General features: G+C 39.1%; 1 protein-coding gene across 1 annotated transcript; it reads right to left on the bottom strand.

Moving 5' to 3' along the window:
* Positions 1 to 43,387: 43,387 nt before the first annotated feature.
* LOC120853597 lies at positions 43,388 to 120,186 on the bottom strand. Its single transcript, XM_040227563.1, has 5 exons — positions 120,108 to 120,186; positions 97,762 to 97,917; positions 52,366 to 53,057; positions 45,860 to 45,890; positions 43,388 to 43,458 (listed from the first exon to the last, which is right to left on the bottom strand). The coding sequence occupies exons 1-5, from the start codon at positions 120,184 to 120,186 to the stop codon at positions 43,388 to 43,390; spliced, it is 1,029 nt and encodes a 342-aa protein (XP_040083497.1).
* Positions 120,187 to 144,179: the final 23,993 nt, after the last annotated feature.

The following is a 144,179-nucleotide window of genomic DNA, read 5'->3' as shown; positions in this document are numbered from 1 at the left end:
CATGAGAACAATTTGTGATTTTTGAACTCTGTAATTCTTTTAGAGAATATAGAAAGATGGAGAAAGTGGAAAGAATATTGTCAGGATATTAGAAAAGAGATGATGTTGGCAATAATAGACATGTAAGTGAGATACTCAGCTTGGGGCTCTAAAAAAACTGAATTTTCCTAAGATGCAACTGCAGTAGATAAACTCTGCAAAAGTATCACATGATGCTCAGAGTATGAAGAAGGGTCAACTCGAACCATCTTCCAGGCCCACAGTGCTTTACATCTCATTGAATCTCATCCATATTCTTCCAGCTTCCTGCTGCATCTGGGAAAGAGCAGACAGGTGAGCAAGAAGGGGAAACGCTGAGCAGGAGGGAGTAGAGATTTACCAGGACCCCATCCTCTCTCTCCACTGCTGACTTCCAGAATGAAGTAGGTCCTAATTAGGGATGAAGAGAAAAGTTTAACACTGAGACCATTTAGAAATTTCCATCAGTTTCCTGACTGATTAAAAAAGGTTGTAGAAATGTCTGCATTACCTACAAGAGAGCAGAGAAGGTACAGATGTGCAGAGTACTCAGAAAAAGGAGCTGGGGAACATAAACTCAGAACACATTTTAAAGGGAGAGCAGGAAATCTGCATTAAAAATCTATTTTTAACAAAAATGGGATCATAATACATGCAGTGCCTTTAGTCCTGTGTCTCTTCTTTTGTTAACCTATTTGTTTAGAAGAATATATTTTTATATCAGCACATGTAGATAGCTCTAAAATCTCTTTCAGAAGATAGAAGTGGAATATTTTCTAACTTATTCTCTGAGGCCAGTGTTACCCTAATACCCAAACCAGACAGATACAATAAAAGAAAACTACCAACCGATATTTTTCATGTACATAGATACAAAAACCCTTAACAAAATATTAGCAAATTAAATCAAATAATGTATAAAACAATGTATACACTATGACCAGATAGGATTTTTCAAGAAATCTGAGGCTGGTTCAAGGATGGGCCACCAACTGAGAGTCCTTGCCTTCATGCAGGAAAGAATTCAGAGAAAGCCAAGGCAAAAAAAAGTTCACCTAGAGATACAAATTCCATAGACAAAAGAGCCAACACAATATTGAAGGAGAAGAGCAAAATTTGAGAACTAATGCTACCTAAATTCAAGGGTTACTAGAATACATGGTTATCAAATAATGGAACATTTGTGAAAGAATAGACAGACAAATCAATTGAGTGGACTAGAATTCACAGAAATAGACCCACATAAATATAGTTAACTGACCTCTGACAGCGGGTACCGGCAACACAATGGATCAAAAAGTTTTTTTCAATAAATTATGTTGAAACAATTGGATATCCAAATGCTAAAAAAAAAAAAAAGAATCTAGACACAGATCTTATATCCTTGCCAAGAATTAACTCAATATGCATCATAGATCTAAATGAAAAATTATAAAACTCTTAAAAGGTAACATAGGAGAAACCTATGGCATGGAATTGACTTTTTAGGTACAACACTAAAGGCACAATGCACGAGAAAAATAATCAATAAGCTGAATTTTATTAAAATTAAAACTTTCTACTTTGTCAAAGACAGTTTCAAGAGAATGAGAGGACAAGCCACAGACTGTGAGGAAATATTTGCAAAAGACACATTTGACAACGGTTACCACTCCAGTACTCTTGCCTGGAAAATCTCATGAACAGTGGAACCTGGTAGGCTATAGTCCATGGGGTTGCAAAGAGTCGGACACTACTGAGCAACTTCACTTTCACTTTCTTCTTTTCACCAAAAATTTATAGCAAACTCCTAAAACCCAACAGTAAGAAAACAAACAACCTGATTAAAAATTGAGCTGAAGACTTTACCAGATGCCTCAACAAAAAAATATGTAAATGGAAAATAAGCATATGAAAAAAATGCTCAGCATCATATCAGAGAAATGAAAACTAAAATTACATGAGATACCACCACACATGTCTTAGAATGGCCAAAACTGTAACACTGACAACAGCAAGTGCTGGTATGAATGTGGAGCAACAGGAATTCATTGCTGGTGGGGATGAAGAACGTTACAGCCAGTTTAGAAGAGAGTTTGCCTGTTTCCTACAAAACTAACCATAGTAAATGCTCCTGCAATTGTGCTCCTTGTTGTTGATCCAAGTGAGCTGAAAACATGTCCACACAAAATCTTGCACAGGGATGTGTATAGTAGCTTTGTCTATAATTGTGAAATCTTAGAATCAAAATAGTCTTCATATGTGAATGAATGAATTGTGTTATATCTGGACAATGGAATGGTATTCAGAGCTAAAGAAATTAGATATCAAATCTTGTAAAGCCATAAAAGACCCTTTAAATGCATTTTCTGTAAGTTAAAGAAGCCAGTCTCAAAAGGCTTCACACAGTATGACTCCAACTAAATGACATTCTGGAAAAGGTAAAACTATGGAGTCCAATGGTGTTGGAGAAGACTCTTGAGAGTCCCTTGGATTGCAAAGAGATCCAACCAGTCCATTCTAAAGGAGATCAGTCCTGAGTGTTCTTTGGAAGGAATGATGCTAAAGCTGAAACTCCAATACTTTGGACATGCGATGAGTTGACTCATTGGAAAATACTCTGATGCTGGGAGGGATTGGGGGCAGGAGGAGAAGGGGACAACAGAGGATGAGATGGCTGGATGGCATCACTGACCCAATGGACATGAGTTTGAGCAAGCTCCGGGAGTTGGTGATGGACAGGGAGGCCTGGCGTGCTGCGATTCATGGGGTCGCAAAGAGTCGGACACGACTGAGCGACTGAACTGAACTGATAGAGTCAAAAGATCAGTGGTTGTCAGGGATTGAAGATGGGGAGGGATGAAAAGTGACTGATATGTGTCAATATACATTATTTATCCCATAATATGTATAATACGAACCTTAAGGTAACCAACAAATTTTGGATTATTATGCTTTACTGATGCCAGTACTCTTGCCTGGAGAATCCCATGGACGGAGGAGCCTGGTAGGCTGCAGTCCATGGGGTCGCAAAGAGTCGACACAACTGAATGACTGCACTTTCACTTTTCACTTTCATGCGTTGGAGAAGGAAATGGCAACCCACTCCAGTGTTCTTGCCTGGAGAATCCCAGGGACAGGGGAGCCTGTTGGGCTGCCGTCTATGGGGTCGCACAGAGTCGGACACGACTGAAGCGACTTGGCAGCAGCAGATGCAAGTTTACTAACTGTAGCAAATATACCACTCAGGTAGGGAATGTTGATAATGGGGGAAGCTGTACACCTGTGGAGGCAGAAGATGTAAGGGAAATCTCTGCAGTTTCCCCATAATTTTGCTGTGAACCTAAAACTGATCCAAAACATTAAAGTCCTCAAAAAAAAAAAAAAAAAAGGAAGACTACTACCTTGAAACTAGCATCCATATTTAGAAACAAAAAATTATCAAAACCCAGAAATTTTCCTTGTGTCCCATTTCATTGGATAATTCAAAGGTAGTTATTATCTTGCGATTAACATTACCTGATTTTGCCCTTTGGAAAAGTAGAAATGTACTGCATGTACAATTTTATTTGGCTTATTTCTCATCACAATGTTATGTTTGTGATATGCTTTATATTTTTGTTTGTAGTTATAGATCATCCATTTTTATCCTGCATTGTATTTGTGTGAATATATTACATTTTAATTTTTACATTATGTTTCAATCAGTATTTGTGTTGTTTCTAGTTTGCAGTCTTACAAATAGTGCTGCTTTAAATATTTTAGTATATACCATTAGAGTTACATTTTTCTTCAGCCTTTAAAATCAAGTATGTATCTTTGGTGAAAAGAGGGAAAATATTGTATTTGAATCTAAGTGATGGATACTTAAAATAGTCTTATATTTAAGTAGCATATTTGAATATTATTATATACACCTGGATTTATACTCTTTAAAATTGTAATCAATGATAAAATACATTAGTGAAAAACAGAAAAAAAGAGAACAGCTACTGCTATAATAAAAAGAGCACATGCCAAAATAATACAAAAAAGCTCATTGATGCTGGTCTTTTATCATGAATTAATTATGTCTTAGCTCTTTAAAAGTACAGAAGTTACCAAAGTTTCTCTGTGCTTTAGTTTTTCAGTCTGCAAAATGGGAATAATGGTAGTGTCTACAAAAGCATTGTGGAAATGAAGCAAGTTAATATATATAAAGTACCTTGAGCAGTACCTGGCATGCAGTGAGTGCCAATAAGTGTTTATTTTTATTGTGCTGAAGAAAAGCTCCAGTTCAGAAGAATAAGAGAAATTTGTAAATAGTTTTTGGCAATGTACCCAATAATTGTGAAGGAATACTTTCTTACATTAGAATGAAACTTAATAGTTTAAAAATTCTTTCAATCTCATTAGCTATCTTCCAAGAGGAATTATTCCTATTTTAAAGAGGAGAACAGGATGTCTCAACAAATTTATATACAGTCAACTCTCATTTCCTGGATTCTACATCCACAGATTCAACCAACCTCAGATTCAAAATATTTTTAAAAAATTTCCAGAAAATTTTGAAAAGCAAAACTTGAATTTGCCATGGCAATTATTTACATAGTAAATTTGGAGAAGGAAATGGCAACCCACTCCAGTATTCTTGCCTGGAGAATCCCATGGACAGAGGAGCTTGGTGGGCTACAGTCCGTGGGTCGCAAAGAGCCGGACACGACTGAGCGACTTCACTTACATTATATTAGATATTTTAAGTAATCTAGAGGTGATTCAAAGTATAGGGGAAGATGTGCACAGGTGATAGACAAATACTGTGCCACTTCTTATAATCGACTTGAGCGTCTGAGGGTTTTTATAACTGTAGGCGTCCCTAGTGGCTCAGCTGGTAAAGAATCCACCTGCAATGCGAGAGGCCCTGGCTGAGTCCTTGGTCAGGAAGATCCCCTGGGGAAGGGATAGGCTACCCATTCCAGTATTCATGGGCTTCTCCAGTGATTCAGATGGGAAAGAATCTACCTGCAATGTGGGAGACCTGGGTTCAGGTTTCTGGGTTGGGAAAATCCTGCGGAGGAGAGCATGACAAGCCTCTCCAGTATGATGACCTGGAGAATCCCATGGACAAGGAGCCTGGCAGGATAAAGTCCATGGGGTTGCAAAGGGTCAGACACGACTCAGTGACTTAGCATAACAAGCACAGCAAAGGTTGGGGGGCGGTGGTTCCTGGAAGCAGTCCTCCATGGATACCAGGGATAACTGCATCTGGTTAGAAGCGTGCTTTTTTCCCCTAAGATAAAAAAGAGAGAGAGAGAGGAAGTGAGAGAGAAAGAAGTGGGGAGAGCTATTACGGGAATTAATAAATCACAAAAAATTTAATATAGATAAGGAAATCATTATAAGTGGAGTAAACAATGGTGGTACTAAAAGACAAAGTAAAAAGGAGAATAAGTTCATGAAATACATACAATGCTACTGTACAGTTCAGTTCAGTTCAGTCACGCAGTCCTGTCCGATCTTTGCGACCCCATTAACTGCAATATGCCAGGGCTCCCTGTCCATCACCAACTGCCAGAGTACATTCAAACCCATGACCATTGAGTCGGTGATGCCATCCAACAGTCTCATTCTCTGCCTTCCCCTTCTGCTCCTATGCTCAGTCTTTCCCAGCTGCTGATGCTAAGTCACTTCAGTCATGCCCAACTCTGTGTGATCCCATAGACCGGCAACTCACCAGGCTCTCCCATCCCTGGGATTCTCCAGGCAAGAGTACTGGAGTCGGGTGCCATTGCCTTCTCTGTCTTTCCCTGCATCAGGGTCTTTTCCAATGAGTCAGCTCTTCGCATCAGGTGGCCAAAGTATTGGAGTTTCAGCTTTAACATCACTCCTTCCAATGAACACCCAGGACTGATCTCCTTTAGGATGGACTGGTTGGATTTCCTTGCAGTCCAAGGGACTCTCAAGGGTCTTCTCCAACACCACAGTTCAAAAGCATTAATTCTTCAGCGCTCAGCTTTCTTCACCATCCAACTCTCACATCCATATATGACCACTGGAAAAACCATAGCCTTGACTAGACGGACCTTTGTTGGCAAAGTAATGTCTCTGCTTTTGAATACGCTATCTAGGTTGGTCATAACTTTCTTTCTTTTTTTTTTTTTTTTTATAACTTTCTTTCCAAGGAGTAAGCGTCTTTTAATTTCATGGCTGCAGTCACCATCTTCAGTGATTTTGGAGCCCGCCAAAATAAAGTCAGCCACTGTTTCCACTGTTTTTCCATCTATTAGCCATGAAGTGATGGGACCAGATGCCATGATCTTCGTTTTCTGAATGTTGAGCTTTAAGCTAACTTTTTCACTCTCCTCTTAAACTTTCATTAAGAGACTCTTTAGTTCTTCACTTTCTGCCATAAGGGTGGTGTCATCTGCATATCTGAGGTTATTGATATTTCTCTCAGCAATCTTGATTTCAGCTTGTGCTTCCTCCAGCCCAGCGTTTCTTATGATGTACTCTGCATAGAAGTTAAATAAGCAGGGTGACAATATACAGCCTTGACGTACTCCTTTTCCTATTTGGAACCAGTCTGTTGTTCCATGTCCAGTTCTAACTGTTGCCTCCTGACCTGCATATAGGTTTCTCAAGAGGCAGGTCAGGTGGTCTGGCAACCCATCTCTTTCAGAATTTTCCACAGTTTATTGTGATCCACACAGTCAAAGGCTTTGGCATAGTCAATAAAGCAGAAATAGATGTCTTTCTGGAACTCTCTTACTTTTTCCATGATCCAGCGGATGTTGGCAATTTAATCTCTGCTTCCTCTGCTTTGTCTAAAACCAGCTTGAACATCTGGAGGTTCATGGTTCACATATTGCTGAAGCCTGGCTTGGAGAATTTTAAGCATCACTTTACTAGCATATGAGATGAGTGCAATTGTGCGGTAGTTTGAGCACTCTTTGGCATTGGCTTTCTTTGGGATTGGAATGAAAACTGACCTTTTCCAGTCCTGTGGACACCACTGTGTTTTCCAAATTTGCTGACATATTGAGTGCAGCACTTTCACAGCATCATCTTTCAGGATTTGAAATAGCTCAAGTGGAATTCCATCACCTCCACTAGCTTTGTTCGTAGTGATGCTTCCTAAGGCCCACCTGACTTCACATTCCAGGATGTCTGGCTCTAGGTGATTGATCACACCATCATGATTATTTGGGTCATTAAGTTCTTTTTCATACAGTTTTTCTGTGTATTCTTGTCACCTCTTCTTAATATCTTCTGCTTCTCTTAGGTCCCTACCATTTCTGTCCTTTATTAAGCCCATCTTTGCATGAAATATTCCCTTGCTTCTGCTGCTGCTGCTAAGTTGCTTCAGTCATGTTCAACTCTGTGCAACCCCACAGATGGTAGCCCACCAGGCTCCCCTGTGCCAGGATTCTCCAGGCAAGAATACTGGAGTGGGTTGCCATTTCCTTCGCCAATGCATGGAAGTGAAAAGTGAAAGTGAAGTCACTCAGTCATGTCCAACTCCTAGTGACCCCATGGACTGCAGCCTACCAGGCTTCTCTATCCATGAGATTTTTCAGGCAAGAGTACTGAAGTGGGTTGCTGTTGCCTTCTCTGAAAATGTTCCCTTGGTATTCTTTTATTTTTCTTTAGAGATCTCTAGTCTTTCCCATTCTATTTTTTTTTCCTCTATTCCTTTGCATTAATCACCTGGGGAAGGCTTTCTTATCTCTCCTTGCTATTCTTTGGAACTCTGCATTCAGATGTTTATACCTCTCCTTTTCTCCTTGGCTCTTTGCTTCCCTTCTTTTCACAGCTATTTGTAAGGCCTCCTCACACAGCCATTTTGCTTTTTTGCATTTCTTTTTCTTGAGGATGGTCTTGATCCCTGTCTCCCATACAATGTCATGAACCTCTCTCCATAGTTCATCAGGCAGTCTTTTCTATCAGATATAGTTCCTTAAATCTATTTCTCACTTCCATTGTATAGTCATAAGTGATTTGATTTAGGTCATACCTGAATGGTCTAGTTGTTTTCTCCACTTTCTTCAATTTTAGTCTGAATTTGGCAATAAAGAGTTCATGATCTGAGCCAGCTCCCAGTCTTGTTTTTGCTGACTATATAGAGCTTCTCCATCTTTGGCTGCAAAGAATGTAATCAGTCTGATTTCAGTGTTGACCATCTGGTGATGTCCATGTGTAGAGTCTTCTTTTGTGTTGTTGGAATAGGGTGTTTGCTATGACCAGTTTGTTCTCTTGGCAGAACTCTATTAACCTTTGCTCTGCTTCATTCTGTACTCCAAAGCCAAATTTGCCTGTTACTCCAAGTATTTCTTGACTTCCTACTTTTGCATTCCAGTCATCTATAATGAAAATGGCATCTTTAGTTAGTTCTAGAAGGTCTTGTAGGTGTTCATAGAACTTTCAACTTCAGCTTCTTCAGCATTACTGGTCGGGGCATAGACTTGGATTATTAAATATTTTGCCTTGGAAATAAACAGAGATCATTCTATCACTTTTGAGATTGCATCAAAGTACTGCATTTCAGACTCTTTTGTTGACTATGATGGCTACTCCATTTCTTCTAAGGAATTCCTGCCCACAGTAGTAGATATAATGGTCATCTGAGTTAAATTCACCCATTCCAGTCCATCTTAGTTCTCTGATTCCTAGAATGTCGACGTTCACTCTTGTCATCTCCTGTTTGACCACTTCCAATTTGCCTTGATTCATGGACCTAACATTCCAGGTTCCTATGCAATATTGCTCTTTACAGCATTGAACCTTGCTTCTATCACCAGTCCCATCCAAAACTGGGTGTTATTTTTGCTTTGGCTCCATCTCTTCATTCTTTCTGGAGTTATTCGTCCACTAATCTCCAGTAGCATATTGGGCACCTACTGACCTAAGGAGTTCCTCTTACAGTATCCTATCATTTTGCCTTTTCATACTGTTCATGGGGTTCAAGGCAAGAATACTGAAGTGGTTTGCCATTCCCTTCTCCAGTGGATCGCATTCTGTCAGACCTCTCCACCATGACCCACCCATCTTGGCTAGCTCCACACATCATGGCTCAGTTTCACTAAGTTAGACAAGACTGTGGTCCATGTGATGAGATTGGCTAGTAGTCTGTGATTGTGGTTTCAGTCTGTCTGCCCTCTGATGCCCTCTTGCAACACCTACCATCTTACTTGGTTTTCTCTTACCTTGGATGTGGGGTATCTCTTCATGCCTGCTCCAGCAAAGTGCAGCCGCTGCTCCTTACCTTGGTCATGGGGTAGCTCCTATTGTACAGTTACTAGAGGTGGAGCAAAAATCTGAGTATTTTAATAGCCAAACCAAGAAAGAAGCACAATTAGTTTTAAGATTCATTGTGCAGTTAACAAACACAATTGCACACACATTGTCAATTTCAGATACCCTCATATAGTTATTGGGTATCTAACTACCCAACATATCATTCACATGTCTTGACAGACTCACACTTTTACATAGGCACACACCTTCACACACAGAGAAATACACCCTAAGAGTTCAGTCAGTTTGGTCACTCAGTCATGTCCAACAATTTGTGATCCCATGGACTACAGTATGCCAGGCTTCCCTGTCCATCACCAACTCCCAGGGCTTACTCAAACTCATGTCCATAGAGTCAGTGATGCTATCCAACCATCATCCTTTGTTGTCCCCTTCTCCTCCCACCTTCAATCTTTCACAGCATCAGGATCTTTTCAAAAGAGTCAATTTTTCCCATCAGGTGGCCAAAGTATTGGAGTTTCAGCTTCAGCACTAGTCCTGCCAATGAATATTCAGGACTTATTTTCTTTAGGGTTGACTGGTTGGATCTCCTTGCAGTCCAAGGGACTCTCAAAGTCTTCTCCAACACTGCAGTTCAAAAGCATAAATTCTTTGGTGCTCAACTTTCTTTGTAGTCTAACTCTCACATCGGTACATGTCTACTGGAAAAATTATAGCTTTGACTAGATGGACCATTTTTGGCAAAGTTATGTCTCTGCTTTTTATATGCTGTCTAGGTTGTACATAGCTTTTCTTCCAAGCAGCAAGCATCTGTTAATTTCATGGATGCAGTCACCATCTTCAGTGGTTTTGGAGCCCCCCCCCAATAAAGTCTGTCACTGTTTCCATTGTTTCCCCATCTATTTTCCATGACATTATGGGACTGGATGCCATGATCTTAGTTTCCTGAGTGTTAGGGAAAGAAAAATAACCCTTTTCATTATATGGGACTGGAATGTAAAAGTAGGAAATCAAGATATACCTGGAGTAACAGGCAAATTTGGACTTGGAGTACAGAATGAAGCATGGCAAAGGCTAACAGAGCTTTACCAAGATAATGCACTGGTCATAGCAAACACTCTCTTCCAAAAACACAAGAGAAGACTCTACACATGGACATCACCAGATGGTCAAAACCAAAATCAGATTAATTATATTCTTTGCAGCCAAAGATGGAGAAGCTCTATACAGTCAGCAAAAACAAGACCAGGAGTGGACTGAGGCTCAGATCATGAACTCTTTATTGCCAAATTCAGACTTAAATTAAAGAAAGTAGGGAAAACCATTAAAACATTCAGGTATGACCTAAATCAAATCCCTTATGATTATACAGTAAATGACAAATCAATTCAAAGGATTAGATCTGATAAAGTGCCTGAAGAACTATGAATGGGTGTTCTTGGCATTGTACAGGAGGCAGTGATCAAGACCATCCCCAAGAAAAATAAATGCAAAAAGGCAAAATGGTTGTCTGAGGAGGCCTTACAAATAGCTGAGAAAAGAAGAGAAGCTAAAGGCAAAGGAGACTAGGAAAGATATATCCATTTGAATGCAGATTTCCAAAGAATAGCAAGGGGAGATTAGAAAGTCTTCCTCAGTGATCAATGTAATAAAATAGAGGAAAACAATAGAATGGGGAAGATTAAAGATCTCTTCAGGAAACTTAAGAGATACCAAGGGAACATTTCATGCAAAGATGGGCATAATAAAGGACAGAAATATTATGGACCTAACAGAAATAGAAGATATTAAGAAGAGGTGGCAAGAATACACAGAAGAACTATACAGAAAAGATTTTCACAACCCAGATAATCACAATGTTGTAATCACCCACCTAGAGCCAAAAATCCTAGAATGGGAAGTCAAGTGGGCCTTAGAAAATATTACTACAAACAAAGCTAGTGGAGATGATGGAATTCCAGTTGAGCTATTCCAAATCCTAAAAGATGATGCTGTGAAAGTTCTGCACTTGATATGCCAGCAAATTTGAAAAACTCAGCAGTGGCCTCACAACTGGAAAATGTCAGTCTTCATTACAATCCCAAAGAAAGGCAATGCCAAAGAATGCTCAAACTACTGCACAATTGCACTCCTCACACACTAGCAAAGTGATGTTCAAAATTCTCCAAGCCAGTCTTCAGTAGTACGTGAACCGTGACCTTCCAGATGTTCCAGTTGAATTTGGAAAAGGCAGAGGAACCAGAGATCAAATTGCCAGCATCCATTGGATCATCAAGAAAGCAAGAGTGTTCCAGAAAAACATTTACTTCGGCTTGTGGACTATGCCAAAAGCTTTTGACTGAGGCATCACAACAAACTATGGAAAATTCTTAAAGAGTTGGGAATACTAGACCACCTGACTTGCCTCTCGTGAAATCTGTATGGAGGTCAAGAAGCAATTAAAACTGGACATGGAATAATAGACTGTTTCCAAATCCTGAAAGGAGTACATCAAGGCTGTATATTGTCACTCTGCTTATTCAACTTATATTCAGAGTGCATCATGTAAAATGCCAGGCTGGATGAAGCTCAAGCTGGCATTAAGATTGCCAGGAGAAATATCAATAACATCAGATGTGCAGATGACATCACCTTTAAGGCAGAAAGTGAAGAAGAACTAAAGAGCTTCTTGATGAAAGTGAAAGAGGATAGTGAAAAAGTTGGCTTAAAAAGTCAACATTCAGAAAACACTAACAGTTGCTCCTCAGTATATTCATAGCTTTATTTTGAATTGAGGTTTAAAAAAAAAAAACTTTCTCCCCTTTAAGGGAGAAACAAGGTGAGATAAAGTGGCCTGCATCCTACAGTCATTCACACAATACATAAAAACCCTCGGCAAGCTACAGGTATAATTATGACACCCCACCCCCATTGTAGGAAATGGACTCTTTCTGGGAACAACATAGTCTCTTAGAGTGACATCTCTCAGCTCTCTCTGGCTGGATGCAGAAATGATTTCTGCCAGCAAATCTTCAGTTATCACTAATAGTTCACAATGGCAATAGAGAAATTGCAGTCCTTTACCCTGAGACCTCTAATGTAGAGAAGGGTAACTTCCTGATGCTGGAGAAAATGAACTCCTGCTGTGAGATGTCCCACCGGGTCAAGTTGCTGGATATAAAACAATTCCATGTCAGAAGGGCACTGAAAGCAGAGTGTTGAACCCAATTCCCATTCCCATGTTTTCCTAGATGACCAACTAGTTATTCAACTGCTTCCAGCTTGTTTTTTAATCTGTAAAAATAATACTTTTAATATCCACATGACAGAGAAGTTATGAAGATCAAATGAGATAATCCATGTAAAGTGCTGAACATAGAGACTAATCCACAGGAAGCACTCAGTGTTAGAAATTTTTAATTTAGTTATTTCTAAAAGAAAATCAGTCTTAGAGAAAAACTGTCTTTAGTCAGCCTATCTGGCAATTGTCAGTTTCACTCTTTCTTAGCATTTGTTTCAAATTTATGATAAAACTCAATACTGTCTGCCTAGAGGAAAATAAACAGTTTTCTAGAGGAGAGTGAAAAAGGTGGCTAAAGCTCAACATTCAGAAAACTAAGATCATGGCATCTGGTCCCATCACTTCATGGGAAATGGATGGGGAAACAGTGGAAACAGTGTCAGACTTTGTTTTTCTGGGCTCCAAAATCACTGCAGATGGTGATTGGAGCCAAGAAATTAAAAGACGCTTACTCCTTGGAAGGAAGATTATTACCAGCATATTCAAAAGCAGAGATATTACTTTGCCAACAAAGGTCTGCCTAGTCAAGGCTATGGTTTTTCCAGTAGTCATGTATGGATGTGAGAGTTGGACTGTGAAGAAAGCTGAGTGCTGAAGAATTGATGCTTTTGAACAGTGGTGCTGGAGAAGACTCTTTTTAAAAAATTTTTTTTCATCTTTAAAAAAATTATTATATTATTATTATTATTTACTTTACAATATTGTATTGGTTTTGCCATACATCAACATGAATCCACCACGGGTGTACGTGTGTTCCCAATCCTGAACCCCCCTCCCTCTTGAGAGCCCCTTGGACTTCAAGGAGATCCAACCGGTCCATTCTAAAGGAGATCAGCCCTGGGATTTCTTTGGAAGTAATGATGCTAAAGCTGAAACTCCAGTACTTTGGCCACCTCATGTGAAGAGCTGACTCATTGGGAAAGACTCTGATGCTGGAAGGGATTGGGGGCAGGAAGAGAAGGGGATGACAGAGGATGAGATGGCTGGATGGCATCACTGACTCAATGGACATGAGTTTGGGTGAACTCTGGGAGTTGGTGATGGACAGGGAGGCCTGGCGTGCTGCAATTCATGGGGTCGCAAAGAGTCGGACATGACTGAGTGACTGAACTGAACTAAACTGATAGATAGGGGCTGTGGTATTTCACTCAAAAACAATTTTTTCCTCGGAATGGTAGTCTAAACACATTTATATTTTACGGAAATTGAAATGAATAGATAAACTGTTAATGACAAAATATCTGATGACCCTGCTTCTTAAGGTTAAGGTTTAAAATCTATATCAGCAATAAAGAAACTTCTAAAAATTATATTTTTAAAAATAGGCAAAGAGTAGTTCATCATACCAATAAAGGTCACCAAGTGGAAATCAAGTTTGAAAGACATAATATTTTAAAAGTTTTGGTGTGATATGAGAAAGAGTAGGGCTTCCAGAGTCCTTATAAGAAGAGCACAAAGCCTCTGGAACAATTAGCCTTATGCTAATTGCCTGGATGACTATGGCAGGACCCCTAACTTCTTAGATTCCAGGTCCATGTCTGAGTAGGAACAACTTACTGATTGGCCTGGCTCAGGTTCAAAGGGGAGAGTGAGTACTAAGGGAAAGTCAATACACACTAAAAGTACAGTGAGAAACCTAGGTTTTATTTGGTTTCTATTTTAAAAAGTGGTTCAAACACTTAAGATATATAATAAGGAACCAAAGTGTCTCTCTGTGGCATCATTGAAGGATTAGTGATATCTGAGTGGTATCTAAAATGCAACAGACATGCTGAAAACAACATAATCAAATTAAGATGAAAATCATAATATAAAACAAAATGAGAAGTCACTAAGGGTACTTCTGGGGAATAATTCTGGGAAATGATCCTGACCTAATATGGGTTTCTCTTCAACAATGCCAGGGCACTCTTGAGAAGTTTTAAAAAAGATATCTTAACTCAACCCAGAAGGAGAAATATTATTTATGAGAAAAAATTTTATAGCAGACATTCTTTGGGAACTTTTCTGCTTTTTCATGTTCTAAAACAACTGTCATCATACTACAGTCCATGGACCAAATGTGGTCTGTCATCTATATTTGTAAATAATAACATTTTATTGGAGCAGAGTCACATTCATTCAGCCATACATTGCCTATTCTGCTTCCACAGTATTAGACAGAGCTGAATATTTGCCATAAAGACCCTGTGGAGCCTAAAATGCTTACAACCTGGTCTTTCAAGATAAAGTTTGCCAGACTGTGTTCTAAAACACATTTTATACATCTCTATAAACACAGGTTATATTTAATTAATAATGCAAGCACCAATTTTATACATTAGAATAGGAATTTGCAAATTATGGAATAAAAGTAAAATTAATCTAGTTTATCATGTTGTTAGAGGATTAAGCATTGAACCTTTGACTTTTACTTTTTCATCTAGTTAGGCCTTATACATTCTCTTTTGTGTTTTTCCTTGTATAAAGAGAAGTTGTTTAAACATCTTTAATTATTTTTCGTGAAAACACAAATCAGATTTAACCTCTTTGGATACAGGCACTCTGTGTTATGCATTCTTTGTTAATTCTTTCATTCAAATATTATTTTTGTGAGCATCTTACTAACTGCAAAGCAATTTTCTTGATGTCAAGAATATAGAAAGGAATCAAGGAGAAAAGACATCCCTGCCTTCATTTTGCTTCCCTTTATTATGTAGCCCAGGCCACACTGGGCGCTGGACTAATGTTCATGAATGACTGACTACATTGCTGAGTGCTACATAATGGCTTCAAACGGCATAGCTTCCTTGTGGGGAGATAAGAGAGGAACGCTTGAGAAATCATCATAATGACTGCATCTGTAGTTTAGAGTTTCAAAAATTAAGAGAAGGACTTCCCTTGTGGCTCAGCTGGTAAAGAATCCTCCTGTAATCCGGGAGACCTGGGTTCGATCCCTAGGTTGGGAAGGTCCCCTGGAGAAGGGAAAGGGTACCCACTCCAATATTCCGGCCTGGAGAATTCCATGGACTGTATCGTTGATGGAGTCACAAAGAGGTGGACACGACTGAGCGACTTTCATTTCACTCAGTCAAAAAACCAAGAAAAGCCTAACCTCTTTGAGATGTTTACCCATGAGATGTTTATATATATATAAATATAATGTTATGGGAATAAAATTTTTGCCAACCCAATATTTGGTTGGCCAAAAGTGTGTTTGTGTGTGTGTGTGTGTGTGTGTGTGTGTGCATGCTAAGTCACTTCAATCGTGTGTGACTCTTTGTAACACTGGACTGTAGCCCACCATGCTCTTCCGTCCATGGGATTTCCCAGGCAAGACCACTGGAGTGGGTTGCCATTTCCTCCTCCAGAGGATCTTCCTGAACTAGGGATCGAAGCCATCTCCCACACGGGCAAGTGGATTCTTTACCACTTTGCCACCAAGGAAGCCCCACATAAACACATACATGTTTAATGTTTGTTTCTGTTGACTTACAGAGAAATATACTTAACATATATGGGGCTAGAATTCTCTGAAACATGAACATAATTTTAAAAATTAAGACTATTTATCATATCTAAAGCAATACTTGCATCTGAGTTAAGGGGAAAAATTTGCTCATTTACCTCAAAAAACTGTCCTGTTGGAATTTCTACAAGTGAAATCCTGGAATTCTTACACACTTATATCCACTAATTACTTTTATTTATTTTGATGTATTATTTCTGACAGGTTTTGTGTATATAAAAAAAAAATTAAATGCAGCTAAATAGCAAAATAAAGAATCATTCAACGAGTTTTCAACCTACCACAACTCCACTTCTGCCAAAAGGAATATTCAAATTATCACTATTACTACACACCTAATCTTTGACGTCTGGAATGTTAATTTACAACACCATGTCAACCTGGCTATTTGCTTTTCATGTAAAGATGATCACCAAATAAAAATCTCCTTTAGACTCCAGCTCTGAACATTAAGACATCAATGAATATTGGATTTAAAAAGTCATATTTCTCAGACTGGGAATCATTTGGGGATTGGTGGGGAGACTACATGCTTACCTTTCAGTTTAAAGGAAGTGGATTTTATTTCTGAACAACTGTACATTGCTAAAACTTTGGCTTTTGCCCTATTTTCCAAATGATGTTTATCCCTGTGGACATTATGAAGGATTGCTTTGCCATTTTAATAATCAGATCTGCAAATTTCCATTTAGCATCAAATCCAAACAATCCAATCTGCCAGTGATTGACCTCTCTCCTTGTGCATCAACATCTATTAAACCGGATGTTTTACTTCTTCTCTTGCCAAGAGTGAGCATCTCTTTATGATCAATTGTCAAGGCAAGTCTGTCAATCAAGACATTAGTAATGTTTACATAGAAGAGCATAAGTCATTCAACTGCAGTCATGCTATACCATCCATTTAGACTGTCACCATTTTGAAATTAGATTTTTTTTTTTTCAAGAAGAAAATCAGTTGAAGCTTTCCCTGAAAATATCTGCTAATGTCAAAAAGTGCCTTTTGACCCTGAAGAATGTAATCTTCTAAATGCAAACAAAATGAAACTCTTGTTTATGTGAGGGACGAACAGGAGCAACAAGACTGCTAGTGACTCTGAAAGTTTCCATAGTTTCCTCTTAAATTTAGATCCCTGCAACAACTTTTCTTTTTGAAAAGCACATGTCCTTCTTGGTTAAATTAGATGGCGCAAAAATTGGGAAACAGTGCCCAGCTAATAATCTTCTATAGTATCATATTCACGTTCTTCCCAACATAAAATAATGCATTGTTTAATCAGTGCAAGAGGATAATGTTTTAACATGGCATGGAACTATGCTGATGACAATATCAACAAGAAAATATTATCTCCTACATTTAAAATAAACTTAAAATATATTAGTCTTCTTCAAAGACTGTTGGCAGATAATAAAGGTGGATAATTTTTCCCTTGGGAGAATACTTCATAGTTATCTGAAGGGGCCTTTATAAAACATTTAGTTCAAACCTTATCCTGAAATGAAATATAACCACAGTAGAAACAGATTGTTTATTTTGGAATATTTTAGGAATAGTAAGAAAACCTTTAATCTCAGCAGTCAAATCTTATTGCACTCAGTGATTTTCAAAATCCCAACAACTTTTGGCGTGTGTTCTCTATATATGTATATGTATGCAGTGTGTTAGTTGCTCAGTCATATCTGACTCTTCACGAGCCCCTATATGTTTATGCAAAATTACTTGAAGGAGTATAAGGGAATAAAAAAATTGATAAACATTTTCAAAAGAGCATGGAATGAAAACACTTAAATATCAAATGATTCCTTTGAGGTTTAAGAGTGTTATGTTCAGAACCAATGAATGGCATACGTGTGTTACTTCACTAACATTAAGCTCAGTTACTCACTTATCACATCAAGAATCAGTACTGGCTGGAAACCTCTGTCAATTTTTAGCTGTACTTATGAAAGAAGTCTAAGATTGTACTCAGTTCTGAGATAACTGACAGATGAGAAAATTGACCTCTAGCAACATTTCTTTTAGAGACAGAATCTGGGAAGTGATGAACCAAAGTGTGACACAAAATAATGACCTTGCTTACCCCATACATTTAAAGTAGCAGAGTAATAAAACATGGCAAATTTGAAAGCATGGTGATATTAATTTTCTTGGCCTTTCCCCTTTATAGCACTGTCCCCCCTATTCTTTTCACTTCTTTTCTAGACAATGGCAGATCAGCCAAATTCTTTCACAAGAATTAAATCTGAAATAAGAAAGTAGATCAGCAAAACATATCAATCCACATGCTCTGATTAGTTACATGAATGCTTTTAAAGGTTATCTGTATTACCATCATTATAAGAATGGATAAATACGATTTATATATATATATATATATACATATATATATATATATATATAAGAGAAGGAAATGGCAACCCACTCCAGTATTCTTGCCTGGAGAATCCCAGGGATGGGGGAGCCCGGTGGGCTGCCGTCTATGGGGTCGCACAGAGTCGGACACGACTGGAGCGACTTAGCAGCAGCAGCATGAATATATATATATATATATATATATATGTATGTATGTATGATGGAATATTACTCAGCCATAAAAAAATAAATGATGCTATTTGCAGCAACATGGACGGACCTGAAGATTGTCTTACTAAGTCAAGTAAGCCAGACAGAGAAAGAAAAATAGCCTATACCATCACATAAGTAAGTAAGTGTTAGTTGCTCAGTCATGTCTAACTCTTTGCGATCCCATGGACTGTAGCCTGCCAGGCTCCTCTGTCCATGGAATTCTCCAGGCAAGAATATGGGAGTGGGTTGCCATTTCCTTCTCCTGGGGATCTTATCAACACAGGGATTGAAACTAGGTCTCTTACACTGCAGGCAGATTCTTTACCATCTGGGCCACATATGGAATAAAACATGATATAAATGAATCTATTTACAAAAAATAAATAAATTCACAGATGTAGCCAAAAAACAGTTACCAAAGGGGAAAGGAGTAGGGAGAGATAAATTAGGAAGTTGGGATTAACATATACACACTGCTGTATATAAAATTGATAATCAACAAGGAGTTATGTATAGCACAGGGAACTATACTCAGCATTTTGCAATAACCTGTAAGGGAACAGACTGGAAAAAGAATACATGTGTGTGTGTATGTGTGCTGTAACTGAATCACTTTGTTGTACACCTGAAACTAAAGCAACATTGTGAATCAACTATGCTTCAATAAGAAGTAAAACAACAAGAGATTAAAACAAAAAAAATGTTTAGCTGTATAGATTTCATATGAATGGATTCATGTAAATCCATTCAGATGAAGTACAGCAGGTAAGGTTTATAGAACTGTGGGTAAACTGAGTCTTAGTGGCAGCAAAGCATAAATTATCTCCAAAAAAGAACAAACCTCTTCAGAGTCTCAACAAAAGTGTAAAATTATTTCAGACTTCTGCCAGTGCATTTCCCTTAGCAGGGCACAGCTCACAGTGAAAGATCTGCAGAATGGCCTCCATAAAAACCCGACTGATGGGAGCAGAAAGAGAACATCTGCCAGGACCCACGGTGTTCACCCCTTGTCTTTAAAACATACTCCTTCTCCCAGGGATGATTTTACACCTGTAAAGACAGACACTTGGAGAAGGGAAGAGCAACCCACTCCAGTATTCTTGTCTGGATAATCCCATGGACAGAGGAGCCTGGTGGGCTACAGTCCATGGGGTCACAAACAGTTGGGTGCGACTGAGCACACACAAAGATAAATACCACTTAATCTGGTTTTACTTTACATGTAGTCTGAGAGGCCTTTGTATGTGGAGGACTAGAGAAATTAGTGAGAGATTTAAGTTAGCGAAGGTTGTCTAGAAGGATCGTGAAACTGAATGAGCCTCTTCAGAACTCTATGGGAAAGAACACTGGTGGCTGATGGATCAGAAGACAGAAATCTGGGCTACACCGATGTTGTCCTAAGATCATCGGCTATAGAGAACATTTTTTTATTGATTGTTCTACAATGTTGGGTTAGTTTCTGCGGTACAACATGAATCAGCTATGTATGTCCATGGATCCCCTCTCTCTTTGACCTCCCTCCCAAGCCCCTTCATCCCAACCCTCTAGTTGGTCACAGAGCACCAGACTGAGCTCCCTGTGCTTTGCAGCCGCTTCCCATCAACGATCTGTTTCACACGGGGTAATGGATATGTGTCCATGCGACTCTCTCGGTTTGTCCCATCCCCCTTCCTCCCAAGTCCGCACGTCTGTTCCCTAAGTCTGAGTCTTTTTCTGCCCTGCAAATGGTTCCAACGGCACTACTTTTCTAGATTCCGCGTTTATGCACTCATATAGGATATTCGTTCCTCTCTGTCCGACTTACTTCACTCCGCATGGCAGACTCTGGATCCATCCACATCTCTACAAATGACCTAGGTTTGTTCCTTTTTATTCTGGGCACTGTTTGGAAGGTGAGAAAGACCTCCTGCTGCTCGTGTTGTCTTCCTCTTTGCAATAGCTTCCCATTGCAAAGTAGTAATGGGAGGAGGTGTCTTCCTGAACTACAGAGACATAGAGAGAAGTGAAGCTTTTGTGATAAAATATGCATTTGTGATTCTTGAAAAAATATAAGGTAGGACAATTCCTCTTGGTTATTAGTTGCTGTGATTTTCTTTCTTTGTTGCATCCATGAACCTAGAAATGGTGAGAAAGGCAGGAAGAATGACAGGCTCATGAAACAAACGATATAAGCTTTAAAAGGCCATTTGAGTGGTTCAGGACAAGTAAGAGATTTATGCCCAACTTAGTAAACAAATTAATCAAAAAGTATGAGTGTATTGAAACAGGTTCTTTTTTTATTTTTCTTAAATGCTTGTATATTTTTGTGATTGCCTGACAGTCTTCACGTGGCCCAGATACTCCATAAGCAGTTTTTATATTAATCTTTTCAAAACGAAACAAAACAAAAAAACAAAAATGTTAAAGGTTACAAATAATCTGAGGAGGCTGAGTCTTTTTCTGGTTGTTTCTCCAGAAAACTTTTAGTGACAGGAAGTTATTTATATATATTTTTTTGTCCTCAACACCTGAAATGAAATGTCTTAACTCATTTCGGGTATAGAGACTAGGGATTTATTTTTGTGAGTGCTAACAATGCTCTGTTTAGGGACCTATTTCAAATCACAAATACATAAATTTTTATGTTTGAGATATCTTTCAGTGAGAAATAATAATTTTTTCAACGGTTTCCTTCTCTGTGGGCAATTAATTGATTCCAATATACTTTTGCAGTAAGAAAAACAAATGAAAATACACACAAAAAAGAACAAGTTGAAGGCACCTGAACTTCAAAATTACTGAAGAAAAGATGAATAAATTCTAGGGATCTAATATACAGCATGGCCTGGAAAATCCCATGGATGGAGGAGTCTGGTAGGCTGCAGTCCATGGGGTTGCTAAGAATCGGATACGACTGAGCGACTTCCCTTTCACTTTTCACTTTCATGCGTTGGAGAAGGAAATGGCAACCCACTCCAGTGTTCTTGCCTGGAGAATCCCAGGGACGGTGGAGCCTGGTGGGCTGCCATCTATGGGGTTGCACAGAGTCAGACTGAAGCGACTTAGCAGCAGTAGCAGCAACAGTAGTTCACAACACTGTAAATTTGCTAAGAGAGTAGATCTTAAAAGTTCTTACAACACAACCAAAAAAGGTCATTATATGAAGTGATGAATATATTAACTAACCATATTATGGTGCTCATTTCACAAAATATGTATGTATACATTTTGTACATACATCACGTTCTCTGCCTTAAATTCATGCAATGTTGTTTGTTAATTATATCTCAGTAATCATAAAAAAAAGGATTACTGAAGGAAAACCCAATAACATAACTAATATTTAAAATTATAATCTAAGAAACTTTCCATGAATTATAAAACATTCAAATATAAACCATTATTTTAAAATAATGTGATATACTCTATGCACTGATGTGGAAAGATTTTAAAGGTATATTTGACTCAGATAACTTAATATTAAAGGGTATCAACAGAATGTATGTGAATATACTTTGTGTGTACACTTTAAATAAATGGGAAATTTCTAAAAGGATATTCAAGAAATTATTTTTCTGGATTTATACAGAATATCTGTTCTTGAGAAACTTTAATTTCATTTTACCATATTCATGCATTATTTTTGTAGTAATAGTCAAATCAGTAAAAAACTAGAACTGGTTATGTCAACTGTAAGTGCAATGCTAATATCATTACTGAGTAACTTGCATTTGTTACATCATTTCTCTGCTAATAATTGCAATTATGGGAAATGTTCCAAAAGAAGCCAAAGAAATGGAAAAAAATTTTTTTTTAAATAAGAGAATGAGGACACATTTTTATCCATGTGTACAATGAGTTTTGTGCGGGTATGGTTAGAGCATGTTGATAGAAATAATCAATTCACTTTTAAAAATTCAAAATTAATTGACTTAAAAAATCAAATGAGTTTTATAAGTAATCAGGGCCTCTAAGGTCCTGTCTCTAGAGGCTCTGAAATCAGAATACTTAAGGTAAAAACGGGCCCAAGTGGTTTGACTTACCAGTGTCCAACATAAGTAAATGTCTAAGACAGCAGGGGATAAACCCCAGAAAATCTATAAAATGCTTCCAAAAACAGTTTTCTGCATCTAACTCTGATTGTTGACAAAAGCTTTGGTCTTCATAATAATTCCACTTGGTATAATTTGGTCACTGTTTTATCTGTAAGAAATTTTCCAGTGCCTCTAAACCAGTTCTGGTCTGTTTCTATCTTCACTTCCCAAATTCTTCTAAGTTTCCTGTCACCTTCAATTTGCAGGCATACTTTGTGAATCTCATGGCACCTTCAGGAGCCCACCTAGGGATTCAAAACATAATATCAGGTTCCAGTTGTCATCAAAGACTTAGTTTGGAAATTGGCCCAACTTCAATAAGGTCCTGGTTTACCAACCACACAGCTTGATTGGATTGTTACCGTGGTGATGCTTCAATCACCAACTGGTTGCCAAGAAGAATCAAGAATCATTGCGAACACTGGCTGTCATTTTCATCAGAATTCCCAAGAAGGAATGAAAAATAAGGAGCAGACTCACAATGACCCTGAGCTCCTGACATCCATGTGAATCTTGAGGCAAGCAAAAGTTTACATCTTGGTCATATTACCCCACATTTAGCTGAGTCTGTCCAGAGATGTGAGAGGGTGGAGAGAGTGGGGAAGAATGCTTTGTTCCAGAGTCTTCCTCATGCCTGTGGCAACTGTTAGATGCACCTGGGGAAGATGAAGGCAGACTCCAATCCAAGCCATCTCCATCAGAATTCTCCCATGTTGCAAAACTGACCAAGCAATTTAACGCTCACAGGACAAATTTCCTAGACTCATTTATGGCCGCCTGAGCCGCAAATAGGATGAGGGTTCTCCTGCTGGAAAGTTAAGGTATAATGACTCTCCTGGGGCAAAATTCAATACAACATAAAATAAAAGTCAATAATAAGACATCCATTGTTGGATTAATGGTGTTGAACTATGGTTATTCTGTCACCTCACTCTTTGAGTAGAGACCTGCGATGAAGCCATGATTCTATTTTTATTGTTTATTTTTGTTTGTTTCATCATGTTTTGATTTTGGATGCTCTGGTGTTTAGATTGTCAATCTGAGCTAAGGCCTGAGTGGCTGAACATCTTTTAAAACATTTTGCAAATTCTTAGATTTGGGGTATATATAATGTTTTAAAATCGCTAACCTTTCTTTTAAGAAGTCAATTCATCTTTCTCCATTAGACTATTTCTGTAAGAGTCATATAAAAAGGTCATTAGCATCATTCGTGTTACTCTTTTTCTTTTAGCAAATCCTGGGTGAAAGAATAACATCTAACAGTCCTACAGCACTTACTACATGTCAGAAGTTCTTCCAGGGACTGTGCAAGTATTAAAACCATTAACCCTTCCAACAACCCTGTGCGAAAGGCACTGCTGTATTTCTCACTTCACAAATGAAGAAACAAAGGCAAAGAATGGTCTACCTGATTAAGGTCACGTAGCTGAGAAGTAACAGCTGCAGACCCCAGCACCGGTAGTCACTGCTCCAGACAAAGACCCTCTGGGGGAGGCAGGATAGACCTTCCCCCAAAGAATTCTTGTCCTTTATACGCTTGAGGACTGACCACTGGAAGGACTGATGCTGAAGCTGAAGCTCCAATACTTTGGCCACATGATGCAAAGAGCTGACTCACTGGAAAAGACCCTGATGCTCAGAAAGATTGAATGCAAAGGGAGAAGAGGGTGACAAAGGATGAGATGGTTGGATGGCATCACCATCTCAATGGACAAGAATTTGAGGAAACTCCTGGAAATAGTGAAGGACAAGGAAACCTGGTGTGCTGCATTCCATGCAGTTGCAAAGAGTTGGACACAACTTGGCTACTGAACAACAACAACACACTTGTGAGAGCAGGGAAGAACACAAGAATAAAACAGAAACCCTAAATTAGACACTCAACAACTTAGACCCTTAGCTTCTAGGCATCTAGATATGTTTCTCACTGGAGAAAGTGAGACCAGGGACTCTGTATTATACAATTTTGCATAATAAGCAGCACTTTTCATGAAATTCAGGGCAAGCACTGATAGATGCTTATGGAATCAGTTTGGACACTGTGCCCTCCTTAACCTCACCTGTGAGTATGTCCCCTCTGCTTATCTGTGCCCATTTCCTAGGGTTCTGTGTCTGCTCCTCTGTAAGAATGCAGCCTTGGACTGTCCAATTCACTAGTTCTGTGCCACCTACACAGATTGCCTTTTGAAATCAGTATCCCAACCTCTGAAATTATTCCTCTCCTATCTTTCCATTAGTAATTGGAAAGAGATGTGATTAATGGGATGGTGAATTTAATATTTTACTCTCCTGAAAGTATTTTATTATTGTTCTTGTTAACTGTTTGTTTTTAAAAAAAGACCCTGTGATGAGACTCTGATGCTTGTATTTAAAGCACAAAAGCAAGATGACAAAGAGGAAAGGTTTAAGTGAAAAACCATATATCTGATTTCTGGAATCAGGCAGTATGGTCAGTACTTGACTCTGCCTACTTATGTAAGTATCATCCAGTTCTGAGGACAATTTCAAAGGAGTTCTGACACTTGAGCTGCCTTTTCAGGCTGACAATCAAACAAGCCGTTGCAGTCAAGTCATGACGTATTACTCTGCCCCTACAGCTGGGTTTGGTGCTGAGTATCAATAGATCCGGTTGAACAATGCTGGTCCCCCTTTCCTGAATATGCAATGCTTCTGACTTTTGTGGATGCTGTTCTTCTGCCTGGATAACTTTCCTCCTGCCTGCCCACAACCCCCCTACATCCAACTGTCCCCTTACACTGAGTACTGCTATGGGCAGGACACAATTTCAATAGGAACTCATCCTCAAAGTAGTAAAAAATGCATTTCATTTGTGGCCATGTCATACTTATCTCCTATGTGTCCCCATAAGGACCAGAGTGTACAGCCGCATCACAAATGGACAAAGAACTGATTTCTGTATGGAGTTTCTGAACATAGAGAGAGTGTGATTTTTATCTTGGTTAATTTTTCACATGTATTTATTCTTTGCCTTATATTTGCCATTCTTTAAATCAATTGTATCATCTTTCTGGAGCTATGTGAACACTGGGCTTCCCAGGTGGCACAGTGGTGAAGAATCTGCCTGCCAATGCAGGAGACATGGGTTCGATTCTTGGGTTGAGAAGATCACCTGGAGTAGGAAATGGCAATCCACTCCAGAAATCTTGCCTGGGAAATCCCATGGACAGAAGAGCCAGGTAGGCTGCAGTGTATGGGGTTGCAAAAGAGTTGGACATGACTGGGTAACTAAACAACAATGAACACTGAACTCTGCATTATGAAAGCAATGGGGAAAAAAAGAGGAATTTAAAGAAAATTATTTTATTTTACTGCATTTTACAAAAGGAGAAAAGAGAGATATACTCAAATTGCCTAAAAAATTAACCTGAATTTATGTCACTTTGCCCAACATGGGCTGCTACTGAAGATATTTTAATTATTGAAGATAAATAAGAAACAAAAGCCAAATATCTTCTAATAGTGTATTTCAATTTAAGTCTATTTGTACTTATTAAATATTTGCTATGACCTATTTAGGGCTTCCCTGATAGCTCAGTTGGTAAAGAATCTACCTGCAATGCAGGAGATCCATGTTCGATTCCTGGGAAGATTGGATGGAGAAGGGATAGGCTACTCACTCCGGTATTTTTGGGCTTCCCTTGTGGCTCAGCTGGTAAAGAATCTGCCCACAATGTGGGAGACCTGGGTTCAGTCCCTGAGTGGGGAAGATCTCCTGGAGAAGGGAAAGGCTACCCACTCCAGTATTCTGGCCTGGAGAAAAATCCATGGACGGTAAAGAGTTGGACACGACTGAGCAAATTTCACTTCACTTATGACCAATTTACGTTTTAGATATTGAAAATAGAGGTGAATAAGTTCATAATGGAGATTAGGAAGAAAAAAGTAACAATGAATCTGATTTAATGTGCTTTCATAAATGTAAATTTTCAAAAATCAAAACTAACCTGTAACGGAGGCTGAGTTCTACTGTCTGTACCTTTGTAAGGCCCTCTACAGTCCTGGCTCATTGCAGATACTTGAAGTGGAAAAGACCCAAAGACACCAGGGGTGGATACTTGAGTAAAAGGGGACGTGAAGCGGTGAGAGAAAAGGCCGAATAAAAGCTCTATCCTCCGATTAGGACCTTTAGTGACACCCCACTGAGGTAGATGATACAAACCCACCTGGAGTATGACTCCTGAGTGATTTCCTGCCAGATTAGTTATCAGTTATCTTCAGGGCATCAAAGAATGAAGAGGGAAGGGAACCAGGTTAGGAAAAAGTGGCAAGCGTGTCAAGAAGGATGAAGGGAAGGAAGGAGGAGAGGAAGGGAATAAAGGAGGGAGTGAGGAAGGAAAAGAAGGAAGAAAAATGTCTCTAATTGAAACATGCACTTGTAATACATCCCTTCACTGCCAGTATGTTCTGTGAGCTAATTCCTCTACCTCTTCATTTTCCCACCATTTCATCAGAAAGCCCTTCTGAGAAAAGTATTCCCTTTTTGGCAGTCTTGATGTAAAACTTTTTCCCTCTCCTTCGGTGCAAATAGATAAGCCTACCTGGAGCCTATTTGTTCAGGTGGTTTGGAATAAATCCCGTATGAGCTCCTCCTCCATGGAGACATGGCTGAACATTAGGTCATTCCCTCTTCTATTTCCTGTATTTTGGGAAGTCACTCATGCAGCAGCTGTAGTCACTCATAGAGTGTTCCAGAGGCACTTCTCCTCCAGGTGCCATTCCCCAGTTGTATTAATGTTTTCCTTCCATATCCTGTGTGTACTGATCAGGTCTTGCCAAGTATAATATTCTCCTTTCATGTAGAAAATAATTTTCAATCCTAGTATCCATCTGAGAATGACCTAAGAACTTTCTAGAACAGATGACAATTTTGCCAGTGTGAACATTTTCTCTTTGGAGGTGATGCTTATAAACATTCTTACATGTAGATTTTCAGGTGCTTCATTTTATGAGTGAAGACAAATCATTTATGAGAAAAAAAATGAGGCGAGTGTGGTAGTTTTATATTCAGAAAGGTGTGTTAGTATAACTGAGATTCTGGCAATTTTTCAAGAAAATAAACTGCTTTATGGGAACAAAAATGTATGTTGTTACTAGAACCGAGTAGAAGGTCAAAGTCCATTCAGAGAAATAAGGAAAGAAAATTGAGTTAATAGATCTTGGTGTCTAGGTGAGAATGACTCCATCCTGCTCAGGTTTAAATTTCCCTGGATTAAGAAAGGACTAATCTCAGAGCCTGAGATAGACTTTGACCCATGCACAGGAAGCAAGTGGCCAACAGCTGTGGAAAATGAAGGACTAGTATGACTGGGATCATATTTCTTTGTGTAAAATAAAGATAAGTCATACATGCTATGGCCATCACAGTCTCTTAGGTACTCTGGAAAGGATTATCAATAAAGCTGTCCAAATATCCATATTGAAATTAGGTCTACAGAATCTAAAAAATAATATTCATGTATTGGTGTGGCAAAGCATAAACTACTCTGGGTAAGGAATGAGAATGACTTCACCAGGGGAAGGGAACCCAAATGTAACATGAATCAATAAAGCAGACATATTTCATATGAACTCTATTAACACAAAGCTTTGAAAGTGATGTCCTAGTTTATTATTTAGATGGAATTATGAGCCTGCCATGACTCCACAGCATGAAGTTTCATGAAATTCATTTCTTAGTTTTTATTATCCTTAGAAACCAAAAATAATACAAAAGGAGAATTTAAAAGAGATAAAAGGTTACTTGGAAGTTTCTTCAATTCAAAAGAAATAAATATCATTTCTAGTTTCTTTCAGTTACTTACGTGTTTAATAACATATCCAGACTTCGGGATTCCTTGATTACCCCTTCAGAAATTATGATATCCCAGGAATCATCTTTCAAAACATGAACATTTTGTTAAATTATGACATTAACATACATGCTTAAGTGAATCCAGCATTATGATTGAATGCTAATAAGAATTTTCCTATCAGCCTTTCAGGTTAATTTTCATTTTTTTCTGATAAGAAAATCCTTACCAAATGTTACTCTACAAAAAAAAAAAAGCAAATGGTCAATTGTGCATACTATAATCACAGATAGATTTCACTTAAACCATTACTTAATATATAAAATAAAGCATCAGCATAACATAAAACAAAAATAAAAACATTTTGATTGTGTTAATTTATATTTTTCAGCCAAGTTATATTGAGTAAGTATCTACTATGTGCCTAGTTATATTACTATCTTGCTTATATCCTTTCAATAACTTCTCATTGTCATTAGAATAAATGAGGATGTTCTTAACGTTTCCTCTAAGATCTAACCTGAACACATGCATTTCTCTGACCCACTATTTGTCAGCAAGCAGCTCTCCTTTCTGTTTCTATAAATCCCCAAAGTCCAGAGTTTTTGCACTTACTGTTATGTCTTGCCTCTTGGCAACATCCATCCCTTCCCTACCCCAGTTGCCTAAACTTCAGCTCCTAGAATGACTGATTCTTTTTCATACTTTACAACTGAACTCAAGTGTTATTTCTTCAAAGTGGCCTTTTGACAGCCCTCATTTAATTTCTATCTTGACTTTTGTCATTAATTGATTTTTTCCCCCATTGTTTGTTTACTTGCATTGTTTTTCACTTTCTCTACTTTGAGGGGAAGAATTTTTAGATTTTGTACTTATTTTATTCTGAATACGCCAAATAGTGTCTGTCATAAAGTAGATTATACATAAATACATCTACATGTTCTAGATGCTAGGGATTTAGTTGTAAACACAGTTGTGGGTTTGACCTTAACAGAGTTTATAATCACTAATGAATATGATCCAAGTTTCAAAGACGTAGTCAAAGAAAGGTATATTGCTGTTTTTGCTGTTATTTATCTACAATACCATCCAGTCTTGCCGAGTGAGCACAGAACTGTATATGTATAGTCAAAGCTCTGGCATTATTGCTGTGTAAATGAGTTTCTCACACAGCAAAGTAGAAAAAAGATATCTAGTTCATATTTATTGCAGAGAAAGAAAGTGTTTAGGCTTGGAATTTTTTTCCAGAAAGTTGTAACTCATTTACAATGTCTCATTATTCCTAATATGCAAATATACCTTTAGTCTTGCTTGACATTTGTTTCATAATCAAGCAATGCTCACAGTTTAAAGACTGCAAGTTTTGGGGGCAAATGTTTTTTCTTTATTATCTTAAAGATAGACTGTATTATATGGGTTAATACAATGTTTATATTGTGAATAATGAGTTCAATCCTTCCATTGTTGCATTTCTGAATATTATTTTTTAGATGTAAGTTATAATATCATTCTTTTTAAAGGAGAATAAAGAGATTAGGAGAAATCAATAATAAAAATATTGCTACATTATTGCCATGATGTTTATGGCTAAAGTTGTATTTGCAGGTAAACAAATATCCAAGTATAAAGTAAAACTTAATTTCTCCATTAAGATGTTTTACTGTGACAATATCAAACAGATGTGTTTTTAAAACTTCTCATATTTTCCCACTCTTTGGAATGAGACTTCAGTAAATTTCCCCCCAAAAGAAGAAAATTCCAAATGCCTAAACTGTTTGTTTTTACTTTTGTTTATTCTTTATAATTTCTTTTATCATTGTTCATATTTTTGTTCTTTATTTGCTCTATTATTCTAACTTCTAAAACTTACTGAAAACACTATGCCCTCTCTGGGGTCGCACAGAGTTGGACACGACTGAAGCAACTTAGCAGCAGCAGCATATGTGATAAGTAGTTCTTCAGTCTCCCTTAGGGATTATTGTTGTCATTTTTGTTGTTCGGTAGCTCAGTCGTGTCGGACTCTTTATGACCTCATGGACTCAAGCACACCAGGCTTCCTTGTTCTTCACATCTCCTGGAGCTTGTTCAAACTCATATCCATTGAGTCAATGATGCCATTCAACCATCTCATCCTCTGTCACTCCCTTCTCCTCCTGCTCTCAGTCTTTCCCAGAATCAGGGTCTTTTCCAATGAGTATGGTCATTGACTATCCTCATAGTACCAGGTACCTTTGCAATGGTTTTATTCTGTTTGGACCTGTTTTGTACATTTTCTATAACTAGTGTATTTTACGGGCTTCCTTAGTAGCTCAGATGGTAAAGCTCCTGCCTGAAATGCAGGAGGCCTGGGTTAAATCCCTGGGTCAGGGAGATCCCCTGGGGAAGGAAATGGCAACCCACTCCAGTATTCTTGCCTGGAGAATCCTGTGCACAGAAGAGCCTGGTGGGCTGCAACCCATGGGGTTGCAAAAAGTCAGACATGACTGAGTTACTAACACACACACACAGTATATTTTAAGATGCCTGAGAACAGGTAGTGTTTTCACTCATAGTTGCATTCACTTAACACCTAGACTGGATTCTGGGTCATAGCGTTATTCAGTACATCCTTTGTAAATTTAATGTCTTTGTGGTTTAAGTTCCAAGAGCATTACAAAAGAGGTTGTCTTGAGAACCAGCTGTGATGGACCAGTTTGTGTTAACAATTGCATTTGATATCAATAAATACTGTTCCCTGATGAGTAAGGCATCTAATTTTTCCTGATGTCAATATAGAAAAAAATGGCATAAATTTAAACCAATGACATAGACCTGAACAATGACATAGAACTGAACAATGACAAGAGAACTGAACATTAAAGTTTACTTAATTATATATTATAACATGTTAAAATACAAAATAGGTACAATTTCCACAAAACATCTCAGTGCCTAGTGACTTTTGAAGAAGCAAAGTTTCTATAGTGATTATTTTTACTTTGCTTGTAAAATTGCATGTGATATAAGCAAACTAGCTTGTTTTCCTCTTTAGACATAAGATTGCAAAATACACAAAGAATTGCTTCCAAGCTATGTCTTTTCCAATTTACCGTCACTTTATTTTAGACTTACATCATATCTGTGTCAGATTATCAGTTCAATTCAGTCACTCAGGCATGTCTGAATCTTTGTGACTCCATGGACTGCAGCACGCCAGGCTTCCCTGTCCATTGCCAACTCCTGGTGTTTCCCCAAACTCATGTCCTTAGAGTCGGTGATGCCATCCAACCATCTCATCCTCTGTGGTCCCCTTCTCCTCCCACCTTCAATCTTTCCCAGAATCAGGGTCTTTTCTAGTGAGTCAGTTCTTCGCATCAGGTGGCCAAAATATTAGAGTTTCAGCTTCAGCATCAGTCCTTCCAATGAATATTCAGGACTGATTTCCTTTAGGATGGACTGGTTGGATCTCCTTGCAGTCCAAGAGACTCTCAAGAGTCTTCAGCACCACAGTTCAAAAGCATCAGTTCTTTGCCGCTTGGTTTTCTTTATAGTCCAACTCTCACACCCATACATGACTACTGGAAAAACCATAGCCTTGACTATATGGACCTCTGTTGGCAAAGTCATGTCTCTGCTTTTTATATGCTGTCTAGTTTGGTCATAGCTTTTCTTCCAAGGAGCAAGCGTCTTTTAATTTCATGGCTGCAATCACCGTGTGCAGTGATTTTGGAGCCCCCCAAAATAGTCTTTCACTGTTTCTGTTGTTTCCCCATCTATTTGCCATGAAGTGATGAGACCAGATATGATCTTAGTTTTCAGAATGTTGAGTTTTAAGCCAACTTTTTCACTCTCCTCTTTCACTTTCATCAGGAGGCTTTTTAGTTTTTCTTCGCCTTCTGCCATAAGGGTGGTGTCATCTAATCATTCTCTCTAACCCTAGTGTATCCCATCTTTCACATGTCTCCATATTGCCTTTTTAATATCCAAATATAATCATGTAACGTTTCTGTTTAAAAGTTGCCTCCATCTTACTATTTTATATAGATTTACTCAAAGAAACAAACTTTGGGTAATTCTCACTGGTCACTCTTTATTGAAGTCACACAAATCTTTTTTATTGTTTTATAGAAATATTGATTAGGCATTTCCTGTCTCCCAAACCCTGTACTTATACTTCCTATATATATGCCATATATGCCACTCTATCGTGTCCAACTCTTTGCGACCCAATGGACTATAGCCCACCAGGCTCTTCTGTCCATGGAATTTTCCAGGCAAGAATCCTGGAGTGGGTTGCCATTTCCTACTCCAGGGGACCTTTCCAACCCAGGAATCGAACTCTCATCTCTTGCATTTCCAGCATTGGCAGTCGGATCCTTTACCACTGCATTACCTGGAAAGTCTATACTTTATATTTATCATCATATTTACTCCTTGTAGTGGACACTGCTGATGCTGCAACCAGATACCCTTTCCTGGCAGGTACCACCCTCTGTTTCGGTGAGGGTTGGATGCTAACGACTAATAAACATTTGCCCTGCATCAAATGGAAATCACTTTACCCAGGAGGTTACACATTACTCGCTCACACTCTTCATCCCACCCTCAGCCAGGGACTGAGGCATCAAAAGCCAGCTGTCTTGTCTCCAAGTGGGAGTAGCTCTGGAGACTTCATGTTCTTCAAACTCTCCATCCAATCAGACGAAGGCTGGGGCTGATCCCTAGCTGAGACCCATCTTTGCTTAGATTATGTTCCCCTGTCTTATCCATGCATCACTTTTTCCACAAAGCCTTGGCACAAAAATCTGTTTCTCTGGTTCAACCTTCAGGAAAACTAATTTAAATTATTTCTCACTTGAACGCCATGAAGCTGGTATTGTTATTGTCAAGTTTTCCTATGAGAAACTTAGGGCTTAAAAATATAAGTTACTCTTTTCTCTATTCTTTCACAATCATTGATATGCTATTTTAGAATAATTGGTAAATTGCTACAGTGGGTCACCAGTACAAATTGTTTTATATTTCATGGAAGTTAATATGCCTGTGAATAGGCTGAAGATAAGACACTATATCTTTGAAATCGTTGTTGAAACGAGATCTCAGTTCACCACAAAATCCACTTAGAATTTATTTTATTTTTTAAAATGACTTTTATAGACCAGAATTGATCTTTGGCTGTGGGTTTGTGATTTCAGTCCCGGAGTTCCAAATGGATAAGGGCATATGTTTCCATATTTTTACTTTCGTTGAGATACCAGATGAAATGATTTAACGTGTGATCGGCTTGAGCCTCCACTATACCATGGAAACTGGATATTTATGATAGACAGATGCTGTTGCTTTTGTCCTTGGGAGTCATCTCTCTCCTCTTACGCACACTGGAAGTGCTTAGTTTGTACCATGATGGCTGAAAATGTCAGACTCTTTCCTAGTCTTTCCTGTGACTGGGAATGGTCCTGCGACCTCTCCTTTGGAATTCTGGCAATGTGTCTCTCCTTGGTTAAAAGGAAAGAAAGAAAATCAGTAAGTAAGCCCCATCTGTCATTGCTGGTGTGTCTGTGCTCACAGGGACGCTCCAGCCATCTTCTGACCACAAAGGATGACAGCTGGCGGCACCGTGACGGTAGAGATCAGGGAGATGGTGAGAGTCGGGCACCAGATGAAAGATAAACGTGAGCCCTGAACCAACTCTGAACTCTCCCCTTCAGACGCTTTTGTTTTGTTAGAGAGTGAGTGAGAGAACACACTCTTTGGGCAACCATTGCTGGTATTCTGTTATTTGCAGCAGACAGCCTCCTGACTGACGTGCTAAGAGAAAAGTAAGTCTCAGATAATTTTAGTGGCTTGATAACATTTTTTATAGTTTGTTGGTGAGAGTGATAGCAATCAGATTTGGGCCATCTGAGACTTCTGTGTAGAGGATTTCTCCTTCCAAGACATCATTGTTCAAGGAGACTGCTGCATCTTTCTATAGTTCACATTAAGCTTTTTTCAAATACTGTGTTGACCAAATGGTCCAGGACATCTGGATCACACAGTGATAATAAGCATAGGGAAGAATATTTTGCTGAAGTATTGAAAGTGAGCACCCAGCTTATTTCTCTTTAAAATATGAAAATAAACCTTTGCTATCTGAAGGAGTTGGACCTCAAAACCTGCATATTTTTCTACCTCCTGTTTACTTTTCTCTTGAAGGGAAATCCATATGAGTGTAGAATAAGATAATTTGATTTAAATACAGATTCTCAAATTTTTGATACATAGGGGATATTTTCCATATGCAGATTTTTCAAAAGGCACATTTAAGTGATCTGGAAAGTTTAGCTCTCTACCTCAGCACATGTAGTATATACAAAAAGTGAAAACAAGAATACTTGCCTGAAAAGTCTCCAAGTTCTTCATGAGAGGTAAATACACATGCATTTAAATAGAGTTTTCTTTAAAATCATCAGTGTTGTTAAGTCACTAGGTTGTGACCAACCCTTTTGAGACCCCATGGACTGTAGCCTGCCAGGCTCCTCTATCCATGGGATTCTCCAGGCAAGAATACTGCAGTGGGCTGCCATTTCCTTTTCCAATAAAATCATCCTACCATTTGCATTAAAGAATATTTTTCATAATACAGGTATCCTCTGTTTGAACATTTAAGTTTGAAAGAGTAAGTGATTTTTATGATCAATGTGGCATTTCTATTTCTCAGGACTTTTATCTGTGTATTGCAAAATGCCTACCAGTTTTTATTTATTTATTTATTTTAAGAGAGAGAGTGGGAGACCTCTGCATGAAACTCAATAATCATGGTCTTATTACTACAGTGAAATTTCCATCTAATATATCATAGATAATCACTGCTACAGTGAAATGCCAGAAAAGTGTAAATACCCAAGAGGAAATAATTTAGAAGGAAGATATTTGTTAACAGGATGAAATTGAATAAGGGAAAATGAAGTATAAACAGTTGATTATTAGAAAAACTTCAAGAGTTTCCCAATCAAGAGACAGCAACTATTTCCTTTGGGAAAAATCAGAATAATTTCAAATGTTCCAAACTAATTTGATTACAAAAAGAATAATGCTGCTTTTTATATACTCCCCTGCAATTTAAAATGCATTACCATGTCCATTTTATCATTTGATTGTTACGATTTTCCTGAAGGGTATATAGGTTAAGGATTATTATTTCATTATGCTACAGATGACAAAACTGAGAAACACAAAAAAATACTTGTCTAGGGTCACAGAAAGTAATTGGAGGATTTTGGTTTAAACTCAATTTCTATTCTGTTTCTAAATTCCACTGTTAGAAGTTCTGAATAACTCAACTTGAATAAAGTATAAATTTTTCTGAAGTTTCTATTTTAGTTGCTAAGCAAAAGATGCATTTTAAAATATATATATTTTGGAGCTTTTTGCAATTTTTATTATATAGAAGAAGGCAGAAGTTTGAGAATTAAGTTTCTTCCCTTAAAATTGAAAAAGAATAAAAACAAGTAAAAGGAGATAAAACTCTATGATAAACTGAGAATATTTTATGTATTACTCTAAGTGATGATTACACAGAGCATATACATGCAAAAATTATCAAGTTGTATGTTTAATATTAATATACTTTACTGAGTAAGAGTAATCTTACCTAAAAAGGTTCACTTCCATTCAGTTCAGTTGCTCAGTCATGTCCGACTCTTTGCAACTCCATGGACTGCAGCACACCAGGCCTCCCTGTCCATCACCAACTCCCGGACTTTACTCAAACTCATGTCCACTGAGTTGGTGGTGAAGCCATCCAACCATCTTATCCTCTGTAGTCCCCTTCTCCTCCCACCTTCAATCATTCCCAGCATCAGGGTCTTTTCCAATGAGTCAGTTCTTCCCATCAGGTGGCCAAAATACTGGAGTTTCAGCTTCAACATTAGTCCTTCCAATGAATATTCAGGACTTGTTTCCTTTAAAGATGGACTGGTTTGATCTCCTTGCAGTCCAAGGGACTCTCAACCTCACAGTTCAAAAACATCAATTCTTCAGCACTTTGCTTTCTTTATAGTCCAACTCTCACATCCATACATGACTGCTGGTAAAACCAAAGCTTTGACTAGATGGACCTTTGTTCACAAAGAATGTCCCTGCTTTTTAATAAGCTGTCTAGTTTGGTCATAGCTTTTCTTCCAAGGAGCAAGAGTCTTTTAATTTTATGGCTGTAGTCATCATGTGCAGTGATGTTGGAACCCGAAAAAATAATGTCTGTTATTGTTTCCATTGTTTCCCCATCTATTTGCCATGAAGTGATGGGACTGGATGCCATGATCTTAATTTTTTGAATGATGAGTTTTAAGCCAGCTTTTTCACTATGCTCTTTCACTTTCATCAAGAGGCTCTTTAGTTCCTCTTCACTTTCTGCCATAAGGGTGGTGTCAACTGCATATCTGAGGTTATTGATATTTCTCCCAGAAATATTGACTCCAGCTTGTGCTTCATCCAGTCCAGCATTTCTCATGATGTACTCTGCATATAAGTTAAATAATCAAGATGACAATATACAGCCTTGACTACTCCTTTCCTGATTTGGAACCAGTCTCCTGTTCCAGTCCAGTTCTAATTGTTGCTTCTTGACCTGCACACAGGTTTCTCAGGAGACAGATCAAGTTGGCCTGGTGTTCGCATCTCTTGAAAACTTTTTCACAGTTTGTTGCTATCCACACAGTTAAAGGCTTTTGCATAGTCAATGAAGCCGAAATAGATGTTTTTCCTTGAACTCTCTTGCTTTTTCAATGATCCCATGGATGTTGCCAATTTGATCTCTGGTTCATCTGCCTTTTCTAAATCCAGCTTAAACGTCTGGCAGTTTATAGTTCATGTACTGTTGAAGCCTGTCTTGGAGAATTTTGAGCATTATTTTGCTAGCATGTGAGATGAGTGTAAGTGTGCAGCAGTTTGAGCATTTTTTAGCACTGCCTTTTTTTGGGATTGGAATGAAAACTGATCTTTTCCAGTCCTGTGGCCACTGTTGAGTTTTCCAAATTTGTTGCCATATTGAGTGCAGCGCGTTCAAAGCATCATCTTTTAGTTTTGAAATAGCTCAACTGGAATTCCATCACCTCCAGTAGGTTTGTTCATTGTGATGCTTCCTAAGGCCCATTTGACTTAGCATTCCAGGATGTCTGGCTCCTGGTGAGTGATCACACCATCGTGATTATCTGGGTCATGATCTTTTTTGTAGAGTTCTTCTGTGTGTACCTTAGAAGTTAAATATATATTATATATAAGTATATATGCATAGTAATTTGTATATATATGTGAATGTGTATATTTTTTCTTTCACTTTATAATGATTTCATGCATACCTGTATAACTATTCTGTGTATAACCAATGGCACCCCACTTCAGTACTCTTGCCTGGAAAGTCCCATGGAATGAGGAGCCTGGTAGGCTGCAGTCCATGGGGTCACTAAGAGTCGGACACGACTGAGCAACTTCACTTTTACTTTTCACTTTTGCCGGGGTCCAGCCCTGGTGGATCCAGAGTAATTCGAAGGGGAGACGGAATCGGTGTCCTAGGAAAAAGCTATTTAATTAGAAATAAAAAGAGAGATTAGAAAAGAATAGTGTAGTAGGAAATATTAGTGGAGAAAAAGAGGCTGAATAACTTGGTTTATGTGGAATACCAATAAAGCTTCGAGACAAGAAGCTTGCACCACCTACGTAGGCTACAGGCGTCTTTCTGTTCTCCCAAAGGAGAGGAGGCACTGAGGCCTCCCAGGTCCAATCTTAGAAGCCCAGGCAAAATTAGCAGGCTTGGTGAGTACTCACGCTCCAGATGGGAATTCAGCCAGAAAAACGGAGAACAAGAAAGAAACGACACGGGGGAATCAGTCTTTCCAGAAACTGATCCGTTTTCTTTATTTTCAGGTTTGCTTATACACTTTTTGTTATACATACGGATGAATACAGAGTCACCCGGGGTCAGCAGACCTGACCCTTGTCACAATCAGGTGCTTCATATAAAATTATACAAAGGTCTTAGGGGTTTTACATCATCTTCTGGCCATGAGGCCTGCTGACATTTTATGGCCCTTTCTGATAACAGTCAGTCAACCAAAAAACTAATTTTTTCCAGGGGTGATTTTTTCTTAAACCAGGCGCCACCCTCCAAATAAAGTTGCATTCCTATAGGGTGAGGGTGTAGTGGGTTACAATCAAGAAAGGAATTTACTTAGCCTAAGGTTTAACATGATTAATCTTAAAGGTTAATACTTATTTCTCCTATATGCTAGTTATATTCATTATAAGGGCAGGGAATATGGAGATTTAGCTGCAAATATTGGCTCAACAAATGAAAAACCCTTCACCAATATAATTTCTAATCAACCTACTAATACTATACTAATAATTTTGTAACTTCTCAAACGAATCTGTATATAGAAAGTTTAAAGCATCTCATGCCTCTCACGGTTGGGAGGCTGTAAACAATCACATGTGGCTGGACGAACCTGCTCAGGCAGGCTGGAGGACCTTCAGAGGAGTATGTAAGTTGAAACACTCTTGTCACACCCAGGAATTTTTTATTAACTGGAGCTGCAAGTTAATTCCTTCTCCGAGAGAGGTGGTGGGGGGTCAGCCCCCCATAAAGTCAGAGGTATAGGTGAGAGCATACAACAGTAAAGTAGGCACTCTGGTTTTGGGGGTAGATGCTTGGGAACAGGGGGTCTCCTGAGGCTCGATCTCACCTTTGCATAAGGCCGAGCCTCCTTCCTCATGACCTTTGCCACGGGTGGAGTTCCTCACTCTGGCTCCTGGCACACTTTCATGCATTGGAGAAGGAAATGGCAACCCACTCCAGTGTTCTTGCCTGGAGAATCCCAGGGATGGTGGAGCCTGATGGGCTGCCGTCTATGGGGTCGCACAGAGTCAGACACGACTGAAGTGACTTAGAAACAGCAGCAGCAGCAACCTTAATGTGGCAAAAACAACATTGTCCAATGCTCACTTTTTTACATAGGTATAAAGAAATAGTATTGTTAAATTGTGCATATGATAAATAATTTAAGAAGAATATAAAACTCATTTTTGTGATATGATATATGTGGAATCTTAAAAATAATACAAGTGAACTTGCAAAACAGAAATAGACATAGACAGAAAACAAACTTATGATTACCAAAGGAGAAAAGTGAGGTCAAGAATTAGAAGTTTGGGATTAACACATACACACTTCTGTAAGAAAAATAATAAGTCAACAAACACCAAGTATACAGCAGTACTCCAATACTGTACAGAAACCTACATGGGCAAAGAATCTGAGAAAGAATAATATGTGTATATAAGTAACTGATCACTTTGCTGTACGTCTAAAATGAACACATTATAAATCAACTATACTCCAATATAAAATAAACATTAAAACAAACAAATAAAACATTAATCATGAACAAAATGGTCAGTTTATACATACAGCAAAACCTTTTTCAGAATTGTTTTATATTCTCCACTCTAATACCGAGAAGACTAATGAGCACAGGAAAGATGTCTGACAAATATTTGCCTTCTGAACAAGTGAAAGAACTTCAGAATTACAAGCCAAATCTTGCAAGCCTCATTTCTTTCTCTCCCCATTTCCTGACTATCTCATACTACACATGCTTCTTAATGGTGAAGCCACTGTATCCCCTTTGGCCAATGCCTCTCGATGCTCCAAAGATTTCCATAAAGCTACCTCGGCTTGTTCCAACAAAGCATGCATGCCTACGTTCACAATTTTTGCTCTTATATGTAAAGTGACCTCTTAGCTGTAAGAAGGGGATGGGTAAGGGGAGTGTATGTGTGTGCGCAAGTGTGTGTGTGTCCGTGCCTGTGTGTGTGTTTGTGTGTGGTAGGGGAAGGTGAGCTGATGACAAGTGAGATAATAGTTACTATACTGCATATATTACATATCTTAATAATCTTCACAAAACTACAAAATAAAAATTGATCTCAAACTAATTATTTTGCCAAAGTATGTCCATTTGAATAAAGCTGAAAAGAAAAACCAGATATGTCTCACTTTGAGGAAAATTTTATTATTATTCGATTATTATAATAATTTTTATCCATATTCTACAAAAATTATGGAACTCTTTTTACCTTGGGGCTTTCCAGATATAGATAGATATCTGAATGTGTGAATATTTTATATATTTCTAGATGTATATATATATATATATATATATGTATATATATATATGGTTTGATGACATCATCAAGATGGTTGGATGGTATCATCAACTCAATGGATATGAGTTTGAGCAAACTCCGGGAGATAGTGAAAGACAGGGAAGCCTGGTGTGCTGCAGTCCATGGGGTTGCAGAGTCGGGTATGACTGAGTGACTGAACAACAGCAACAATAAATATATATTCCTCAGACTGTTGCTTGCTTGCTTCGCTTTAGTTGTTTCTGACTCTTGACAATCCTATGGACGGTAGCCTGTGAGGCTCCGCTGTCCATGGGATTCTCCAGGCAAGAATACTGGAATGGGTTGCCATTTCCTTCTCCAGGGGAATTTCCCAACCCAGGGATCAAACCCACGTGTCTTTCTTCTCCTGCATTGGCAGGCCATGGGATCACAAACAGTCGAACATGACTGACCTGAACAACAACAACAATCTATATTCCTCAGACTATATACATAGATATATTCCCATAAAAGCAAACTACTCAGTAATCCACAGTTAATTAACAAATTAATTAGGACTAAAATGTAGATCTTTCAATTACTATTAATTTCTCTCACATGAAGTACTAAGGTGCTAAATATCCACCCAATAATGCATCGCTTCTGCCAAGAGCTAGCAACAGTTTTTAAAAGACTATTGAAAAGAAAAAAATATATAATTTGAAGTAAAAAAGTCCATAATGGTGCTATAACTCCAGCCCTCCAATACATGTATCATAGTCATTTTTTCACTGTTTTTTAATCACATGCATTTTCTCACTTCTCATAGTAGTCACAGAGTTTTTAAATTGAAATCTCTTTTGTTTGTTTTACTTTTTGTTCTTTAATTCTGGGGACGAGCTTGGCATATACTCTGTACACAATACTGGTTGCTGAATGAATGAGGAATGAATGGTCCAGAGGATGGAGAGTGGCATTCTGGTCACCATGATACTAAATGAGGAAGTTTTTTTATAACCCAGGGAAGCTTTGAGCTACCTTGAAAATATCACCTATATGACAGCCTACTTAAATGATAGGTACGAACAGCAGCCAGGTAGAAATAAATCTGTCATTCCCACAGTGGCTATCTGTCATTACAAGAGGTACACATGCTTTACCCCAAAGGAGAAAGATACAGTGCTTCCATTCACTGGATTTCATTTCAAGAAAAAAAAAAAAAAAAAAAGAAAAGTGGTGAAATAACTCAGAATATTGGCCAAAACAGACATGTTAGTTTTAATCGAGCTATGTAGTAAATCATTTCAAAAAGATTATTAGATTTTGTTACAATTCTGTTGTGTTTTTCTACACCTTGCAGCTTGTGGAATTTCACTTCCTCATCCAGGGATTGAACCCATACCTCTGCAGCAGAAGTGTAGAGTCCTAACCACTGAATTGCCCGGGAAGTCCCTGCTACAATTCATTTTATATGCTAATTTATAAGAATAGTTTCCCTATCTCAAAAGGAGTGAAGGTGAGGAGATTGCAGATTCCTTCTATTTTTCTTATAATTGGCCATATCTACCCTTCTTTTCAAAGATCCTTGCTCAATATCTCCTTCCTAGGTGCCTGGTCAATTAAGATCAGATGGACAACCAAAGTGAGTTTCTTCCCAATAGTCAGTGTGTTTGGTGCATGGAGGTCACTGGGCTTGAGGTTATGGATACAGATGTTGGAAATTGTCAAAGAAATAAGACAGATGGAAGGGGCTGATTTTTTTTTTCATATTTCAACAATAGTAAGGTCATAATTCTGATTAAGGATTCATAGGCATCTTGGCTAGATTTAATTATAAAAAGCAGTTTGTCAAGTCTCTGGCAAATTCTATGAAATGCCATTACCATCTGTAATGACACTGGCAGTCCCTAGCCATGAAAATGAATGCCTGGTTCTTGTGGTCACCAGGAGAAATATTAATATGCAGCCTCATTGGAGGGGAAGAGAAATTAATTCCTGGGTTTGAAATTAAATGAGTGCATGCGTGTGTGCTTGTTCAGTCACTCAGTCGTGTCCCACTCTTTGCAATCCCATGCACCATAGCACACCAAGCTCCTCTGTCCATGGAATTTTCCAGGCAAGAATACTGCAGTGGGTTGTCAGATCCAAGAGATCTTCCTGTCCCAGGGGCTGAATCCACATTTCCTGTGTCTCCTGAATTGCAGGTGGATTCTTTACCTCTGAGCCACCTGGGAAGCCCATAAATGTTGAGGCAGATACACTATTTTTCTTTTTGTGCTTAACAATAGCTCTTGCAAAATTTTTATTTGTGTATCACTGAACTTCACACTGGGAAGAGATGTAAATGATAAAAGCCCCACACACATCTACTATAGCAGAGAAAAGGAAGAGAGATTGCATCTTCAAATTCTGTTTTCAAGAAAACAAGCTGCTCCTTTTGAGCTCTCTATAGAACCTCCTGAAGTCTAAAGACTCCAGGTTGCCTCCTTCCAGCCCTGATGCTGATTGAGTTTAAGCACTCAAAGAGTTTGGCAGCTTAAGAATGCCCTCTCTTTTTTCTATTCTGTACACTGCTCTCAAGGCGACCTTCTAAATCCCCAGCTTTACGCTGTATGTGGTAAAGGGGAAGGTGGCATTATCCTAGTGGGAATAAGAAAGGACTTTCTTTCTCTGCCCCTTGCTATAAGAACAATCCAGACCTGGACAAAATCCATTTTCTTTCTGCTCTGCCCATTTAGCATGACAGCATCTTCACTACAGTACTACAGTTGTCATATACAGTTTACTCAGATCCAAAATCTACCGAAGACAACACTTGGAAGGATTTTTTTTTTTATTGTGTTTTTCTTTCTTTCTTTCTTTCTTTCTTTCTTTTGATTCATTTGTAGCTTTACAGGAAATATTTTGTTTGAGAATGACTTAAAGCTATACTATGACATGTGAATTGCGTACAGGTTTCTCTATAGCTCCTTTTAGCACTGTGATGTGTAATATTCTGTAATTCTTTCCTATTGTGTTTTAATAGTGTTTCCAAATCTTCATGAATAACTAGTAAATATCCTTGGTCGTTTAGAACTGAGTCATTGTTTCGGACCTAATTTTCCCTCTCCTCCTCATTTCCTCCTTCCCCTCCCATTTTCTTTTCCCCTTCCTCCTCCTCCTCTTCCCGGCCTGTTCCTTTTTCTTGGTCTTTCCAATTTTAGCTAGGTATTGTTTCACACAGAATTACATGAATGTGTCTTCTGTATAAGGCTTTTCACACTGGTGTCTTTATTACTATTTGTGGAATATCTCCATATGTATACCTGTTTAAAGGTGATGGTTTCTTCCTGCAAACTTTTTAAATTGAGTTGAAAAGAATAACAATACATAATATTTTATCTGTTGTGATGCCAAGAACACAGTTACTAAAGGAGATAATTGAGCAAAAGGATGCAGGTAGGGAAACAGATGTCATCAGGCAGGACAGGGTATAGTTGTTGAACGGAGATAAATACGGGACATATGCAAAGGCAGGCTGAAGACAGATTGGGAGAACTTTGCCTGTCAGGTTAAGTGATGTCAAATATTTCCACGTGTCATAAAGCATCACTATGGATCTTTGATAAAGAGAGATGCTTACTCAGAGTAGTATAATTGTTAGTCGCTCAGTTGTGTCTGACTCTGTGACCCCACAGGACAGAATCCATAGGATCCTCCAGGCAAGAATACTGGAGTGGGTTGCCAGTTCTTCTCCAGAGGATCTTCTGAACCCAAGAATTAAACCTGGGTCTTTTGCATTAAAGGCTGATTTTTGACCGTCTGAGCTCCAGTTTGAATAAAGAGTTCATATGGGGTGATTATCAGACTCTAGAGCAAATGCTAGCTGCAGAGTAGGGAGAGAGAGACTTAAGAGGAAGACCAATAAAGAGGTGATTACAAAGATTTATGCAAGTGAAGGTCTTAACCAGCAGAAACAATACTTGGGCAACTGCCATACACAATACTAGAGACTTGGGGATGAAGCAAAGATATTTGTGTCCTCACAGTTCCAGAAGCTAGGAAGTCTCAGATTAGGATGTAGGCTAATTCGATTTCTGGTGCAAACTTCTTTCCTGGTTTGTGGACGTCAACTTTCTGAATGTGTCCTCGCATGGCAGAGACAGAGGGAGCAAGCTTTCTGGTGTCTCTTCCTATAAGGGTACTAACTTTGTAGGGTCAGGGCTCCACCCTTATGACCTCTAACCTTTCATGCCACATGTAGATGATTTATACCTCCAAAGATGCTTGCTCCTTGGAAGAAAAGCTACGACAAACCTAGACAGTGTATTCAAAAGCAGAGACATCACTTTGCAGACAAAGGTCCATAGAGTCAAAGATACGGTTTTTTCCGTAGTCATGTACAGATGTGAGAGTTGGACCATAAAGAAGGCTGAGCACTGAAGAACGGATGCTTTTGAACTGCAGTGCTGGATTAGACACTTAAGAGTTTAAGACACTTAAGACACTTGGGGCAGCAAGGAGATCACACTCATCAACCTGAAAGGAAATCAAGCCTGAATATTCATTGAAAATACTGAAGCTGAAGCTCCAATACTTTGGTCTCCTGTTGAGAAGAGTGAACTCATTGGAAAAACCCTGATGCTGGGAAAGATTGAGGGCAGGAGGAGAAGTAGATGACAGATGATGAGATTGGTTGCATGGCATCATCAATTCAATGGACATGAGTTTGAGCAAACTGCAGGAGACAGAAGGACAGAGAAGTCTGGAGTGCTGTAGTTCATGGGGTCACAAAGAGTTGGACACAACTTAGCAACTGAACAACAGCAGGCTCCTGAAGGCTCCATCTCCAAATAAAGTTATGTTGGGAGTTAGGGCTTCAGTATATAAACTTGGGGAAGGGGACGCAATTCAGTTTATAGCTGAAGGGAAGAAACCCAATCTAGCTGCTCCTCTCTTCAGGCCTCTTCAGTGCCACAATGTCTGAGTTTGGGGGTCATATGTAAATTTATCAGCTCATTCTACTGTTCCAGGCACTGGAAAGAACTCTAATATTTGAAGAGCTGCATTTAACACTGGAAATAAGTTTGTGCAGTACTGAAATAAGTTTTATAAGTATAAAACAGGGAAATGTTCAGGACATTGGGAAGGAGGAGGATTCTCCTCACGTGTGCAAAGTTTCGACTTGGTAACCTGATGGATGTGGACAACCCCCAAGCGGCCTCAACAGTAAGCTCCCCAAAGTCTCCAGATTTCTGATAAAGAGAACAAGTGGCCTTCCAGCTCCATAACTCCGGGAAATCATTTTTTTTTTTTTTTTAATCTGACTGTGTAGGGTCTTAGTTGCAGCACGCAGGGTCTTTTGCTGTGGTACCTGGACTCTCTAGTTGTGGCATGTGCGATCCACAGAGCACAGGCTCAGTAGTTTTGACTTTGCTGATTCATGACATGTGGGATCTTAGTTCCCAGACCAGGGATTGAACCCGAGTCTCCTGCATTGCAAGGCGAATTCTTAACCACTGGACCACCAGGGAAGACCCATGTAATATTGTTTTTATCCCCACATTACATTAGCTCTTTACAGAAGGAGCCTGACAATAAGATTCTATGGTTCTAAAACCCCAACTGGGGATGGCTTATTAGTCACATGGAAAAGTTCAAGGTTCCTCCTTCCATTATGATCTGGCAGGAAATCCTGTCTGGTCATAAAACCCACATTTTGTCCCGAGACCCATGCTGGACTGCTTCTGCCTCCTGCCTCTCATTAGGAGAGAAATGGTGGCTGTCTCTGGAAAGGAAACATGTGTGCAGGTGGTGGTATGGTTTTAAAGCATGACCTCAAAGCTAAATGGTGGCCTTCACTTCCAGTATCTCTGACTGAAGGTAAATGATGGTTGGACTGTTTCATTTTAGACATAGCACCATGCTTGTGAGTCCAAGCGATTCCAAATGTTGATAAGAATCCTGAATCCTTTCAATTACAGGACACACAATCATATATCTATTCTTATATATAAACAGGAATGAATGCGACGGTTTTCTCAACCATTCTGCTGTCTGTCCACATGACCTGCACTTTTAAGACCTCTGGACACTTGCAATTTTCCTAGAATTTTCATAATTTAAAGATGTGACATGGTGCATGTGTCTTCTGACCTATCCCCTTCTTCTTATTTCCAGGGAACTAAACTGGCCTGAGCTGCTAATGGGCAATGGCATAAGAATCAATTGTGGGGAAATGAGAAACTTTCTAATTTTGTTTGACCTTGAACACAGAGGTACATTTCTACTAAGTGAACATTTATCTACAGTTCCTTGAAGAGCCCAGGATAAGATGAAAGTTTTGAGAATAGCTAGTTTGTAACAGTTGCACCAAATCTATAAATTCTTGCTGTTGATATAGAATTTATAGTACAGTAAATATAAATATGACTGTTTTTTTCCTGTTATTTATTGGCTTAAGTTTGTGTCATTGGCTGGGGAGAATTATTGGAAGACTATCCATTGATTTGGGGATTATTAACTTAAATCATTCTACATAAGTCATATGTTCAATCCTGAATATATTACAGATGCACAATTTTTAAAAAAAATTATTAAGCATAGTTTAGTTCATATATATATGTATATCTTGTATCTCATATGTATATCATATACACCATATATATGTATGCATGCTGCTGCTGCTGCTAAGTCGCTTCAGTCATGTCCGACTCTGTGCGACCCCATAGATGGCAGCCCACCAGGCTCCCCTGTCCCTGGGATTCTCCAGGCAAGAACACTGGAGTGGGTTGCCATTTCCTTCTCCAATGCATGAAAGTGAAAAGTGAAAATGAAGTCACTCAGTCGTGTCCGACCCTCAGCGACCCTATGGACTGCAACCTTCCAGGCTCCTCCGTCCATGGGATTTTCCAGGCAAGAGTATTGGAGTGGGGTGCCATATATGTGTGTATATCTTGTATATCATATATATATCTTGTATATATATGTATATCATGTATATCTTATGCCACAGAGTATTTAAAGTAAATATAAAGTAAATGGCTTAGGCTATTTGTCCATTTTTACTAACAGTGAATAAATTGGATTCTGGCCATTTCACCAGTATGGCTCACTTTAATATTAAAGTCTGAAGATTTTTACCCCAATCCTGGTAATGTCCTCCCTGTCTTGATGTCCTCTGCTGTGTTTTATTGGATTGCTTGAGGGTAAAATATTAATTAAAGGTAAAAGATGAGGAAGTGAAGCAGCAAATATTTGTCATTCTGTTGAGGACTTTTGCTATAAAGAGGAAATGAGAAAGTCAGTAGTAGCTGGAGGGGAATATAGAATCAAGTGGGGTTTTGCTTTACAGTGAATATTTTTTGCTTTTTTCGTATTTATCTATTTAAGGTAGGCGATTCTACAGCAAGTTGGCCTTATGCAGAAACCAATGAGAATAAACGAGAGAGAAATCTGACTGCCACTGAAGGAGAAGAGTTAACAATGTTTCCATTGTCTTTAACGGTTAGTCTTTTTCCTTGGCTGGCTATTCTCTAGAAGCTAGATGTGTAGCTATTGTTCCAGGTCCCATTATATAAATCTGCCCCATTTTATTCCAGTGAACTTTATTAAGACACGGGGATAGATCATTCCACATGAACTGTTTCATTTAAATCTTACAGAAACCATGCAAGTTTAAGATGGTCAGTATCCCCATTTTACTGAAGAGGAGACTGAGGTTCAGAAGTGTGAAAGAATTTACTAATAGCCTTACTACTTGGAACTATTGGTTTTGCAATTAGAACTCAGGTATTAATATTTCCTCCAAAGGCTGGCCGTGGTCCTAGTCATGTCACTGGTAAATAAAACTTTGCAGTGGAATAAGAGTGGCCAGAATTTGGACTCATCAGGTACTAGAGTTTGACACAAGGCTGAAAAGTAATAAAGGACAGGGGACTGTTGACACTTAAGTCGTTTCCCCACTAAGTATTAACTTTTAATAAAATTATAGAGGACAATCTGATGAGCTGTAGAACAGCTCATCTCATTATGCTGTAATCAAAACCAGCTACCTGAAATAATTACCAAAACTTCTAGTGGCTGGATGCCATTTGATATACCCAGGGCCCGGGTGTTTCAACTTAAATATCTGTAAATTGTTAGAAGCGTCACTCCCTCAGTTACATGAGGATCATTTACAACACTGTGGAAAACACTGGAAAACAAAAGAGAGAACTGAAAATGTGAGGCAACATGCAAACTGCAAGCCATCTGCCAGTGCAGGCTCTTGGAAGAACAGGCACCACCCCGTGTATCCTCTTTAGAACAGCAATAATCCTGGAGTCCATTTTCCTAAAGGCAGAATATGGAGGTATTTCATGTTAAAATACCTCAGTTCAGTAGAGAAAAACCATTCAGATTATATACAAATGAATGCAAGAATTTTTTGAATAATCCAAATGTCATTGCTTTTCTTTATTTTTCCATTGCTATGGTGCCAGCCTTTTGATTTCTAAAATACTTGTAAGACATATTTAGTAAGTCTCCCTTAACATTTTTACCTCTGATAGATGCACTGTGATCATATACAGTTGGATCCAAATTGTTTTCTTTATAGAAGAAATATGTGGACTTGAGAAATACCTTTTTTTTCTTGAGAATAAACCATGGGGAACTTTCAAGGATGCTGGATTTTTTTTTTTTTAAACAATTTCAGCTTTCATTTATCTGACTGCCAAGAACCCGGGCTACTTCAGTGAATTGAATGGAAGTTTACTCTTCAAAATTAACTCTTTGGGACTATGGTTTATTACCTTACTGCCAAGATAGAATCAATATTCAATGAATGTAAATTAGTTTTATAGCTTTACATCATGCATTACTTGGAATCAAAGATTTTTAGAGGGTTGTGCACCTAAAGAATTATCATGTCCGATCATTACAATCTGTGAATTTGGGAGCCAAATTCCAGGAAAGAACAAAAAAAAAAAAAAAAAAAAACTACAATACATTTTGTTCTAACTCACAGAGCAGGGAAGAGGCAGAGCTGGGACTAAACCCACTTGTCAATTTTGATACTGAATTTATTCCTATAGAGCTCTCCATGACAGGGTTACAGATGAAATGCTGAGTTTAGTTAAAAGGACAAACGTACAAAATGTTTAGAAATAAACGGTAATATCAAGTGAGGCTTTGTTCCTGTCTTCTACTGTTTATTAAGAAAAAGCCCAAACACCACTGCTTTGATTTCAATCTACTTAATACTTCAAGGTCATACTGAGAGAGTAAGGCTCAGTCTATCAATTCTTTTCTATATTCCTTTTATTTCTTTTCAGTCTATAAACTTTTTACACCAAAAGTCTTTTATTAGGGGTGGCATTATCATGGTTTACTTGTATGTGACTCCTGATTATGTCCCTGAAACAAGCTAAATAAGTACATCATGGTAAATGCATTCGATGATGGGCTACCAAGAATAGAAAATTGTAGTACATTCAACCAGTCCATCCTAGAGGAGATCTGTCCTGGGTGCTCATTGGAAGGACTGGGTGTTCTTCAGTTCATTCAACTGATGTTGAAGCTGAAACTCCAATATTTTGGCCACCTGATTTGAAAAGCTGACTCATTTGAAGAGACCTTGATGCTGGGAAAGATTGAGGGCAGGAGGAGAAAGGGACGACAGAGGATGAGGTGGTTGAATGGCATCCCTGACACAATGAACATGGGTTTGGGTGACTCCGGGAGTTGGAGATGGACAAGGAGGCCCGGCGTGCCACAGTTCATGGGATTGCAAAGAGTCGGACAAGACTGAGTGACTGAACTGATCTGAACTGCTCTTGTGTCTTTTACTTGAGTTTGTCTCTTCTTAATTTCTTGGGAGGCAGATGAGACCTGGAGTGCCACCAAGCTGTGACACTGTGGCTTGAGAACAAGTCGCATTTCACAGAGAGAAATGACCCCGTGGTTGGGATGCCGGGGCTCACTGCCTCTTCTCCCTGCTGTGCCCTCTTGAATGTCCACGGTCTGCTTGCTTCCTAATCTGATGTGTTTTCCTCCAGTTTCTAGTCCATAAAGCAGACCTGAATTCCTGCATTTTTCAGGGTCCTTAAAATTTTACTAAGTCAGTTTTCTACTGATGTTAAGTAAATATTCCTTGATAATAGAAAAAAAAGTTTATGTAGAAAAATAATAAATTTAAGAAAATCTTGAAAAATAACAATAACATACTAAATCTCCTACCTTCAGGGAATGCTAAGTACATTCTCACACAGTCATTGAATGAAATTTACACAACTACTTAAAAAGTTTGTGAACACTGAAATAACATAGGGAAATGTTTGTTTTATACAAAATGAAAAAGGTATGACTCACAATTATAAATCAGTATCCCTGGTGGCTCAGATGGTAAAGAATCTGCCTGCAATGCAGGAGACCTGGGTTTGGAAGATCCCCTGGAGAAGAGAACGGCAAACCACTCCAGTATTTTTACCTGGAAAATTCCATGGACACAGGAGCCTGGTGGGGTACAATCCATGTGTCACAAAGAGTTGGATGTGACTGAGCAACTCTGACTCACTCGTGATGATTATAGAGTTTTTAAAAAAACTTCTGCAGAAACGTGCTGGAAGGATTTACACAAATTGTTTTATAGTATTTTCACATGGGTAGTGGTATTGTGGATGACTAAAAGTTCATACTTTCCTGTATTTCTCAAATTCTATTTAAAGTATTCACTCAACAAATATTTATAGAACAAAAAATATGTATCAGGTTCCTTGATAAATGTTGCCAACAGAATTGTGATAGGCAAAGGGAGTCCGCTAACTGCTTACAAGGAATAATGACAAACAATTCATATGCACCCAGAGCGTAATTAACTAAGAGCAATGGGTGAGGTAAGCCAAATTTTGTAAGAAAATAGGAGTATTCCAAATCTGTGAGGAGGTGAAGGAAGGGAATATCGACCAGCACGCCTTCAGCTGCAAAGAATAGAAGCCATAATCCAAAATGTTTTTAAAAATAAGAAACATGTTGATTCACATGGGTTGAATTGTATTTTTGAAGAATATATGCCAAAGTTCTAACACTATACCCATAAACCTTATTTGGAAATAGGGGTTTTATACAGGTAATCAAGTTTAAAAGTGAGGTCATTCTGGGTTAGGGTGGGCCCCAAATCCATTGACTGGTGTCTTTATAAACAGGGGAGAGATTTGGAGACAGAGATCCAGAAGAGACGCACACATCCAGAGGGAAGCAGACGGTGTGATATCAGAGGCAGAAGTTCGAGTGCTGCTACTCCTCGCCCTGAACAGCTGCCCTGAGGGACGAACTTGGCTATAAAAGCTACCTGGTGTCTCCAAGGAATGGCTTAAGGAGAGTTTGTCTGGCCCAGTTCATAAAATGCCCACATGCTTGGCACCATTAGGCGGTGCAACCCCCTCCACCCCATCCGCACCCCCATCCGCACCCCCATCCGCATCTCCATATAGTAACGTTTTTCATGTTGATTTCATTTCCTCTCTCTAGCTTCCTATTATACCGTCTTCTACTTAAGCAGTGTGCTGGATCCATGCTTGATGGAGGCTTCGTTTCCTTACAGGAGGCATCATGCAAGGATGGAAACCGAAAGAGCACCCAGTATTTTGTCTTTGTTCTTTTTCAAACGACAAGTATAGTTTATTTTAAAAGAATAGAAGATTAGGACAATAGGGGGCATGCGTGGAAACGTCTTCAAGAAAATGACTGCCGGCCATTCCAAAACTCACTGTTCAGCCCTGTCGTCTTCAACATTTGGACATAATCAGGGGATTCACCCGATTCGGTGGTTTTATTGAACACGTTTCACAGAACAGGAGGGCACTTACTAGCAAGAGGATGGAAGTCGTGGTTCCTAGGGGGAGCACATAGGAGAGACGTTTATTTGTTACCATTTCTCTTTCAACAGGAAAGGTAATTGGAAAGTCAAGGGTGGTTTGGCCATAAAAATCCACGGTGAAATTCCAGCTCACTGCAATTGTGATACAAGCGCAGCTGAGGAAGAGCAACAGGGCGGACGCGTTGTAGCACAATCGGAGGAAATCAGGGTACGGGGCCTTGATCCTGCTGACGAATAGCGCCACTGAGCTAAAAATCAGGGCCGCCGACATCATAAAATTCGCCAGCAGCATCAGGCCCTGCCCATACGAGATTTCGTCCGAAATGACCCAGCTCGAGTTGATCATGGTGTACATCGGTAACTCAACCATTATACCAGATACGTTAAATTTTTGCCGGTAGAAAGCTTCCCAAAGTCCAATGAACACGACGGAAACGACGTCGCTGTCAAACTCCCACACGCGCCAGGATCTGCTGTGGGCCAGGCTTAAGCCGAGCACCCAGACCAGATAATTAAGCAAAACGCGAATCGGTTTTAAGAAGTAAATCATTTCGGGTCGTCTGAAAACACACAGGTAGCCAGAGACGCTAGAACGACACCGCCCGGTTGCTGCCTGTCCGGCTTGGATGGCTTATTGAAAGATGGTGAGCAAGCGATGTCCTCTTTCTTCTTCCGTGAAGAGTGAATTCCAGAAGATGGCGGCAGTGATGTCATGATCTCTGTTGAGAAGCGGTGTTGAGAATCCTTTCAACATTCTCAGCTGTTAGGTCAGGGGCGCCAGGACGACAGTTTCTTTTCTGTTGACCATCCTGGCACGACCTCTTCTTCATCCTCTGTCTTTTTTATCAGCCTGCCCTTTGTTCAGACTTCACTTATCACCAGTGTCTTTGTTTTTAAAGCCTAGTTCCTTGGGAAAATTAACAAAGTATTATGCTAGTTGACTCATTGGAAAAGACTCTGATGCTGGGAGGGATTGGGGGCAGGAGGAGAAGGGGACGACCCAGGATGAGATGGCTGGATGGCATCACGGACTCGATGGACGTGAGTCTGAGTGAACTCCGGGAGATGGTGATGGACAAGGAGGCCTGGCGTGCTGCGATCCATGGGGTCGCAAAGAGTCGGACACGACTGAGCGGCGACCGAACTGAACTGAACCGATGCTTATGGATGGTGGACAGGGAATAGGGGATGGAAATGAGAAAATATTCCTAGAAATACAGATGTCGCTTGATGATTCAGGAAAAGAGAACGGTTTCTACCAACTGGAAGCCTCTTCCTGGAGGGCTTCCGAGAGAAGGAGGTAAAGAAGGAAGGAGGGAGGGAGGCAGATAGAAACCTGAGGGTTTCAAGTGGAAAAGCAGAACTAACATCACACAGTGAGCTTAGGAGCATTGCCTGGGAAATGTCAAGATTCTAAAAACTGTGTGTAACAATGGTGTACACGTGGGCAAGTAGAAAATAGGCACTCTCACAAAAAACACAGGTGCTCTGCTGACAAAGTAGCAACAAAACCCCTGTGCACTTGAAGAGGCCATGCTGATAAGCCCAAGGACATCTCCATTCAACCCCTGTGAACCCGTGACTAAGACTGACGGTTTCCCTTACTCCTTGACACACAAGATAGGACTCCACACCTGTTGTTAAGGAAGGAGGAAAATTGGGAAAGGAAGACTTTTTTTTTTTTTTTTTATCCTGCCACCTAATAGAATAATAACAGATAGTTCCACTATTTGCAGTCTGAACTTGTGGACTAAAATCCATATCCATGTGCCATTTTAAAGAACTGTATTATCAACTATTTCAACTGCAATACCATTCTCAGGACTTGCACTGTATTTTTCATCTAGCTTATTTTAATCTGCTAATAAAAAAAATTACAGCTTTAGAAAACAGATTTTTGTTCATTTTTTCTCAAAATAATAACAGAGAGACATTTAGAGCTATCAGGTTGAAACGTTCAGGGATGTCATCTGGCACCCAAGCTTATTATTTCCACCATGCCTGCCTGGTGTCACAGTGATGCTTGTTTGCGTCATTATCTCAACTTCTGATATCATGTTCATGTTCAAAGGAAGTTTACAAGGGAAGGGAGGCGCCAGATATGCTGCTGCTGCTGCTGCTAAGTCACTTCAGTCATGTCCAACTCTGTGCAACTCCATAGACGGCAGCCCACCAGGCTCCCCCGTTCCTGGGATTCTCCAGGCAAGAACACTGGAGTGGGTTGCCATGTCCTCCTCCAGTGCATGAAACTGAAGAGTGAAAGTGAAGTCGCTCAGCCGTGTCTGACTCTTAGTGACCCCGTGGACTGTATGCTATCAGGCTCCTCCATCCATAGGATTTTCCAGACAAGAGTATTGGAGTGGGTTGCCATTGCCTTCTCCGGCCAGATATGCTAGAATCTCTTTATTAGAAAAGAAAAAGATTTCACAGGAGGCTCCAGTTAATCTCATTGAATATTTAATAGTATGCCTACCTATATGGGATATTGGAGCTGATTGCTATAATAAATAAAATCAGGACAATGTTAGTAAGGAATCTTCAGAAATGGATATGGGTTATGCAACTGACAGTGTTTCCAACTCACTTACAGAGAAGTTAGACAAGGAAAAAAGCCTTTCCTAATTGTCTCCTATTACTTGTCAACAGTCTCTCTCATTTACAAGCCCAAAGTTTACTTGGAGTCTGTACAAGTATTAGGACAGGACAATGAAGTGGGTAACTTAATATGCCTGTGCATTGATGATGGATTTTACATTCATTATTTGATTGTTTTCTCACTGCCATCTCTGTTTATCAAACACTGATTGGTATCAGACCTCCAAGCTTCTAATAAAAAAGGAAGAAAGAAAATCTTGGCTCTTTTTCTGTTTATTTTCTATTTATACTCTGAATTCAAATAAACTTTAGCTGTGAGTATAAGCCATATTCTGTCAAGGTTGGTGAGTATTGATAATACTTGACAAATCCTAAATTGAGAAGGTACACTTGAATGCTGATTATGAAGCCTAAAGGCACAGGAGCATAAATCCCTCTATAGTCATTCCCCTCTGTGATGAGAGGGAGCAAAAATGGTGGGGCTTGGGGACAGTGCTTCAGGTAGCTTATTTAGCACCGTCTCATTGATGAAGGCATGCTAGAATCTATCACATTTTGACCAAAATGCCCTACAAAACTACAAAGTACAGGCAAGCAAGAGGAAAGACGAAAGAGAGAGTGTGCTTTTTAAAAATTTTTCTTGGAGTATCATTGATTTATAAAGTTCTGTTAGTTTCAGGTGTATAGCAAAGTCAATTACTTACACATATACTTACACATTGGGAAAGGAAGAGTTGTTTTTTTTATCTTGTCACCTAGTAGAATAATAAAAAACAGTTACATTATTTGCACATCTGAATTTGTGGACTAAAATACATATCCATGTGCCATTTTAAAAAACTATATTATCAAGTATTTCAACTTCAATATATCCACTCTATTTTATAAGACTCTTTTCTGCTATAGGCCATTACAGAGTACTGAGTAGGTTCTTATTAGTTGTCTCTTTTATGTATAATAGTGTGTATATGTCAATCCTGAAAGTTATGACCAACCTAGATAGCATATTGAAAAGCAGAGATATTACTTTGCCAAAAAAGGTCTATCTAGTCAAGGCTATGGTTTTTCCAGTGGTCATGTATGGATGTGAGAGTTGGACTGTGAACAAAGCTGAGTGCCAAAGAATTAATGCTTTTGAACTGTGGTGTTGGAGAAGACTCTTGAGAGTCCCTTGGACTGCAAGGAGATCCAACCAGTCCATTCTGAAGGAGATCAGCCCTGGGATTTCTTTGGAGGGAATGATGCTGAAGCTGAAACTCCAGTACTTTGGCTACCTCATGCGAAGAGTTGACTCATTGGAAAAGACTCTGATGCTGGGAGGGATTAGGGGCAGGAGGAGAAGGGGAGGACAGAGGATAAGATGGCTGGATGGCATCACGGACTCGATGGATGTGAGTTTGAGTGAACTCCAGGAGTTGGTGATGGACAGGGAGACCTGGTGTTCTATGATTCATGGGGTCGTGAAGAGTCGGACACAACTGAGCGACTGAACTGAGCTGAACTGAACTGAACTGATCTCCTAATTTACCCCTCCCCCATCCCCTGAGTTTGTTTTCTGCATCTGTGACTCTACTTCTGCTTTGCATGTAGGTTTATTTGTACCTTTTTTTTTTTTTAATATTCCACATATAAGCAGTATCGTGTGCTATCTGTCTTTCTGTGTCTGACTTACTTCACTCAGGATGATAATCTCTAGGCCCATCCCTTGTACTGCAGGTCGTATTATTCTGTTCTTCTTCGTGGATGAGTAATATTCCATTGTCTTTATGTACCACATCATCTTTATCCATTCCTCTGCTGATGGATTGTTTCCATGTCTTGGCCACTGTAATAACTAGTGTTACAACAAAAAGTGGGGTGAATGTGTCTTTTCAAATTATGGTTTTCTCTGAGTATATGCCCAGGAGTGGGATTGCTGGGTCATATGTTAGTTCTGTTTTCAGTTCTTTAAAGACTATTCTTTCACCAAGTAACTGTTCCTAAGCTAAGAGAATTGATGGCTGTCAGCTCTAAAATTAAAACTGACTAAAACTATAAGTTTATATATTTCACTCCTTTGGGAGAAGGATAGACTAGTCCAGTAGAATCTATATCATATGTTGACTTGCTTTGGCCTTTACCTTTAAGCCTATGGTCATACCAAGGCCCTCCTTGAAAAAGTCAACTATGGCCTAAATACATTAGATCATTTTATGGCCTAAATATGTTAGATCATTTTAATTTTTTAAATTTATTCACCTCTGTTTAGATTCAAGCCATGGTGAAAAGATATTCCCACTCAAAGTTGTGTACACCTGTGTATATGTTTTTGTGTTATTTGTTCTAGAATACTTAGTTGCCTTGATTCATTCATTAACTTTTTAAATCAATCACCAAACATTTATTTATTATCCATTTGCTTGCTTGGTGCTGCAGATCCAGGGGTTAACAAGACAAAGGAGGGCTCTGGTCTTCTGAACTGATACAGCTCTTTGTGCATCACAGCCTGGTACCAAGCAAAACACGTGCACATCACACCTCCTCCCCATGCGTAGGTATAGTTAGTACTGCACCTAACTGGTAGTCATGTAAGACGTGACAGTTGGAACATAAAGTAGGCTGAGCACCAAAGAACTGATGCTTTTGAACTGTGGTGTTGGAGAAGGCTCTTGAGAGTCCTGAATATTCATTGGAAGGACTGATGCTGAAGCTGAGGCTCCAATACTTTGGCCACCTGGGAAAGAGCCAACTCGTTAGAAAAGGTCCTGATGCTGGGAAAGATTGAAGGCAGGGGGAAAAGGGGACGACAGAGGATGAGATAGTTGGATGGCATCACCGACTCAATGGATGTGAGTTTAAGCAAACTTCAGGAGATGGTGAAGGACAGGGAGGCCTGGTGTGCTGCAGTCTATAGGAGGGCAAAGAGTTGTACACGACTGAGTGACTAAAAACATCTGCCTCACTTCTTTCCTGACCCCCATCCCCAGACAGAAACACTCTATGCTCTGCCTGACTCTTGAGTGAAAGAATTTAAAAAACAAGCTCTTTTCAGTAGAGCGTCTCTCTTTGTTTTTATTTTTGTCCTCATTCTAAATTCCATGATTCTGTACAAGAAACAGAAACCCAACACCTGCCTCTGGGTCATTTCAACATAATCATTCTCAATCTTCCATCTTCATTAATATTTAGTTGCCAATAAGAGGAATTTATTAAAGCAAGCAGGCTTCCCAGAAGTTTGTGTCTAGCTGCTTTAGATATATTGTGTCACTTGGTGCTCTCTTAAAGAATTCTGAGTTAAATGTATATAAAATATTTGAAGAAAAGCTCACAAACTGGGGTAATTTTAAAGTGTGTTTATATAGCACTTTATATAATTTTATATAATTCTTACTTGAAAAAATGAAAAATACTTTAATACCGTCTTAGATAATGACTTCATGTTAATCCAAGAATGATAATGGTTAAGAATTTGTTTTTCTAGAGCTGAAATGACCTTGAGATGATCTAATTTAACTGCCATCTTTAGGCAATAAGAGATTATTAATTTTACAAAATGCAACTGAGGCAGTTAAGGTTGAACATTTGCTGAAGGCCACACAGCAGGGTTTTCTACCAACTGAGCATTTCTGTCCTCCTTTTATTTTACTTTTTCTTCATCATTCTAACTTTCGTATACTAGTAAAACTTGCTTTATGATCTCACATTAATTTATATCTGAAACCTTGTTTTATATCATACTAACGATACAACTTTCTACAATCTGCTTAATTTGTTAAATATCCTTATTTTGAAAAATGTAGAAAACCCCTATTCTGAAAGTAGGCTGTAAAGATTGGAAATTACATATGTAAAACCCTTTTAAAAAGATGCCCAAATAATTGTTGCCATTCTGTTTTGTTCCCTACAGTGATCTCTAGACATGAAAGTAGGAACCTGCTTTAAGAATTCTGTGAGTTTTCCATAAAATTCCTAGAAGAAAACCTAGATAGTAAGCTCCTTGACACCAGTCTTGGCAGTGATTTTTTTTTTTTATTTGACCCTAAAAGCAAGGCAACAGAAGCAAAAAATACAAAGGCAGGACTACATCAGACTAAAAATCTTCTGCATAGCAAAGGAAATCGTCAACAAAATGAAAAGACAAACTACGGAACAGGAGAAAACATTTGCAAGTCAGATATCTGATAAGGGATTAATATCCAAAATACATAAAGAACCCAATCAACTCAATAGCAAAACACACAGCCAAACAATCTGGTTGAAAATTGGGCAGTGGATCTAAGTAAACATGTTTCCAAAGAAGATATACAGAGAGTCAACCGGTACATGAAAAGATTCCAAACATCATTAATGATCATTAATGATCAGGCAAAGGCAATTCAAACCTACATGATGACATATCACCCCATACTTGTTAGAATATCTCTTATCAAAAATACAAGACCTGTGTGTTGGCAAGGATGTGAAGAAAAGAGAAGCCTCAAGCATTGTTGGTGGGATTGTAAATTGGTACAGGCACTACAGAAAACAGTATAGAAGTTCCTAAAAAACAAAACAAACAAACAAACAAAACCTAAAATTGCATCTATTATATGATCCGACAATTTAACTTCTGGGTGTTTATCATATGCATATAAAAACATTAACTCAAAAGATATGTGCACCCCATGTTCATTGCAGCATTATTTTTAACATGATATTTATTTTATTTATGCATTTATTTCTTAGCTGCACCAAGTGGCTTACGGGATCTCAGATCCCCAACCAGAGATTGAATCCACACGCCTGGCAAAATGAATAAAGAAAATGTGGAGTATACATATATATGTATGTGTGTGAATATAATTCATCAATAAAAAATGAATGAAATGTTGCCATTTGCAACAATATGGATGGACCTTGAGGGCATTATGCTAGGTGAAATAAATTAGCCAGAGAAAGACAAATACCATATGATCTCTTATATGTAGAGTATAAAATTTTGTTTCAGAAAGCTCATGGAGATAGAGAACTAACTGATGGTTGACAGAGGCTGAGGCTGGAGAGTGAGCAAAATGAGGGAAGTAGGTGAAAAGGTTGGAGAAGGCAATGGCACCCCACTCCAGTACCCTTGCCTGGAAAATCCCATGGACTGAGGAGCCTGGTAGGCTGCAGTCCATGGGGTCGCTAAGAGTCGGACACAGCTGAGTGACTTCACTTTTCACTTTCATGCATTGGAGAAGGAGATGGCAACCCACTCCAGTGTTCTTGCCTGGAGAATTCCAGGGACGGGGGAGCCTGGTGGGCTGCCGTCTCTGGGGTCGCACAGAGTCGGACACGACTGAAGCGACTTAGCAGCAGCAGCAGCAGGTGAAAAGGTACAGACTTTCAGTTATAAAATAGATATGGGGATGTAACATATTGCGTGAGAACAATAGTTAACAATACTGGATTTTATATTTGAATATTGCTAAGACAGTTAATCTTTTATTGCTTAAAAGATACCATTAAATAATAATGATAAAAAAAATCTGTATGTATGGTGATGTATGTTAACTATACAGTGTGATGATCCTTTTGCAAAATATACACATCTCAAATTATAATGTTGTACACACATAACTAATATAATGAACATAAATTATACTTCAAGTTTTAAAACTCGTATGAGTTTCTATGTGGCAGTGATGAACTGAGCCACTGAACATTTTTGTTCAGAAAAGTCGACTATTTCTCATGTTCTCACTTTTTCACTATGGAGGACTCTCAGTCTTGGATGAGTAGCCCCTACTTCTGCTTCTTTGAGCTCAGCAACATAGCTGGTTAATACCTTGTGGCAAATAGTTCTTTCCATCCTCAGATTTTACCAAGGTCGCCAAAACCAGGACACTTCCTTCTGAGTCAGTCTTGCTAAGAGAGGCTTGTCTCATCCCTGGTAAGATATTTGCATAATCTCCTGAGCATAATCTTGATTTTCAGAGCTAGTCAGGCAAAAATCCACAATTCCTCAAACTGCGCGTGTGCCCTCCACTTCTGTGCCCCCCCTGCATGAATGACTGGCACCGCTGAACCTCAGACCAGCCATTTGAAAGCATTGGGAGGACCCTGAGCCAACCCCAGGAGAAGTGTGCCCTTTCTGGTCTGGCACCTGCCTGTTCCTTCAGTTCCATAAACGGAAGACTTGCAGGAACTCCCCACGCAATATGTTAGTAATAATCCAATTATTGAAGTTTAGCCAGGAGAGCTTATCTCAAAGTAGTGCACGTTGGCATTCGAAAGAAAGGGGCCAAGCAAGGCAGGAAGCAAGGGAGAAAAACAAGAACCAAAACTTTGGAGCTGCCAGAGCAGCAGGGCCGCCGAATGACTGATTAAATTCTTTTTGTCTTTTCAATCTGAGCTTTCACATAAAGATTAAAGAGCATCTCTAGTTGCTGCGAATCTGGACATCTTGACACAGGGGTTTAATTCGGTCTTGCTTTCTGCCTGATGCAGAGTGACATCCCGTACAGGCTGGACGGGCTCGGCAGATGGACGGAATTGCTCTCGAGGCCCTTCAGCCCCCAGGTCCCCGCCCCGCTTCCCGATCTCAGACTAGCAGGGAGGTGCAAGGCCCTGCATCCGGGTCCCAGGAATGAAGGCGACACTTTCTCGCTGGAAGCGACTCCTAGAAGCTGAGAGCAGAACCGAATTGACAGGTGACCTTACTGATCAGTTTTACTCTGCAGTTCAGAGTCCTGGTTAAGAGCGCAGGTTCTGAACTGGATTCTGCTCCTTCGCCTGACAAAAGCGATTCCACACTTCTTAGCCTCAGTTTCCTCATCCCTAAAATGGGGGTGATATCAGTTCATACCTCACAGGCTTATGGGGCTTCCCAGGAGGCTCAGTGGTAAACCATCCACCGGCTGATGGTGAGATTAATTCCTACCATGTTCTTAGCAAAATAGTTGACAGATATTATAGACTGAATTGGTGTTTCCAATCAGCAGAATATGTTGTGGTTTAATAATGATAATACCTGGAGAAGGAAACAGCGACCCGCTCCAGTACTCTTGCTTGGAGAATCCCATGGACAGAGGAGTCTGATAGGCTACAGTCCATGGGGTTGCAAGAGTCCAACAGGACATAGCGACTCTACCACCACCACCAATAATAATAATAGCATCAATAGTGTGGTTCCTAGATCGAACTAATTTGGATACTTGAATGACGCTAGCCTACAGATTGTCTACCTAATGAAAATGGTAACTCTGACCTCTAAAAGGCCATCAGAATGTTATGCTTTATTTAACATAAGTGAGCTGAGCATTTTGCAGCAGCCTCCATAGGGTCTGTTTATTAACTGGTGAGGAATCGTTAAGTCCCCAGAAACCAGGCAAGTTGGGCCCTTGCCATGTAAACCCAGTTAGAGATCTAGCTGGGAATCCAGTTATGCGTAGGGGCAAATGATTATTGCTGAGTTGCACTCCAGGACAAAGATGGGACGGGCAGATGCTAAAGCTGATCCTTTCACCTGGATTATTCCATTCACAGCACCCCTTGCTCTTTAAATGTCAGAACCCACAGCTTTAGTGAGGGGTATATACGGTAGCAAAGGGGAGTAATGTAAAGTCTAGAAATCAATGTGGAACTCCAACCACTGTATTTCTTTAAATCCAAGGGAACAAACAACTTTGAGAAACATATTTCAGCTTCCAAATGTTTCTGTTTCCTTAATTTGTCATTTACAAAAGGATATATGAATTGGGCAAACTAAATAGAATACAATAGATATAAAATGTGAATTGGCATGAAACTTGTACATGAAAATATATTTCCTGTGATGTGCTTACCTAATGTGTGTGCGCCTAATACATATACATACAATGTCTTCACCTTCACTGACCTCTAGAGGTATTTCCTATAATCTCTGACTTTGAGCACCTGGAATATTTAGAATTTGCTCAGGTGGACTTACATGTTTGTGAATCCTGGCCCCAGAGATTCTGTTTTTAACTGATGAACAGCCTCTGGTGGCTTCTGTTTTCTAGCCTCCCCAAACAGCTGCTTACCCCACTATCCATATCCATTTTCCTCTGTGATTTTGCACAATTCATTGCTAACACTTCATTAGTGATTCAAGAAACACACTTCTGCTGAGACTTAAAAGCAGTTAAAAAAAAAAAAAAAGGTATCAGTCTCAAAAATAGCTGGCCTAAAGTACCTGAGTCTTTTCTAATATGGTTGGTCTGTTTAGCCTCTTACCTGCCAAACAAATAAGTTATTGAAAACTCTCTCCAAACATTTAATTGGATCCTTTTCTTAACTTTCTTCTTCTCCTATTTTCTCCACCACAACTCTGGTCTCCACCTCCCTTTTAAGGAAGAACTGAAGTTCTTGTTACTTAATAATCTTCATTCCAGCTCATTTCTTCTACCAGGTTACAGAAACTACATGTGTATATTTTAAAAGTTGCTCAAGTACTATATCCCCTTAGTAGATCACAGCCTTGTCATGAGAAGGGGCTTGGGTAACTCAATGAAGCCATGGGCCATGCGGGTACAATGAGCACAATTGTATGGTAGCTGGAAGACTCTTTGTCATGGTCCTTCTTTGCGACTGAAATGAAAACTGACCTTTTCCAGTCCTGTGTCCACTGCTGAGTTTTCCAAATTTGCTGGCATATTGAGTGCAGCACTTCAACAGCATCACCTTTCAGGATTTGAAATAGCTCAGCTGGAATTGGTGGCATCACCGAGTCAATGAACATGAATTCGGGCAAATTTGGGAGATACTGAAGGACAGGGAAGCCTGGCCCTCTATAGTCCATGCTGTTGCAAAGGGTTGGACACAACTCAGCAACTGAACAACAACATCAAAAGTACTATGTAAAGCCGTGATGTCATCTATCTTGGGTTTTGAAATACCACCCACCTCTTCTTTTAAGCCATACTCTGATTCACACTTCTAGGAAAGCATCCCTGTCACAGAAGCAAATCCTGGAGACAACATGGAATGTGGAAAGATCCCTTTCATTTATAAGAATGGAATATATGCATCTTCAATAACTGCAACCACTAACACTTGCAGAGAGCTCACAGGATGCCAGGCCCTGTGCCAAACCCTTTTTTTGCCCCAGTTAGTAAGTCCTTGCAAAAAGCTTTGGAGGGAAGCAGTATTATATTTTCCATCTTCCCTTGGAGGAAATTGAGATTTGGAGAAGGGGAGTAATTGACTAAAGGTGGCAGTGGTTACGTTGGGGATGAAACCCAGATGGTCTGACTCGGGAGCTCTCATTGCTGGCACCGAACTGCTACCTGTGTGTTATGTTAACGTGAACCACGTGAGAGTCACCGGGCCAGACAGAGGACTCTCCGTCCATTCATAATGAACTTGGCCTAGCCTCGTGTGTCAAAGTCAACTGAGTTTAAACTTGCCGTTTGTGTTCTGACTTTGGTACAGGAAGGTGTTTTGTGCAAAGACAACCAGAGAAAGCCTTAGATACAGCAAATACATGACCTTAGAAAGAAAGGTTAATATACTTGGGTCTCACTTTTTCATCTGGAAACTGGGAGAAAGATAACTTTCCAACTCTCTCCTATGTCATGAAACAGCAAAGCTGAAATTTGAAAACTCTTTAGAAATGCCTGCCACAGGCTCCTTATACAGTTAGTAGTAGTAGTCTTTTATATGGTTGCGTATACCCATATGTTACTGCAGACAACCTGTCTGTCCATTTCCCTGTCTCTCTCAGGTTTGTTGTTGCATTTAAAAGTTGCCATTCAATTTATATTTAGCAGGAAGTGGAAGATTTGCAGACTGACTTACAAAGAGCAATTTGCTAAGGCGCTGTTTTTCTACATTCAATACCATTTTTAATAGTGTCAAACACTCAGTAAAGAGCATGGTTTATACTGCTCCCTGTGGAAAGACTGAGGAGAAACTGGCCCCAGAGAAGTTTCTGGCTCTCCATCACTCATATTTTTAGTAATTAGCCTATGGAAACCTTGGTGGAAGTGCAAGTATGCTATCAGTCTTGGGGCTGATCTCAAGCTATCCCCTATGTGCTAAGAGTCTCGGAATCCCTCTGCAGACTTTATTTTCTGGGATGAATTTCAAAGCAGATTCATTATCAAACATCTGCCAGGGTCACTCTGAGTGTGATGTGGGTATTAGCATTAAGTCAGCAGTGAAAAATCAAAGACAGATGCCCCCTTTTTTATTTTAAAGGAAAATGGTTTTTTTTATTTCCCTCAAAAACTAAGTTTATAGCACTTAATTTTATTTCCTTTTAGGCAATCAACTTATCCCTTCCTACCACTAGGAAGCAGAGAGAAGACCCAAAATTCAACCCCAATAGTCAGAGCTATTTCTATGAAATACACGATCTCGTGTCTCTAGGGGCCATATGTCCTGAGTGTAAACCTTTTTTGATACATCCCTGTACTTGACCTACCAGACCACTGCAGCTAGGTTTTAGGGTGTCCAACTTTGGTTTTGGTTTTGGTGGCTGAAACTACAAAGTGGCTTAGAGAGGAGTTATGCAGAATGACAAAGCACCTTCACCAGCTAGTAACACAAAAGGCCTAAATGGTATCTGAGCACCAAAGAGCAGAGCAGTCTCTGGAACAACCAAGGTTATCTACTCAGCAATGTTTTCCCATCACCCTGTACTTGACCTGGTACTGAGTAAAACTTCACTAAATGATATATAATAAAGTAAATGCAATAAAGCAATGATTAAATGAATAAATGATTGAAGAAAAGAGAGAGCAATTAGATCCCTAGGTCAACATATGACTCTCAAACTGAATCCTCCCCTTCTATAATTTTTTTTTCCCTTTGTTTCCTTTCTGAAAGAAACTTGCACTTCTTTTAAGCAGTCAAAGCCAAACACATATGCACACGCACTCACACACACACACGCTCACACACACCCACTCAAATACGGGCTAATCAGGTGAACAAAGAGTGTGCTGGGATTTGTCCGATAGCATTCATGACCTTAAGAATGAACTTGGCTTTGTCCTAAAGCACCTAATTCAGCAACAGACTTCACTGCTCAATCTCACAAAAACCAACTCAAGTAGAGGAGAAACAATTGTGTATTTTGTCAGCTGCTAATCTCAAAGTCTCTACTCACCCTTGGCTAAAGGCCGAGATATGACTCTTGCAAGAGCCTCTCTTTGCTGAAGACAATAATAAGGATAATGAAGGCAAAGGTTTGAACACAAGGGATGTAGCCTGGCTCCTCTGGCTTTCACGCATACCATCCTAAGTAAGAAATGCATATATAGGTCACCCTCCCTCTTACCATTTATTCTCAGTCATAGGGCTATAAGAAGGAAAAACGCTTTTTAATGGGATTCTCTAGAAATGCTAAAAGATATAGAGGTGGTAGCTTGTTTCAGAAGACTGAAGAAAGTTAGAAATGGAAAGTGTCTGCTCAGGGTTTGTTGTGCTTCTCCTTGGAAATGACTTGCAGTCTTTAATTAGAGTTATAATGTTAAGGTGAAAGTGAAAGTGAAGTCACTCAGTCGTGTCCAACTCTTTGCGACCCCATGGACTGTAACCTATCAGGCTCCTCTGTCCATGGGATTTTCCAGGCAATAGCACTGGAGTGGATTGCCGTTTCCTTCTCCATCGGATCTTCCCGGCCCAGGGATCGAACCCAGGTCTCCCACATTGTAGACAGACGCTTTACCGTCTGAGCCAAATTGTATGTTAGAAGATAGAGACATACATGTTATATACACATATAGTAAATATTACCCATGGACATGTACATTCTTATTTACATTTACACATAAAAATATATTTAGTACTTTAGCAAGTTCTTGCCTGTTGAGGTTTTTTTAAACAAAGGTCTATTTGCCTTACTGTGTTAATACTGGTAGCTATACTTTTAATCTTTCTTTTCTTTAGTTTTCCTCTGAAACAGTGATGGTCCACTTTTCCACTTGATTTTCCTTCACTTCTTATGCTTTCATGAAGTCATCAATCATGGTGCCCAACATCCCATGGCCGTCTGGATGGGCACATGAGCCAGGAGCAGCAGCCTCTATAATTCACCCGCTGGAGTGCTCTCCCCATCGTGACATCCAGAGTGTGGCTGTGCTCCAGACAGACTCCAGACTCCTCACTTCAATTTTCCCCAGAAAATCCTGAGATGGCCCAGGGACTTGAATGGCCACTGTCTCCTCTAACTTGTGGAGAGACTGTCAGAAGCACAAAGCTTCAGAGGAAGAGAGAGACAGAAACACAACAATCACTTTTCTCCCTGAATTTTGCACTAAGTTTGACCTTAAAAGAGCTTCATGCCTGCCTGCAGGAGCCATAGCAATTGAAGGCATTAAGAATAATATCTTGGTAATAGTTGAGTAACCAGGTGGAAAGTTCTATGGTCTTGGAGCTGGGTATCAGAATTTCTTTTTTATTGGGAAAATAACTGGTGAGCCCTGGGGTAAGTCAGCTTGAGCTAAGATTTCTGATTGGGAAAGTATTACTCTACAGAAGGGACCACGATGTGTAGTAGGTGGGATGTGCTGGGAAGAAGGGTATCAAGAGGAAATAGAATAGGAAAGATGGAAATGAGGAGGTTCCGGTGAGCACAAGAAGGGATATATAACATACGGATTACCCTTCCCTGCCCTCCTGCAAAGACTCACTCATGGCCCTGAATCCACTGGAGTTTTGAGGTGTGTGTACTTTTGCATAAACTGATAAGGGGTGATGCCTTCACAATAGGGGCAAATGTAGCATAGGTCTTCACTGGTCACCATCAAATCCTAAGTCTTAGAAAGGGGACAAAAAGGTATTTGAGAAAAGATGGGCTTTCACACATAGCAGAAGTAATTCTTTACTAATTATACACAGATTTCCGAGATCTCAACACACACACTGGCTGACTTCCGGGTGATAGTTGTAAAATGAACGGATAATACCTTGAACACTGGAAGACGAACAAGGCAGGATATTTCTCATTTGAAGAAACATCACTCTGTAGGCCCATTTCCAAGACTGTGCTCCAGGATTTTGGTCCTTTGCAAACCCTTATGAATAACAATGCTGTAAGGACAATAATCCTTGCAGTTTTTTCAACTTTAAATCAATACTTTTGAAGATGTTGCCAGCACATGACATAGTGCTTAACCAAATTCTTCTCACTAACAGCGGTAAAGATTTGGAGCTGTCTTCCCTGACCTGCTCTTGTACATCTTTCTCTTCTCAAAATGCATGGTTCATCAAACCCGAGGAAGGACAGAACTAGGGTGGGTTACACCACTGTCAAAATGTAACAGTAAACACACCCTCCTCCCTTTCCCGTTAAGTGTACTCTACCACGTCAGCTTCCACTAGGCTGAGGAACTTCATTTTCACTGCATGGGAAGGTCACACTCTAGAAAAAGACAAAGCTTGATAAGAAAGCGTTTCATCTAATGAGTCTGATCACTCAGCCCCCACCAGCTCTTACCAATCCTAGAGTCGTCTTCTCATCTTCTGATTTGCTCATACGCTATTAGATCTTGAACTTCTTTTCTCGGCACAAATACCACGTCTACGCATGCGATGAGCACTCATAATTTATAATTTAGTGAAAAGTTATCTTCCCCAGGAGCTTTCCAGCTATCTCTTACATCTTCTGCATTATTGATCCAATTTTCCCTCCCACTCGTTTATTCCCATCAGCACTCAAATATGCGGTAATGTTTCCTTACTTAGTTTCTGTGGTCTCACACGGGTCTCTGCTATTATTCTGCTTCCCTGTCTAGTAGAACTCCAGGAGTTGCTTGTCTATACCAGCTGCTTCTATTGTCTCTCCTATCATTCCTTAATCCAATCTGAGTTTTTAATCCCCCTACTCCTATAACTGAAAGCTACATATGACCTCTACATTATACAATCTGTTTAGTTCTCAGTTCTTTTCTTATTAAAACTCTCCACACAGTTAAAGTTGAACAATCTCTAATCTATAATGAGGAACACTAATAAGATACATACTACCATATATAAAGTAGATAATCAACAAGGACCTACTGCATAGCACAGGGAATTGTGTTCAATATTCTGTAATAACCTATATGGGAAAAGAATCTGCAAAAGAATGGATATATGTACATGTTTAACTGAATCATTTTGCTGTACGCCTGAAACTTACATATCCTTGTATATCAACTCTGCTCCAATATAAAATAAAATTTTAAATCAAATGAAAGATACAGAAATTTTAAAGAGTGGTACTGCTCAAACATATACTAACAGCTGTTGCAGGATTGGGGATCAAATCATGCAGCAAATGTGAAAGCATTTTGTAAAATAATTAGCCATTATATGCAAATTAATTTGTTGAGAATATTATACAAAATCCAGCTCACTAAATTATCTTTAAAACTAGCAGAGCTGAGGAAATACAGGTGACCATATGCCATCCCTTAGTCTTTTTAATCTTGAATCTGTGGCATGAGATTTTATTCTATTTTTTTTTTAAAGCTTTAGTTTTACACCATGTATAATTGTGTCTTAGTCTCACTCTCATTTTGGAAAACTGTCCTAAAATGAAAATAACAGAACATAACCGTGTAAAGAGACGTGATCTAGCTCTCAGAATAATCTGTGTAAAGTTCATAGTTGTGATTTTACTGTTAGGCCTCTGTTCCTACTTCAATGGCCTCGATATTAATCTTGCAATTTCTGCACTTAAAAAAATAAGACAGAACGTTCCAGTTGGAAGGACACTCAAGAAAGAGTGTTTTAAAATCTTAATTTGTAGATAGAGACTTAAAGCCTCATAGCAAATTTTAGAGAGTGGAAACTACTGTGATTCATGGATATTGTTCCTTGAACCCATCTTTCCTTTGCTTTGCCATCTAATCTGTCTTCCTAAGTGCTAGACTTCAGAAAGTTTGGGGTATCATAAGTCACTGTGGTAGCATATTTAAATAAGAATAATTTTTCATAGTAGATTCTGGACTAGACTCAAGCCCTTCCTTATGTAACTGTAGTGCTTTAATCACAGTGAGAATCCCTTTTACCAAATAGTTTCTAAGAAGACCAAGTCTATAAATTTGGATATTTTGCAATAAAATGACAGGAGTTGGGGGAGAGATCACCTATGCTTTCTTCGCCCACATCCAGTAGAACATTCTCAAGTTTATCTATTTTCTTCTTTAGAATAGATGCCGCTGGGATTGAGCATGAGAATGTAGCTTCTTTAGATTATAACTTGATTGCCCAGGTCCCTGTATTTCATTGCTTTCTTTGCGGTCATGTGAAAAATTACAGCTAAGTCAGTTTCAATTTCCCAATTGGAAAATTCACTTCTTACTGGAGTCTCAACCTTACTTGTTTCTGTTTGTATCTTGCTGATCCCTAAAGACTTTTACTGAATCAAAGGGTCATTGATCATTGGCTAATTTGTTCCTAAGATCCAACTGAAGAGATAAGTATCTATAAATCATCTTTGACTCAACTAATTTTTCATACTTTGCACAAAAGTGTTTGAATAATCTTCAAACACAATTTGCTTTTCTGATGAGATAATGGTAACCAGTGCAGAGATATCTTTGATGACAATGAATTTGAAAATAAATGTACATAATATCTAGCCTCAACCTAGGTAATGTGATTTTTGATCTCTTTTTTGTAAGAAGGACAGTCATAAAAATATTTTGTAAAAAAATTCCCATTCATAGACAGATAACTATTGTCCTTTACATTATACTGTAGATGAGACTTTAAAAAAATTACCACATTTTGTGACAACTACTATTATTGCTGCTGTTGTTGCTTTTGAGGGCTGTCCAAGAGACCAAGCCAGAAATTAGTAAAAGGTGATAAAGGCAGATTTTATTCAATGATAACTTCTGTAGTAGTGAAGAGAGTCCAGGGTAAACTGAGCTCAATATCACCAAAACAAAAGGGAGAAGACTTTTTAAATGTTGAGTGTGCTAAAAGAAAGACATGGAAGGACATTAGGGGAAGTGGGTCCATGTAAGTCAGTCATCTGGGTTTGCTAATTACTATTTGCCTGCATGCTAAGTCACTTCAGTCACGTCCAACTCTTTGAAGACCTTGGGACTGTAGTCTTCCAAGCTCCTCTGTCCATGTGATTCTCCAGGCAAGAATACAGGAGTCGGTTGCCATTTCCTTCTCCAGGGGATCTTCCTGGACCCAGGGATTAAACCTGCATTTCTCACATCTCCTGCCTTGGCAAGGAGGTTCTTTACCATAAGGCCCACATAATTACTGCTTATCCAAGGGGAAAAAGACTACTCATATCTTGTGACAAAAGATAGTTGTGCAAGTTATAGCAGGGCGCCCAGTGAAGTTAGGCCCTTATGCTTCCAAAGGAACTGCAGGTGAGGGCTGTCTCCTTGAATGTTTGCATTTCAGAGAGACTGCTCCTAAATCCTTGAGAAGACAGTTCTGAGTGGTAGAAGATTTATGTTTCAAACAAGCAGAGAAAAAAATATATAATCCCAAACTTTCTAAAGGAACTGCTCTAAGCAAAAGTATAAAGGAACTATTCACCTATTGCAAAGTTTTGGCTGGAGCAAACAGTAAATTCCCCTGGCAGTCAAGCAGGCATTTAAGGGCAACTGGGGTCATGTTAGGAATATGGCCTTAAGTTTCTAGAAGGCATATCAGAGTCTGAGCAAGTCTTTGAATGTAGGAGTTCAGATAAAATCATTTTGTGCTGAGTGTTTTGCAGACTTAGGGCCTCCTCTGAGTCAGGTATGGAATTTGTTGGAACATTGCATGCAATATTGAGTTCACCCCCACCAAAACCCTAAAAGGTACTATTTTCAATTCCTTTCAATGTCTTCATTAATTTAGGTTCATAGAAAGATCTCATGATTATCAGTTGGTAGACCTAGGAGTTGAAGCCAGTTATGTCTTCAGTGCAAATGTTACTGATTCTCTAAAAGGTAAAATGTATAAACTCGGTCATTTTTTTCAGATTCTTGTCTGAAGAAAATATTTTTCTGATAAACAGTATTTTTCTAAAATTATTTAAACTGATGTTTTGGGTGGGTGTACAGGCTTCTCATCCTTTTACCATCTCTTGTTTAAATTGAATTAGATCTTTGAGTAAAGCAAAATGAAGAGAAACTGAGATCCATCTTGCTTTTTGAATTTTCTTTGTGCTCTTTGCTTTTATTTTCTCTATGTAGTTATGCTTTTCTCTGTTAGGAGAAAAGATGGTGACTAGCAGAAGAAAGAGGAACATGAGACTGTAAATGAACAAGAGCAACAAACTGCATTTTAAGAATTCTTTAAGTTTAGGTAAAATGAGGAGATTCTCAATCTCAACAGAATTCACCTTTTGAATCAGACAATTCTTCATTGTGAGGGTTCTCCTCTGTATTGTAAGATGTTTAGCAGAGTCCCTGACCTCTTCCAACTCCATGCCAATAGCAACCTCCCATTGTAATCTATTGTAGTTACCAAAAATATTTCCAGATATTGCCGAATGTCCTCTAGGAGTCAAAATGGTCCCCGGTGAAAATTATTGGATAAAAGTAACCAAAAAAAAAAAAAAATGATGAAAAACAGTCTACTTAATCTGTGTCTCAACTGCTGCCCTGTTTTGGTTAGAAAAGTCTGTTGAATTTTACCATAGTGCGCTGCTTTTGGAGTATGATCTTCCTCAAACCCTGGCTAGTATCCTCACAAACAAGTTGGTCCAGTTTTTATGTGACTCTTGGTCTGGCCCAGGTTCATCACTGAGTCCTTGCCTTGTTTTGTTCTTTGTCTCATACCTTGGTTTCACTGGATTCATTTTTTTTTTTTTCCCTTTAACATAGAAATAGCAACATTTCCAGGGACTAAGGTACTGTTCTGCCTCTCCAGCCTCCTTGAGTGAGTGAAATATTTATTTCCCTGACTTAGCCCACTGCAGTGCTGGTTGCCCACCTGTAGGGTGTTCTCCACCGTTAGGGTGTTCTCCACCTTTCCTGCTGCCAAACGCTTTTGATGCTGTGCCCTATTCTCCTGCCTAGACCTCTAACCCTGGCACGGGTACTTCATAAAGCTGCTCTCACTGCAGTATGCTTCAAAAATGAAACTATAAGACCCAGATCTAAGAAAGAAATACAAAAAATCCTGGAAAAGTTGCAAGGACTGGCAAAAAAAAAAAAAAAAGAAAGAAACAAAATTGATTTACAGAGGGAAATATGACAAATTAGCTTCCATGAGGAGACCACCCACTTCCACAGAAAGAACTCCCAGGCTGTACAGTAGAGCGATCAAAGAAGCAGAATTGAATTTTAAAGAAGGACCTCTCCCCACACCTAGCCCACCTAGTGAGTTTCTCTTTCAGTCACTTTGCTCTTCTCCCTTTTTATCTGTTGGTAAGGACTTGTTCACTGCTATTAATTATTTTCTTAGTTTGGTTGTGCTCTGTATTCATGCTCGGTCATGTTGGATTCTTTGTGACCCCATGGGCTGTAGCCCACCAGGCTCCTCTGTCCATGGGATTCTCCAGGCAAGAACACTGGAGTGGGCTGCCATTGTCTACTCCAGGGTTTCTTCCCGACTCAGGGATCCAATGAGCATTTCCTGCCTCTGCTGCGTAGGCTTTACCGCTGCGCCCCCTGGGAGCCCTTAGTTGTGTTAGGCGCCTTACCTGTGCTCTGTGGTTGTGAGAGGTGTTTAGAAATCTTTGGTTCTCATTTCCTCAGTGCAATTCAAGGCACCACATTATTAAACAGCTGCTGATCCCTCAGTTTCAGTTCTTAAATGGATTATGGGTAAGCCAAAGATATCTCTATATTTTTTGGCCTGGTTTTGTTTTGAATGGAGAATAATTTAATTCAGAATTCCAAGTAAGAACATCCTGAGAATTAAGCCAACAACCTCAGGAATTAAATCAATAAATAAGAAAATCTTTCATATGCAGCTTCCGAAGCTCCTATCAGTTTCTGAAGTGAAGTGAAAGTCGCTCAGTCATGTCCAAATCTTTGTGACCCCATGAACCATACAGTCCATGAAATTCTCTAGGCCAGAATACCGGAGTGGGTAGCCTTTCACTTCTCCAGGGGATCTTCCCAACCCAGGGATTGAACCCAGGTCACCCACATTGCAGAGTGATTCTTTACCAGCTGAGCCAAAAGGGAAGCCCAAGAATACTGGAGTGGGTAGTGTATCCCTTCTCCAGGGGATCTTCCTGACCCAGGAGTCAAACTGGGGTCTCCTGCATTGCAGGCAGATTCTTTACCAACTGAGCTATCAGGGCCACATTTAACTGGTTGCTGTTTTTGACCTAGCAAGCACTTAGGGAAATGTATGTCATCTAGTGGGAGCCACCCTTATCATAGTCTTTCTTGATTTAAAACTGGGCTAAAATAACTCGATTTCCTATATGGTCTTCTGCTGTTGTTTATTTGCTAAGTCATGTCTGACTCTTCTGTGACCCCATGCACTGTAACCTATGAAGTTCCTCTGTCCACAGGATTTTCCAGGCAAGAATACTGGAGTGAATTGTCATTTTCTTCTCTAAGGGATCTTTCCACCTCAGGGATTGAACTGGCATCTCTTGCCTCTCTTGCATTGGCAGGCAGATTCTTTACCACTGAGGCACCGGGGAAGCCCAGGGCATCTTCCAAGGACAGACAAATAACATATAATTTTCTTTCGACATTTACCTGAAAAGTCCACGGAGATACTTAGCAATCCACATATTTATTTCATCTTTACCAGAAATTCTTGTTCTAGAAGAAATTTAGAGCAGAATAGCTTAGAGATACTTAATGCACTTATACTAAAGATTAATATATCAAGAAAACACACAGTGGTTTATAGCAATTGTGTATTCTGCAAAAGATATGTTTTTTTTTAATTCTTTAGAAAAAAAAATTCTGTCCCTCTATTAGTGTTAGGCTCTAATTGCAAGTACTAGGAATCTAAAATTGGTGGTGTATTTCTTTTTGACCTTTCATTATTGGTTACATTAGTGTATTAAGTACATTTTTGTTCAGAAAAGTCCATTGCTCTCCTTACTCTGAATTAGATTTGTAGAAAGCTTATCAGATCTTTTTCTTCTTAAAATAATTAGAAATCATCAGCAGTGATGGCACAAACTATTGATAACACCCAGTATACATACTGCCTGAATTTACTGATTGGATTATGTAAAGCTTTGTCAAATATCTCTTTGGTAAACTTGAAGTTGCAGTTATTTGATAGTGTACTTGATTTTGCTGTTATATTTACATATATTTTTTATTAGACTATCATAAGAGAAAAATAAATAGTTTAAGGAGAAGATTTTTTTTTTTTAATAATAGGAAGAAAAGCACTGTTTCCACTACTGGTCAAGAAGATAGGTGTGCCTGGCTTGCTCAGTTGCTCAGTCGTGTTCGACTCTTAGTGACCCTATGGACTGTAGCCCTCCAGCTTCCACTGTCCATGAGATTTTTCCAGGCAAGAATACTGGAATGGGTTGCCATTTCCTTCTCCAGGGGATCTTCCAGACCCAAGGACTGAATTTGCATCTCCTGCATTGGCAGATGGATTCTTAACCACTGAGCCACCTGGGAAGCCCCAAGAAGATATGTTCTGTTCAGTTCAGTTGCTCAGTCATGTCCAACTCTTTGAGACTCCATGAACCGCAGCATGCCAGGCCTCCCTGTCCATTACCAACTCCCAGAGTCTACCCAAACTCACGTCCATCGAGTTGGTGATGCCATCCAGGCATCTCATCCTCTGTCGTCCCCTTCTCCTCCTGCCCCAAATCCCTCCCAGATCAGGGTCTTTTCCAATGAGTCAACTCTTCACATGAGGTGGCCAAAGTATTGGAGTTTCAGCTTCAGCATCAGTCCTTCCAATGAACACCCAGGACTGGTCTCCTTTAGAATGGACTGGTTGGATCTTCTTGCAGTCCAAAGGCCTCTCAAGAGTCTTCAACACCACTGTTCAAAAGCATCAATTCTTTGGCACTCAGCTTTCTTCACTGTCCAACTCTCACATCCATACAAGAAGATAGGAGGTAGTAGTAAAATAGATTTTCTTAAGGGTCCAAAACTGAGCGACTTCACTTTCACTTTTCACTTTCATGCATTGGAGAAGGAAATGGCAACCCGCTCCAGTGTTCTTGCCTGGAGATTCCCAGGGATGGCGGAGCCTGGTGGGCTGCCGTTTATGGGGTCACACAGAGTCGGACACGACTGAAGTGACTTAGCCACAGCAGCAGCAGCAAGGGTCCAAAATAATAATAATAATAATATGCTTAAAAAATAACAGTATGTTTTCAAGTATGGCTAGAGTTGGGCTTTTAGAGTATGAAAGAATTTCCCTATTTCAGAAACTAAGTAATAGCTAATTACAAAGTACATCAAAACCAACAAAGACCAGTCTACAAGCAGAAGATTTAGCTGTGACTTAACAACATGAACATGAAGAGAAGGAAAGATTCATGAGCAAGACACAGATTTAGAATGACTAAATATCACTGTCATCTATCATAGTAATATATAAATTAGCAGTACAATACATTGAATAAGCCAGTACGGACAATATAATCATGAAGTGTTTTTTTTTTTTTTTTAATCTCACACTTATTTTTTCCCCAAAATGGAAACCATCACCCTTCATCAGTAGCGTGCATTTGTTTGAGTGCACTCATGCTCAGCTGTGTCTGATTCTTTGCCATCTCATGTATGGGAAACTTCCAGGCTCTATCCATATAATTTTCCAGGCAAGAATACTGGAGTGGGTAGCCATATCCTCCTTCAGGGGGTCTTCTCGACCCAGGGATCGAACCTGAGTCTCCTGTGTCTCTTGCATTGCAGGCAGATTCTTCATCTCATCAGAAGGGATTAGATGAAGTATGGTACATTTATGCAATGGAATACTATATAATCATTTTACAATGGAGTAGATACACACAGCTGGACTTTGAAAGGTATATATATGTCTTACATAAAAAAAAAAAAAAAAAGATTGCAAAGAGCAAATTCTTTCCTTTCCCTTAGATGAAAATCTGGGAAGCCATTGCAGCAAAACCAGTAAGTCGGTTACCATAAGTCTTAAAACACAATCTCCATCAAGTAACAAAAATATCCATCCCCATGAAATCATTAAGGTCAAGATGTGACTGAAAATTCAGTTCAGTCACTCAGTCATGTCTGACTCTTTGTGACCCCATGGGACTGCAGTACACCAGGCTTTCCTGTCCATCACCAGCTCCTGGAGCTTGCTCATCCTCATGTCATAAGGGAGGCTTTTTCACTTTCCCACCTAAATCTGGAAAAATCTTAAAATTTGGTAAAGAAAGCAATAGCTTCCTTCCCACACATCCCCTAGCTTCCTTCTTTCCGATTTTTCTAACTTCTCATTCCTTTTCCCCTTTTCAGCCATCCTACTCCGTACCAGCAGCATCTAGAAAAATAACAAGAGCAGAAGTAACAGATAAAGAAAACTTCTCTGTGGACACTGGATTAACTAGTGCTCTCTGAATTTGGCAGATATTCAAGGCTGACTCATCTTTACGGCTCTTGGCCAACATTCCTAGTCCATTTTGAAGAATCATTTATGTGCAGTCCTCCTGACAGGAGTAACTGTGCCTCTATTTCTGCTGTCCCTTTATCTGTCCTCATCACTAAGGATTGTCCCCTCTATTTTTTTTTTTCTCATTGCCATCTATTTGTCCTTCTAGACTGGGTTTTGGACAAGACCTAAGATCACCCATGGAAGTTCTTGCTCATTCTTGGCCCACAAATGGCTGGAGAATACTGCCGAACTCTTGGAGAATGTCTTCTAACCAGCCCAAGCAAGCTCTCCCTTTGCTGTGCTTGTTGTTCAGTCGCTAAGCCATGCCTGACTCTTTGCAACGCCGTGGCCTATAGCATGCCAGGCTCCTCTCTTCCACTATCTCCTGGAGTTTGCCCAAACTCATGTACATTGAGTTGGTGATGGGATCTAACCATCTCACCCTCTGCTGCCCTCTTCTCCTTTTTCTTTGATCTTTCAACATCAGGGTCTTTTCTAATGAGCTATTCCACGTTCAAAACAGCTAGTTAGGAATCTCTTGGCCTTAGGTCTTCCAGGTATCAGTCAAACCTCAGTTTTTGCATTGCCCAACCTTTAGGAATACACATTCTTTAAAAATATATATTCATTTGGCTGTTTTGTGTCTTAGTTGCAGCATGCGGGGTCTTTCGCTGCAGTACACGGATTTTCTAGTCATGGCACGCTGACCCTGGTAATTGCAGCTCACAAGCTCTGGAGCATGTGGGCTTAGCTGTTCTGCAGCACATGAAACCTTAGTTTCCTGACCAGGGATCAAACCCATGTCCTCTGCATTGCAAGGTGGATTCTTCACCACTGGACCACCAAGGAAGTCCCCCATGTTAAGTATTAAATGTTCTCACTGAACACTCTTAATTTTGTTAAAGGGGAATCAACTTCAATGTTGCACTCCTTTTTGAATAGAAGATAATCCCAGTCCACAAAAAAATGTCTCTTTGAATAATTTATTGGAAGTTCTTCTACTGGTTTTGGAATTTGGAGGTAGACACAAAACTCCCTACCCTTTGGTGGAGCAGGACAAAGAGATTTACAGTACAGCTCATTCCTGATAAATTTTTAAAATCCTCTCTCAAGCTCAAAGTCTTTTCACCTGCTATATCTTTATTATGAGTGAGAGGATCAAAGTTTATGGAACATACTTCAAAAGGTATACTAAACATTTTCATTGTTTTAGCCTCTCCTTTGGTGTATACCTCACCTGTCTTAATATTTACTTCTGTATTCTGTCTCAGATCAACTGTAGTTATTCTTCATAGTTTATTTGTATAAATTATTACCATAGCACAATTTCTTTCATTCATCTTTTGCTATGATTGTCAGTGCTATAAAATGTTCTGGGAATGTTTTTTCCTTACATGGACTTTAACTTTCTTAATCTTCATTAAAGTAATATCATGTCTCATTACCAAAACAAGTCATTTTCTTTTAAAGTCTTTCATTATTCTCTTTTCTCCATTAAAACATCATCAATCTCATCCTTAAAGTTAAATCATTGTGAGTTAAAGAAAAGTTCATGCAACTTCTATAGACGAGTTACAAAATTAATTACAACTTTGTCAAAAAAAAGAATATAAATCGGGATGGATATATGAAATGAAATGATATTGAAATGATATATGTAGTCTGTTGAGTAATATTTGATCCTGCTAATTTCCTGGGAACATTCATACTCTCAATATTTAAATTTCAAGCTATGACAGTTGAGATGAAGCACATTTTATCATCATGGGTAACTCTCATTATATGACTATTATTTAAGAAAAGGATCCATATACTCATATTTCAAATCTTTCTAAAACTGCATGCTGTTTTATTGTTTAAAAATTTTGGACAGCTTTCATGAATATATGCATGAGCAAAGAAGATTCTCCTACTTTGTTCTGAGGTTTTACATTCAGGATAGAAAAGAAGAAATATTTTCTGATATTTTCCCCACTCCACTTTCCCTTTTTTCCTCTCTCTCTTCCCTTCCTTCTTCCTTACTTTCTCAATATTTGCTTTAAATAAAAAAGAAGTTGATACAATACACATTTGCTTTTCCTAAATCATTTCCATTAGCAATGTATATCATATCTACCCCAAAGTTTGTTCGAATCACAAATTCCCTGGCCACTCACTATTTCAAGTTAATTTCTGCAAGTCAGAGAGAGCAGTAACATCTAATACATGCATATCACCTAATTTCTTTCCTCTACATAGAGAAAAGACAGAGGAAAATGTTTGTTTCCAAGTGCCTCAAACTGCTCAGTGTTTAGAAAAAAAAAAAAAAGGAAGGTAATTGGGAAGTGCTTTTAAGAGAAATTAGTTTCTCTTGTCAACCGTCATCAAGATGAATTACACTCGGTGGCATCGCAGAAGCAGAAATGAAATCTAACATATTTGCAACTAAGACAACAGGGTGCATATTTTTAAATTGCATCAGGTGGGCCTGTTATTTAAGATTCGTTGCTACTGTCATTGTCACAACATCCTACATTATTCAAGCCAAGCATCAATTCCATTAGTCAGTCTCTCCTTTGCTGTCAAAGATACAAACATCGGTTTGTGCTCCTTAGAGTAAATGTATCATCTGAATGGAAATGTGCCAGGAAATAGTAAATGATATGAGATATGATTCGTGAAATAAAATCAAATAAACAGATGAGTTCCTCTCTCTCCCAAAAAGGGAAAATTCTTTATAAAAAGCTGTAAGGTTAAGAGTTCTTTGTAGATGAGAAGAGTATTATAACCATTTCTATATTCCCAGTAAATAAGGTATGGTTGGTGTTTAACAGGTACACAATACATATTTTTTAAACAAATTAATTCAATAAGTAAATGAATGAATAAAGGAATGAAGATCAAAGTAATCTTGCTTAATATGTTAACAATACAGTAAGGAAAAAATTTGGCCTATTAACATCTCCTTGGGTGATCAGGAAAATATGAAATAAATATGCATTATTTCAAATTTTCAAATAGCCTATAATGGATCATATTTATATCAAAGTGTACACATAGGAATTGGCAATACTTCACTCTGATGAGCAAGGCTGAAGTGCTCTCATAATTAACTACATTTGAATAGATTTTATCACATATTTGCTACTTGCATGCTTTCATTAACATGTGTATACAGGAGTTCAAAACACCAGGGGGAATTTTTTTTTTTTTGTCAGTAAGAAATATTAAATCAAGATCCATATCATGAGTTAAGGATGAAACGTACAACACTTTCGCCAGAGCTAATTCGCCAGACATCAAAAGTAGCTATTGGTCAACGGCTTAAAAGGTTTTGAGTTCAAAGTTCACAAAAATGATTCTGTTAAAATGTGGAGACTCTCAGGTAAATTTAATCAGATTAATAGAATATCTGCTTTGCTTAAAAAGCTTGTGTAAATGCTATAAGTGTTTTTATTTATTTGATGGATGATCTAATTCTTTCACACTGTATTATCTATGTAGTTAGAAATCATCACATTTATTTTACTTTATTATCACTATTTATTATATGAATATATTGGTAAGTACTTTGAAATCTGCATATAATGCCTTGTGGAGTCCATGATAATATAAATTTGAAAAACAATTTGTTTTTAATACTAAGTACTAAAAATAGTGATTATTTATTGCAAATATATTATACTTCATGCAATTTACATACAGAGTACATCATGTTTCTAATGCCAGGCTCAATGAATCACAAGTTGGAATCAAGATTGCCTCAACAATCTCAGATATGCAGATGATACGTACCACTGTGATGGCAGGAAGCAAAAAGGAACTAAAGAGCCTCATGATGAGAGTGAAAGAAGAGTGTGAAAAAACTGGCTTGAAACTCAAATCCAAAAAAACTAACATCATGGCATCTGGTCCCAACACTTCATAGCAAAGAGATGGAGAAAAATTGGAAAGAGTGAAAGCGTTCATTTTCTTGAGCTCCAAAATCACTGCAGTGAATGCAGCCATGAAATTAAAAGACATTTGCTTCTTGGAAGAAGAGCTATGTCAAACCTAGACAGCGTAAGCAGAGACATCACTTTATGGATAAAGGTCTGTATAGTCAATGTTATGGTTTTTCCTGTAGTCATGTATGAAAGTGAGAGTTGGACTGCAAAGAAGGCCGAACACCAAAGAACTGATTCTTTTCAATTGTGGTGCTAGAGAAGACTCTTGAGAGTCTCTTGGATTGCAAGGAGATCAAACCAGTCAATCCTAAAGGAAATCAACCCTGAATATTCATTGGAAGGACTGACGCTGAAGCTGAAGCTCCAATACTTTGGCCATCTAATGCAAAGAACCACTTTGTTCTAAAAGGCCATGATGCTGGGAAAGATTGAGGGCACTAGGAGAAGGGGCAACAGAGGATGAGATGGTTGGATGGCATCAGCAATTCGACGGATGTGAGTTGAGTAAACTCCAGGAGATAGTGAAGGACAGGGAAGCCTGGTGTGCTGCAGTCCATGGGGTCACAAAGAGTGGTACACGACTTAGTGACTGAACAACAGTGTGTCATGTACTTTATTTTACTTGATAGTCATTTCAATTCTATGATTTTGGTATTACAATCTTATGTCATAATTAAAAGAGTCACTCAAAATATTTGAGCTACTTATCCATGTCTAGACAACTAATAAGTTATATTACCAGCTTATCCATTCTTTCACTCTGCCAAACCTCCACTTATAACTGAATGAACTGCAGAGTCTCTCATTCAAGAACATCCCTGCCAGGCTAGGCCTGGATTTAAAACTCCTTCTCATTAAGGTCTCTATTCAAATAAAGGTGCAAAAGGCAACCAAATATATAAATAAATATGGAGAGTACTGTGGGAGAATGTGGATTCTCAAATCAATAGTGTGTCATCCACATGGAAGAAGCTCAGCAGCGTTAACATATCTGGCCTGTCTTTTTTTTCTTTACTTATTTTGGTTGCAGGGATGATATGTTGTCACTTTTCTGATCAATCATTAGGATAAGAAGGTTTGGGGAAACAAAGTTTGACTCAGCAACTCCCTTATTTGTGTTAGGAGCATGCTACCTACTAGGATCCGGGCTTTGTTCTTTAATGTCTTAAGTACTACCTAGGCAAGCCTCACCTGGGGCAAAGCTGGCCTTATCTGCTGTTCTCACAGACAGGTATGAGTGTTCTGCTCATACCTACCTGGACGTTATGCTAAACCCATTTTCAGTTCAGTTCAGTTCAGTTGCTCAGTCGTGTCCGACTCTTTGCGACCTCATGAATTTGCAGCATGCCAGGCCTCCCTGTCCATCACCAACTCCCGGAGTTTACTCAGACTCACGTCCATCGAGTCAGTGATGCCATCCAGCCATCTCATCCTCGGTCGTCCCCTTCTCCTCCTGCCCCCAATCCCTCCCAGCATCAGAGTCTTTTCCAAGGAGTCAACTCTTCATATGAGGTGGCCAAAGTACTGGAGTTTCTCCCATGCTAAACTTTAACTGTCATCTCCGCTTTTATTTGCAGGGCAGGAATAGAGACATGAGTGTAGAGAATGGATGTGTGGACACAGCAGGAGAAGGGGAAGCATGTTAGTTACTCAACTGTGCTCGACTCTTTGCATCCCCATGAACTGTAGCTCTCCAGGCTCCTCCATCTGTGGGATTCTCCAGGCAAGCATACTGGAGTGGGTTGCCATTTCCTTTTCCAGGGGATCTTCTCGACCCAGGGATCGAACTCATGTCTCCTGCATTGCTGGCAGATTCTTTATCACTGGGGCACCAGGGAAAGCCAACACTGAAGTTTGACCAACATTTAATACTCCTTTATCTTATTTCCCAATTTGTATACATTTGGATTAAATAAAACAGAATGCCATTTATAAGGCTCCACCAGACCCCTCAGTTGTCGTTGTTTAGCCGATAAGTTGTTTCCAACTCTTTTGCGACCCTGTGGACTGTCGCTGGCCAGGCTCCTCTGTCCAGGGGATTTCCCAGGTTAGACTACTTGAAGGGATTGCCATTTCCTTCTTCATCAGACCCCTCAGAGCCCTCAGCGAATGATAACAACTATATACATTTACATGCATATACATTTACATGCATATACATGGGGGCTTCCCTGGTGGCTCAGGTGTAAAGAGCCTGCCTGCAGTGCGAGTGACACAGGTTCAGTTCCTCGGTTGGAGATTCCCTGGAGAAGGAAACGGCAAAAATCAAGTTACCAAAATAAAAAAAAATAAAAAGACAATTTCATCATGTTTTATCTCAGTGGCAACCTGCTGTATTTAAACCCTGAAAGAAAAAAAAAAATTGGTGCATACAATTTTTTCTTTATGAACATATGGGGAAACATACATTTAACTACAACTAATGTAAATATTGACATATGAGTACCTATTTCTATGTCTGGGCATGAAACATTTAATTTTAATATCCTAAATGTTTTACATTAGCATCTGTTTTTGCAAGCATGGTCTTATAAGTTACACTGACATACTGAATACAGTATATTCTTAATTAGCAAAGGTTAGGTAATCCATAGGGTTCAAAAATATGCATTATCTTTACATTAGAGTTGCCTCATGTTTTCCTCAACTACTCTTTTGATGGAGTTACTTTATTCTAACTTTATAGTAATAACCTAGCACCTTTAATATATACGTCTGTGTAGCTGGAATTTCCACAACAGAAAAATCACACCACAAAAATTAATTATGACTCAGTTCTGGTGTGTGCCTCTAAAAGAAGAGTGGATGTAAAAACTAAAATAAAAACATGGAAATATGATCACTCATGAAATAACTTACTCATCTCGTATGACTATGCAGATTCTTCTGTTTCAGCTCATCCAGGTCTCTGCTTCTCTGCTCCCTGCATTTCAACTGACCAAGCATATGACACACAGAGTAGATAAAGAGCCGTAGTAAGTCCAATCCAAGTTTTGGCATTTGAGCAATGTGAAATGTCCAAAAATAAGTATTTGAGGAGTAATATTAAATGAACTTTTCTTTGGGTAAAAATGAAGGTGTGAAAATGAAGTCACTTCCTAGGTGACTTGATATGTCATAGTATACAGTGGAACTTTTTATTTGCTTGTTTTTTTTAAACCTTCTGCCATTGTTCTCAAGGTACTGCCTCAGCAAGTGCAAGACACCCGGGAATGGATTCTCCTCAGAGTCCCTTGCTGCTGCTGCTGCTAAGTTGCTTCAGTCATGTCTGACTCTGTGCGACCTCAGAGACGGCAGCCCACCAAGCTCCCCTGTCCCTGGGATTCTCCAGGCGAGAACACTGGAGTGGGTTGCCATTTCCTTCTCCAGCACCCTTACCTCTACAGTGGAATTTTTAGTTAACAAATAAAATTACGAAAACTGTGTTCTTTAGTCATAAAAATACATTACCTTTTTCTTTTTACTCTTATTGTGTTTTGAGAATAACAAAATTCCATAAAAATAGACCTACCACAAATTTCCTATATAAATCTACAGGGGAAAAACAAAAACATCAGGGTTTTGTAAAGATATATCATGTGGGCATGCATAAAATGACAAGCACATGTAAACTGAAAGAAATGTCTTCTAATAGGTAACATCAGCAAAAATGAGCAATGATATAATCTAGGGATTTTAAAAGACACTTAAAAATGAACTTTCAGGAGTGGAGGAATTTTCACATCAGCTATTAAATGTTTATGAATGATCACTGGGGGACTTCCCCAGTGGTCCGGTGGATAAGACTTCATCTTTCAATGCAGGGAGTTTGGATTTGATCACTACTGGGGCAGCTAGAATCCCATGTGCCTTGTGGCCAAAAAACCAAAACATAAAAGAGAAGCAATATTATAACAAAATCAATAAAGCTTTTAAAAATGGTCTACATTAAAAAAAAACTGTTAATTAAATAAAAAGAGATCATTGATTTTGCCAAGACTCAGTGATAATTACCCGAGTTAACCTCCCACAGTAGATTGTTACAGAGGGGGACACATTACAGGCATCAACTATTGATGACATTGGATGACAGACAGGGCAGGGTTGTGGTTCTTAAGAGAAAGGAAATGCATAAAGATGAGCTGTATGTTCGCCTGGGTTCTCCCTGGGATTCCTTTTCTAAACTGAGAGGATGGAGTCCTGAAAGAAAGAAGTCATCTTGCCTGGCAGAGGAAACCAAAGTGTAAATTCAGAGATGCAGAAGAAAATGGAAAGAGGAGTGTAGGATGCCAGAGAGGAGGCAGTCACACAGAAAAGAGACTCTAGCAATCTGCCCAGAATCCCCTTAACTCTTTGACCAAAGCCAATAATTTCCTCATGTGCAAGGAACGACCCAGCTGTGTCATCTGCTGTTGTTCAGTTGCTCAGTCGAGTCTGACTGTTTGTGACCCCGTGGACTGCAGCACGCCAGGCTTCCTTGTCCTTCACATCTCCTGGAGCTTGATCACATTCACGTCCATTGAGTCAGTGATGCCTCCCCACCATCTCATCCTCTGTCGTCCTCTTCTCCTTCTGCCTTCAATCTTCCCCTTCTGCCTTCAATCTTCCCCAGCATCAGGGTCTTTTCCAATGAGTCATCTCTTCGCATGAGGTGGCCAAACTATTAGAATTTCAGCTTCAGCATCGGTCCTGCCAATGAATATTCAGGACTGATCTCCTTTAGGATGGACTGGTTGGATCTCCTTGCTGCCCAAGGGACTCTCAAGAGTCTTCTCCAACAGCACAGTTCAAAAGCATCAATTCTTCAGGGCTCAGCTTTCTTTATAGTCCAGCTCTCACATCCATACAGGACTACTGGAATAACCATAGCTTTGATTATATGGGCCTTTGTCGACAAAGTAACGTCTCTACTTTTAAATACACTGTCTATGTTTGTCATGGCTTTTCTTCCAAGGAGCAAATTTCTTTCAGTTTCATGGCTGCAGTCACCATCTGCAGTGATTTTGGAGCCCAACAAAATAAAGTCTGTCACTGTTTTCATTGTTTCCCCATCTATTTTCCATGAAGTGAAGAGACCAGATGACATGATCTTAGAGTTCTGAATGCTGAATTTTAAGTCAGCTTTTCCTCTCTCCTCTTTGAACTTCATTAAGAGGTTTGTTACTTACTCGTTGCTTTCTATCGTAAGGGTGGTGTCACCTGCATATCTGAGGTTATTGATATATCTCCCAGCAATCTTGATTCCAGCTTGTGCTTCATCCAGCCCAGCATTTTGCATGAAGTACTCTATCATATCATAAATACAGATATAAACTTCCTTATATGATGTAGTAAATTGAATTCTACAATAAAGAAAAATATAATACACAAAAACCAAGTGGAATTTTCTCAGAATATCACTAATTATTAGTGTAGTGTGTGTACATATTATTGAGTAATGGAGACAAATTATATGATCATCTCAGTAGATAAAGGAAAATTACTTTAAAATACTCAAAATCTGTTTATAATTTTTAAAAAATCAACATAGTAGAAACACAGAAAAACTGTTCTAATCTGATAAAAGGCATCTATAAACAACTTGCAGCTAATATCATAGTTTATAGTGAAAGACTAAACATTTTACCCCTAAGATTTGAAACAAGGTTTTCAAGGACTCCAGGAAATTTTGTAGTTTCTCACATGATCATTTTGCTGACAGAAAGGACCTGAGCAGTTTTAAATACCTAAATGTTATAGGATGAATAAGATAGATAGAGGAATAGATGGAGAGATATAGGTATATAGATACCTGGATATATAAATTATTATATATTATATAAATAATCAACATTAATCATATTAAATCATTATATATGTGCATATAGTTATCTGTTGTTTCACAAACTGGTTTCCATACACAAAGAGCAAGAAGAGAGTGAAGAAAGAGACAGACCACTTCATATCGTTAGGTGGCAGGTTTAAGAAGCAAGGGAACTTCTATACCAGGTTTGTCTGGACAGCAAGACTAGTAGCAGATCCCTATACCCACCAGAATCTTACAAGTTTATACACAGGACTTACTTGGGTTCAGCCATATATCCAGCCCAGATGGTCTCTCTCTCAAAGCGGTGTCCCTAAAAACGCTCTTACTCTGGCAACTGTGGGCAGAATGTACATTCCAAGGACAGGGGAAGGAGTGGGGAGCCTAGGATTGCCCAGGTCCAGCTTGCAGGTCAACTGAAACTCACATTCTCTCCATGATCCCCTCCAATGCTATCCATCTTCTATCCATCTGCATCTATCTGTGTTCTATCATCTTTAAACATTAAAGGAAATGTTGACACCATTGTGAATACTAAAATTAATAATCAAATATATCTCATACTTTGAAAACTTCCAAAGAAATAAAACAAGTAATAACAAAGTTACACTCATGGAAATAAACATCTGGCTTCTAAAAGTGCTTTTCTGAAGGCGAAATACTGATTTAGATGTAGAGTTTCTCATCTGCCTGCGGACAAAGATGGTTCATTGTTCTTGTTACATATGCTGAATTAATAATAACTAATTGTCACAAGGAAGATTGCCCATGTAAAATAAAAATATGATATATATTAAAGGCCTCCTCAATATGCTTGCAATGCATATTAGGTGATCAAACAGTCATCATTTATCCCTATGCTTTGAGTCATGCATATTCTGATGAACAAGTATGCCTTAAATCCAAGTATCTTCACTAATTAATTAAATTAACTTTTGATACTTTCCATAAGACTATCTACAAAGTGATTTAATTACAATATGATAGCAGTAGTTTTTAATCTTAATATAATGCAGAAAAAGATAATTTTCTAGTGTGAGCAGAGAATTTAAAGTATTCCAGAGGCATTATTGTGTAATGTCTTAAGAGCTCTGCCTTGAACCAAATTGCTTTGGTTCAAATACGAGCTGTGCTACTTAGTGTTGTTTTGCATTTTTCTTTAACCTTGATAAAATTAATTTATCTATGCCTTAGTTTCCTCATTTATAAACTGTGAGTGATCAGATTATACCCATTTCATTGATTTATGGTGAGAATTAAATGAACTGATATATTAAAAGTTTTAACTATAATAAGGAAAAGTTACTTCATGACCTATGAGAAATTCTCTATAAAGAGTCACCTGTATTTTTATATCTTCTTCCACGGATCTGTTGTGAGATACTCTCTTTAATTGGCCCAGTCTTGAACAGTGGATTGAATCACATCACTTTTACATTATTATAATCATATTAACATTGTCTGGGGAGGCCTTACCAATAGCTGTGAAAAGAAGAGAAGCAAAAAGCAAAGGAGAAAAGGAAAGATATAAGCATCTGAATGCAGAGTTTCAAAGAATAGCAAGAAGAGATAAGAAAGCCTTCTTCAGCGATCAATGCAAAGAAATAGAGGAAAACAACAGAATGGGAAAGACTAGAGATAGCTTGAAGAAAATTAGAGATACCAAGGGAACATTTTATGCAAAGATGGGCTCGATAAAGCACAGAAATGGTATGTACCTAACAGAAGCAGAAGATAGTAAGAAGAGGTGGCAAGAATACACAGAAGAACTGTACAAAAAAGATCTTCATGACCAAGATAATCACAATGGTATTATCACTCACCTAGAGCCAGACATCCTGGAATGTGAAGTCAAGTGGGCCTTAGAAAGCATCACTACGAACAAAGCTAGGGGAGGTGATGAAATTCCAGTTGAGCTATTTCAAATCCTGAAAGATAATGCTGTGAAAGTGTTGCACTCAATATGCCAGCAAATTTGGAAAACTCAGTGGTGGCCACAGGACTGGAAAAGGTCAGTTTTCATTCCAATCCCAAAGAAAGGCAATGCCAAAGAATGCTCAAACTACCGCACAATTGCACTCATCTCACACTAGTAAAGTAATGCTCAAAATTCTCCAAGTCAGGCTTCAGCAATACATGGATCGTGAACTTCTAGATGTTCAAGCTGGTTTGAGAAAAGGCAGAGGAACCAGAGATCAAATTGCCAACATCCGCTGGATCATGGAAAAAGCAAGAGAGTTCCAGAAAAACATATATTTCTGCTTTATTGACTATGCCAAAGCCTTTGACTGTGTGGATCACAATAAACTGTGGAAAATTCTGAAAGAGATGAGAATACCAGACCACCTAACCTGCCTCTTGAGAAACCTATATGCAGGTCAGGAAGCAACAGTTAGAACTGGACATGGAACAACAGACTGGTTCCAAATAGGAAAAGGAGTATGTCAAGGCTGTATATTGTCACCCTGCTTATTTAACTTATATGCAGAGTACATCATGAGAAATGTTTGGCTATAAGAAGCACAAGCTGGAATCAAGATTGCCGGGAGAAATATCAATCACCTCAGATATGCAGATGACACCACCCTTATGGCAGAAAGTGAAGAGGAACAAAAAGCCTCTTGATGAAAGTGAAAGAAGAGAGTGAAAAAGTTAGCTTAAAACTTAATATTCAGAAAATGAAGATCATGGCATCCGGTCCCATCACTTCATGGGAAATAGATGGGGAAACGGTGGCTGACTTTATTTTTCTGGGCTCCAAGATTGCTGCAGATGGTGATTGCAGCCATGAAACTAAAAGACGCTTACTCCTTGGAAGAAGAGTTATGACCAACCTAGATAGTATATTCAAAAACAGAGACATTACTTTGCCCACAAAGATCCGTCTAGTCAAGGCTATGGTTTTTCCAGTGGTCATGTATGGATGTGAGAGTTGGACTGTGAAGAAAGCTGAGTGCTGAAGAATTGATACTTTTGAACTGTGGTGCTGGAGAAGACTCTTGAGAGTCTCTTGGACTGTAAGGCGACCCAACCAGTCCATTCTGAAGGATATCAGTCCTGGGTGTTCTTTGGAAGGAATGATGTTAAAGCTGAAACTCCAATACTTTGGCCACCTGTTGTGAAGAGTTGACTCATTGGAAAAGACTCTGATGCTGGGAGGGATTGGGGGCAGGAGGAGAAAGGGACAACAGAGGATGAGATGGCTGGATGGCATCACCGACTCGATGGACGTGAGTTTGAGTGAACTCCGGGAGTTGGTGAGGACAGGGAGGCCTGGCGTGCTGCGATTCATGGGGTCACAGAGTCAGACATGACTGAGCGACTGAACTGAACTGTCACAAGAGCTGCCTGCAATGCAGGAGACCTGGGTTCAATCCCTGGGTTGGGAAGATACTCCAGAGAAAGGAATGGCTATTCACTCCAGTATTCTTGCCTGGAGGATTCTATGGACAGAGGAGCCTGGTAGGCTACAGAGCTATAACCCACGGGGTAACAAAAAGTCAGACATGACTGAAAGACTAACATATAATACTGTGATAAAAACTTTATTTTACTTTATTCCTCATTAAAATTCTATAATATGGCTACTATCCAAGTTTAACTGATGGGAGAAATGAGGTTCAGAGTGTTTAATCAATATTACTTTCAAGAGCTGACATTCAAATTCAGGTTTATGTCAATTTCAAATTATTATTTCTTTCATTAGGATTACTAATTTATCACATTTTGCCTCTCTTGGGCTTCAATCCTCATGTATTTCTGGTTATGAAATAAAAATTTACTGGTCACTATTTGTGAATGAGCATAACTGGTAGTAATGTGTGTTTTTCTTGTTCCCTTGTCTACACTGTATAATAAGCTGCCGATAATATGCTATGAATAGTCTAATTAGTAGCAGCTGGTGTTTTTACTGCAGGCAGGTAGGTCACTTTTATAGAAAAAGGAAGAGGTATACTAAACACAATATATTTCCCAATTAAAAGGGTCATTTCTCTAAAAACATTGAAAATATAATACAATTTGAAGATAAAACAGAGTGGAATTAGTTGTACTTTGCTGAGGGATCTAAGGGAAAATGCAGAGCTCATCTGTGCTGTGCCACTCAGCTCTGCACCAGGTGACCTTCTACAGCCCCTCTGAGTGGCTTGCTCTTTGCACAGATCCTTTCTCTGATAATTCAAAGAAAGGGTGACCTTTCCATGGAAGTCCCCATTTTCTAGCCATAATTAGTATGATTAAGCCATAAAGAGAGAAAAAGCATCCTTACTACAGGACTCCACACCAAATCATGGATGAGTTATAGCTCTGCTTAACCTCAGGTAGTACTGACATTTAAAAAATTGAACTGCTTAAGACGTATGCATAAATCTCTAACATTGGAATTTCAAAAGAAATGTTTTTGAGCAAAAGTTTCCTATTGGAGCCAATAAAAGTGTTACATTTTGGGTGAGAACAGTCATGATTCTTTTTAAAGACAACCTTGAGTTTCGGTGGACATCTTTTCACATTTGGTTGATGCAGTCCTATGATATCATGACTTGCCATTAAACATTGCCAACCCAGCATTTTCCAGCCCTCTGTTATGGGCGAATCTTTTAACAGAAGACAGAAACTCTCTCTATTGTTCTTGTTATTCATTCAAAATGATTCCTCAAACATGTATTGAACATCTTCACAAAGGCAATGGGTGAATACTATTTCATGTCCCTGAAATCTTTCTTCGCTTTCTACTTCCCATAGCCTGGCTAATGCCTTCTAGTCCTTTCAGTCACAGACAAGATGCCATTGTCTGCAAAGGAGTTTTCAAGAATCAATAAGGTATTTTGCACTTCAGCAATGTATTCACAATCTATTGCCTTCAAAAATGTAGATATTCCTTGAGAACAGCAGCCATGGCCTGCCCACTTTTGTATTCCCAACACAGAAAATATGCAGAATGCATCAATGGGAGACACTCTGCAGAAGACAAGGAAGATGGCAGACTATCAGGGGACTTTATTCTTTAATAGGGACTATATCACTGTTCTGGAGGAGGCAATGGCACCCACTCCAGTACTCTTGCCTAGAAAATCCCATGGATGGAGGAGCCTGGTAGGCTGCAGTCCATAAGGTCACAGAGTGGGACACAACTGAGTGACTTCATTTACACTTTTCACTTTCATGCAATGGAGAAGGAAATGGCAACCCACTCCAGTGTTCTTGCCTGGAGATTCCCAGGGACGGGGGAGCCTGGTGGGCTGCCATGTATGGGGTCGCACAGAGTTGGACATGACTGAAGCGACTTAGCAGCAGCAGCAGCAGCAGCAGCATACTACTGTTCATTCATTAAAACTTAAAAGTGAAAAAAAGCAAAAACAAAAACGATGACCTCAAGGGTCAGGTGCAGATAAAATTCTCTAGAAATGTTTAACACTTTCTATTTCCAATCACAAATCTGGGAAAAGTTAAAGAAAACATACTCTTCCTTATCACACAATTATTCACCATTTTACTTTCTTACAGGAGCCATCATAATTTGAAATAATCTTGGAAAAAATAAGTACTAGTATTTGTAATATTTAGTGCTTATTTTCTATTAAAAACCCCTGGGGAAAATCTGTCAGGTGTTTTATCATTGATGGTCTAAATCTTGATTACACAAATGGAAATTGTCATTGGTTACTGTGAAGTATGTCCCTCATAAACTAGTCATAGCCTACTAAAAAAAAAAAAAAAAAGATAAAATGTATTATTGATGAGACATTAGTGTAAGTAATGAATTAAGATAAATTAAGATAATTGCTCATGAGATTCCCAGGTGGCTCAGTGGGATTAATCCCTGGGTTGGGAGGATCTGCTGCCTGAGATAATGTCAACCCACTCCAGTATTATTGCCAGGAAAATTCTGTGGACCAAGGAGCCTGGTAGGCTACAGTCCTTGGGGTCGCAAAGAGTGGGACAGGACTGAGCGAGTCAGCATGCATACACACAAGCACGCAAAATAATTGACCTTCCTACAATCTGAGGTCACCGCCTCTGGATAGCTATGTTCAAGTGCCTATGCCTTATCTGAAATACTAGCATACATCTTGAGATGAACAGTTCATGGGATAAGAAATCACAAGCATCAATGTAAAGTGAGGTTGACAGAGAATTGTGCATCCTCACATCCTCCGATGGGAAATACACTGTATCTGTGAGAAAACTGTCAAAAGTACATGGATCCATCTACGTAAAGTGGGAAAGCTACCATGGTTCTATTTGTTTTGTGATGTAGTAAACATGACTGAATTTCCAGAAACAAATTGTCAAAGGAAACACAAACACACACAAAGTATTGAAAATGGCTAAAGTCACCCAATGTCCATATTTTTGAGAAATAATTTTGCCTTTATGATAATCCCCTTTACGGGTTGAAAACAAAATAGTTCAAAAGTGAAGGCGCAAGGATACACTACATATCATTCCAGGCTAGAAATCAGTATTCAAATGGCAGAGGAAAAAAACCTGCCCATTTTTGTGCATTCTGTGGACTTCGGAGACCTAGATCTGTCCTGTCAGATGCTAGGAGGTAAAATAATTGTGTCAGAGAGCTTCAGAAGATGTAAGGGCAATAAGCATCAAATGGCAAAAGTGTCCTATTAGCACAAGTTGCTTTAGTGGAAAAACCCTGGAGACCTCCATTCTATGAAGCTAACTGCATATAATCCTGGTGCTTATTAAGTGCAGTTAAGTATTCAATGGCAGCCGGCTGCCTATAGCCAAGCAAATGCCAATCATTTCAAATTACACTTCTAAGGTTAATTTTGCTCCTTTAGACACCACAGTGAGCCAAAAGTCACACCAATACATTAGCATAAAGTTTCTTCATTCTACTTCTGAGTTTCAAATTTTTATTCATTTAGAGGACAGTCAAGTGACTTCCCAGAAAAATGTTTATTAACAGTACCATTTGCCACGGGAGTTCAGAATCAAATTATAAGTGATCTTTTGGATCCTTATCAATGCAAAGTCCTGAAATCCAGGTCAATGATTGTAAATAAGCCAGTCTCTCACAAATCTCTCTCTTCCCTCTGCACCCCCAGCCCCCACACACAGGCTTCTCAAGCTTCGCTATATGTAAACTGATACATATGTCACAAGAGACAGGCCTCATAGAAATGTAATAATTACAGTCAACACATACTGAGCTTTCACTAAGTTCAGGTACTTTTGTACACATTTGCCCTAACTTTTAATTTTATAATAGTGTTAGATTTACAGAAAAGTTGCAAAAATAGCACCAAGAATTTCTTTATATCCTGCATCCAGTTTCTTCTATTGTTTAGATCATATATCAACATGATACATTTGTCAGAATTAGTGAACCAATACTGACACATTATGATTTACTAAAATCCATAACTTATTTGTATTTCTTTTGTTTTGGCTTCCCTGGTTGCTCCAGTTGGTAAAGAAACAGCCTGCAGAGCAGGAGACCCAGGTTCAATCCCTGGGTCAGGAAGATCCCCTGTTGAATGAAACGGCAACCCACTGCAGTATTCTTGCCTGGAGATCCCCATCAACAGAGAAGCCTGGTAAGCTACAGCCCATGGGGTCACAAGAGTCAGACATGACTTAGCAACTAAACCACTTTTACTTCTACCTGATAAACTTGTTTTGCCCCAAGATCCCATCTGGGTACTATGGGTACCATCATCATATCTCATTAGGTTCCTATGTAACCATTTCTCAGGCTTACCTTTATTCTGATAATATTGATAGTTTTAAGGGTACTAGTCAGGTATGTTGTAGATTTCCTTCAACTGGAATTTGTTGGATGTTTTTCTCACAGTTAAACTGGAGTTATGGGTTCGGGCTGGATGAAGCTCAAGCTGGAATCAAGATTGCTGGGAGAAATATCAATAACTTCAGATATGCAACTGACACCACCCTTACGGCAGAAAGTGAAGAACTAAACAGTCTCTTGATGAAAGTGAAAGAGGAGAGTGAAAAAACTGGCTCAAAACTCAACATTCAGAAAACTAAGATCATGGCATCTGGTCCCATCAATCCATGGCAAATAGATGGAGAAACAATGGAAACAGTGATAGACTTTATTTTCTTGGTCTCCAAAATTACTGCAGATGATGGCTGCAGCCATGAAATTAAAAGACACTTGCTCCTTGGAAGAAAAGTCATGATCAACCTAGACAGCATATTAAAATGCAGTAATATGTCAACATACTACTTTGTTGACAAAATCCCATCTAGTCAAAGCTATGGTTTTTCCAGTAGTCATGTATGGATGTGAGAGTTGGATTATAAAGAAAGCTGGGCACCAAAGAATTGATGCTTTTGAACTGTGGTTTTGGAGAAGACCCTAGAGAGTCCCTTGGACTGCAAGGAGCTCTAACCAGTCCATCCTAAAGGACATCGGTCCTGAATATTCATTGGGAGGACTGGTGCTGAGGCTGAAACTCCAATACTTTGGCCACCCAATGTGAAGAACTGACTCATTGGAAAAGACCCTGATGCAGTGAAAGATTGAAGGCAAGAGGAGAAGGGAGCAGCAGAGGATGAGATGGTTGGATGGCATCACTGACTTGATGAACATGAGTTTGAGCAAGCTCCAGGAGTTGGTTATGGACAGGGAAGACTGGTGTGCTGAAGTTGCAAAGAGTCAGACATGACTGAGCAACTGAACTGAAGCTGAATGGGTCTGGGCGGGGGAAGACCAGAGATATAAAATGCCATTCTCATAACATTGTGGGTCTTCCCTAGTAGCTCAGATTGTAAAAAAAATCTGTGTAGAATGGAGAAATTGCAATTTCTGGGTTGCGAAGATCCCCTGAAGAAGGGAATGGCTACCCACTCCAGTATTCTTGCCCGAAGAATTCCATGGACAGAGGAGCCTGGCAGGCTATGGTCCGTGGGGTCACAAAGAGTTGGGCTTGATTGAGCAACTGACACTTACCACATCATATCAAGGATAGGCACTGTCAACGTTCCTTATCACTGTTGATATTAACCTTGATTGCTTGGCTGCAGTAGAGTTTGCTAGTGTTTCCCCTTGAATGGTTCTTATTTCCCATTCTCAAACTGCACTCTTTGGAAGGAATGTACCATATGCAGCTTGCACTTAAATGGTGGAGAGTTATGTTCCACCTCCTTGAGGGGTATCAAATACATCTTTCATGGATTATCATATTGAGTTTTCAAGATAAATACTATGATGTAGATGACATTATCCATTTTATAGATAAGAATGGGTTTCAATAAAGAAAAAGTGCCTCCATCTGCCTATCCAAAGTTGGTTGGTCTCCAACATGAACTTGAGCACCCTGGTTCCAGATCATGAGTTGAAAGTCAAATGTGCAAGTGAAGTCCAAGTGGTCATCAGAGCATTAAAGTCAAGTGGATGAAAGCCCATAATGGGGAAGAAACTGTATACTTCTACTGGGTACTCCAGGGAGACAAAACAGAAACCGATGGATGGAATACAAAAGGAGAAGCGCTTCAACACAAACTGTTGAACAATAAAATTAGAATTTCATAAGCTACCTGAGACTAGCAGCACTTGGATGGCAGAATTATTTCAGAAGGAATGAAAGAATAAGAATGAAAACATACGATCACTTAGAATGGTTCTCCCACTTTTCATTAAGTGTTTTAAATGCATTTACTCATACAATAATCACAACTCTACAAGGTACCTACTATTATTATCTCCATTGTACAAAGATAAAATTGAGACACAGATAAGTCTAAATAACCTGCCCAAGTCCACACACCTAGTAAGTGGCATTCAAACCCAAGTAGTCTTAGCTCCACTGTTCTTGGTTTTACCACTGCAGGTTGGTGTAGCCCTCACTCAAAATCTGCTAGGTAATGTGGTATCTTCAGTATTTCTAATCCTTAACTACAAAAGCACTGTCTTCTTATCATTAAAAGTTTTATGAATGCATGTTAATGCTTATGGTTTTAAGCTATAATTTCCTTGAATTAGTGTAAAGACGGATCAACTCCTTTCATCTTATTTCAGGAACTAAATCATGAAATAGGAGACCAAAGATGAAGTCATCAGTTTAGACAAGTGAATACATATTCAAATCAAGAAAAATATAAAACAGGTACAAAATATATATCTTTAAATACCACAGTACCCAATGATTTTTTTTTCCTAAATGTAATAAAAGTCTTGCTCCTGGAAATTAAAATTCTCTCTTTTCTTATTTGTGTTTTTGTAAAACAAATGATAACAAAAATCTGTCATTCATTTATTTGGAACCAATTTCAGGGATGGCATTTGGAATTAACTTCCAGTTCTCCAGAGCTAAGGGTTTAAAGAAATTGTTCAAAAACATGATTAAAAATATCTCCATTCCGCAAACTGAGTCTACCTAACTCAGTAAAGTTCCACTCTTGGTGGAGAGAGTTAGAGCTGCAGGCTGAGAACTCAGCTAAGCTCAGCAGAAAGCACTGCTTTCCCCTAATCAATATCATGATTACACAAAAATTAAGAGGGTGAGAAATCTGAGCTTAAGGCAGAAGAGAAAAGAAGACATTATTTTGTGAACCCCTATGAGCACTGAATCATGGCCTGAACAATGTAAGAAGCGGAGATAATAAATGCAGTCCTGTGGTTCACCTTCCAGGTTTCGGAGCTGGAAGGTTAGCTGAGGTCCAGAATTGATCCGGATGCCTGCAAACAGGAGGCCTCCATAAGTGGGGTCATGAAAGGCTTCGTCGCCCACCCACACACACGCGCCAGGCTGCTGACAGTGTAGAACCCGCTGAGTTTCTCCTGATTGACACATGTGGTTAAGTGAGTGTCACACTGTGTTCCTGCTTCCACCTTTTTGAAGCACACAACAAGAGATCACTCCTGACATGTGATAGCTCAGAGCGGGAGCATAAATAAAGCATTTCATGGATCAGGCAAGGGCCGTAGATAGACCCCAGGGCCCATCTCTTTGACAACCCTTGCAAATCTTGAGCAGTGTAATCTTTTTCTCTCTCCCTTCCTTTCCCAGTATGATTTAAGCACATGGCCATTTAGATTGATTTACTTGCCACCAAGATGCTGCTGCTTTTATTTGGTTTCCTTGGAGTTTTCCTTTGTGTCTGTATTTCCTCATTTTTCTGATTAAACTTATTCTTTGGCTAAAGATTTTCCATAGATAAAAGGCAGTTGGAGGACATGATGTGGAAGGCCTATAGCGTCCCTCTCCATTTCTTTCTCTACAGCAGGATTGGGAGCCTCCATCCTCCCAAACCACACCCCTGCCCCCTGCCCGAGTCTTTGCGTCAGGAAAAGTTTGTCTTCCAGGAAGAAATGCTAGAAGTACTGCCACAAGGCTGCTGGATGCAGGCACACATGAGGAACTGATAATCTCCTTAAGGGGCTCTGACAGCAAGTGGGTGGGGACATGCGGAGAAGATGGTAGGGAGAAAGGAAGGAGCAGAGGGTTAATGCAATGTTGGCTAAATACTCTAAGCCACACGTTGTCCATCAAGCCCTGCCTGACCCCCCTCTAGCACAGCTTGTCACATTAATCATCTGTGTTACCATGGCAACTGAGCAGATCCATTTTACTACATAATCATCTTTTTGCAAGTAGACTTTGAACACACACCAAAGTGTGTGCTTTCAGAAAGCTATATTCTCATTGCTTAGGAGCTATACAAAGCAGAGCAAAGAGAAGGCCTTAACGAAGAGTTTGGCCAAAAAGTGTAATCAACAGTGGGAATCTGTCTGCTCACTGCTCCAAAGCCAATAAAGAAGCCAGGCTGGTGGAAGGGAAGGTTTCCTTTATTTTGGACGGTGGGAACCAGGAGGGCAGACTTCTGTCTGAAGACTGACTCCCGTCAGCCCCCACCACCCCGCAGACAATCAGTGGGCAAGGGCTTTTATAGAAGGAGGGAGGGGGCTATGTGCAGAAACAGATGACAGTCATTTTGAAATTAGTTACGTGGTGGTGTGACCAGGGTCATCTTGACTGTTTTAAGTACAATTAATCTTCAGTTCCAGGGTCTGTTTTGTCCCATTACCTTGAGGCCGGTTCTTGGAATTGCGGCAGCTCATGTCATGGCTACAGTCTGGACATCATGTAGTTAACTCCTTCCACCTGCTGGGGGTTTCAGTATCTATATGGCAGCTCACAGGCTATGGCTCAGAATATTAGCTATAGCCCTGAGAAAGAGCTAAAAGTCCTTGACTTTGCTTAGTGACTAAGCTGTCATTATTTGGTTTCCTTGGAGTTTTCCTTTGTGTCTGTATTTCCTCATTTTTCTGATTAAACTTATTCTTTGGCTAAAGATTTTCCATAGATAAAAGGCAGTTGGAGGACATGATGTGGAAGGCCTATAGCGTCCCTCTCCATTTCAAGAGTATGTGAGTGATGAAAAAAGTCAATGTTAAGAGCAATCAATAATTTACTAATTCACATAAATTAGAGGTCCTAAAACATTTCGGCCTCAGGACCTCCCTACACTCTTAAAGTATCAGCCACCTAAAGATCTTTTGTTGATGTGGATGATGTTTAAAAGTATATGCATATTTAAAAGTTTACGATAGTTTTGACTTCCCCGGTGGCTCAGATGGTAAATAGTGCACTAGCAGTGCAGAAGGCCCAAGTTCATTTAGATAGTTTGGGAATGTTCATGTATTGATTCACTATGAAAGAACCCATTATATGATAAGATAAATACTATAGTTTATAAAAAATATTATAATGCCTATAATATAATGAGTTTATGGGAAGACTGGCATTTTATTTTTTTACATTTTTGTTCATCTCTAACATTTTGCTTAATCAGACAGCTGAATTCTCATAGTGGTTTCTGCAATCACTCCGTTGAAAAGCCACACATAATGTGTAACCTGTAGAATACACCACTGAACATTTTCAAGACAATGACAGCAATAAAGGAAATTGCCTTTTTACTATTATTATGAAAATAGTGTTCATACTATGGAACCCCTGAAAGGATCTCAAAGACCCTGAGGTGTCCTTGGATGACATTTTGAGAAATTCTAATAAGTGTTTTTAAACTTCTATTCACTTTCAGTGACCACTAATTTCCAGGGAAGTGTTGCACAGAAAAAGATGAGCTAGTTCGGTGACACTGAACCTGAGGGTCCTATTGGTAAGGTTGTACAATTTTGCAAAGGTAGGTCTTTACATTTAACTCTTCTACTCACTTCCTCAATTTCTGTAAATTCCATGCTTGAAAATGATTTCGTCACAAAGCAAGATCTAGCCATCCTCAGCTCCATCATCCAACAACTTCCCCATTGGGACCTCTTTTTGCCCACACATTTACAGTGTCTTGTCTCTCTAGCAAATCCTTGGCTGATTCTAAAATATCAGAGAAATGAAAAATTATTCCTTTTCTCCAAAGGTTTGGAAATAAATAAAAGATACAATGTTTATTTTGAAGACTAAGCATAAACAAGGATTATTATATGATTTTTTTAACCTGGAAGCCTGAAAATTGCAGCTGTCAATCTTGGCTCTTTGATACTGTCTAAATTTAATTCCAATTAAATAAGAATGAGATTTCCAATACCCTTAATAGCAGAATCATATGGCCTTACAGCCAAGTATTGCTTAAAAAAGAAAGAGCAAATCAGAAACTCCCCTCAAGGACACGGAAGCTAACCCTATTGAATGGACTATCAATAATTAAGGCCTTTGATGCCTGGAATCATTTAGATAATAAGATTGCTTTGAAGTAAATAAATATCAAATTAGGATTTGTGGCAGTCACAGGTGTTTGGCACAGCTAGCCTATAATCACAGAGAAAATGAATGCATTTTATTCAGCATAATTAGAAAAAGAAATGAAGTTTATATGCAAATTGTAAACCACTTTAGTCCAGGATAACCGGTCAGACTGCTTTTGGTAATTTAAACTTTCATTTAGATGAGAATTTGCAAAGTATCTATTTTCAATGCAATGTGAGTGCAGCTGGTTGCAGGCTCTCAGTCTACTGAGAGGAAAATTTAAATGTCCCTCATAACCGTCCGTCCTGTTTTGGTGCCAACAGAACAGCACATGCGTTCTTTAAACTTGACTCCTCTCACTCTTGTCTGTACAAGACGTCAGTTCCAAAAGGTTGTATGGGATTTTTTTAGGGTCCAGTACCCCCTTTAAAGGAACATTTGGGAGCCAAGATGATAAAGATTAAGAAGAAGAAGTGTGTCTGAATGCATGTAAAATTTAAGTGTTCTAGGAACAAATTAAGTATACAACCATTGTTGGTGATTTCCTTTTTCCTCAGCCAGAGCTATATGCTTCCAAACTTTTCTTAATCTCTTTCTGATATTCTTCTGCCATGTTGTAATATTTACTTGTTTTTTCTTCTTCCCATTAGGCTAGAAACTGCTTAAAGCCAGGAAAGTTTGAGCTACTCACCTCAGTTTTGCCTGAGTAGCCTGGACCATTATCTGCCCTAAATAACTTATTTTTTTTTCTTTTTCTTTTTCCTTTAATTTACAACATTGTGTTAATTTCAGGTGTACAGCAAAGTGATTCAGTTACATGTATAGATAATATAAACATATACATCCTGTTTCAGATTACTCCACTTCCAGGTTATTACGGAAAACTGAGTATAGTTCCCTGTGCCATGCAGTATGTCTTTTTTGATTACTTGCTTTCTATATAGTGGTGAGCATGTTAATTCTCACCTTCCAATTTTTCCCTCTCCCCACCCCTTTTTGTAACCATAAGTGAGTCCTCTACGTCTGTGACTCTATGTTTTATAAATAAGTTCATATGTCTAATTTTTTTCAATTCTACATATATGTGACATCATGTGATATTTGCCTTTCTCTAACTGGCTTACTCCACTTAGTATGATCATCTCCAGGTCCGTCTATGTCAGAGTTGATGGTCTGAGATGTTGAGAAGGCACCTGAGAAATGTCTGGGTGACAATACTATACCTTTTTTTCTGCCTTCTTTCATCTACCTATCTGACACAGAGTCTCATTTATAACCAGACAAATGTAGAGCAAGTTTGTAATATGTTTCCACATAATTCACATGCAGAGGTTGGTACCTTCTCGTGTGACATGCTCCCAAAAGAAGATAGCCTTTGTGGATCAGAGCCCAAGCAGTCAGATGCCAGCTACCACACTTCTCATTTCTTCCAACTGTGAAACCTGGGTGTTTTACAAATAAGCAACCATTGGCTCTCCAGGAAAATCTTCAGGACAGAGGTGCTCTTGATTTATCCCACTTCCCCGCCCCCTACTTTTGTCTTCATTCCTGAATCTTAGCATGGATAAGCAACATGTAACCCAAGATAATAAATCTATAATGAACACTGTTGATGAGACAGGCAGATGCTTGCTATTGTGTGTGTGCTCAATTGCTTCAGTCATGTCCAACTTTTTGCCTACTCATTTGAAAAGACCCTGATGCTGGAAAGATTGAGGGCGGGAGGAGAAGGGGATGATAGAGGATGAGAGGGTTGGATGGCATCACCGACTCAACGGACATGAGTTTGGTTAAACTCCAGGAGATGGTGATGGATGGGGAGGCCTGGCGTGCTGCAGTCTGCAAAGAGTCAGATACGACTGAGGGATTGAACTGAATATCAAACTAAGATTTTATTTCCTTTCTTCTGTTCTTTTTTATGCATCTGGAAGCTTATAGTCACCCTCAAAATTATTTTTTATTAATGTTTTCCTTCTACCTGTATTCACTTTGTCTTTTTTCCTTTTTCTCGCTGGAATCAGGTGGCCTGAGGGAAATCTAGTAAGCCCCCTTCAGTAAAACTAAGTGAAACCCCTTCAAAGTACAAAGTGCTATTCCGTAGAATCATTGTTTCTCATTTTAATCTAACTCTCAGAATCTACTTATATCTAAAGCTGTTGTTAGTCACTCTGTCGTGTCCAACTCTTTGTGACCCCATGGACTGTAGCCTGCCAGGCTCCTCTCTGTCCATGGAGTTTTCCAGGCAAGAATACTGGAGTGGGTAGCAATTCCCTTCTTCAGGGCATCTTCCCAACCCAGGGATAGAACCTGGGTCTCCCCCGTTACAGACAGATTCTTTACCATCCGAGCCACCAGGGAGGCCCATCTAAAGCTGCTGGCCCTAACTTATTGCCTAGAATTCATTTTCCAGACCAGTACTGAAATGTGTTGACATCACAGACTCCTTTTGCTATTTCCCAACTGATCAGGCCAAATCCAAATCTTCCATAATTAATCTTTCAGCACATGTTTTTTCCCTACCAAATAACCTTGCTTATTAAATTATATTTATATCTTGAGTTGTAGTCTAATTAATACATGCAAGTATCAAAAGTAGAATAATTAAAGGATTATGTATAATACAAAAGAAAAAGTGATGCAGTGACTCTGAAGAATTTCTGTTATTAAACCTTATTTACAAATTAACTCCTTCTTGAGTTTCTCTGTATAATGTCTGAGTTGTCAGGGTGTTTATTGTAGAAGAAGCCAAATCTGACTGAGTGATTAACACCTTTGCCTTTCACAGTTTTTAAAGCAATTCTCAACTTCTTAGCACTACCCCTGGCTGCCAATCTTATCATTAGCATGGGAGAAAACCTCACAAAGTCAAAAGCTACTACCAAACACCTATGCTTCAAAGACGTAGGAGTGGATAATTTACATAGCTTTAATGAAAAGAGTAGCTTATTTTTGTTTGCGTCTGGCTCTATACAAAACACTTAATTTTTTTTTAACTAAATATTGTACTGACAATAATCCCAAGAGGCAGATAATACTATGGGATCATTTTGCCACAGAGAAAATAGACAGATTGTGAGAGACTCAACTTAACCAAGGACTGTACATCCTGGATTTGCCCTTGTCTGTGCGCTGTGCTTAGTTGCTCAGTTACGTCAACTCTTTATGACCCCATGGAATGTAGCCCACCAGTCACCTTTGTCCATGGGGATTCTCCAGAATGGAACACTGGAGTGGGTTGCCATGCTCTCCTCCAGGAGATATTCCCAACACAGGGATCAAGCTGAGGTCTCCTGATTGTAGGCAAATTCTTTACCATCTGAGCCACCAGGGAAGTCCCTGCCCCAGTCTATCAAACACCATATCCTAAGTTCTCACTTCCTATTCTGCTCTATTTCCCAAACTTCACCCTAAGATCTCAGGAACAAAGACTCCATAGAGGAGCCACATGCATTCTGATTTGTGTGTGTGTTGGGGGTGGGAGGAGGTAGAATATAATATAAACTTTTAATTACCATTTGTGACAGCAATGTTTTTAACAGGCTGAAAAGATCTCACTCAAATTATCTTCTTATTGTCTTAACTGGATTCCAAATTTCTAGCTGCTTCTTTGGGTGAAGATTTTCTTTGTATCTGTGCTGCTTTACAAGGTTAACTTTTTACAGCCTTAATTTTTCAGTTTGAATGAATTTATTACTATTTTTTCTCTCCAACACCAGAGAATCTGAAAATATTGAAATGCTTATGAATAACAATGAGTTGCAATTCCCTGAGTAACATGGGAGAACTTAAGAAAAATACAAAACTTCAGCAAAAAGCTGTATGCATTCCATTTTCAGATACCTCTATATTAAGGTAATCTGGCAAGAAATAGAAAATAATCTATATAGATTTTGATAATGTGGGAAAGGTGGTCCAAAGAAACGTAAAATTGGGCATTGTTAGAAAGGCTACCATCGGGTGCCATGGGTTCTCACTTTGCTTTCAAATTCCCTTCTTTAAAACCATGTTGAAAACTTTTTTTTTTTTTTGCATTTTGCAATTTCAAAATGATTGAGCTTTGGCTGAAAGTAAGGCATCATAATTTTTCTTCTCTTATCTTCTAGGTACCTTATGTTATTGTGTTTTTTGCTTCATGTTATTGAAGAGTTGGTTGGATTCTTTAGCCCTGTGAAGATTATGTCATTTTCTTATATATATTGTAAAAATATATTGCTTATATATATTTTTAGCTGCTCATCTTGGTTTATAATCTGGATGACTAACTAATCACTATTTTTTTTTTCAGTTTCCTTTGTTCATGCTATACAATAAGTACCTACGATTCTAATGCAGCAATGTAACTTTGGCAGTTCTAGAGCTTCAATCATACTCAGCATTAAAACGAGATAACGTTTTAAGCCTGCCAGGAATATTATTTTTGTGACCTTATATTTGGCAGGAAGAGGTTAAATTAATATCTGGGGAACGTTCATTGTAAACATCAACTGATACTGAGAACATTGAACTCGCTAGTTTCTTTACAACATAACTTGGTCTCAGAAAACGGTACCAATGAATGTTTTCTGGTAAACTCCATGTACATCAAGGCAAGTGAACTTGATTCTAAGAAGTCATTTAGATTAAGTTTTGAGTTTATAATGGACTCTTAAGGAGATCATCCATTTGATTTTAGTTACTCTTTTCCCATCTATATCATGTTCATTAAACATGAGACAGGAGGCAGTAGGAGCAGACTAGACTGGGTAGTAACAGCAAATCACAGTGTTCTCATTATACCTGATAAAGTCAACAGAAACTTTTAAAAATGGTGATTGAAGGCTAAAGGAGAAGGGGTGACAGAGGATGAGATGATTACATAGCACCATCAACTCAATGGACATGCATCTGAGCAAACTCTGGGAGTGGTAAAGGACAGGGGAGCCTGGCACGCTGCAATCTGTGGGATTGCAGATTGGACGCAACTTAGTGACTGAACAACAATGGCAAAGCAAATCATGTGGGCAATGAAAACAAGAGCATAGGGCTAACACTACATATCAAAGATAGAGCTATTCATATAGATAGATACAGAGAGAGAGAAACAGAGGGCAGACATGGATACGAATTTAGGATTACTGCATGAAATTTACACATGTTGCCTTGACCCCCAAGCCACGAGGGCAACTGCTAGACATTCTTACAGATGTTACCAAGTCTGAGAATGCAAATTGAGTTATTGTCTATATTTTCATTCTTCTGGCCTCCTAGGAAACTAAGCAAGGCATAGAAGCCTTGAGGGTTGGTTCCATAGGTTGACACAAGTTGAAGACCATTTCAGGGAAGGCTTCCTGAAGATGGCAGCTTTCTTCTTTTCTTTCTTCCTTTTGTTGTCTATGAGCATATTTTTCTATCAATTTTTTTTTTTGGATGATGATGATTCAAGGGAAGAGGAAATATATTTCCTTGGTTACCATGATATTCTTTTTCCATGTTACTTCATCTTGTATATCTTTCTCAGACACATTGCTTTGTGTCAGACCAGATCCCTTGAGAGCTCTGAAAAGGCACCTGTGCCTGGGTCTGCCTGCATGATGAAGCTTGATGGGAAGTTCTATGTGAAGTAAAAGGTATTTGGCAAGAACCACAGTGGGTGCACACTCACTCACTTCAAGGTGCTGACATTGGAGGCATCAAGTGGGAAAACTCTTCACCTACGGGATGCCTCAACCACCTGTGGACAAGGCAGTCCTGGTGAGCACTTTCTGGGCATAGTGGGAAATGTTCTGTGAATTTCTAGTGGAACCTGTAAGTGGGAGACACTATAAAGATGCTAAGGCTATGATGGGAGAGAAGACTCCAGAATCTGAATCAGGAAAAATGTTCTGAAGCCTTCAGTTCAGTTCAGTCGCTCGGTCGTGTCCGACTCTTTGTGACCCTATGAATCACAGCACGCCAGGCCTCCCTGTCCATCACCAACTCCCGGAGTTCACTCAAACTCACATCCATCGAGTTGGTGATGCCATCCAGCCATCTCATCCTCTGTCATCCCCTTCTCCTCCTGCCCCCAACCCCTCCCAGCATCAGAGTCTTTTCCAATGAGTCAACTCTTCGCATGAGGTGGCCAAAGTACTGGAGTTTCAGCTTTAGCATCATTCCTTCCAAAGAAATCCCAGGGCTGATCTCCTTCAGAATGGACTGGTTGGATCTCCTTGCAGTCCAAGGGACTCTCAAGAGTCTTCTCCAACACCACAGTTCAAAAGCATCAATTCTTCGGTGCTCAGCCTTCTTCACAGTCCAACTCTCACATCCATACACGACCACAGGAAAAACCATAGCCTTGACTAGACGGACCTTAGTTGGCAAAGTAATGTCTCTGCTGTTGAATATGCTACCTAGGTTGGTCATAACTTTTCTTCCAAAGAGTAAGCATCTTTTACCTTAATATTGGATAATCAGAATTCACTCTTCCACAACCATTGATGAGAACGCTGGTACAGACTTTTGTGATACTTCACAAAGGAGAGAAGTGGGCAAATAGTCAAATACCTTATATAACTTTGTTTCACATATGTTTCTTCTCCATATCTTCTGATTACTTAAATGATGTCAAACTATGAAATACTCAGAGAGAAATGAGCTCTTATTCTTATATTTAGGAAGAAAAAATAAACCATACACATTATATCAAAATAAACAGAAGATCTGAACAAAGACATACAAGATGAAGTAAGATGAAAAAAAGAATCATGGCAACCAAGAAAATATATGTCCTCTTCACTCTCTTCATCATAATCATGGAAAAAAAAAATTGAAAGAAAAATATTCCCAAAGACAACGAAAGGAAGAAAAGAAAAATAGCATGATAATTTATATGGACAAAACAATCTGTAATAAAATATAATGCTAGAATTAAGGTGAAAATTTCTAAGATATGATTTAGGTTGTAGAAAAACTTAATAAAAACATACATTTAATAAATATATAATTTAAAAAGATGATAAAATAGCAAAATGAGCTTGCAATGTGCTGAATTATGGCTCCCAAAAATATGTTCACCCAGAAATTTAGCTTGTGACTTTATTTGAAATAAGAATCTTTGCAGACACAATCAAAGATCTCAGATGCAATTTCTGTGGATTGGTTGAACCCTAATTCAAATAAAGGTATCTTTATAAAGCAGCAAAAGACATAGAAACATACAGGAGAAGCAGATGTAGAGAAACAGGAGATAAGGCCACGTGAAGATGTAGGCAAATGTTGGAGGTATTGCAACTACAAGCCAAAAAATGCCAAGAGTTGCCAGTAACCAACAGAAGCTAAGAGAGAGGCATGGAATAGATTCTGTCTCAGAGCCTTAAGAAAGACCCAACCTTGTTGTTAACTTGATTTCAGACTTCTGACCTCTGAAACTGGGAGAGAATACACTTGTGTTATTTTAAGCCACTGAGTTTGTAATAATTTGTTACAGCAGACCTAGGAAATGAAAATAGAGATGAAAAGTGAGATTGCAAAGCTAAAGAAGCAAATCAAAGACTAAACAAGATTATTACAGAGCTAATAATTAAATTAGAAGCAGTGAGGATAGATAAGCTAAACATTAAATTAATAACAAAAAATGTATCAAAATCTCTCGGTTTACTGTCAACGCCTCGGTTTACTGTCAATGCTTTTCCTTGAAAAAACATCTCTCAAAAGACATCTTCTGGTCTCCGCTACAACTAGATGGCACAGTGTTACTTAAGTTCTGGTCATGGGGTAAAAATGGAAGTATATGTATATTTTCTAAGGTGCCATTAGAGAATACATACATCAATCTTTCCACTTGCCTACTGGTTGACATGCAAGGGTTATGGATGGAGTAATCATCTTGGATCTAGTAATGGTCCATGTTCAGGCTAGTATAGCCACCAAATCAAGCCAGTTGGGTTGCTGACAGTGAAGCACTTCCCTATCAGCCATGAGTGGTTTATGCCAGGCTTGTTGTGTGAAAAACAAATGAACTTCTACCTTGTTTAAACCACTTATATATTCTGAGCTTTTGTTACTGAAGCCAGAATGTTCATGTTAAGTCATGTATCCAATTATGACATAGAGATATATCGGAAGTTATATTTGAAATATATTAATATTATTTGCTTAACTCTGCATAATATCTTTTTACCTATTAAAAGAAGGAAGGAAAGTTTGAAATTAAGCTGAGAGTTAAACTACTGAACTATCACTTGCCAAATGATCTTCGAAGAATCGTTTCATCTATTTGAAACCTGATTCTTCATCTATGAAATAAAGAAAAATCTACCTATTTAACCTTCCCTTGCCTCAGTTTTCTAAGCTTTAAATTGGGAGTATTAATATTTCCTCTTTCATAAGGTTGTCTTCAGGACCTGTTTAAAGTGCTTAGCATAATGTCTGGCTCATATTAAGCTCTATATGATTTCCAGTTTTCAACGTCATTATCGTTGTTCCTAAACATTATTTCCTAACAAAAATGTCATTTCCTGGTAACATATGAAATTTAAACATGCTAAAATATATAAAATATTTAGCTTAATTCCCAACAAATAACAAATGCTACATGATAGTTACATTGTTTCAATTATTATTTAGTAAGAAGGCAATGGCACCCCACTCCAGTACTCTTGCCTGGAAAACCCCATGGACGGAGGAACCTGGTAGGCTGCAGTTCATGGGGTTGCGAAGAGTCGGACACGACTGAGCGACTTCACTTTCACCTTTTACTTTCATGCATTGGAGAAGGAAATGGCAACCCATTCCAGTGTTCTTGCCTGGAGAATCCTAGGGACGGGTAGCCTGGTGGGCTGCCGTCTATGAGGTTGCACAGAGTCGGACACAACTGAAGCAAGCACATTAAGATGTGTTTTCTCATTAGTCTCCTCCTGTCATTCTAATTGAGGTCACTTAAGACAGAACACAATCTTCATTTCCTGTTTAATATTCCGATATTCTTATCTCTAATGTCTTCTCTTACTTCAATTCATTTTAGTCAATTCTGTCAGGTTAATTCTTTTAAAGCTTGACTTGGTAAAATCATTGTCTGTTTTGCACTAAAGGTGGTGTCTTCCCAAAGTACATGCTGAAGGCCAAATCCCCAACCTAATCATATTCGAAGCTGGTGGCTTTGGGAGGCAGTGTGGCTCAGACAGTAAAAAAAAAAAATCTGCCTGCAATGCAGGAGATCCAGGTTCTATCCCTGGGTCAGGAAGATGCCCTGGAGAAGGAAATGGCATCCCACTTCAGTATTCTTGCCTGGAAAATGCTATGGACAAAGGAGCCTGGAGGGCTAAAGTCCATGGGGTTACAAAGAGTCAACAGGACTGAGCAACTAACGCTTTCACTTAGATAATGGTGATGGAATCCTCATGAGAGGATTCAGTTCAGTTCAGTTCAGTCGCTCAGTCATGTCTGATTCTTTGCGACCCCATGGACTGCAGCACTGTCTGCCACCAACTCCCAGAGCTTACTCTCATGTCCACCAAATTGGTGATGCCATCCAACCATCTAGTCCTCTGTCAACAACTTCTTCTGCTTTCAATCTTTCCCAACTTCAGGGTCTTTTCCAGTGAGTCAGTTCTTTGTATCAGGTGGCCAAAATATTAAAGATTCAGCATTAGTATCAGTCCTTCCAATGACTATTCAGGACTGATTTCCTTTAAGATTGACTGGTTTGATCTCCTTGCAGTCCAAGGGACTCTCAAGAGTCTTCTCCAACACCACAGTTCAAAAGCATCAATTCAGCTTTCTTTATGGTCCAACTCTCATGATAGGATTAATGTCTTTATTAGCAGATATACCAGAGAGATGATCTCTTTCTTCATCACGTAAGAGGAGAGTAAGATCACTGACTGTCTGCAAGCCAGGGAGAAGGCTATCACTAGACATGGAATTAGCTGACACCTAGATCGTGGACTTCCCAGCCTCCAGAACTGAATGAGATAAATGTCTATTGTGTAAGCCAGTCTACGGTATTTTGATGGGCTTCCCAGTGGTAAAGAACCCACATGCCAATGCAGGAAATATAAGAGACGTGGGTTGGATCCCTGGGTCAGGAAGGTCCCCTGGAGGAGGACATGTCAGCCCACTCCAGTACTCTTGCCTGGAGAATCCCATGGATGGAAGAGCCTGGTAGGCTACAGTCCATGGGGTCACAAAGAATGGGACATGACTGAGTAACTTCACTTTCTTTCTTTCTATAGTTCCTTTTGGAGAAGGAAATGGCAACCCACTCCAGTCTTCTTTCCTGGAGAATCCCATGGACAGAGGGGCCTGGTGGGCTAAAGTCTATGGGGTTGCAAAGAGTCGGACACGACTAAGCAACTAACACACACACACACATATTGTGCATAATAAGTCATACTTCAAACAGAGAGATTAAAAGGCTTACTGATTTGAGCTTAAAATATTAAAAACCTCTCCTCTACATATTATTCCATAGGTTACAAGCTTTTATGATCTTGAAAAGTTGTCAGAACCTTTTATGATGGATGTCATATATTTCAAAGCACACACATAATATGAAGGCAAAGTCTAATGGTGGAAAACATAAGCCTTTATGTTGTAAAATAGATGACATCAAACCAGGTGATTGATTTGATATGCTGACTACAGAATTGTGGCAGACATTCTCCACACCTCCTTCTCTGTGAGTCAGGGTACTAAATAAAAGGGATATAAAGTTAGATAAGATAACTTTTTCATGCCCAAGAGGGTGAACTCTAGTGTAGAAGACAAGCTACTTATACTAATAGCTGTATAAGCAGCTATTAGTAATTTGGGGGAGTTGGTAGGGGAGAGAAGTCCTGCATATCTTGGGATACAGTATGAATCAGGAAGAGCTGCAGAGAGAAAAGGCCATTTGTCATGACTTGAAGACTGGTCAGAGTTTTACCAGCTAATGAAGAGGAATGTATTCATCAGGGTTCTCCCGAGAAACAGAACCAGTAAGATATTTTCTTTATTTATGTATTTGTTAACTGCAGGAATTGGCTTAGGTGGTTATGAAGGCTAAGAAGAACCATGCTCTACTCACATTGCTAAGGGTGGATCTCTGCTCAGTCCACAAATCAAACATTAATCTCTCCCAGAAACACTCTCAGAGATGTATCCAGAAATGTTCTCCCAGCTATTCTGGATGTCTCTTAGGCATCCAGATGTCAATGTGTTACATTGACACATAAAAATAACCATCACAAGGAAGGAAAAGAAAATCCAAGCAGAGGGATAATTCTCTGAACCCTAAAAGATCAAGTCTATGTAAAGAGTCATGAGATGCTCTGTCCCAGTGGGTGGTAGAGAATGGCAAGTCCTGCCCATGAGGCAGGAGAGCCCAGGGGTTAAGAACATGGCTCTGGTCTCCGATTCCTTGAATTCAAATCCTGACCCCACAGTTTATTATCTGCACCTCACTGGACAAGTGATTTAACCTCTCTGTTCCTTAGTGTCCTCAACTGTGAAATGAAAATAAATTTCTTACAGGATTAGTGTGAGGAACATCTGAGATAATGCTTGTATTGTGCTTAAAATAATGAAATGTCTCTAGTACAGAGCAAACCAACAAAAAGAGAGCATTAAATGTGTTTCTGCAAGGTCTGTATTATATGAACTGCACATATTCAGTTCAGTTCAGTTAGTTCAGTTGCTCAGTCATGCCTGACTCTTTGCGATCCCATAGACTGCAGTACGCCAGGCCTGTGCTGTCCGTGGGATTTCCCAGGCAAGAATACTGAAGTGCGTGTCCATTTCCTTTTCATGGGAAACTTCCTGAGCCAGGGGGGTCAAAGCCACATCTCCTGTATTGCAAGCAAATTCTTTAACACTGGGCCATCAGGGAGGCCTATATATATATATACACATTTGTAATAGAGGGAGAAAGAAGACATAATATGTAATACATGTGTGTATACTTGTAGAGGGAATGCATATGAATATGTCTGGACATATATATGTCTGTGTGTGTATGTGTGTATGCATGTGTGTGTGTGTGTGTGTGTCTGTGTATGGAGGGGTTCAGAGACATTACTTTGCTGACAAAGATCCATCTAGCCAAAGCTATGGCTTCTCCAGTAGTCAAGCATGGATGTGAAAGTTGGACCATAAAGAAGGCTGAATGCCAAAGAACTGATGATTTTGAGCTGTGGTGTTGCAGAAGACTCTCGAGAGCCCCTTGGACTGCAAGGAGATCAAACCAGTCAATCCTAAAGAAAATCAATCCTGAATACTCATTGGAAGGACTGATGCTGAAGTTCCAACACTTTGGCCACCTGATGCAAAGAGCTGACTCCTTAGAAAAGACCCTGATGCCGGGAAAGATTGAAGGCAGGAGGAGAAGGGGACAACAGAGGATGAGATGGTTGGATGGCATCACTGATGCAATGGACATGGTTTGAGCAAACTCCGGGAGATGGTAAAGGACAGGGAAGCCTGGCATGCTGCAGTCCATGGGATCACAAAGAGTTGGACACGACTGAGTGATTGAACAACAATAATAGGAATGGTGCAGGAAGAGACAAAGAGAGAGAAAAGGCACTGATATAATTTTGTAGACAAAAGCCTACGTTTTAGATCATGACTTTGAAACAGCAAAACTACAGAAATGCTTTAATATTTTTTAAAGATGGATTTTTTAGTTAACTGCATATTAGAAAGGGTTATGCAAGAGATAATAAAATGGCTTTCCAATTAACTACAGTAATTCAATAAAGTCACCAGGTAAGGTCACAGACTCAAAGGGTCGTAAAGATGGAATCAAATTCTAACTCTCGGCCTCCTATCCCTCTAGCTTGACTCTCTTTCTTGTGCCATCCCAGATCCCTACAACTCTATGACCCACCTACCAAGATCATGCATACCCATTTTGCTTATTTAGTTCAAATTTTGAAAACTGAATGTAGAGGAAAGAAGTTCGTAGCCTCTGTCTTTTGTTACTTACTTGGCCAGCCCAGTATCCCCCTGATGCCCTCAAACTACTCTCACTCATTCACATCACTTCCTTTCACACATCATTTGCTCCATTCCTTTCATGAGATGTTTTATCTACTGTGTGTATCCTTAGCTATTCCCTTAGAACAACACATGATGAATGAAATCACTCTGAGACATTAACTGCTTAACATGTAATGACAACCTGGTATATGTGCATTTTTACTTTCTTTATGCCACCTGAACAAATTCATAAACCTTCCTTATGCATTCCTCTGGTTAGTAGGAGAGTCCTTCTAAAATCATAACTCTCAACCAACTCCTATGAGTCAGACTAGTCTTGCTGCAAGGTCTTTCCTTACTGCCATGTATCACTGAATATGATACAGTTGATTCTACTTGTAGGTGAGCTGAATTCAAACCATTACTTAAATCTTAACAGAATTAACCTTCAGTTGGGACTGGGTAGGATTGTGGGGTAGCTTCTTTTCTTTTTTTCCTTTTTGGTATCTTAGTTTGAAAATCATATTTCTGTTCAAAAATTCTTTTTTGACAGAATACAGTTAAGCACATCATAAGGGATACCAGTGTTTTTCCTCATAGTGTTTTTTTTTTTATCATCACTGCTTTTTGCCATTCTTTTTAATCTTATTATAATTAGTCCCCTCTGATGCTATTCTGCATCCTTCAAAAACTTTATTATCTGTTTTTTTTTCCCCTCAAAACAAGGACATTGATTGGATTGTAATGCTTGAATAGCTTACAATATTACAGTTTTCTTATTAAGAGAATCTCATGTCTATGAACATCCACAGAGAGCCTTGGTGTTTTCTTTCAGACTTGGATTGAGGCATTCATTTGCTATGCTTTCTGGTTCTCTGCCATTCAGTTTTAAGGGGAGGAAAAAAGTATACAGGGCTGGGAAGACTGACAGAACTGAAATGAAGCTGCTTCGATTTTGAAGTATTGTAAACTTCACCCATGCTTGCAATTTTTAAGGACATTTTAACTTTCTTTGGTGTGGCTTTCATAATCATTTAGACTCTAGGAGAGGCACAGTATCTGGCACATGAAACCTCTTTCAAGCACAGAAGAAGGTGCATATTTGCGAGAACACTCTTCAACAAAAATGGGAACACGCCATCAGATCTTTGGTCTGTAATCTCTGGTAAAGTCAATCTGGGGATAACATTTGGCTTTTAATAGATGGTCACACAGTCCCGAAAAGTTAAAAATAGAGCTACTATGTGCTTTAGCAATTCTGCTAAGCCCCAGAGTGCCAAATCAAATGCAAAACAGATCTTTCATGGGGGAAAGACAGGTCTGTACACATCAAGAAATGGGGAAATGAGCAGATGCAATGACTGGAAAGTCTTGACAGAGGATAGAAACTGATTAGTCTTGAAGTTAGGCAGAAGGTAGAAGGCCTAACATACAGGAAACAGCGGAATCAGTGTATTTCATCAAATGTATAATGTCACTGATTATAAGACACATTTTGTGCATCACTAAAAGGGAAATGGTACCAATTATGTTCTGTGTTATCTCTTTGATTTTTGTAACTTTATATTTATTTAAAAAGCTTTATACTCATTTCGTTGTAAAAGAAGACAAATCACCAACAGGCACATGAAAATGTGGTCAACATCACTAATTATCAGGTAAATGCAAATCAGATCTACAAAGAGGGCTGTGTGTTGGTGAGGACATCGAGAAAAGGAAACCGTTGTATTCTCTTGATGACAATGTAAATTAGTAAAGTCTCCATGGAAAACAGTATAGAGGGTCCTCAAAAAATTAAAAATAGATCTACTGAGTGATTCAGCAAGTCTGCTAACTCGAAAAGATATCCACACCCTCATGTTCATTTCAAGACTTTTACAATAGACAAAACATGGAAACAACCTAAGTGTTCAATGAGCTTGATAAAGAAATTCATATCATTGATGGATAAAGAAAATGAATGGATAAAGAAAAAAAATAATGTGTGAATGTATGCCACACCCTCACATATGTATGTATACACTTTTCAGCCATAGACATTTGCCGTGGGAGACAATATGGATGGAGCTAGATAAAGATCCAAAAGATAAAGTGGACAAAATGGATGAAGGGGATCAAAAGGTACAAACTTTCAGTTATAAAATAAGTAAGTGCTAGAGATATAATGTACAGCACCACCATAGTGACTAGTTTACAAGACTGAACTTTATATTTGAAAATTATCTAGCCAGAGAACTTGCCAGATGTGAAACTGGACCCTGAAAGACTCATTATAAACTAAATAATACCTCCATTTGATAACTGAATATCAAATGGCCCAGGTTTATACCAAGTGAAAGTGAAAGTGTTACTTGTTCAGTCGTGTCTGATTCTTTGTGACCCCAAGGACTGTAGCCCACCAGGCTCTTCCGTCCATGGAATTCTCTAGGCAAGAATACTAGAGTAGGTAGACATTCCCTTCTTCAAGGGATCTTCCCACCCCAGGGATCAAACCTGGGTCTCCTGCATTGCAGGCAGACTTTATGGCCTGAGCTACCAGGGAAGCCAAGTTAATCCAAAAGTAACATTGCATGTTATATGTTTTTGTTTTAGTTCTCAGAGAGAGAAGTAAAGGATTTTATTTTTTAAATACCCTCTGGTTCACATAGTGAAGGGTGGGAGGGGGGACATTTCTGTTTCCTCACCCAAATAGCTATGATTTACTCTGAATTTTCATTTAAATCATCCAAGTGACGGTACTTATACAATATCTCCTCCAAAAAACAACCAACTGCCTGCAAGAAAACAGAAAGAGAACAAGCCAACAAGAGTATGGCTCTTCCAGTTAGGAATGATATTTAAGATTCTTATTTCCCACCACCTTTACCATACAGACCACTCTGCAGCAGTGACCGGGGAGTGGATTTCATTACTAAACCTAAGGTCACAGGTGGTTTTGCATTGAAGCATAATTAAATTGTGCAGAAAGAATTTAAGTGGTTTAGCAAATAAAGCCTTCTTAATTCAGGATGAATAGGACAGACAGAATGCGGTGCCACGTTCAGGCTACAGCAAGGCAATAGCTGGGCCCACGGAGATTAATCTGGAGGGCAATCACTTGATGATCCCTGCCTATGAATACTTAGTTGAAATTATTCCTCAGTCACCCTGGGATGAGGAAAGCAATCACTCATAATTAACAGGTCACTTTTTTTGTAGGAATATTTATGCAGGGCATGGAGAGGATGTCATAAGAGAAACTTCTCCTTGTTTAGGGAAAAATTGCTATGTTAGCTTGGGATGAGCATAATGATCGAAAACTATTAAAGAGAAACGGAAATTATTAAGGATGGAGAAGTCTACTTAACTGCATACTTCCACATGTGAATTTTGACTTTGTGGGGGAGGAAGGGGATGAATAGTCCCCATGCTGGGGAATAGGTAGCAGGGTAGTGAGAAACATTTTTCTCGTTTTGAGAACAATCTTTTAGACTTTGAGGAAAGACACAAATAAGCACATTTGATACTGATTGTTCCCCAAAGAACAAGGAAATCCAAATATAGAGTGAATGCTACCCCCTCAGATTGCAAGGAAAAAAAAAAAAAAAACGAAATTGTAACCCTGATGTGTAATTTAAACTACTTCTGTGCTGTGTTATGCTGCGCTTAGGACTCATTCCTGCCCAACTCTTTATGACCCCACACTGTAGCCCACCAGATGCCTCTGTTCATGAGATTCTCCAGGCAAGAATACTGAAGTGGGTAACCTATCCCTTCTCCACGGGATCTTCCTGATCCAGAAACTGAACCTGGGTCTCCTGCATTGCAGGCAGATTCTTTACCAGCTGAACTACCAGGGAAGCCCCAAACACTTCCACATTATCCCAATTAGTTACTTTGTCGGGGAATTAAAATCTTCAAAATTACCACCTAAAGCTGCACTTGTTTTTTTTGGGGGTGGGGGGTGGGGGGGACATTTCCTTCAAAATATGCTATGCAACACTAATTTATAACAATATTTTATATGCATTATGTGTGAAGTGTGTGTGTATATATGTGTGCAGTATTAATTGTTAAATAAATCCATGAGCAAGTGGGAGAGACCAGCTGTTGACTTACTGGATAGGAAAATGTAATAATTTTTACTAGTGTATCAGAAACACTTAAATATAATGATTTGTATGATTATCCACCATGTAAGGCTTTTAAAAGATTCAGGCCACCAACTGGATTACTTACACTGCTGAATTCTAAAATTTTCAGTAGAGATATAAATTTCCTACTGCTTTACTGCTAATCAGGAGTAGAATTTAACATAGCTATTAGTTAATTTATTTTTTTTTTAAATACATGCTGTTCTGGTGTAGTACAAAGGATTCAGAGTATGTAAGTACAAACCACAATTTTTAATACTGTTTAATTGCTTCCTACCTAATCCAAACACCTTATTTCAGGTTGTCATCCAGTAGGTGATGAGAGGTAGGTTTTGAGTAACACAGTTAAACTAATTTATATTCACATTGGGTCATAAAGAAAGCTGAGCACAGAAAAATTGATGCTTTTGAACTGTGGTGTTGGAGAAGACTCTTGAGAGTCCCTTGGACTGTCAAGAGATCAAACCAGTGTATCCTAAAGGAGATCAGTACTGAATATTCACTGGAAGGACAGATGCTAAAGCTTTCGAAGCTCCAATACTTTGGCCACCTGATGTGAAGAACTGATTCACTGGAAAAGACCCTGATGCTGGGAAGGCAGGAGAAGAAGGGGAGGACAGAAGGTAAGATGGTTGGATGGCATCACTGACTTGAGGGACATGAGTTTAGGCAAGCTCTGGGAGTTGGTGATGGACAGGGAAGCCTGGTGTGCTACAGTTCATGGCGTTGCAGAGTTGGGACATGACTGAGTGAAGAACTGAACTGAATATTAACGGCTGACGATGTTTTATCTATGCAAGAAATAAAGTAACATTTAAGGTGGATTCATGGGCTTCCTTGGTAGCTCAGACAGTATAGAATCTGCCTGCAATGCAGGAGACCTGGATTCAGTCCCTGGGCTGGGAAGATCCAATGGAGGAGGGCATGGCAACCCACTCCAGTATTTTTGCCTGGAGAATCCCCATGGACAGAGAAGCCTGGTGGACTATAGTCCATGGGGTCGCAAAGAGTCAGACACTACTGAGTGACTAAGCACTGCACAGCACAAGGTGGATTCCTATGAATCTAAATAAATGTGTTAAGCAAATTAACATCTATAGGTAGTTTGAAACTATTCAACAGGCAGAGATAGATAGATTCTGGAACTGAAAGCTACTTTTAATACAGTTCATCCTCTGCCTTTTTGGTCATTTTTCTCTACCGATTGTTACTTTCCCCAGCTTCTCTCTTAACATATATTTGGAGTGTGTTTTGTTTCTTTATTATAAAAATACTGCATCTATGTTTGCATCTGCATGCATACTCAATCTAAGTAGTGAGAGAGAATGAATTAGTTATGAGTTAGGAAGGACATCCTTTACAAGAGTGAATCTCCCATTGACAAAGCCTCTGTTGTCAGAGCTAGAAATAAACCGAAGCTACTCCCCAGTTTGCCTGAGATAGACCGTGCTTACATCTGTTGCTCCATTTTCCAGTCCAGTTTTGCATTTGCTCCTGACTTTCTTCATTTTAAGGGCTTCCCTAGTAGCTCAGCTGGTAAAGAATCTGCCTACCATGCAGGAAATCCTGGGTCGATTCCTAGGTCGAGAAGATCCACTGGAGAGGGATAGGCTACCCACTCCAGTATTCTTGGGCTTCCCTGGTGGCTCAACTGGTAAACAATCCACCTGTAATGCGGGAGACCTGGTTCGATCCCTGGGTTGGGAAGATTCCCTGGAAAAAGGGAAGGCTACCCACTCCAGTATTCTGGCCTGGAGAATTCCATGGACTGTATAGCCCAAGGGGTCGCAAAGTGTCGGACACGACTGAGCAGCCTTCACTTTTCTTCATTTTAAAATGTGATTCAAATTACTTTCTTTTGGAAAATTATAGAGAACTCGGGGTGGGTAGTGCTAGGGAGGTCTCCAACATGCTGCGCCTTCCCTCCTCGAGGTTGCTTTTCTCCCCTTTGGTGCTTACCTATGCTACCAGGGCTTCCCTGGGGGCGCAGAGGTTAAAGCGTCTGCCTGCAATGCGGGAGACCTGGGTTCGATCCCTGGGTCGGGAAGATCCCCTGAAGAAGGAAATGACAACCCATTCCAGTATTCTTGCCTGGAGAATCCCATGGATAGAGGAGCCTTGTGGGCTACAGTCCACAGGGTTGCAAAGAGTCGGACATGACTGAGCGACTTCACTTTCTTCTTTTTCTTTCATACTATTTCTGAATCACACACCTGGCTGGTTCTCCAGGTCTCCATTCCTACAGAGGCCTCCCTCGAGGTAACAAGTTGCATCGCTCCCATGTGACCTCATGGCCACTTGGACGTGCCCCGCCCATCGCAACTTGCCCCGCCCACCGTGGCTTGCCCCGCCCACCGTGGCTTGCCCCACACGTCACGACTTGCCCCGCCCATCACGGCTAGTTCCCTGGTTCCCAACAGGCAGGACGCAGTAGACCGGGGCGAAATATACTTGGCGTAGTGGAATTTGGTATCGCAATCTTAGGTGGTGAGCAGAATTGTGTTGTTATTCCTAATTACACTTCGATAAGCCCTTATGAGTTGGGTCTACCTCCATTTTCCATCTAGCAGTGTGTGAAGTGCACGTATGAGAAACAAAGTTCCTACTTGAACTCTTGGTAAAATAAGCAGAAATGAGCAGAGATGACTCAGATCTCTTTCTCCCGATCCTTTCTAGTCACATATGTGTACACACACATGTATATCCTCCACTTTCGTTCCAGGGACCAAATACATTCATTTGTGTAAGTGCCCTAGAAACAAGGGGCCAGAAAGGTGAGTGCTGCTGTGCCCATCTAGTCCCCAGATGCTTGGTTTAGCCGTGAAAATTGCGGTAACCTGTGTACCTTAACCTTTAGCCTTGAGCTGGACATCATTCTCCCAAAGAGCACATTATATGTATATGTATGTATGTAGCCCTGCAGGGTCTTAGCTGCAGCACTGAGACTTTTTCTTTTTATCTTTGTTGCAGCACGTGGGATGCTATAGCTGTGGCATGCAAGCTCCTAGTTGTGGCATGTGGGATCTAGTTCCCTGACCAGGGATAGAACCCAGGCCATCTGCATTGGGAGTGTGGAGTCTTAGCCACTGGACCACCAGGAAGTCCCCAATGAGCATGTTTAATGAAAATCAGGAAATTAAAGAATGGCTTTACATGAAATGTTTTGGAAATATAGGTTGAACATGTATGAGACATAGTCTGTATGGAGAATAAATGAAGGTACTTGGTAGCTGGTTTTGTCATTTATTTTAAGATGTAAATCTATAAATATTTATATTTTTGCTCAATAACTTATTTTAAGATTTTTTCCAGAGATCCTTTCAACAGAGTTGACCTTTTGAAATGCTTATTTAGTAAAAATGCATGTATAGTATTTCATTTCTCAAGAAAGTTTTGTAAATGTGTGAACTGAACAAAATACTTGTTGGCATTTATCATCCACCCTGGAGGATATAGCGAAATCACTGACCACATAAAAACTTGCAGCAGCAGCCACATTAAAAAAGTGGTCAGATTTAACTTGTGTTACTGCTACTGCTGCTGCTAAGTCACTTCAGTCGTGTCCGACTCTGTGTGACCCCATAGACGGCAGCCCACCAGGCTCCCCAGTCCCTGGGATTCTCCAGGCAAGAACACTGGAGTGGGTTGCCATTTCCTTCTCCAATGCATGAAAGTGAAAAGTGAAAGGGAAGTCGCTCAGTCGTGTCCGACTGCATTTAAAAATCATTCTGGGACTTTTCTGGTGGCCCACACTTTCATTACTGCCCATCATCAAAGAGTTTAGAAATGTCTGAGCTATTGAAATACTATTGTAAAAGTCAACCAGTATATCTCTTAAAAGTACTGTATAACTTTTGAAATGAGTTTTCTCAATTACAGTGGTATATTGTTCAAGGTAAGTTAAAATTTTTAATTAAAGTAATCAACTAATATAGTGCAAAAACTTCAGATTTTCAAGGTTTTAGAAAATTGCAGTTATTGAAAAAGAAGTTTATATAAAAAGGAAGTCATTGACAAGTATACCTAAAAAGCAAGTGAATAGCTAACAAATTAAGAGCACTTATACTGCACAATATTTAATATTGAAACTCAATAATACAAAGATTCTTTAGAATTTTTCAACATCAAGCAAATCTTTTAGAGCTCCATTTATTAATCGTATAAATTTATATTTCATTCAAAATGACTGCAACTTTGAAATTTCAAAATTTAATGAGCTGTATCTTTTAAAGCCATAAATATAAGGAACTGATACAAAAAAACCCTCTAGAATTAGACCAGTACCTATAGCATATTTAAATGAGATATTTACATACAGTAATATGAATATATGCAATGAGGCAGTGACTGTGGAAATATTTTGACTGAAATAGTTACATTTAATATAAATACTGCTGAAATATTCTCTATTCACCAGATTTTATCTTTTAGTAGTCACTTCAGAACCTGAAAGATCATTTTCTCAATTAGAAATATCAAGTATTATGTACTATGGAAAAGACAAGTTTTAAAATTACAAATTTTCTACCTATAAGACACATTTTGAAGGAAATTATAGGCAATATTATGATAAACATAAAGCTATATTTAAAAAGAATTTTTCACAAAAATACAGGCAGAGCTAAACTGATTTACTTATATAAGTAAAACAAAATAACTTGTGCTTGGTTTGTTTTTTTACTGTTCAGAAATCAGTATAGAGATTTTAAAATTGTGCTTTCATGTACTCAGAGATACATGTTTTTACTTTCAGAAATAATTTTAGTTTTGAAAATACATTTCAATAGGACTATAAACACAATGTAATTGACATTAGTAAATAATATAAAATAATAAATACAATAAAACCAAAAATTATTATTTTTTAGCATCCTTTTTTAACTTTAAGATTTTTTTTTTTTTGGTTAGTTTGTATTATAATTTATAACATTTTCTATGTATAGACCCCATACTAATAGCAATCAGGGATATTAACCAAATACACAGCAGTTACAATGATAAAAGAAATCCTAATTACTTGCATCCCGTGAGTTACTTTTTCATCAGTTCTATCGTTATTATTAGAGGGACTAGGATAATCCTGCCTCCAAATACTCTGGGTGGCCAGTAGCTCAATGTTCTGCCAAATATATATACACAGACAATATATTATGTTATCATTTACTGAACATGCATATACTAATAGCATGCAGGCATTTATCTAGTATCAATTACATTGTTTTTCTAAGTTAAATATTTACATTTTCATTCTCAAATCCAGATTTTACTTATGAAACCCTCAAAACAAGGTAAATAAACCCTGAATTTGCCCATTAGAAATGTTGAAGTAAGAATTCAGTAGTAAATTTGGAAAAGCAAGTCAAACATATTCCTGCCCTCTTTATTAACTCATTTACCTCTTTATGTGCCAGTTAGAAAAAGCTATTTTCTTTGTTGTTTTTTTTAAGTAGACTTTGTTTTTAGAGTAGTTTTTTGGCTTCACAGCAAAATTGCACAGAAGATACAGAGATTTTCTACTTACTCCCCACCCCCCAACACACATTTGTTGTTGTTCTTTAGTCACTAAATTATGTCTGACTTTTTGCAACCCCATGGACTATAGCCCACCAGGCTCCTCTGATCATGGGATTTCCCAGGAAAGAATACTGGAGCGGGTTGCCATTCCCTTCTTCTAGGGATCTTCCCGACCCAGGGATGGAACCAAGTCTCTTGTTTGTCAGGCAGATTCTTTGCCACTGAGCCACCTACATGACCTCCCCCATAATCACCATCCACCACCAAAGTGGAAACAGCTACTTTTAATCTGTGCTTTAAGATACATTTAGCCTAACTGTGTGTTAAAAGTAGAACGTTTGTAGTTTTTTTTTTTTTCTTTTTAATCCTTTTCCATTAAAATCTTCTTAGCTGACTTTCTTCCCACTATCCCTTAGAGCTTAGCTAGCAAGTCTGTTTAGAGCAAAGGATTGGAGAGAAAGGTTTATTCTAGCTTTCTTTGTTGGAAGAGTATTTACACTGCCAAGGGCATCCCACACTCTGCTAACTATTGGTTTTAATGGATTTTGTTGGTCATTCCTAGTCCATCTGTCTGCAATAAAACAAAGATCCCTTCAGCCCCTATAGGAATTTCAGAGCTATGAAAACCCCGAAAATGCCTCCTGGGAGATGACCTCCCTTTTTGGCAAAGATTAGCATGTTTCTCTGGGATTGATTAGTACTCACCCAAGTTTTGGAATAGCTACTTTTCTCACAACTCAAAAAAAAAAAAATCCTCAGTGAGATACCCCCCTTACCAGCCTCAAAATGCTGGGATAATGATATTCAAATACATGGCCTAATGAACATCTCTCTGAGGAGATCTATTGTAGCGGGACCAAATTTACCTTAAAAACTCAGAGACAACATCCTTGCATCCCATCTTCACTCTGAAAGGGCATCTCCTTTTTTAACCTTCTATTGATTTAACACCCTTCCAAGTGGCTCAGTGGTAAAGAATCTGCCTGCCAAGCAGGAAACTCGATTTCCATTCCTGGGTCAGGAGATCCCCTGGAGAAGGAAATGGTAGCCCACTCCAGTATTCTTGCCTGGCAAATCCCATGGGCAGAGGAGCCTGGTGGGCTACCGTCCATAGGGTCTCAAAGAGTTGGACATGACTTAGCAACTAAAAAACGACAACAGTAAATACATAATTCTTGTTTTCCTTCTATGTGTCATATCACCAGGAAACCAAAAAAGAGGGGAAGAATTTAACTCTGTGGATTCTTTAGCTAAAGTCAAATATTTTTACTCATTCCCTAACCCAGATTATAATTCCATGATGTTTCTGCACTCAAATCTTGGAAGATAGACGGGGATGTTTCCTTCTGAATTACCATGGAAACATCCAAAAGTCTTTGGGCATCTTATCCCAGGACTAAAACAGTGGATGCTTGAAAGTTTAGAAACAGGTGTAAATAAATTTCAGCTCTTCTATAGAGACTGAAACTGTGAAAAAAACTCCAGGCTCTCTCCCACTTACATCTTTAATTCTTACTTCTGCAACCCAGTGGGAGCAAAACTGACTCCTGGCTCCAGAGCTGCAAGGTTTCAGTTTCCAGAAAACTTGTGGACTTAAGCTTAAGGAAAACAAATGCCAAGATGCTGTAGCGCCCATGATTTATACTTCCATTCATTATCCTTAATATTTTTCTTCTCTATCATAAATGTCTAGAAACTGTCACATGAAATCTAAGGAATGTTATTGCTCAAACAACAAAGGCAATAAAGTGACTTAATGTACTTTATCACTTTATGGGAGGCAAACTAAAGTGAGTAAGTACCAAGCATCATAAAAAGAACCATATTTTTAAAAAGCCAAATAGAGAGGTGCTCATAAAAATGCAAGCTTTCCTGGTTCACTCAGTCCCCTGCAGAGAAAGGAAAGGAAAGCATTGAAGCTGAGGTTTGGTACTCTGAGCCAGGGGTCATGCACAGTTGTCTAGGTACTGCTTTTCACCCTTCCGTTCTAAGATCAAGATCTAAGATCACACATGCCTGTGTGGGGCAGCTAACATAGTCTGGAGGACTATGTCAACTTAGAGGAGATGAGTAAAAGAGGTCCTTGGAGCCGGATATCTTTAGCATGAAAGATATGTTGCTTTTGCTGGCAGAGCCTGTCCCCAGCCTGGTCATCTCCCAACTCACTTTACCAATGCAGCCACTGTCTGTGAAACACTTCCAAGGTCCAGACAGGGATTGCCCTTCTAGCTGCTGCTCAACAAGGGGGTAATTAGGTATGCATGGTTAACTGACAGTGGCTGCAGAGAAGGCATGGGCTTCCTTCTGAAGGGAACGTCCAGTTGCCTTACCATTATGACAGTGAGGAGATTTTCTGTCCTCCCTATGCGTGCTTGCTAAGTCAACTCTTTGTGACCCTATGGCCATAGCTTGCCAGTCTCCTCTGTCCGTGGGATTCTCAAGGCAAGAATGTTAGAGTGGGCTGCCATGCACTCCTCCAGAGGATCTTCCTGACCCAGGGATTGAACCTGAATCTCTTACGTCTCCTGCACTGGCAGGCAGGTTCTTTACCACTAGCATCACCTGGAAAGCCCTCCCTATGGAATGAAGCAAAGACCGTCAAAACCGTCTGATTTAGGAGCATGAACTGGGATTCTTATGACAATTTCAAGAGAACAGGGTCAAGACTTCCAGTTTGAAGTCATTCAGCACTGCTTGTTTTCAACTGCTAGTTTCCCTCAGATTCCTCTTTAATGTTTGGACATCTACAGGATTGTGCTCCTAAAAGAAAAAGACAGATATTTGCCTTGATGCCCTGAATACAGAGTTGACTGGTCAGTTCATCATATTCTGCATATCTAAAAACATGATATATATTTTTTGAGGGAAAAAAATCCTCCATAGTAGTTCATTGAATATTAATGATTTTCATGGGAGAATGCTCTGATTAAATAGTGAAATATGTACATGCATATTGCTGCTGACTTAGAGTTTAGTAGGAGTAAAAGGGAAACGTAGACAGCTGAAAGGATCTAATGACAGGAAATACGTCTGAAGAGGGAAGAAGTGGAATGTCTTATCTGTGATGAAACCCATGGGAGTAATTTGGATTTCATATAGAAAATATTTTCTCTTATCTTTTCCAAGGGGAGTGCAGTAGAACACATTTTCCAGCAAAAATAAAACAATGTATTGAATGGTGGGACTGCGCATAACACTTGTGTGTTAGAGGCTGGCATTGAGAAATATTGGGTTGGCCAAAAAGGTCATTCAGGTTTTTCCATAAGATATTATAAGCTTTTTGGCCAACCCAATAAAAGAGTGTATATAGGCATAAAATTTTAGTGAGTCTTCTTCATTGGAAAAAGTGATTAAATTTTGTTGTAAAAAATGCAGTTTCATATTTGACCAGCAGAAGGTAGGCTGCACAAAGGGCTGAATTACAAACTAGCCTGATACACGGGTCTATAAATCAGTTTGGATAGTAGGTTGAGTTATGTTCTTAATCAGGGAAGGATACTTTCGCTTGAAACTATTCTTTCTCATATTTCTAGTAGTCGCTCTTATTTATGGGCATGCTGGAATCTGGCCAGAGCTTTTCCCCTTGGTAAAATGACAACATCTTAATTAGGAATGTTTGGTCTGTGGCATGAGTTGCCAGAGAGCCGTCCATTGTTCTAATGCACAGACATCCATCATCAGCCTGCAACCAAAGCCCATAGCGTAGTGGTAGAAGCACAGGGCTGGAAGACATTGGAATCATATTTTGGATTCCAGTGCTGCCCAGTTATATTTTAAAAAAGGCAAATCGTACTCTCCCTGGAACTCAGCCATATTATCTTTCAAGTGGCTCTCCCAATTCCTAGTAGAATTGTGAAAATTAAATAAATTTAAATCAAAGAAATAAATTCCCCCCATTAAAGGCACGGGCTAAACAGATGTAAAGTAATGTTGATAGTAATCTTTTCTGGAGCAAAGTATTATAATTCTCAGGTGAGCAAAATAAATGTTATGTTATGATTTTAGCTATTAATTCCTTAGCAGTATAATAGAAAATCTGAATTTCTTGTAGGCTTGCAATCTACTCATCTTAAAAGTCACAGAGAATGCGTGCTGTGTGCTCAAGAAGTATTTGTGAATGCAAAGGAGAAGACTTCATAGCAAAATAAAAACAAGCAAAAACTCTGAGAATACTACAAAATACCCATGAAAGGTACATAGAAGAGCAAAACTTTCCCTGTGAGTATCTGAACATCACATTATATCTTATAGAAAAATGAGCAAGTATCTAAGAAAAAGCTCAAAATGTTATTTCCGACATCCCATGTGTAAAGGAACAGAAAAGTGTTTCTTATTTGTTATATATTGCCTAAGAATTTCTTTGCACTTTAAACCAAGCTTAAACTGGTGAGTGTGTCTGTGTGTCTTTGTGTGTGTCTGTGTAAGTCTGTGTGTGTCTGTGTATGTGTCTGTGTGTGTGTCCTGTAAGGAATTGCGTGTGTATTGGAAGTGGGAAGAGTTCACAACTCAGGGCAATATGAGAAAGTGCTGGTCTGTATCAAATTGTAGTGATTTCAGAAATAAGGAAAATTCTAACTTTCTGAAACACACTGGGCTGAACACTTATGGCAAAATATTTTGTTTTTATAAAGATTGGCACTTGTCAAACTTTATTCAAAAGTATTTTAATCTTCAGGCCTGCCACCTTTGTCAAATCCTTTAGGAATGCAAAGCAAATTTTCCTTCAGGAAGGCCTAGGCGTATATGAGGGCCTGCTCTGCTAGCACTAGGTAAGAATGTTGAATTCAGAAAGAGCTGTCAAATCATGCCCCGAGTCACAGTAAAAAATGATGCAAAGATCAGAAACATTAAGATACGTTTTAGATTAAAAATACCAACTCCTTATTAGCAGTGTTTTCAAATCTGGTACCACTTACTGGGATAGCAATAGCTAATGAAATGCAAGAGGCATTTTGTTGATCTAAAACATTTGAAAGATTTTTAAAAAACATAAAATAAGGATGCCACTTCAGCCTTTCTTCATTGATTTCTGTTGTTCATTGTTTTCAAAGATTAAATACCTGGTCTCTCTTAACCTTACTCTGGGAATCTTTTTTTTAAGTGATAATCTAAGTGTTCTTTTTTTCATGCTTGTTATTTTCAAACAGGTTAAGACTCACAAGAAGTTGCAGAAATGCTACCCAAAATTCCCATGGACTGTTAACCAGCTTTCCCCAATGATACTATCTTACATAAATATAGTACAATGTCAAAACCAGGAAATTGACATTGGTAGAATTATATTAACTCAAATAGAGGCCTTATTCAGATTTCACTAACTTTTCCATGCACTCTTTTTTTTTTTTTCTCCCCCTTCTGGGAATCTTTGAGTTACCTAAATCTCTAACTGGTTATCAATAATAAATATAATACAGAAACAAGTCACTGACCAGCAGTGACACTTAAAATGAACAGTGCTAAAGCATAAGTCCCAGCTGTTTTCACTTACTTCAGAAAGTTTCTGTCTTTAGGCTACTTAATCATTCCTACCCCCTTCCCTCTTCAAGCCTCACTCCCAAGACCAGGATTCAGAGAGCAACTGCCTAAAACATGATTTGACACTTTTTAGTGTTTTATCTTTGATAAGCTCAAGGGGGTCATTTCTATAAATTCTCCAGATGCTTTTAGGCATTAATACTGACAAATTAAAGAAACGAACACAATTTGTAAATCTAAGAGCTTGTCAAAGATAGAGGACATTTATTTCTACCTGGTGAACACCTGGGTTTAACTTGCTCAGGAACAATGAGCATCATTGTTTGGAATAGAAAAGCTAGTGTAAAGGCAACTCCCCTGCTGCTAAGTGGGCACCAAGGCAGTTCTTTGGCACCTATGAAGATGACATACTTTTTGTGCCATACTTAAAAAACAGGAAAAGAGAGAGATCATCGCCATTTGTGACCATTAACTACATTGTACATGTTCTTCTGGTTGAACAGGTTAAGCATAATCACAATTTATTATATCATAATGAAGGATCAAGAAATTTTACAGAAAGATAATGAACCACACAGACATCAGTGGATAGGTGAGCAAATCATTGCCATTGTGCACAAACAGAGGAAAAATTGACCGATTTAACTAAAATTATGTAAGCTAGATTGATAGTTTAGTAAACAAAAGATGGGCAACTTATGGCCATTTTTCTAAAATGCCTCAGTGGAGAAGCATGAAACCCAGACCACTTTTTATAAAGCATCAGCCAAACAACCGGGACAAAAGCAAGGAATTCCATATGATGAATAATAATAATAATACAGACAAGACTAAATGTTGGGTTTTTTTAACTCCTGGAACATTAAAGCACCTTTTTGGGAGACTCTTTTACCTATTGTTTATGTAACCAGCTAATAGAGGAAAATTAAAAGAGATTATAATTCATCACTCTACTTTCTCAACCCTGCTTTCTCTAAGTTCTCAAGTTAAGACTAGAGTTAGTAGCATCTGTTTTCACTTCATTCTTTCTGCCATAAATGCAGGCAGATGCTGTTGGGCTGTGGCAGGCCTGAGTGGGAAATAGCTTCTGAGGAAGAGCAACATGAGGTGAGTGGACCCACAAGGTTAGACTTATGAGTACAGGACACGTAAGAGTACACACTGGAAGGGGTTCCAAGTAAGAGAAGAGAGTGAATAGCTCTTTAGAGATTTCTTTTTGCCCGCATTATGGTTTTCTTTCCCTCTTTGCCCTAAATAGTATTTCTGATAAGGCTGTAGGAAAATATCCATGTCAACCCCAGGAATTAAGGACATTGAAATAGAAGAAAATAGAATGATTGGGCATCTTAAGAGTGAAGGGAGATTTACAGAGCACTGTCCCTTGTGGGAACTTTAGAGTCTGCAAAGATACCAAAGAAGGTTGGGCCTTCCATCACCCCACACTTGCTCTCACAACAATTTATCCAGCTAGATTTACTGGACTATAGATATGCGTGTGTGTGTAATTGCTAGGATCAAGAGGTCTTCTTTTTCAAGCTATAGAATTCAACTGTGAAATAAAAAGTTGTGAAATATTATCTGAAATCTAATGATTAGCTACTGGCAATCTCATTGGGGTAGGCCCTAGCTATGGCTTGTCAAAACTAGTGTTTAGCTGTTCGGTTCCTTTTAGGAAGATGCATTCATCATTTTTTGGTCATCAAGTTACTGATAGTTAATATATTGAATATGTAATATATTTTTAAAAAATCAGATACTGAAAATAAACTGTTCTTCATAGACCAAAGTTTGCAGTCTGGGTTTAGATAGGCAAGACAAGATGCAGAGTTCAGTAAAAATGGTAATAAAGGTTCCCCTGAGAGCACACAGATAGCACAGGAACCCCGGGCAGAGCGGGGAGAGGGATGAGGGGCCTTCCCAAAGCTCGGATATTCTGATGTTCCTCACATGCACGTGAGTGAAATGAAAACCGTCCTCAAAGCTCTATAATGGTCTCTCCCGCCTGATCCCAGAGCGGCTGTTGTCTATAGCGCTCATGAGCATTTGCACGATGTTGTCTGTCCTTCTGCATTGCTCTGTCATCCTTGTTACACGGTGAGCCCTTTGAAGCCAGAAACCTGCTTTTCTTTTCCGGCCTCACCAGTTATGCGTACTAATGGAGTCACGCTAGCAACAAATCTCACAGTGCTCCGCCAGTGTGTCCTGCACGTTGCGACCCCATGGACTACAGCCCGCCAGGCACCTCTGTCCATGGACTTCTCCAGGCAAGATGACTGGAGTGCGTAGCCATTCTCTTCTCCAGGTGATCTTTCTGACCCACTATTATTATGTGAAAAATCTCATGGACAAAGGATCCTGGTGGGCTGAAGTCCACGGGGTCACAAAGAGTCGGACGTGACTGAGTGACTGACACTTTCACTTTCAGCGCCCCCCTAGTGGCTCAGCAAAAAATAACCCACTTGTGATGCAGGAAAAAAAAAAAAAAAAAAAGAAAGTATTAGTCGTGTCTGACTCTTTGTGACCCCATAGACTGTCACCTGCCAAGCTTCTCTGTCCATGCACTTCTCCAGGCAAGATTACTGGAGTGGGTAGCCATTCTCTTCTCCAGGTGATCTTTCTGACCCACTATCATTATGTGAAAAATCTCATGGACAAAGGATCCTGGTGGGCTGGGTCCATGGGGTCCATGGGATCCTGGTGGGCTGCAGTCCCTGGGGTCACATAGAGTCGGACATGACTGAGTGACTGACACTTTCACTTTTAACGCCCGCCCTGGTGGCGCAGCAGAAAATAATCCACTTGTGATGCAGGAAAAAAAAAGAAAGTATTAGTCGTGTCTGACTCTTTATGACCCCATAGACTCTCAACTGCCAAGCTTCTCTTTCCATGGAATTCTCCAGGCAAGAATACTGGAATGGGTAGCCATTCCCTTCTGCAGGGGCTCTTCCCCATCCGGGGATGGAACCTGGGCCTTCCCCATTGTGTACAGACTTGTTATCATCTGAGTCATCTGGGAAGCTTGTGGTGCAGGAGACTGCCTGGGTTGGGAAGATCCCCTGCAGAAGGAAAGGGCAACCCACCCCAGTATTCTTGCCTGGAAAATCCTATAGACAGAGAAGCCTGGCAGGCTATAAAGTCCATGGGGTCAAAAGTGTTGGACACAACTTGGTGACTAACTCACCATGACCTGTGTAGGGGCAGAGAACTTGATGTCCATAAGTATAATTCTTAAATGGTGGTTTCTGAATGTTCTTAGAGATTTGTTTATATAAAAATTCACTTAACCCTCGGATTATCCCCTACACCCCCATGCTCCATCAGCCCTCTGCCCACTACTGCACAGCTCTGCAGTATCCTTCTTCCACAGCTGGTACTCATATGCCAATGACACACCAGCCCCAAGGAGGCTGTCTCTTAACACTGCCCATACCATAGGCATCCTGCTCTCAGATTACCGTCTGCTCCTTGAGCAGTGATGGTGATCTCACTGTGGTCCTTGCATCTCTGTAGGTCAAGTGAAACAGCTCTGCACCTTTTATCTGCTATCTTCACACGCTTAATCCTCAAGGCAGAGCCTGGAGACTTGCACCATACGTTTTGCTTCCATTCCCTGGCCATACCTGAAAAATAATAATCACTGCTGATTCCAGCAGCTTTCCTCCCTCCAATAAATCACTTCATGCAAACTGATACCTGAGGTATATTCCTTAGGCTCAGCCTGCACGCCTGCTACATCAGCATCTCTGCTCATGGTCATCTATGAACACTCTCGATCTAGAGAGGTGTTTACTAATTGACTCATAACAACATCCACTATGAGATGGCACTGCCTAATACCAGGCAGTTGGGAAAAAACAAAACAAACAACTTTTTCCTGTTTGAAAACCAAAGCAAATACATGTGGTGTGAACAAAAAAATGCAACGCACTGTGCCACGAGACTGACAATATGACAGTAATATATGTCTGTCCACTGCCACCGCCACAAATTAACTTCTCATTTCATCTCTGGATTTACTGTCATCCTTTGGCTGGAAGTACACTTATGAATGAATTCAAAGTTTTCTTGCATATAATATTAGAAACCATATAATTTGTCTCATAGTTGATTATATGATATCAAATGAAGGAACATTCTTTAATGCATAGCGTATCTGAATGCGGTTTCCATAAAATCCATATGAAAGTATTAAGTGCTATAAATATGGGCACACACACACCCACACACACGCCGGCACACACGCCGGCACAGTCTCTAGTAAATTTTCAAGTGAAGATGTGGCCATTGTTTGCTTTAGAGTCTATGTCAGAGTTTCTTGAAAATAACTATCCTTCATTAAAAAGTTTCAATTAGTTGATATTGATTGAGATGAGAAGCAGAATGTTGTTGTTCAGTCGCTAAGTGGTGTCTGACTCTTTGTGACCCCATGGACTGCAGCACCCCAGGCTTCCATGTCCTTCACCACCTGCTGGAGTATATTCACACTCATGTTGATTGAGTCTGTGATGCCATCCAACCATCTCATCATCTGTCTCCCTCTTCTCCTTCTGCCTTTGATCTTTCCCAGTATCAGGATTTTTCCAATTTTTTCTTTGCTTCAAGTAGCCAAAGTATTAGAGCTTCAGGTTCAACATGAGGCCTTCCAATGAATATTCAGGATTGATTTCCTTTAGGATTGCCTGGTTTGATCTCCTTCCAGTCTAAGGGACTCTCAATAGTCTTCTCCAGCACCTCACTTCAAAAGCATCAATTCTTTGGAACTTAGCCTTCTTTATGGTCCAATTCTCATATACATACATGATTACTGGAAAAACCATAGCTTTGACGAGACGGACTTTTGTCAGCAAAGTGATGTCTTTGGTGTTTAAGTTTGTCATAGCTTTCCTTCCAAGGAGCAAATGTCTTTTAATTTCATGGCTGCAGTCACCATCCTCAGTGACTTTAGAGCCCAAGAAAATAAGATAAAATAAAATCAGTCACTGTTTCTACTTTTTCCACTTCTATCTGTCATGAAGTGATGATACCAGATGTCATGATCTTAGTGTTTTGAAATGTTGAGTTTTAAGCTAGCTTTTTTTACTTTTCTCTTTCACCTCATCAAGAGGCTCTTTAGTTCCTCTTCACTTTCTGCCATTAGAGTGGTATTATCTGCATATCTGAGTGAAAGTTGCTCAGTCGTGTCTGACTCTTTGAGATCCCATGGACTGTAGCCAGATTCCTCTGTCTTTGGAATTTTCCTGGCAACAATACTGGGTAGCCTGTCCCTTTTAGAGGGTATCTTCCCAATGCAAGGATCAAATCCTGCATATCTGAGGTTATTATTTCTCCAGGCAATCTTGATCCCAGCTTGTGATTCATCCATCCCAGCATTCCATGTGACGTTAAATAAGCAGGGTGACAATATAGTCTTGATGTACACCTTTCCCAATTTGGAAAAAATGTTTGTTCCACATTCGGTTCTGACTGTTGCTTCTTGACTTGCATACAGGTTTCTCAGGAGACAAGTAAGGCGGTCTGGTATTCCCATTTCTTTAAGACTTTTCTACAGTTTGTTGTGATCCACACAATCAAAGGCTTTAGTGTAGTCAGTGAAGCAGAAGTCGATGCTTTTCTGGAAGTTCCTTGCTTCTTCTATGAGCAAATAAACGTTGGCAGTTTGATTTCTGGTTCCTCTGCCTTTTCTAAATCCAGCCTGTATATCTGGAAGATCTCAGTTCACATACTGCTGAAGCTTAGCTTGAAGAATTTTGAACATAACGTTACTCACATGTGAAATGAGTGCAACTGTTCAGTATCTGAAGCATTCTTTATACAGTTCTTCTGCATATTCTTGCCAACTCGTCTTAATCTCTTCTGCATCTGCCGGATCCTTACTGTGCTGTTCTTTACCATGCCCATCCTTGCATGAAATGTTCCCTTGATCTTTTTCTGCAGAGATCACAGTCCTTCCCATCTAGCGTTTTCCTCTATTTCTTTTCATTGTTCACTTGAAAAGGCTTTCTTCTCTCTCTTTGTTATTCTCTGGAACTCTACATTCAGTTGAGTTCATCTTTCTTTTCTCTCTTGGTTTTCTCTTCTTTTCTTTCCTCAGCTATTCATAAAACCTCCTCAGACAACCGCTTTGCCTTCTTGCATTTGGTTTTCTTTGAAATGGTTTTGGTCATCACCTTCTTTACAGTGCTATGAACCTCCGTCCATAATTCTTCAGGCACTGTGTTTACCAGATTTAATCTGTTGAATCTACTCTACTGTAGATTCTGTTCATCACCTCTACTGTATAATCCTGAGGGATTTAGTTTAGGTCATTCCTGAATGGCCTAGTGGTTTTCCCTACTCTTTTCAATTTAAACCTGAATGTCACAATAAGGAGCTAATGATCTGAGCCACAATCAACTGAAAATCTTGTTTTTGCTGGCTGTATAGAGCTTCTTCATCTTCAGCTAAAAGAATATAAGCAATCTGATTTTGCTATTGACCAGTTGGTGATGTCCATGTGTAGAGTCATCTCTTATGTTGTTGGAAAAGGGTGTTTGCTCTGACCATTCTGTTCTCTTGATAAAACTCTGTTAGCTTTTGCCCTGTTTCATTTTGTACTCCGAGGCAAACTTGCCTGTTACTCCAGGTATCTCTTGACTTCCTACTTTTGCATTCCAGTCCCCTATGATGAAAAGGATGTGACTGAATGATTTACTTTGGAAATGAACTGAGATCTTTCTGTCATTTATGAGTTGCACCCAAGTACTGCAGTGGACTCTTGTTGACTATGAAGCCTACTGCATTTGTTCTAAAGGATACTTGCCTCCAGTAGTAGATATAATTGTCATCTGAGTTAAATTCACCCATTGATGTCCATTTATAGTTCACTGATTTCCTAAGATGTTCATGTTCACTCTTGCCATCTCCTGCTTGAGCACGTCCAGTTTACCTTGATTGATTCATGGACCTAACATTCCAGGTTTGCATGCAGTATTGTTCTTTATAGCATCAGACCTGACTGTCACCAGCAGACATGTCCACAACTGAGCGTCATTTCCTCTTTGGTCTAGCTGCTTCACTCTTTCTGGAGCTATTAGTAATTGCCCTCTGCTCTTCTCTGGTAGCATATTAGACTCCTTGCAACCTGGGGGTCTTCATCTTCCGGTGTCATATCTTTGCCTTTTCATACTGTTCATGGGATTCTTGAGGCAGGAATATTGGAGTGCTTTGCTTTTCCCTTCCCTAGTGGACCATGTTTTGTCAGAACTCTCCACTGTGACTTGTTCGTCTTGGGTGGTTCTGCATGTCATGACTCACAGATTCATTGAGTTATGCAAGCCCCTTTGCCACAAAAGGCTGTGATCTGTGAAGGGGGAGAAGCAGAATATCGGCCCTCATTTATCGAAGGACTTGGCATTTGTATGTGAGTATGTTGAATATAATGTCATGGTATAAAGGTAAGGATACTACTTAATGTCTGAGAATTCTTGTATCCACACAGGTAGTTTAATACTCATGGAGACTGTGACAGATTAAATAACTGATGCTTTTTTTCCTCATGGTGTTGACAGAAGTAAAAAGAGGACACAGGAAACACATAAGCCTTCTTAAGGCCTAGACTGAAAATTTAGCACTGTCTCTTCTATGTCATCCCTTGGACCAACACAAATTTTAAGTGGTCAATGTCAGAATCAAGTGATGGAGAAACATACTTCACCTGTGATGATGCTTTGACAAATGTATGGAATAAGGGAAGAATGAAGAATTTAGACCAACAGATCTGTCAGTCCGATCATTATTTCCTGTCGTGTTCCTATTTCTGGGCTGCTTTTCTGATGAGCACACATGATTAGAAAATTCAGTGTTTGAAATAGAGCCTTACTCAAGATTGAGGGAAAACAGCTACTACAGTGGTTCTTGAAATGTAATATAAGGTCCACTGAAGGGCTATATGGAGCCTCTTGAAACACTACAAACATATTTGCCACCTGTAGTCTTTTAAAAAAAGAAAATTGTTACTGGAATATGGCTGATGACTGCAGCTCTATACACTTTTGGTTTTGAATAACATTAAAGAGAATGTAATGGCAAGCCATCAAGTGTGTTATTAGAAGTTACTAAAAGTGAGTCTTCAAGATACCGCAGTGCAAGGTTTGGGTTTTAAGTTCAAGGCTAAAGTCTGTCACACCACATTAGCCTTGTGAAACTCCAAACACAAAGGAACAATAAGGATTTCTACCATTTGGAACAAGAATGATGTGATATAAGAATTGTTTCACACTGAAACTGGTTTTAAATTGCTGCTTTCCTTTTTAATTATAAATAAGTGTTGATGTATTTTAACCATCATTAACTTTATTTGTTGTATGCTTATCATTAATAAAACTTATTTGTAGCAGTAGTATTTTAGACTTTTTAAAAACTCTATTTTAAAGCACACGCATGTTGCGGTTCGAATAATGATCATGCATAATTTTGTTTTTATTGTAATTCTAGTCATGCACAGACATCACCTCATGCACAGACATCACACACACACACACACACACACACACACACTGCACATACACACCACTCACACACACTAGAAGATGAGGTAGAAAATGACAATTTTCACGATAGGTAACTTTTCTGGTGAAATGTAGGAGTGGACTGATAAGAATAGGGTGCTATAGAATTGTCTGTGCAGCTTAATGGAATGGAGTTTCAGAGCTAGTCATCTAGAGCAAAGTATATCGTATGATTTGGACTGAATCAAGGAAGGCTGTAAGTGCAGCTCAGCGTCTGAAACTGCCTTTATTTCTCTCTACAGAGTAGCCCTCATTTGACCTCTGTAGTCGCAGGTATTATAGGCAGCATTTCTGATTATGTGTTTCATATTCTGGTAACCTGGTAGCATATAGCTTTAGATGGTATTTACTGATGCAATTCCCAAATTATTTTTGAAAATCTAGTCATTTGGTCAATTGTCCAGAGGTTCCCTAACCACAGAGATGGTTCTAAGCATACAGTTATTTGATACAAGTGGTTGGATTTTAAAATTTTGATCCAGATGTTTTGGTGCTAATGAGTTGTAGCTGTTATTATGAATCTGACTTTTCAGGTGCTTTGGTATGTTCATTAGGAAATCACATGTCATGCCTTCTTTTACTTCAAGGGTAGGACACCCACAAAGATTTAAAATGATAAGCTGAGATTTGTAAAATTTCTTGACAAAGGCAAAGAATGATACTGACAGTATATTGAATATTTGATATAGTATATTGAATATTGAATACTGACAGTAGCTTGAATATTTATTTACCTTTACATTATATTACTAGATATGACATAGTGTACTTTGAACTGACTTGGTAAAGAATTACTTTGAGTTTCTACCTTAATTCAAGTCTTTAAAAACTTGCCAGTCTATGTCCGATGCAGGATACAGCACGCTTGGGGCTGGTACACGGGGATGACCCAGAGAGATGTTGTGGGGAGGGGGTGGGAGGGGGGTTCATGTTTGGGAACGCATGTACACCCATGGTGGATTCATGTCAATGTATGGCAAAACCAATACAGAATTGTAAAGTAAAATAAAAAATAAATTTAAAAAAAAGAAAAACAGAAAAAAATAAAATAAACACAATACCTCAGAAAAAAAAAAAAAAAAAAAATATAAAGGCCAATTTTTTAAAAAAAAATAAAAAATAAATAAAAAATAAAAACTTGTGTGGACTAGTTACAAGCCTAAGATTTGCTATGTTGAAGTCTTAGGGCATACAATTGTTTGTAGGATTGAGTATTATGAAAAAAAAGTCCCAAACTTTGGGGTCAGGGAGAAACTTTTCATATATCAATTTTTAAAACTGTGTATTGTATAATATGGACAAGTCACTTAGCTTTGATAAAACATAGCTTCTTCACAAATGATATGAGAAAAAATGTCTAGCTTGTAAGATGGTTATAAAGATTAATGGTGGAATATGAACAGTGATTTCCATTAATTTCCCTTAATAAACAGTTGTTTAAAATTGATTAATTTTACTTTAAGTTAGGAAATGATTAGATCTTGTATAGGAAGTCACCACATCAGTTCCATGAATAAACTAATGATTGAATTCTTATAATAGAATGCCTACCTCTCCATAAAATGTCTACTTCTCCATATTAGCTCCTTACATGGCTTTCAGATCTCAGTCTTGTAATAATTAGCTCCAAGAATGTCATGATGATGAGAGCTGGATTATACTAAAGAGAAATAAAAAGATAATGGGAGATGGGAATGAAATTGGATATATAAGCAATTAAAGTGATGATCAGAAGCATAAATTTTGAAGTTATTCATAGTAAAAATCAATGGGCTCTAGAGATTTTTCTGTTTTCTTACCTTTCCCCTAAAATCATAGGCTAATTCTAAATCCTTTGGGGATGGGAGCTTACCAGTACAAAAAGGCTATTTCCCCCCCCCCACAAATATGCTGAATTACTAGTAAAAAATAGTGTGTTCTAAGTTGCTTCAGTCATTGACTCTTTGCGATCCCATGCACTGTAGCCCACTAAGCTCCTCTGTCCATGAGATTCTCCAGGCATGAATACTGGAGTGAGTTGTCATTTCCTTCTCCAGGGGATCTTCCCAACCCAGTAATCAAACCTGTGTCTCCTGTGGCTCCCACATTGCAGGCATATTCTTTACCACTTGAGCCGCCAAGGAGGGAGTTTAAGGAAAAGGTTAACATAAGACTCTATCTTTTTGTAACAAAAATATCTTGCAAATAAAAAGATAATTTGATGTTAATTTTCAACCCTTTAATGTTTTGCATAGTGGGGAGCTACTGCTGCAATGGGACATGAAGGACAAGTTATGGGATGGTGTCAGTGTTTTTGAATTTTGCTTTCTGCAGTTTCACAAACAGTTCAACTAAAAGTAAATAGAAGGCAATGGCACCCCACTCCAGTACTCTTGCCTGGAGAATCCCATGGACGGAGGAGCCTGATAGGCTCCAGTCCATGGGGTCACTAAGAGTCGGGCACAACTGAGCGACTTCACTTTCACTTTTCACTTTCATGCATTGGAGAAGGAAATGGCAACCCACTCCAGTGTTCTTGCCTGGAGAATCCCAGGGACGGGGGAGCCTGGTGGGCTGCTGTCTATGGGGTCGCACAGAGTTGGACACGACTGAAGGGACTTAGCAGCAGCATTCTTTTAAAGAGTGCTGAGATATTATATATATATATGAATATATTTATTATCCATGTCTGTTTTTCCCCAACAATTTATTTATTCAGCTAATGAATCCAGTGAACTGTGACTTGACTTTGCTTTCCTGAAGTGCAGTTCTTGTTTCAGTTATATACTGCCACGTAACAACATATTCCAAAACTTACTGGTTTAAGCAACATTTTATTCGTTTTTGATAGTTTGATTATTTATTTTGATTATTTGAATATTCAAGCTGAGCTCGGCTTCTGCATTTATCTTGCTTTATCTTGGTAGTAAGATAGGGGAACACTAGTTTTTGCATGGACACCCTCACACAAATGTTTGTTTGAGAACGGGGTAGGGGAAGACTGGAGACTAGGCGCTCAGTAATTCATAGGACTTCTGAAATCCAGCCAGGCATGTGGCACTTTCCACTATCCTCTGCTCTGGACTAGAGGATGCAAGTTAGTTGGGATCCATTTCTCTTTCACTTCACCGCAGTGTAGTTCTCTTCTTGGCTGGATTTTGAAAGCTGGACTCCTGATATGAAGACTCTTAAAAATTTTGGTTAAAACACTCATAACTTAAAATTCGACATTTTAACCATTTTTAAGTGTCCAATTTAGTGGCATTAAATGCATTAATATTGTTGTGCAATCATCACCACCTTCATCATTCATCCCTATAACTTTGTTCATTTTGTAAAACTGAAACTCTGTATCCATTAAATAATAACTTTTCATTTACCCCACCCCTCAGCCCCTGGCAAATACACCCATGTTCAAAATAGCATTATTTCCAATAGCTAAAACAAAGAATCAACTCAAATATCCATTGATGGATGAACGGAAAAGCAAAATGTGCTGTATACATACAGTGGAATATTATTCAGCCTGGACCTTTGACTCTTAATAATTAACATTCCATAAGAAATGATTAATGTTTGCATCTGGGTAGTTTTCTCAGGTCTGCTTCCTCACATTAAAAGTTTTGAAATCCAGAGGCTCATCTGTGCCCTGTACTGTCTCTGTCTCTTAGACCAAACTGTTATAATTCCTTTAATAACTTTGAGGACCTTTCAAGACTAAATCTTAACTGCAATTCACTTCATTATACAAAAGCCATGCCCACAAATCCCTCTTAAGACAGGCCCAACTCCACTTGGACCTAGAGTCAGGGTGCCCTGTAACAGTATACTTAACATTTCCAGAAGCTCTTTTTTTCTAGGTGAGATCTATGAGGCATGCTTTTAATACCACTGGAAGTCCCCTTTTCTTTCTTTAAGAGGGTCCAAGACGCTCTGCCTTAAGTCCTTTTGAAGTCTTTACAAAAGTCTTCAAGTCACATCTTTGACTTGATTTTACTCTAAATCCACATTTGGTTTTTGTCTTAAACTGGAATTTTGCCCTGGAGCCATTTCTATTTTGAGAACTTTTTGCTAGATGCAGATGCTATGAATTAAAAGTTTTTATTTCCCAACCCAGCAAGTCCATATTGGAAATGTTTCCTGTAGATTCTGCTGGAAAAGGAAACAGTTCCTTCTTCAGTTTATTTCTATCTATAATTTCTCATAAAAAGCAAAGAAGCCAGTAAGTGCTTGCAGAATTCTCCCTAGAAATCCCCTTAGCAAAATTATTTAGCTTATTAGGAATGTATTCTAATTACCATATGTGACAGTTTGTCTAATTAGTCTGTCAGTAAATTATTTAGATCTCCTTTCTTCAACCTCAGATTAGGTTCTTTCTTGCTTTCTCAGCCTCCATTAATACACTCCTTGGAGTCCTTTATGGGGGAACAGAATGTGTCACCCCAAAAGATGTCTTTGGGATATGGATTATTTTAGGCAAGTTATCTTTGAAGAAAGAACAGACATAGGAAGAGCTCTGAAAACCAAGTAGAGGGTCCCCTTTATGAGGAGACATTTACATGTCTAAAGAAAATTTTCATTTGTAAGGATAACTTTCTTGCTGTATAGGTGTACCTTGGCGATATTGCCGGTTTGATTCCAGACCACCACAAGAAAACAAATATCACAATTTTAAAAAAGCAGCTCACCTGAGTTTTTTGGCTTCCTAGTGAATATAAAAGTTACATTTACACTATATTATAGTCTATTAAGTGTATAATGATATAATGTCTAAAAAACGTACATACCTTAATGGAAAAGTACTTGATTGCTAAAAGATGCCAACCATCATCTGGGCCTCCAGAGAGTTATAATTGTTTTCCTGGTGAGGATCTTGCCTTGATGTGGATGGCTGCTGACTAATCACGGTCATGGTTGCTGAAAATTGAAGTGGCTGTGGCAATTTCTTAGAATAAGATAACTGTGAAGTTGGCTGCACTGATTGACACTTCCTTTCACGACTAGTGTCTCTGTTACATGCAATGCTGTTTTTTCAAAACTGAAGTCAGTCTTAATCCTGGATGCTGTTTCATCAACTGAGTTTATATAATATTCTAAATCCTTTTTTTGTTGTTGTTTCTATAGTATTCACAACCTCTTCATCAGAAATAGATTCCATCTCAAGAAAACACTTTCTTTGCTCATCCACAAAAAGCAAATCCTCATCTGTTAGTTTTATCATGATATTGAAGCGAGCCAGTTCACATCTTTGGGGCTTCCCTTGTGGCTCAGCGGTAAAGAATTTGCCTGCCAGTGTAGGAAACGCAGGTTTGATTCCTGGGTTGGGAAGATCGCCTGGAGAAGGAAATGGCAACCCACTCCAGCATTCTTGCCTGGAGAATCCCATGGACAGAGGAGCCTGGTGGGCTGCAATCCGTACGGTTGCAAAAGAGTCGGACACGACTCAGCAATTAAATAGCAACAGTCACATATTTAGATTCCAGTTCTAATTCTAGCTCATTGAAAAATCTGTGATTTAGTGTAGCTACTTTCATTAATTATCTTAACTAGATCTGGATAGCTTGCTAAAACTTCTCCACCAGAGCTTGCTGCTTCATCTTGCACTTTGTTATAGAAATAACTTCCCTCTGAAACCTCATGAACCAACTTCTGCTAGCTTCACTTTTTCTTTTCTAGCTTCCTTACTTCTCTGCATCTTCATAGAATTAAAAAAAATTTTGCTTTGGCTTAAGGGAATGCTGTGGCTGGTTTGATTTATCTAAGACCGCTAAAACTTTCTCCCTATCCACAATAAGGCTGTTTGACTTATCCTATGTGTGTTCATTATAGTTTGAATTCACAAGTAGGCTACTGTTTGGTGCAAGAGGCCTGGCTTTCAACCATTCTTGGCTTTTCCGCCTTTTCCCCTTAGGTTAATCACTACTAGCTTTTGATTTAAAGTGAAAGAATGTACTTCTTCCTTCCACTTGAACACTTGACCATTGTAGATCTGATTTCAATCTTGTTTTTTTCTCAGGGAATAGGCAGACCTGGAGAGAGGGAGAGAGATGAGGGAATATATGATTGGTCAGTGCACAATGAAGAGCCAGGTCACAGCAGAGAGGCAAGAGGAAGCCAAAAGATGGAGATAGCTTTTTATGTTTAAAGTGTTTCTTGCCATCCTATAGAATATGCAAAGGATATGAATCCAGGAGGCGCGCTTCATTGTGGGCCACCCAGGTAACAGAATGCCATATGTCCACAGCAAAAATAGATTTTTCCTCTGAGTTGGAGACACTCTCATAAAAATCCTCTTTCTAGATTTGGTATGTTGTTAGCCATAGAAACATCTACTCTCTGATCATTTCTATTTAATTTATCCTCTCAGGAAACTTGAGATGTTCAGCTCACCATAGTCCTACTGTGTGTGGGTGGAATGGGAAGAGAGTAGTTAATATTAACTTGAAGGTAGAGGATCACAGATGAAATGCAAAGAGAAACGAGAGATCCAAGAAGCCCCCAGTCCAAAGAATTCTTGTCTCTACAAACGTTCTTGTTTTTAATGTTTTTTTTTTAATTATGGTAAAAGTCATATAATATAAAACATACTATTTTAACCATATTTAACTGTACAGTCCAGCAGCACTAAGTACATTCACATTGTTGTGTAACTCTCACCCTTATGTTCTACTTTTGAGATAGTAAAGCATTTGTGCAACTTTAAGTTACAAAATTTCTTTTAAGTAAATCAAACTACATTACGAATGTTTTAAGTACACTATATTTGATTTT

The sequence above is a fragment of the Oryx dammah genome, unplaced genomic scaffold (assembly GCF_014754425.2).
Source record: "Oryx dammah isolate SB20612 unplaced genomic scaffold, SCBI_Odam_1.1 HiC_scaffold_26, whole genome shotgun sequence".
NCBI lineage: Eukaryota > Metazoa > Chordata > Mammalia > Artiodactyla > Bovidae > Oryx > Oryx dammah.
The sequence above is the reverse complement of the archived record's forward strand: the minus strand, read 5'-3'. Positions and strand labels throughout refer to the sequence as shown.

Excerpts from the sequence above, each read along its gene's own strand:
- LOC120853597 (XM_040227563.1), bottom strand. The coding sequence starts at position 120,186 with ATGAGGTCACATGGGAGCGATGCAACTTGTTACCTCGAGGGAGGCCTC. Across the intron at positions 53,058-97,761 it reads CCAGCTCCGAAACCTGGAAG|CCATCCAAGCCGGACAGGCA; the intron begins GTGAACCACAGG and ends TCTTTCAATAAG. Across the intron at positions 43,459-45,859 it reads AAAAAAAATGATTTCCCGGA|AAAGAAAGAAAGAAAGAAAG; the intron begins GTTATGGAGCTG and ends ATGAATCAAAAG.